At 35.3% G+C, this 144,179-nt stretch overlaps 8 protein-coding genes across 13 annotated transcripts; 1 reads left to right on the forward strand and 7 right to left on the reverse strand.

Annotated features, from left to right (window-relative positions):
- Nucleotides 1-6,372: 6,372 nt before the first annotated feature.
- Nucleotides 6,373-100,689, reverse strand: LOC113779069 (UPF0481 protein At3g47200-like). Of its 4 annotated transcripts, XM_027324496.1 has the most exons (3): nucleotides 100,276-100,689; nucleotides 7,758-8,237; nucleotides 6,373-7,565 (listed from the first exon to the last, which is right to left on the reverse strand). In XM_027324496.1, exons 2-3 carry the CDS (start codon nucleotides 8,200-8,202, stop codon nucleotides 6,499-6,501), a joined length of 1,512 nt encoding a protein of 503 aa, XP_027180297.1. In that variant the 5' UTR covers nucleotides 8,203-8,237; nucleotides 100,276-100,689; the 3' UTR covers nucleotides 6,373-6,498. The 4 variants fall into 4 exon arrangements, with proteins under 4 accessions (XP_027180297.1, XP_027180294.1, XP_027180296.1 ...); XM_027324493.1 differs by having other exon boundaries at nucleotides 6,373-8,237; XM_027324495.1 differs by lacking the exon at nucleotides 100,276-100,689 and adding an exon at nucleotides 8,361-8,625 and having other exon boundaries at nucleotides 6,373-8,237.
- LOC113779072 (BURP domain protein RD22-like) lies at nucleotides 48,349-50,146 on the reverse strand. Of its 2 annotated transcripts, none has more exons than XM_027324501.1 (3): nucleotides 49,989-50,146; nucleotides 49,769-49,865; nucleotides 48,349-49,325 (listed from the first exon to the last, which is right to left on the reverse strand). In XM_027324501.1, the coding sequence occupies exons 1-3, from the start codon at nucleotides 50,028-50,030 to the stop codon at nucleotides 48,559-48,561; spliced, it is 906 nt and encodes a 301-aa protein (XP_027180302.1). In that variant the 5' UTR covers nucleotides 50,031-50,146; the 3' UTR covers nucleotides 48,349-48,558. The 2 variants fall into 2 exon arrangements, with proteins under 2 accessions (XP_027180302.1, XP_027180301.1); XM_027324500.1 differs by having other exon boundaries at nucleotides 49,766-49,865.
- On the forward strand, nucleotides 59,437-60,153 carry LOC113780719. Its single transcript, XM_027326498.1, has 2 exons — nucleotides 59,437-59,781; nucleotides 59,875-60,153. Exons 1-2 carry the CDS (start codon nucleotides 59,437-59,439, stop codon nucleotides 60,151-60,153), a joined length of 624 nt encoding a protein of 207 aa, XP_027182299.1.
- LOC113779071 (BURP domain protein RD22-like) lies at nucleotides 81,812-83,548 on the reverse strand. The gene is made up of 3 exons (XM_027324499.1): nucleotides 83,469-83,548; nucleotides 83,246-83,345; nucleotides 81,812-82,806 (listed from the first exon to the last, which is right to left on the reverse strand). The coding sequence occupies exons 1-3, from the start codon at nucleotides 83,508-83,510 to the stop codon at nucleotides 82,022-82,024; spliced, it is 927 nt and encodes a 308-aa protein (XP_027180300.1). The 5' UTR covers nucleotides 83,511-83,548; the 3' UTR covers nucleotides 81,812-82,021.
- Nucleotides 98,438-100,282, reverse strand: LOC113779070 (UPF0481 protein At3g47200-like). The gene has a single exon (XM_027324497.1). It carries the CDS (start codon nucleotides 100,115-100,117, stop codon nucleotides 98,594-98,596), a length of 1,524 nt encoding a protein of 507 aa, XP_027180298.1. The 5' UTR covers nucleotides 100,118-100,282; the 3' UTR covers nucleotides 98,438-98,593.
- A 17,989-nt stretch (nucleotides 100,690-118,678) lies between the features above and the next one.
- LOC113781611 (UPF0481 protein At3g47200-like) lies at nucleotides 118,679-120,948 on the reverse strand. Of its 2 annotated transcripts, none has more exons than XM_027327574.1 (3): nucleotides 120,690-120,948; nucleotides 120,087-120,566; nucleotides 118,679-119,894 (listed from the first exon to the last, which is right to left on the reverse strand). In XM_027327574.1, the coding sequence occupies exons 2-3, from the start codon at nucleotides 120,529-120,531 to the stop codon at nucleotides 118,828-118,830; spliced, it is 1,512 nt and encodes a 503-aa protein (XP_027183375.1). In that variant the 5' UTR covers nucleotides 120,532-120,566; nucleotides 120,690-120,948; the 3' UTR covers nucleotides 118,679-118,827. The 2 variants fall into 2 exon arrangements, with proteins under 2 accessions (XP_027183375.1, XP_027183374.1); XM_027327573.1 differs by having other exon boundaries at nucleotides 120,683-120,948.
- A 7,522-nt stretch (nucleotides 120,949-128,470) lies between these two features.
- LOC113779244 (BURP domain-containing protein 3-like) lies at nucleotides 128,471-130,235 on the reverse strand. The gene is made up of 3 exons (XM_027324777.1): nucleotides 130,104-130,235; nucleotides 129,892-129,991; nucleotides 128,471-129,598 (listed from the first exon to the last, which is right to left on the reverse strand). The coding sequence occupies exons 1-3, from the start codon at nucleotides 130,143-130,145 to the stop codon at nucleotides 128,793-128,795; spliced, it is 948 nt and encodes a 315-aa protein (XP_027180578.1). The 5' UTR covers nucleotides 130,146-130,235; the 3' UTR covers nucleotides 128,471-128,792.
- A 7,132-nt stretch (nucleotides 130,236-137,367) lies between these two features.
- On the reverse strand, nucleotides 137,368-139,006 carry LOC113779346 (BURP domain-containing protein 5-like). The gene is made up of 3 exons (XM_027324910.1): nucleotides 138,869-139,006; nucleotides 138,657-138,756; nucleotides 137,368-138,398 (listed from the first exon to the last, which is right to left on the reverse strand). Exons 1-3 carry the CDS (start codon nucleotides 138,908-138,910, stop codon nucleotides 137,614-137,616), a joined length of 927 nt encoding a protein of 308 aa, XP_027180711.1. The 5' UTR covers nucleotides 138,911-139,006; the 3' UTR covers nucleotides 137,368-137,613.
- Nucleotides 139,007-144,179: the final 5,173 nt, after the last annotated feature.

Consider the following 144,179-nt stretch of genomic DNA (forward strand, 5'->3'; position numbering starts at 1 on the left):
GAATGGTGTAGGAGCGACAAGGAAATTGAGAAGGAAATGTGTAACCACTACAATGAACTTTTCACCTCCAACAATCCAACAGAGTTTGAGGATGTGCTACAAGGCATACCGTGCACTATTTCCAATCTCATGAATGCACAGTTGATTAAACCTGTGGATGAGGGGGAGATTACACAGGCCATTTTTTCTATGTTCTCTAACAAAGCCCCATGAGTTCATGGTATGTCCCCGTGTTTGTTTCAATCTTACTGGAGCATCATCAATGTTGACATTGTCCATGCCATTTCTACCTTCTTTCATACGGGCAATCTTCTTAAGACCATCAATGAGACCATCATTTCCTTAATCCCCAAGGTTGACAATCCTATGATGCTTGCTAACTTCAGGCCTATTAGTCTTTGCAACGTTTTGTATAAAACCATTTCCAAGATTTTGGCTAATAGACTGAAGAAGGTCCTTAAGCATTGCATTAGTCCATCACAGTCTGTATTTGTTCCTGGCCGGCAAATTTTAGACAATGTTATCATTGCTCATGAAATTTTACATTTCCTTAAAAGTAATAGAGCTGGTAAGGTAGGCTTCATGACCCTTAAACTTGATATGTCTAAAGCCTATGATAGAGTGAAGTAGAAGTTTCTTGGTAGAATCATGATGTAGATGGGTTTCTGTCCCACTTTTGTTCGTTGGATCATGACCTGCATTTCCACGGTTTCTTACTCTTTCAATTTAAATGGGCAAAAAGTGGGTAGTGTGAAACCTTCCAGAGGGATTAGACAAGGAGATCCCTTATCTCCTTATTTATTATCTGTACTGAAGGGCTTTCAAACCTGATCAAGAAAGCTGTGGATAACAAGCATTTAACTGGAATCAAAATTTGCAAGGACAGTCCTATGGTATCTCATTTATTTTTTGCAGATGACTCCCTACTGTGTTGTAAAGCAAGTAAAAAAGAAGCTCAAAAGCTCAAGGAGGTACTCAAGATTTATGGACAAGCATCTGGACAAGTAGTAAATTTTCATAAATCTGCTATGTTTTTCAGTAGGAATTCTCCCAAGAGAGTTAGAGGGGAAATTAGTAAGGTGCTGGACAATATGAAGGAGGCGCATAGTGGCAAATATCTAGGACTTCCGATGACGATTGGGAGAGATAAAAACCAGGTTTTTGGATTTCTGATGAACAACATTAACAGTAAACTCCAAGGTTGGAAACAAAAATTGCTTAGTCAAGGGGGTAAGGAAGTTTTGATCAAAGCAGTCATCATGGCCATGCCAACGTATATCATGTCCTGCTTTAAATTACCCAAGGGTCTGTGTAAGGCTGTTTGTGCTAAGATTGCGAGGTACTGGTGGGGTGGTGGGGAACAGGAAAAAAAGGTGCATTTAGATGGAGTAAGCTTTCTGAGGTGAAAGGGAAAGGGGGTATGGATTTTAGAGACCTGGAAGCCTCCAATTTGGCTATGCTTGCAAAACAAATTTGGAGAATTGTGATCAATCCAAATTTGTTAGTAAGCAAAGTCTTGAAGGCTAGGAATATGAAGGAGGAGAATTGGTTAGGACAGCAACCCTCTAACAATGCCTCATGGTGCTGGAAAAGTATGCACAAGGAGGGGAATTGCTTCAAAAGGGGTTATGGAAGAGGGTGGGAGATGGGAGGTCAATGAGGATTTGGCATGATAGATGGATACCTGGGTTGGTGGATGGAAGAATTCACACAGCTAAACCAGTAGGATGTCAACTTGAGTTTGTTAATGAGCTTATAGAGGGAGGGAAGTGGAACATTGATCTTTTGCAGCATTGGTTTCATGTAGATGTCGTGAACCATATTACTAATATTCCACTTAGTTTGTATGACAGGAAAGATAGATTATTCTGGAACTTCAGCAAGTCTGGAATCTACATTGTGAAGACCGGATATGTGATTGCTAAGGAAGAAAAGGAAAAAACGAATCAAAGGCTAGCACCTGATCCGGAAACCAGTTGGGAGATAAGAAAGCATACAGTTTGGAAAACTTTATGGAGCCTAAACATTAAGCTGAAATTGAAACATTTTTTATGGAGATGTCTAAAAAACGGATTGGCTACTAATGAAGCTCTCGACAAAAGATTTGGAATAGAGAACAAGATTTGTCACTGCTGTGGGGAGGACACGGAAACCATTGAACATATCTTCTTCAACTGCCCAACAGCGCAAGTAATATGGAATATTGCACCTGTACAGTGGGAAGGGTTGGCTAAACTTCAAGGCAACCTGTGGAGATGGTGGGAAGCTGTGTTGCAAGCAGCAAAAGAGACTCAAGGTGTAGGCAGAATCCAGCTTACAGCAAACATCTTATGGCAAATCTGGAAAGCAAGGAATAAGTTTACTTTCCAGTGTGAAATAGCTGATGCAAATGTAATTGTAGACAAGGCACAACAGGAATGGATCGAATATGAGGCAGCAAAGGAGTCAGACACAGGGACAAATTCTGCACCAGAAAAGGCAACACCAGTCCAGCAGCGTTGGGAACCTACTAAGGAAGGAACAATAAGGATCAATACGGACGCTACTATCTCGACTAAAATGGTCAGATCAGGTCTTAGGATCATTGCAAGGAACTGGCGTGGAGAATTAGTGAGAGCGAAAGGAATCACTGCGAGGAGGAAAGGAATTGCAGCCACTGAAGAAGCTCTAGTAATCAGAGGGGCGCTCGAAATGGCTCAGTTTGCAGGATGGACAAATATAGAAGTCCAATCTGACTGCAAGCATGTAGTGAGCCTCATCAACACGGACAATGTCCAGGACTGTAGTCTTCAAACAAAATCCTGGAAGACATTGACGTTCAGAAGAAAAATTTTGAAAGATGCGCTTTCACTTTTGTACCTAGAACGGTGAATCAATGTAGCCATGAATTAGCTCAGTTTGCAACAAAGGCAACTAGAAGCTTTGAATGGGAAGGTTCTTTCCCAACTTGGCTTTCAAGGCTAGTTAGAAAGGATATGGGGGTAGTTACCCCTTTTTGTAATTAACTCTTGTAATTTCAAATGTTGATATATATATATATATATATATATATATATATATGAGATTCTCGTTTGTCAAAAAAAAAAATGGAGCCAAGTGGGATTGCCAATTGTTTGAGAAGGGGAGAGGTTTGATATGGTGGCTGTACTATTCATGGTACGACACCAATCAAATTTTGACATAGTTAGTCTAAACATGCACCTTATCTAAGAGTCGGCTTCTTGACAGGGACAGTGAATATAATACATACATTAGTGAGATTTCACAGGGAATTGGCCTCATTTTTAGATAAATGAACTTAATCATCACCTACGATTAAATGTGTACCTAAGAAAACTGTCTTCTGTACTTTTATTGTCACGAAAAAACTGATTGGTGAAAATACTACCAACTTGCAACATTGAGAATTTGAGTATCTAGTAGTATACCTAAAAAAGAAAAAATTCCATTTGACTACCACCTACTAAAATTGAGAACCCTGAGAACATAATACAGATGTAAAAGTGGGCTACATGATATACATGGAGGAGGAAATTGTGGGCTAATGTTGAGGCAACAAAATAAATCAAAATGTGGAATCTCTTATCTATTTAAGTAGTTTTGTTATGTTTTACTTGTACCTAAAACTATTACATTCTACAATTAAAGCATATGGTTATTGTTATGAGCTTGTAACTTCGATTCCTTAAACATCAACTATGCAGCGATTAGTTTTAGCTAAGTATCAAGCTATGCAAAACATACTTAGATAAGTTTGGTATACATGCTGAATTACATTCACATAGTATTACTCCACCTATAAACAGCGATTCTAAATCATGATATTTTTAAACTATAGACACAAACATGAAAATTTTTAAAATTAAGGAAATGAATTATCCATTAGTTTGTTTTTATCACTTAAGTAGTAAATCACTTAGGATAGGATTTTCCATATAGTATATTTCAAGGCACATAAACACAATAATGTTTGATGATATAAGAAAATTCTAGATGAAAATTATATAATAATACAAGAAAAGTCATATAAATTGAATATACTAATATTAGTTCTAGGTATTTGCATTTTACATGGTATGGGCTTCCTAAGGAAATATCAAGAATATCCTTATTTAAAAACTAAAATGATTGAAGTGACCAAAATAAATAAATGTAATATGCATGGCATTTTAACCCGTCATGGTTTTGTATTTTACTACATAATCCCATTATATTTTAATGATATTAACCCCCATGTGATTTTCAAATATATAACCCCCTATGGTTAATTAATAATTTGAAACTTTATAGAGAAGTACTTTTTACATTTTAGTTGATTTCATTATACAATATAAATTTTATCATTTTGACACTTTAATTCAAATTATGAGAGGATTATATGTAAATTTTCAAACCATAAAAGAATTATGTGAAAAAGGCTAAATCATAAGGAGATAAAGTATATTTTATCCAAAAGTTAATTTTACTATATTTGTGTCAGGGCCATATTTATTGTGAGATAGTCCATCAGCGCAGGTCCATATTACAATTTGGAAGTATTGATGACTTGATGTCAAGAGGCTTGAACTAAAAGACTACTTTTTTAAAAAAAATAATAATCAATAAAACTACTTTCTTTTAGTCCAAACAAAATATCAAAAAAACCTACTAAAAAGTTTTTCAAATAATTTAAACTTAAAGTTTGGTGCTACTTGGACTTTTCTAAAGTGCTATAAAAAACTTTTTTTTTAATGATATTAACGACAGCAGTGGTTGGGATTACCTACTTTAGTTTGCCGCCTTTTAGGCCCTATTGTAAGAAGAAGAAAAAAAGGAAATTAAAAGAACTTAAATACTAAAAAATGTCAAGTAACAAAATGTACCTTTTTGTGTAGTCAAATTGGAACTACAAACAAGGAAGTAATGTGACTATTTTGGGAAAATCTTAAATAGTAGAGGATTAAAGTGAAATTCACCGTCTCTTTTTTCTCCTGTTCTCGAGAAAGTAATTTTAAATCAAACCAGCAATGATTGATTTTAAGCTCACGGCAGCCCTTGAATAGGCTCACCTCGAGCACTCAGCGGGTTCACGACAGAAAACAGATGAATATACAGAGGTTGTAATCCAGGAATATTTATTAAGGACTAAAAACAATTGAATCCTACAAGTCTCAGACAGTATAGTAATTGCCCTTCACTTTCTTCGTCCTATGAGTCTGGCCCCATTTGCTCCTCATTTCTGTTTGTTTTTGTGTCAAAAGCATATGCAGTCTGCTCGAGACAATTCCAAGAAGGGGTCCATTTTCTTGAGCCGTCTCGACTCAAGTGCAGTAGGAATCAAGATGAGAAAGCTTCATTGAATTCTTCACATAGCGCCAATTTTGAAGCTACCCTTCACTTTCTGCGTCTCTAATTCTGGCCGATTTGCTTATCAATTTTGTTTGTTATTGTGTCACGCACATGCAAGTCTAGTCCAAGAAGGTGTCTGTTATCATGTTCCTATTCAAGTATTGCAGTCATGCTGCTCTGGAGTAAGACTCCTTTCTTCAAACGAAAAGAAATATTAAAGGGTAAACTACCTTTTAATCATAACTATATTTAAGATTTTCCCTCATAATTTCTCTTACCTTTGACCCTTTACCTTTAGGATTTTTACTCATAACTTCTCAAAGGAAGGGTACGTTTTGATTTCCTTTTTCACTTTTGATTTCTGTTTTATTCTTCAGTTTTATTTATTCTCCTTCCTCAGAAAGCCCTGAGAAGCAACACCACATGCAGCCATGGCCCATGGCTGCAACTTATAGTAGTAATATACTAAAATAAAGAAACCTACTGCCTATAGTAGCAAAAAATTAATTTGTTGGGGTCATCTGAACCCAAGGCTTTCAACATAGAAAGATGCTATCTTGACTTTTTTGATGTGCTATATTTTTTCGGATGACCATCATGGTTTTATTCCAGAAATGAAAAAACAGGCAGAAGATCAAGATTGTGAATCTATGATTTCGTGGGAATTTAATTCTTGAGAGAATCTGTTTTAGGGTGTCCACTAGGTATGCCTCAACTTCATATATTTCCAGCTTTCAGGCCAGTCCTCTACTTTAATTTAGCAAGAAAAGCTTATAGATGCTTATCATCCTTCAGGTTCATGTCACCGTCAAAAAGCAAAAACATGAACTAAGGTCTGCAACCACTGTAGCCAATACATTAATCCTCCTTCCCAGATTAAAACCAAGAAAGAAAAAACTTGTTTCAGTGGCAAGCGTGAGTTTCTGTTCAAGGGAATAGGGATAGCCATTCATCAAGGCTTCTAGTCTAAGTATTTGTTGCTTGGGGACGTGTGTGTTAGCCAAGGATTAATGACTATACCAAATTTTTACATGTCTTTTCCAGTTAAATGAAAAAGCCTGAATTGGCACAAAGAGCATATTATACCACTCAATTGCACATCATCGACTATGAATGAGGGAACGAAGTTGAGACAAAGCGCACAAAATAATTCAAAATAACTTCTATTTATTAGGACACTTTACATCCACAGCTGGGCTCGCTTTTGAATTGTAGGATCGAAAATATGGTCTGCACAAATGTCAGAATGAGCAACACAAGAGCAGCTGCAAATGAGATGATGGACCAGGGGTTATTGAAATAATTCCTCATCAGATGAGCCCTCCAGATGTTCCAACGCCGGCTAGAATACTCGTTCACTTGCTTGAAAACTCTCGAGTAACAGAAGAAATCGTTGGCTGCTTCAGTCTCGACCTCCTTCACAAGACTATTAAACACTGAAGATATCGCTTTATCATCACCTAACCACTTGGTTATAATTTTTTTGTGTCGAAGCTTTTCAACATCCCTTGAGGAATCAATGAGACTATCCATGAACGTGAGATAATCAATTACATATCTTCTATCATACAGTCCATTAATCATGTAAAGTTCAAACCCAATTAAGTTTCTGAAGACGCATTCTGTAACATCATGAACTTCCAGAGTCGGGATTTTCATTACCCCTTTTTCAAAAGCAATATCCAGCCACGATACACTTTTGTTAGCCGTCTCAAACTTTATCCCGGCTTGTTGCAGTTCGCTTGCGCATTTTATGTGCTCGTACACCTCGCCGCTTGTGGAACAATTGTCTTGCGAATCCCCATTCTCTTGGCTTTGATGATCAGCTACTTGTTTTGCGGCAAATGAAAAACAGTGCAAGCTGCTAGTAATTTTGTGTAGCTGGATTGCGGATACCCTTTTCTCCAAATCCCAGCCGCTTGTGGAATAAATGTCACGTGGATGCCCGTTTTCTTGGCTTCGATCATCAGCTGCTGGTTTTGCAGCAAATGACCAACGTACGCTGCCAGCAATTTTATGTAGCTTGATTGAGGATTTTTTCATTAGCTCCAACCACCCGCCTCTTGTAGAACGAAGGCCCTGTGGATCCCCGTTATCTGGGCTTCGATTACCACCTGCTAGTTTTCCAGCAAATGACCAACACCAGCACTCGTGCACTAGGTGAAGAAGATGAACGACATCTCCAACATTTCCAGCAATGTTTGTGGTAGGATTCGGTAATGGTACAGGTTTCTCACCTGGGAAAAAAGAATGCAGAGGTGAATCAGGGAAAATGGCAAGATCAACGAGGTTCTCATCCTCAGCTCCACCTGGTGACTTAGTCATTTCAAACAGACGAACCAGGATTAAGAAAGGCAGTTGATTTTCAAACAATAGTATGTCCCTGAACAGACATCCCATTATCCTACGCTTCAGGAAGATGGGATCACCTTGTTTTGGGCAGTAATTGACGGGATACTCTTTGTACCGGCGCCAACCAGCATATTTCCTCAAAAGCTCAATGATAAAGAACCCGTCAAGTAGCATCATTTCCACAAATTCATCGCTACCAAGACCAATCATATCTTCTTCTGCATACCAACTTCGAGCTCCCTCTTCAAGGGCTTTTAAGGCATTGATGTATCTCTCAGTACTTGATTCGCCTCTTCGAAGGAGAAGCTCTTTCAAGTACCACAGCTTATACGTCTGCGCTTTTACCAAGTTTTCCTTACCGTGATGATAAGGCCCGATAGAGAACATCTGTGGTTCGTATGCCACTTCATTTTGGCTGCGAAGTTTATGATGGACTCTGAAAATCCGTTGCTTGTCAAATGAATTTGATAGCCCAAAAAGCTTTTGATCAATACTAGTTATTACTCCTTTGTGCTCAGACATCTTAGCATATGTTGTTGAGTAGAATCAGAATACCACTGCAGGACCAAAGTGACAGAAAATTAATCACAAAGTTGGTTCAGAAAAGGTAAAGTAGAACAATAATGGCAAGATTAAACTCGCTATTTACTCAACTCTCGTTCAGATTACTTACATCTTACCCGAAAACCAACAATTTGCGTAGTTATCTGCGAGTAATCTTGATTTGCTCGAGTTACAAATGCACTTGAGGCCTGGCCAGGATTTTATAGTGCAGCACGAGCTCGTGAAAAGAATGAATTACTACTTTTTAAGTCTTATTCTTGAGAAGATGCAGATCAGATATGTATTAGCTGATACATCCAAATTGCTACGTAAGATGCCAAGCAATTTCCTTCAGTAAACTACAATGTACAACAGTTCTCGTGGAGAGACGTGCCTCGGAATACCGCCCCTCTCCGTTGACTTGTTGAACAAAAAAAGTATGCCTTACTTAATAATCCAAACACCTCACAATAGACAATAGTGCATATTCATTGGTAGACGGATCTGAATTGTCCAGGCATCGAACCTTCCTTGACGGTGCTAAATACAACTTGACCCGGTGATCCGCAAAGCACATCCGATCCGGGACTCGATCCGAATTAGTGGATATCCGATCCGACGGATCGGGTCACATTCAAGTCAAAGAGTTATGCAGATTAGATTCAAATCATTTTTTAGTGATTCGCAGATATCTAATTTGCCCAGCATAGTATTTTGTTATTTTTAAAAATATTTATACATTAAATTCATGAATTTAAAATAGTTTTATCCCTTGTTTCCTATTTTATTTTTATGTCCTCTTCCAAAACAAGCTTCTTTGTATGCAATATTAAGTTTTTAAACATATTGTCATAAAATTTGTTGACAAAAAATTTGTAAATGAAATATTTGATCTTATTTGTTTGAATCAAAATAAGGAAAAAAATATGGAAGTTACTTTCAATTGCAATAAAAAAAGATTAACTTCGACTAAAAACTTTTTTTATAATTAAAAACTCATACTATGTATTTATATAATATTTAAAAACTCATTTATATAATATTTTTGAAACTCTAATATATTTAAAATTTATTTTATCTTTAGAATTTTTAGTTTTTTTAAAAAAAAATTAAGAATCAAATGCAAATCAGATATCTAATTGATCTGATCCGCATAATACATATATCCACATTAGCAGATTTGAATACAGATCACAAAATGACTAACCCAATTTTTGTGGATATGGTCAAATTTTGGTTCACGGGTCGGATATCCGACCATCCAAAATTTGACCAACAATTGGAAGTAAATTAAGAAATAGTTGTTTGATTTTTCTTTTTCTTTTTGTTTGGTTTGGAAATTCAACTTGTACAAAACCATGGGTAAAGCTTATAGTACAAGTGTGCAGAAGAAAAGTTGCCAATACAGGCACATGAGAACTTTTAGTGTGATAGCCTGTCTGGGAGAATGGGTTGTGTTTGAAATAAAAAATTTTGTGAAATAGTGGGTAAGGATATATTTTAGATGAACATGTACTAAAAAAAACTGTTCTCTTTTTTTTTTTTTGAGAGTAGAAAAGGAAGTTAAAAAATAAATAAATGAAGTGTTCGACTCATATTCTGATGAAAAACACACTTGGATTGAAGTTTTTCTTAGAAAAATTTTTATATTTTCTGTGATAATATTTTTTAATTATTTTTTATCTCATATATATCAAATTGTTACAGAAATTTTCTACAAAAAAAAAATCTCTAGAAATTAGCAATTCAAACAAGGAATTTCATTTGGAAGAAGACAATCTTAATTAGATGGGAAACATGGTGGATAAAATTCTAGAAATAAAGTCTTCTATTTTACTCATGCAACCATTGAAACAAACTAAATATGAACCACAAAAGTACCATGACTTAATCATTTAAGGACCAAACAACAGTCAGTACTGGGAAAGCTTTTTAAGTAGACTCCATACAACCACATTTTTACTAGGCATACTCTTTGTTATGACTTTTTGTTATCGAATATTGATAAACAAGCGTGAAGATTTTGAGATTTTCTTGGGACAAAGTAGGAGAATTGGATAGAGGAAGTAGAGACAGAGTAGGTTTACTGAAAAGAGATTTACTGAAAACTCTATTGCTTCTCCCTTGTTTTCTTTCTTCTTTTATGCTTTTTTTTTTTTATCTACACCATTTCCTTCCATTGCTACTATTCGTTTTATACGTGAAGCAGTATATAGCAAGTCATATGTGAGAAAAGTAAAAGATGAAGTACACTTCTGCGACCTGATCTGAATCCCAGTCACTTATGACAACCAACGGAACGGAGCCAACAGTCACATTTTGAATTCGCTCAAAAGAAAGCAATAAACGTGTAAAATCCATTTATTTATATTATTCTCTTTTTCTGCGAACCATCCATCGAAATTTTGCTGCTTTAATGGACTGCACGTCAACACGTGACCAGGGTCTCTTTAATTTAATGAGCACGAAGACATGTAATTCAGGTGTTAATTTAAAAAAAAAAAAGTAAATTTAATTGGAGAAAGTATATAAATGCAGAGTAAAAAATTTAGGGAACTCATAAATAATTATCACAGTTTGTCCACTTTTGGTCCCTAATCTAAACTTTGCCTCTAATCGATTTCTGAACAATTAAAATTGCACAATTTAAAGAATTACGACCATTTTAGACGTAGGTCTAGCAGGAACCGAAGGGCATTTTTATACAACCTCTCAATCAAAAAGCATAGGGAGCAAAATTTCAAGTTCGGTTTTTCAAAGATTTGTGGAGAAATCTTATGCAGAGGTTAAAGAAAAATGAAGGGTAGGGGGTCGGTTAGAAACAATAATACTTAGATCGAGGATTAAAATTAGACAACGGTGATAGTTTAGGAACTCTCGGATTTTTTGACTAACAAACATAAACATGAATGTGGTAGAGTAATAATTATTAGTATGTGTATTCTATAGCAAGTCTTTTATGATTTTTGTTCTTCTGAAGCAGTATATAGCATTTATTTTAGTATATTACAAGGAGAAAAGAAAATTAAATAAGTGAGCCGTTGGTGAAATATTCGGATGGGAATCCATAGCTCATAAACACGCACGAACATTTGGAAAAAAAAATTCAAAAGATAGAAGACCAGATGAACTGTATTTGTCCTCATTTTATTATGTGAAGGAAGTTTTTGTCTTTCTTTTAGTGAAACAAGAGGTTTTCCATTACAAATTTTTCTTTTTCTTTTTCTTTTTTTTAAGGTCCTTGAACTTGGTGAGTGTCTTTCAATTCTCCCAGAATGTAAGGGGGGAAAAAAGTCTCAACTCGAGAAATAGAGGCAGCTGAATAAATGGTATATATGGGAAGAGAGCACTTCTCACACAAAACATTGTTTAGGAGGCAGCTTTGGGCATAGGAATGTTTGCAAGCTTTGGAATTCCAGCAAGCTTCAAGGTCTGAATTGCTTGCTACATATTTCATGATACGAAATATATTGCTACATATTTCTGCATTGCATTGCTTGGAATTCCAACAAGCCGAAACTTATTTCATGACACGAAAAAAGAGTTCATCAGTAAGTTTGTACACTACCCAAATTGCTAGCAACTTAGGTATTGGCGGAAGAGCCAAGTGGGATTGCCAAATTGTTTGAGAGGGGGAAAGTTTTAATATGTTGGCTGTACTATTCATGGTACGGCAGCAGTCAAGTTTTGACATAGTTACTCTAAACATGCACCTTATCTACGAGTAGGATTCTTGACAGGGACAGTGAAGATAATACTGAAGGCAAAAATACATTAGTGAGATTTCACAGGAAATTGGCAGCATTTTAAATAAATGAACTTAATCATCACCTACAATTAAATGTGTACCTAAGAAAACTGTCATCTGTACTTTTATTGTTACTAAAAAACCGATTGGTGAAAATACTACCAACTTATAACATTGAGAATTGAGTATCTAGTAGTATACCTAAAAAAGGAAAAAAAAATTCCATTTGAGTACCACCTATTAAGATTGAGAACCCTAGGAACATACTACTAATATCTCCAAAGCTCATCAAAATTCAGCATAATCATGCCACATGTAAAAGTCGGGGTACATGATATACATGGATAAGGAAATTGTGGGCTAATGTTGAGGCAACAAAATAAATCAAAATGTGGAATCTCTTATCTATTTAAGTAGTTTTGCTATGTTTTACTTGTACCTAAAACTATTACATTCTACAATTAAAGCATGTGGTTATTGTTATGAGCTTGTAACTTCGATTCCTTAGTATCAACTTGCGTTTAGTTTTAGTTGAGTATCAAGCTATGCAAAACATACTTAGATAAGTTTGGTAATCACACCGAATTACGTTCACATAGTATAAGTCCACCTATAAACAGCAACTCCAAGTTATAGTATTTTTAAATAATAGATATAAACATGAAAATCCTTAAAATTAAGGAGATGAATTATTTATTAGTTTGTTTTTGTCGCTTAAGTTTTACATCACTTAGGGTGCATTTGATAAAACTGAAATCTAAAAACTGAAACCTGAAATCTGAAATATGAAATCTAAATCCATTAAATTATTGAACTATTAAATATTAAATCTAACACATTTGGGCGTACATAATATTCATTGATAAGCGAATAGCTTATCACTTATTTTTGGGAGCAAGTTTTGTCTAAAAAATTCAGTGTCACTTAATTAATTTAGATGTTTAATTTTTTGTTATCAAACGTGTTTGAACATGTTAAGATTTGAATTCATTAAGTTTAAGTGCTGAATTGGATTATCAAACATGGTCTTAGTATAAGATTTTGCATATAGTATATTTCAAGGCAGGTAAACATAATAATGTTTGATGGTACAAGAAAATTTTAGATGAAAATTATATAAAAGTCATATAAATTGAATATACTAATATTAGTTATAGGTATTTGTGACAGGTGCCGAACCTGTACAATAATAAATACCTACTCGAGAAAAATACAGATTTTGTATATAACAGTGAGTAGGGTCAAATCCACAGGGATTGGGGATAATTCGTTTCTTCTAGAGTTCAAAGGATGGGGGTTTTTGGATTAAATGCTAACTAAATAAATTAAATGCAGAAAATAATTAATTGACAGAAATAATTGGGAGAATTCTAGCCAAGGATACACTTCAGAATGGTTCATACACTGATCATCGATGCATAGGTAATTCCACATTTATATAGTTAAGGTACGACCGTTAACTATTTCTCTAACCCAGAAACAACCCTAGGTACGACCATAGGATTTAATTTCTTGATTGCATTAAAAATTAGAAAGGCCCAATCCTAACTAATAAACACGTTACGAGGGTTTATTTAAATTAGATCATATGTTCCCCTGACATAAACCTAATTACGCCAGTTGCTACTAAGATAGAGATAACGAACAATTACGGATTTAATTACCCCTATATTAGCAAAATAGCCTATATGAATAATTAATTATTGCGCACTAATCAATCATACACAAGGGCTATAACAATTAAAAACAGGAAACACATAAATACCAATAAATGAGGAAGCGATTAAAATAAATTTGATCTCACAATAATTGCAGAACCAAATCCTCAGTTGTCCCTTGACTAGAATTAAGAAGCTAGTTCTCCATTAATGGTTAATGGAGAACCAGCCGTCCAAGAATAAAAATAATAGCCGAGCTTTTCTAATGTTTTCCTCCCCTTTAAAAGTCGGCTCAGGAGGAAAAATAAAAGACCTAAGTGCCTGCGAATTTGTTGCTGGCCCCAACTCTTAATCACGCGGGATCCGGCCTTGTTCCCTCTTATTTACTTTCTAAAAACACATTCAACTTCCTCTCTCACAATTCGTAGTGATTGATTCCAAAGAAATCTCCTACCATAGGAAAACTACTTCCTAAAAGATAGCAAAACAAAGTGCTTAAAAGCCTCCTAAACCAACCCAATTACTAATTAGAAACTTGGCAGATAATATCATCTTCCAGTTATGATGACGACTCCCACTTGAATTAGGATACTACCCCGCATAGAATCCCGCACACTCCGAACTTGATTGATGTCTTCTCACGCGTCCACACTTACTTGGAGGAAAATCTTCTAAAAGCTACTATTTCTGCACTTTCCTTCTCCAATTGGATAAATATCCCCTAAACATACAATTCAAACAAAATATGTCCATTAATGCAATATCCAATCCAATAAGAAAAGGAAATTATAACAAAATTAATGCTAAATTAGCGTTCTATCAATTTGCGCTTTACATGGTATGGGCTTCCTAAGGAAATGTCGAGAATAACCTTATTTAAAAATTAAAATGATTGAAATGACCAAAATAAATAAATATAATATACATGACACTTTAACTGCTTATGATTTTGTATTTTACTCCATAATCCCATTATATTTTAATGCTATACCACATAACCCACAAATGATTTTCAAAATACATAATCCCTTATAGTTAATTAATAATTTTAAACTTTACAGATGAGTACATTTGACATCTGAGTTGATTTTATTATGAAATATAAATTTCGTCATTTTGACATTTTAGTCCAAATTATGAAAAGATTATATACATTTTAGTCCAAATAAAGTCTTCTATTTTACTCATGCAACCATTGAAACAAACTAAATATGAACCACAAAAGTACCATGACTTAATCATTTAAGGACCAAACAACAGTCAGTACTGGGAAAGCTTTTTAAGTAGACTCCATACAACCAATTTTTACTGCACATACTCTTTTGTTATGACTTTTTGTTATCGAATATTGATAAACAACAGGCGTGAATATTGTGAGATTTTTCTTGGGACAAAGTAGGAGAATTCGATAGAGGAAGTAGAGACAAAGTAGGTAAATAAGGAGTGAGGCCATAAAATCTGATAGATTTTGTTTGGATATGTTATTTTTCTCTCCAAACAATTTTTTACTTGCATCATACATATGGTTTCTTCAGTTACATTTTTTTTAAATCTTTTCAATGATTTTTTTAATCTCACTTTCTACACATAATAAAAAAAATACTACAATAATACTTGAAAAAAATTCAAAAATCTCCTATATTTGCTATTTATACTTCCGACGCACAATTCTTGATCTTCTTCCAAAAAGACTTTCTTTATGTTTTACCATGTAGCCCAAGAAAAACTGAACAGTACTCTCATAACTACACACTAATGATCCGCAATTTTTTTTCAATTTATTTTAAGGATAAATCACTTTTTATCCCCCTGTAATTTGGTGATTTATTACATAATTCCCCTATCATTTTAAAAATGTAGATATAAACCCCCCTCCCCGATGGTTTGGGTTAATTTGTCACCATTAATTTTTTTCGTTCAAACTAACCGTCAATCGTAAAAAATCAAAATCAAACTAATAAATTTTGGAGAGGAGAACATATAGTTGAATCAAGTGGTGGGAGTACTAACTAAAAATTAAAAAAAAATGGATAATGTGATAGACGGGTAACGAAATTTGGATCCTAATGTGTGTCGGAAAACTCTTGCAGGCCCATGATAGGAACTACACACATGGCCCAACTGACGGAAACGAATTTTAATCATGGCCCACGATAGGAACTGCATAATAATAGTATTATTGATTTTAATCATGATTCTATATCTTAATAAATACTATTAAAAATGATTTTTTGTACTACTATGACCGGAGAGTCACACCTGCTTGCCCATGGGGAGTCATTGCACGAGGAATTGGCTCATCTCTAGTGGATTCTCTCTCCATTTTTTATAATATATATTTAGATATATGACATGTATTTTTATTTATTAGGAAGGAACATGATTATTTTAAATTTAACTAATACTAACTCTTATTAATAAATAAAGGCGCATGTCATGCATCTGAATATACATTGCGAGAAGGCCTCAGGAGAAACAAGAGACCAGACGGAATCCCCTCAACAACAGCAACATATCGAAGGCCTCATGAGACTAAGGTTTGCAACACAAAAGAGCAAATACACTCCTCAATTTGGGATAGGTGTCACTATAACAATGGACAATCAAAACATGATACGAGGGTGGATGTTGCAAGAACGAAGTTCTGGACACCAGGTCCTGGATGAGCTCGTAGCAATCAAACTACTGATGAGTAAAGCTGCTGTCCAGAAGTTGGAGAAGATTGAAGTGCAAATCCAGAACAAGGTAACGTTTACTCTCCTCCAGCAAAGGAAATCTCAGGAAATGCGAATGCTCACCCTGATGGAGGATATCTATAGTCTTAAGTCTTTGTTTCGTATGTGCTCCTTTTGTTTAATTAATAGGAATCTTAACCATATTACTCATAGGATAAGCGTGCAAGCGCTAGACTTTGTTGTTGATCAGGAATTTTGGATTCCTCAGTGTTAGTATGCACTGGTTGTAAAGTTCACTCAAGTCTTTACTTGAAACTGTAAATGTTCTTTTCATCTATAAAATCATATATCGTTTCGACAAAAAAAAAAAGAATATACATTGCGAGAATGGAGAGAGAATTCATTAGAGATGAGCCAAGTCCATTATGTGGAACCTAACTGCAATCATCTCAAACAATTATGTCCAAATTTAACAATGGGCCTGCAAAAATCCTATACTTAGCTCTTATGGGAATTCGATTCTTTATGATTTTTGGGACAAACTCTATTTGCACTTCCAAATTTGTATTGTTTTTTCATTTTGTATCATAAACTTTAATTTTAAACATTTTACACTTTAACCTTTCAATTTTAAATACTTTACATCCTAAACTCTCAAATTTATCCCATTTAAGTCTAATCAATGTCATTGTTAGCAAAATGAATAAGAAAAAAAATGATGCGAATTGATGACATTGTATCATTTTATTCTAGTTGTGATTCTTTAGCTCTTTTTGACCACATCAACATATTATCATTGAATTATATGGTCCTAATCACTAATACTTTTAGCAAAATTAACAAAATAAGAGATGGAACAAATTAATGACAATATATCATTTTTTGTTCTAACTGTAATCCCTTAGCTTATTTTGGCCACTTTCAACATAATATCATTAATTTATAGGGTCTTCTATTTCGTTAATTTTAGTAATGTTGTCATTGATTGAATTTAAATGAGATAAACTTAAAAGTTTATGGTACAAAATGTCCAAAATTAAGAGTTTAAAGTATAAGGTATCCAAAATTAAAGTTTAGGATGCAATGAAGTGGAGTTAATGATTTTTACGGTAATATCACCTCCAATTGAACTAGAGTTTAGTTAAGGAGCAATAAAAATTTGCAACAAAAAATAAGAGATGGAGACTAAGTAGAATCTAAATACTCAAATACAATTTGGGATATACTTGAGAAAGCGAGAAGGGATCCCAAATTGTTAAACTTAGTAGTTAAGACTCAAGTTGGTATCAGAGCGATTAGGTTAGTGGTTTTGAGTCGGGACTACGTAAGGAGGTGTAGGTATTAAGTGTTGCATAAGACTAAGGTTTTGGTAATTCAATTCAGCATTTAAATTTAATGGGTTCAATTAATATGTTCAGTTGCGTTTGATAATTAAAATAGAACATCTGAATTAGTTAAATGGTACTGAATTTTCTAAATAAAACTTGGTTCCAAAAATAAGTGATAAACTATTCTTTTTTTTTTTTGCGGCAACAATAATATTCCTATAATCTAATATATTCTATTCACTAGCAGGTATAGAGACCTGGTTAGACTAAAGTGGTGCTCTGACACTTCCTTTAGATTTTTTTTTACTATAAGTGGAGTTTAAACCCTCGAACTACAGTCCAAAAAGCGTCTTAGTCCTTTTTTTGTGGTTACTGAGCCAAAGTTGATAGGGTGTTAATTGTTAGTAATTTTATTGTTAATTTTCCTCTTTGTCCTTACCAAATATTGCTTAATTGTTAACATATACTTATATTTGGTATTTGGACCTATCTACAGGAAATGAAACTAAAAAGTGCTAAAAAGGGGACCTATTGGAGAAAATTGCTACACACTTGGGAGACCCCTAAAAGCTGCACAAACCCTGGCCCACATGGTGCCACAGATGGATTGCATTTCTTTTGCTGATTAAGAATGGTCTGGGCTTTGGAGTCTTTTATGAACAATAGGAAATGAAAAGAGGAAAATTTGGCAGAGCCTTTTTTTTTTTGTCGAAACATTAGCTTTATATATATATATCCGTAAACTTTACAGTATTTGGACAAGGGTCCAATCAAACGGACAAACTATCCCACAAGATCACTGATGCCTAGCATCTAAGATTGGGATTTACCCATTCTTCATCTACCCAGATGTTTAGAGCATAAATGCTCAACTTAATACATTCTAATTTCCTAGAGTTGGCAAAAAGATGGAACACTGATGAAACAAAGTACAGATTGATCTAATGTCCTCTATTAATGTAGCCATCTGCTGATTGTTGAGCCTTGATTCCTTTATGGCATCTACCAGCTTGTGGTTGTCCAGTTCCATTCTGATGTTCCTCCAACCTTGGCTTCCAGCTTTCAGTAGAGCTAGCCTAACTGCAACAGCCTGGTCTTGTAAAGTGTCGCCTGATGAACATTCTCTAAGTGCCCAAATTGCTTGCAATCTTCCCATGTTGTCTATTGCTGAGATTCCGATCCCTACTACTGCTTGTCCTTTGTCCAGACTGGTGTGGATCTTTAATATCAATCCAAAATGGCTCTCATTTTGATCTTGATCATACCATTGCTGTAGCTCTGTTTCTTGAGTGTTCTTCCTTGAATCTTTCCCTTTGTTAGCTTCATCAAATTCTATCCATTCCTTTAGCACCTTCTCTATTATCTTAAAAGGCTCCTTCTCCTTATGGTTAAACTCTATGTCGTTCCTAGCTTTCCATATCTGCCAGAGTATGTTTATGGTGAGATTGACTTGATCCTCAACACCTCTGCTGTCTTGAGCTTACTGAATTGCTATCCACCATTTGGTAAAGCAGTCTGATAGATGTGCTATTCCATCCCACTGCACTGGTGCCATTTTCCAGATTTCCTTGACCTTGTTGCATTGGAACAACATGTGCTCAATTGTTTCTTCCTTCTCCCCGCATCCGGTACATATGGGATTCCCTTGCCTTGTTCTAGTATAGATTGTCTCTCTGACTGGGATACCACTGTGCAGGCATTTCCAAATGAAAACCTTCATTTTCTGACTTACATTCTGCTGCCACAATGAATTCCAAATCCTAGGATTGGTTCCTTCATAGCTTGTTCCAGCTTCCTTCCGCCTTCTTGATCTCTCTACTTCTTTTTTCTTCATCCAAGTCTTGTATCCAGATTGAACCGAATATGTCCATTTTGAGAGTGCTTCCACCAGTAGCTGTCCTCTATTCCAGTCATACTTATTGGTATGCTCAGTATTCTCTCAGCATCTTGTGGGTTGAAAGTTTTGAATACCAGCACTCTATTCCATCTATTATTCCTGATCAGATCAGAAACATACTCCAGTTGACACCCCTGTGGTTGAAATGATGTTGGTCTCCTGACGGGTATTTTACATACGTGCAAGCTAAAAAATACCGAATTACACCCGTTCACTGCAAGTATACAGATCAACTAGTAGTTTAGGGTATATATCGGGTCGATCCCACAGGGAAGAGTGAACAATTACCGGTATTACTAAAGCTTCTCTATTATTTAGACTATCAATAAATTATAACAAATTTAACCTACTGAAATTATACAAAATGACAAATGAAAGCTCCTTAGGTTGTGGTATCCCCAACTACTCATGCAAGTGCTATATTTGGATCATTAATTACTACATCTAGGCTAGTTATGGTGTAATTTCCTTATGCATTTGAATCCTACTTTCGTAGTGAATCAATTATACTTATAACTAATCCATACCTATTCTCATGGTTATGAAATTAGTTACAAGTTCATTTCTTCAATGAAATTACATGAAATAAATCACTAAAAACCACATAGATGCACCTCTACTTTCGTGAGTGTACTTCCTATGTTTAGCACTTCTTGAACTAGTGTTAAATCTCAATTTTCATTGCAGAAACAACACCTTAGATAATCACAATTAATGGTACCAGATTAATCATGATTTAAAGAGCCAAAGTGCTAAATAACTTGCTCAAATCGTAGCAATCAAATAACCAAACAATTAACACTAACAATCATAGAAAGTTCAACCAAACCCAAGGTATAAACTTTAGAAACACATAATGAACACAAAATCCAGAACTTGTATATTAACTAAACTTGGAATCAAATACAAAAGATAAAGAATTTGGAAGGAATACAACCCTTGTCACATGAGCTTTCTTCCTTGCCTTCTTCATCATTCATCTTCATCCTAATCTAGATAATAAACAAGAATGGAAAAGCTACACTACTCTATACTAAGCTAAACTAACACCAGGGAGATGAAAGAGCTACATTTCTGCAGACTCAAGCTTTCTCCCGTAGCTCACTCTCTATTTTTCTGCTATGGACTCCCATTTCCTCTCTTTTTAATGAATTTGGCTTTTTTATCATGAAAGGTGGTCAAGAAATGAGGATTACATCTCCCTTTTACAGTTGGGAATGTTTCTCACATGTCTTGCAACGCATGTGAGTTGGTGGGGGTGAAATTGAGTTTTACGCGTACAGAGCAGCCTTTTCTGACCACAATCCGGCCAGGAATCCGGCCAAATTCAGGCCGGATTGCTACAGTAAATCTGGGCTGCTACAGTGATCCGAGCTGCTACAGTACCTCGGATCCACTAACCCAGAAACAACCGAAGGTTCGGATGAATAGTGGATCCGAGTGTGGATCACTTGCTCTGTTTTTGGCCCAACTTCAACCAATCTTTTCTTGATGTTAGAGGCTGAACCAGCTCATGTCTAAAACACGAAAGTTGTAGCCTTTTGAGTTATCTTTCTAATGCATCAAGAATCATCTCATTTGGATCTGTGTAGGCTGAGAAATGACCGAAACACCCTTGACTGCTCATTGCCCTGTTTCAGCTTCGACCAGTAGACATTTGCTATTGTAATTCGGCATTTTGACCTGGAAAACCTTCAAACTGGATTTAGATGTCTTCACCAAAGTTGTAGATCTATCTCTTATCTTCAAATGGGTTCAAGAATCATCCCAATCCGATCATTGTAACTCAAGTTATAGCCGAAATACGAAAATGTGTCAAAACTGTCAAAATACACAAAATCCAAGTAAAAAGTGATAAAAACCTCATTTAATCATTTAAAAGCATTTTTCACCAATTATAACCAAAATGATTCATTTTCTTCCAATAATATAACCAAAGTGACTAAAAATAATATAAAATGTCATACAATTATCACGTAAATTAGTCACTTATCAAACTCCCCCACACTTAAATCATTGCTTGTCCTCAAGCAATTCACACATAATCAAATGCAATGATTCAAGAGGTGAAACAATATATGCACTTTGTCCAATTTAATTCCTCAAGACTTGGAAAATAATCATTATACAATTATTCAATTTACATTAAATACTCATAATATCAAGTAAAGGAAAGATAATTATACCCTAAATTCAACAAGTTAAACTTAATCTCTTACCCTAACTTAATTTTACAAATAAGCAAATCACATAGTCAATTTATAGCCTTCCTCCTCCTTATAATCATCTTTTTCTCAAAATTCTATAATTAAGAGGGATTTATTCACACAAATTTTACTTAAATAGTGAGAATGCCTTTTTACGCGAAAATCGACACTTTTAGGTGAAGATCCCCGGTTACTCAACATTTCACTTATTCAAGTTGCTAATGCATACTCTTAATTCAAGTACCTTTTTACACGAATGTCGACATTTGTAGATGCCAACCCCCGGTTACTCTGTACGAGAATCATTGGAGTAGAACAATTTTTATTTACTTTCTTTTCTTCTCTTTTTTTTCTACTTTTTTTTTCTTTTTCAGAAATAAAGGACAATAAATAGATATTCCCTCTTAGAAAATATATAAGAATAATCAAAGGAGGAATATAACCTTTATCGACTATATCAATCACTTACTTGCAAAATTAAGTAAAGAGAAGAAATCTCATTAAACATGTAAAATTATAGGCATAATTTTCCTCACTTTACCAAATATACTTTCTAAAATGTAAAAATTCTAATTGCATAATACTATTTCCAAGTTAAATGAGGACTAAACCTTCCAAAATACACATAAAGTTTCAACAATTGGAAGAATAAAACACTTAAGGTTGGAATACTTTGCCCTTTTTGAATGAAAATGCAAAAATTTGAAGAACTTTTGGGCCATAGTGAAATATTGGAAAAGATTTTAGAAAAATTTTTACAGAGTTTCTCCTTATAAATGGATGAAAACTCCCTGCCAACAAACCTATTTTCTAACAAATTATCCACATGGCAAGCATTTCAAACACAATTCCAACATTTCTAAACATTTAGATTCATAAAATATCATCACATGGCAAGTAAATGCAAGTCCAGTATTTTCCTCCCCCACACTTAAACTTCACATTGTCCTCAATGTGAGAAAAGGAAAATAAATAAAGAGTAAAAGAAAATACTGCTCAATTGAACTTGCGCAATCCGAATCCATGTCCAAGTGATGAATTTCCAACCGTATTTGAGAAAGAATGGAGAGTTCACTTATTGCACCCTGAAAAAGACAAAATCAAAACAAATAAATTTCTTAAAAATAAAAGGTTGCAATCAACAAAATCATGCAATTCAAGGAAAAAGGAAAAATGATCAAGCATGTGGAACCATACAATGTTCAAGGGATAAAAACATGAAATGAGCTAATCTTTGCTAATCAAATATATGCATTAGTATCCAAAGCAAAGGGAAGCTAATTTCACACAAAAAATCCACAATCATGAACAAAATAAGTTCCATTTATACATTTTGCCATCAATGATCAAATCCCTTCAAGTACAAAAGTAATCTCAAAATGGAGACAAACACACCAAACCAAAATATAAATGACCTTCGTGAAAATTCATGAAATACTAAAAGCTATTGAACCCACAAAAATTGTAAGTTCATTTATGAATTTCATCAATTAAGGCCATCTTCAATTCACCTCTTCTTTTAGAATTACCTAAGAATTCAAGAAATCATTCAATCAAGCACCTTTTCATTCATTAGGTAATCTAAATTACTCACATGAATATCAAAAACTCCCACTAAGCTAATTAAAATGCTACATTGGCCACTTAATATGCAACTTGGTCACCAAGCCAAATTAAGCATAAAATTAGCAAAAATTCACCAAATAATCACAAACTCATGAGTTAAATATCACCAATAATCATCAATAAGCTTAATAAGCATAATGTAAAGCACCAAACTTCACAAAATGAAAAAAATTTGAAATTGCCCAAAAATAGAAAAAAAAAATTGGCAAAATTCAAATGACAACATTTGGTGAAAATTTGTTACCTCAAACTTGTTGGTTGATGATTATGGATGCCAATGGTGAAGAAACCCCCAAAAATTTCACTCCAATTCGGCCTCAAATGAAGAGTTCAAAAATTTGAAACCCTTGTTCTTCTCAAGCTCAAATCCGAATTTAGACTTGTTTTTGAAGAATTTTTAGCTATGAAATCATCTCTCAAGTGAAAAGGGAGTGTTTTGGTATAGTTGGTTTGAAAATTGGATGGTGAAAAGAGTGAGTTTAGTGAGTAGTGTGTGTTTTAGGTGTTAGTGTGTGAGTTGGGTTGAAGAAGAAGGGAGAAAAATTGTGAGGAATCCGTGAAACGGATTCATCTTACGCTGGTTACTGTTCACAATCCGGCCAGAAATTGGAGGGATTCGTGGAGGGATTCTGGGCAGAATTTTTTTTTTTTACTGTTGCATATCCGGCCAGTTTTCAGGCCGGATTTTCGGCCGGATTCTGTCCAGAATGCTTGAAAAAATTTTCTTTTCTCCCCTGACTATCCGGCCTTCAATCCGGCCAACATTTGGCCAGATTTGCTGCAGAAAAAGCTGTTTTCTGCAGTTTTTCCTCCAAATTTGCTTGGCCAACCTTCCATATTCAACCTACTTCATGTTCTTTGAATAAAATTCAAATTTAACATGATCATGCATGAATATAACTTAAACATGAAACACTTTAAATGCATGAAATGCAGCAATTGAACATGAAAACTCCCTTTTTGCCTTAATATAAACACCTTTGCAATTGAGATCATTTGCATGAACTCTTGCCATTGCCACCTACAAAACACACAAAAACATTAATCGAAGAACTAAAACTTACTAAAAACAAGCCAACATGAAGAAAAGTGGAGTTGAAAAGTGATCCAAGCCTTCGTTTTTAAAAGGATCCGAGGTCGTTTTTGAAAGGATCCGAGGTCGGATCAGTGTGAGTGAGCTCGGATCAAGAAGTTCGAATTTTTTTCTGATTGCAGAAGTGGATCCGAGGCCTCGGATCCATATGGATCCGAGTTCGGATCCATTGAATCTGCACTTATTGCAGAATTTTTACAATTTTCAGTTTGACCCCAATTATTCAAAATACACCCTAGATCATTTCTATGTCAAAATAAACCATTCACGCACATGTAAAATGATCTAAACATGCATTCTAAACCTCTTTAATGCATCAAAAACCACAATTACTGAATTTGAGGTATTGAGATCTTTGATCAAATTTCGCCTTTTTCACCTCATTTGGTCACTTTTCCAAAACCTACAAATGAAAAACAACAAAATTACTCAAACTTATGCTTTAAACATAAAATCACTCCAAAGTAACACTAACTTAAACAAGCATTGGGTTGCCTCCCAATAAGCGCTTCTTTAAAGTCAATAGCTTGACTATTTCACCTCATTTTTTCAAGGAGGCTTTGTTAGCGAATAATCCACCATTTTTGGTCGTGGTGGATCATTAAATGGTGACTTTATAGTAAAAGCCACATGATCTAATGATGTGAGAAATGAAAGTGACTTACATATTCCAAATGTTTCATAGATCTTACATTGAATATGCACCACTTGAGAACTTACCAAAGGAAATGCCATGAAAGTATCTTGGGCAGGAATATCTTTAAAACCTGTACTTTTTATACACTCCTCAAGAGGGGTGAAAATTGAGCAATTAAAACTCACCTCTTGAGATTCAAAGTTAGTTCCAAAGATATTATCATGTGAAATGGATATTTGCTCATTAAAACACTCTTGAGATTCATCATTTTCATCAAAATGCAACCCATTTTCACATACAACATTCCCATCATTCATGCTAGGATCATTTTGCAAATTATTAGAAGAAATAACTTCACACAATGCACTCAATTGCTCATGTATTCTACCAAAGTAAGAAGCTAATTCATCTATTCTTTCCTCAATCCTATCAAAACGATCGGAAGTTGCATTTGTTAGCTTTTCTATTGCTAAATCAAATTGATTAGAAAAATTTTCTACAGCTAGCTCCCAAGATGCATTAGAATCATTAGCTAATGGTTCACTTTCTAACTCCCAAGGTAGAGGTGTATTAGCTAACTTCTCTATTGCCAACTCCCAAGATGGTTTTGATTCATATTGGACACTTTCAGGTTGGTGATCATAAAAATATGAATTATCACTATAAGTACATTGATTTTCCAACCATAAGCAGGAGAATTGCTCCAATTAGCACTGTATTGATCAAAACAAGGATTGTAATGCTCTAATTCATCATAATAATCCACATTTTGTGCTTGCATACATGTATTAGTAGCATGATAATCTCCACACAAGTCACAAATCACATGATAAGAATTAAAAGCATTAATATTCCTCCTTTGCTCAATTTCATGCATCATGGTGTCCATTTGAACTTGTAACTTAATTACATCAAATTTTGCCTTTAAGCACCTTAAACCATCTTCAAAATATATATATTCAGTAAATTCTTGGTTACCTCTGTTGAAGGAGCTTTGCACTTGGTAACCATTCATTTCCAAACTTCCACTTCTCAAGCATTGTCCTCCAAATTGACCTACCCTTCTCATCACCTAAAATTGCTTTTAAACAACCTCAAAAGCAAAATTAGTAAGAAAAATAGATAATGAAACACACACACACACATAAAACACAAAAATAATAGAAAATAACATTCACATTATAACTAATATTATGTCTAAACTAATAAAGTTGCTCTTCACACCGATATTGCCAAATCTTCCCCGGCAACGGCGCCAAAAACTTGACGGGTATTTTACATACGTGCAAGCTAAAAAATACCGAATTACACCCGTTCACTGCAAGTATACAGATCAACTAGTAGTTTAGGGTATATATCGGGTCGATCCCACAGGGAAGAGTGAACAATTACCGGTATTACTAAAGCTTCTCTATTATTTAGACTATCAATAAATTATAACAAATTTAACCTACTGAAATTATACAAAATGACAAATGAAAGCTCCTTAGGTTGTGGTATCCCCAACTACTCATGCAAGTGCTATATTTGGATCATTAATTACTACATCTAGGCTAGTTATGGTGTAATTTCCTTATGCATTTGAATCCTACTTTCGTAGTGAATCAATTATACTTATAACTAATCCATACCTATTCTCATGGTTATGAAATTAGCTACAAGTTCATTTCTTCAATGAAATTACATGAAATAAATCACTAAAAACCACATAGATGCACCTCTACTTTCGTGAGTGTACTTCCTATGTTTAGCACTTCTTGAACTAGTGTTAAATCTCAATTTTCATTGCAGAAACAACACCTTAGATAATCACAATTAATGGTACCAGATTAATCATGATTTAAAGAGCCAAAGTGCTAAATAACTTGCTCAAATCGTAGCAATCAAATAACCAAACAATTAACACTAACAATCATAGAAAGTTCAACCAAACCCAAGGTATAAACTTTAGAAACACATAATGAACACAAAATCCAGAACTTGTATATTAACTAAACTTGGAATCAAATACAAAAGATAAAGAATTTGGAAGGAATACAACCCTTGTCACATGAGCTTTCTTCCTTGCCTTCTTCATCATTCATCTTCATCCTAATCTAGATAATAAACAAGAATGGAAAAGCTACACTACTCTATACTAAGCTAAACTAACACCAGGGAGATGAAAGAGCTACATTTCTGCAGACTCAAGCTTTCTCCCGTAGCTCACTCTCTATTTTTCTGCTATGGACTCCCATTTCCTCTCTTTTTAATGAATTTGGCTTTTTTATCATGAAAGGTGGTCAAGAAATGAGGATTACATCTCCCTTTTACAGTTGGGAATGTTTCTCACATGTCTTGCAACGCATGTGAGTTGGTGGGGGTGAAATTGAGTTTTACGCGTACAGAGCAGCCTTTTCTGACCACAATCCGGCCAGGAATCCGGCCAAATTCAGGCCGGATTGCTACAGTAAATCTGGGCTGCTACAGTGATCCGAGCTGCTACAGTACCTCGGATCCACTAACCCAGAAACAACCGAAGGTTCGGATGAATAGTGGATCCGAGTGTGGATCACTTGCTCTGTTTTTGGCCCAACTTCAACCAATCTTTTCTTGATGTTAGAGGCTGAACCAGCTCATGTCTAAAACACGAAAGTTGTAGCCTTTTGAGTTATCTTTCTAATGCATCAAGAATCATCTCATTTGGATCTGTGTAGGCTGAGAAATGACCGAAACACCCTTGACTGCTCATTGCCCTGTTTCAGCTTCGACCAGTAGACATTTGCTATTGTAATTCGGCATTTTGACCTGGAAAACCTTCAAACTGGATTTAGATGTCTTCACCAAAGTTGTAGATCTATCTCTTATCTTCAAATGGGTTCAAGAATCATCCCAATCCGATCATTGTAACTCAAGTTATAGCCGAAATACGAAAATGTGTCAAAACTGTCAAAATACACAAAATCCAAGTAAAAAGTGATAAAAACCTCATTTAATCATTTAAAAGCATTTTTCACCAATTATAACCAAAATGATTCATTTTCTTCCAATAATATAACCAAAGTGACTAAAAATAATATAAAATGTCATACAATTATCACGTAAATTAGTCACTTATCATCTCCCTTCTGGTCTATCTGGAATCCAGTTATCCCTCCAAATTCTAGTTCCTTTCCCGTTGCTAATTTTCCTCCAAAAGGGTTATTTTATGTTAACTCGCGTATTCCCCTGACACCAACCCAATCATGCCAGTTGTCACTATTTCAGGGCAATTAAATAATTACATATTTAACGCCCCATTTGACAATAGATTACTAAATTAACTAATTATCCGGATCCAAGATAATCAATTAATTGAATAACCATGAACACTGTGATCAGAGAATATGCAAATATCAATAAATAAAAGAAAAAGATAAAATTAAATCAATCTCATAATTTTTAGGCGAACCAAAGCCTCAGTTATTCCTTGACTGGAAAAGGGAGTTTAGTTCATCTTTAACGAATAAAGCTGACAGGAGATCGAAGCAACCGTAGCGGCCATTGACTCCGAAATTGAGAAAATTCAATTCGGTTTGGCAATGAAGGAAAAGTCAAGATTACAAAGAATGCCCAATTGCTTTTCTTTGCCTTCACATCCGATGGAAGCAAAAGTACAATAAGATGAAAAGAGGAAAAGTCAAAAGAAAAGCTAAGCTAGAGGTCCTACCATACGAAAAAAGAAAAACTACCCAAGAAAAGTCAATAGAAAGCTATTTAATATCTAGTTCCTACTGCTACTGTGCGGCGTCCGCGGCCATGAAGAGACCGAAGAAGACTCCAGCCTTTTTATCCTCTTTCCATGTTGTCTTCTGCCAAATTACCAAAGAGGGTCACGTCCTCATATTTCAAAAATGCCCCTGGACGCTTGATACTTGAATTCTTTTCCGATGACTGTCAAATTGGCCTTGTTGTGGTATTTTCATTCTACTCTCTAAAATAAATGCAAATTATGAAAAGCGAGTAGAATCTAATAATTGATTCACATCAGGTCAGGTAATAGGGAAAATTAATAATAAAATAAATGATAAAATCGTAACCTATCAATTCCCCTCACACCTAAACCCTGCTTGTCCTCAAGCATAAGAACAGTAAACAAATATCAATATTTGACAATAGCTATTGCTCCACCTACCATATTGCCAAGATACCAAGAAAAATATATCAAGCATCAGTGATCAAAACCAAAGAAACATCACTGCGATTAGCTTCTAAATCACAAACTCCTCTAATTGCAGGTTAACTAATCTAAGAAGAAGGAATGACACACAACATTTATCAGCAAATGATCCAACTATTAACCAAAATCTCAACATTAAATCCATAAATCGGTAGGCTGACTTTTATTATATACTAACACAACATTCACTTTTTTTCATGTTTTTCTATTTTTCTGTTTTTTTTAATAGTAACACAAGACATAGTCCCTGGCTATTGGAGCTTTTTGACGCGAACTCCGATATTTGTTAGATAAAAGAGCCCAATTACTCAGTTCCTATCGCACATGACCACGCACTCATAGCAATTACTACTTTTTGACGCAAGAATCGACACTTTCGGTGAAGATCCTCGATTACTCGGTAGTAAATACTAGCGGAGTACAGTCAACTCTTATTCACAGCTAAATAACACAAAAATCAAAAGAAAATTTGCATTAGCTAGCCTCATTTTCAAACATGAAGAATTAAGGTTAATAACCGGACCAATTTACATGAAAATGCCAACAGTTATTCTCTATGCCAAGGAAAGTTAACCAAAAATTATAAAAGTCACACAGTCGTCGATATTCACCATAGAGATATTCTTAGACTCAACCATATCTACTTGATACACTTCCATTACTAAAACTTAGCAATAGTAGAAATAGAGGCAACAATCCAATATCAAACTTTGGCATCACATACGAGCTAATCAATAAAAAGAAAGAAAGATTGACAAATAACAAACTAAAAAGAAAGCAAAACATCTAAAAAAATAAAAGTAGAAAAACTAGCACAGGTGCCCTCCCACACCTAGATCCTACATTGTCCTCAATGGAGGAATTAAAGTAATTAAAGCGAAAAGGACAACGAAACTTCCCTCTCGAGTGGCTACGAGGTAGGCGGGAACGGTAGAGGAAAACCGATGTGGTGGAAGTACGCGCCCAAATCCTTCACTGGTCGTCGAGGGAAAAAGTAGGAATGGATGCGGGGCAAAGGGTGGCGCGCGAAGTAGATGCGACGGCTGGTGGTAGAGGTCGCGCGATTGGAGTGAGAGAGATTGGAGTAGTGGCGCACAATGGTAGAAAAGGAGGAAGAAAGAAAGAAAAGAAAGAAAAGAAGGAAAAAGAAAAAGAGAAAGAATTTTTTTTTTAATTTGCATCTTGAAGATCTAAGCCACGGTTAAACAAAAGATTCTTTTTTTTTCCTTTTCGAATTAATTTATTATTCATCTTTTTAAAAAAGTTTATTTTATTTTATTATTTTTTTAAAGAAAATTTTTTTTCCAAATTCGAAATTAGAGATAAAAAGGAAAGCGAAATATTTCTTGAGGTTTGAAAACTTATCTTTCCCGCGAAAATAATGCGGGCATGTCATGAGGGTTAGAACCCTTTTGGTGATGAGCTCTCCATACGACTTGACTCGGGCGCGTCATGAGGGCCAGAATCCTTCTGATCATGAGCTCTCCATACGACTTGACGCGGGCGCATCATGTCAGAGAGATACCTACGAATCATAAAAAACGAGAATTGAAACCCGAAATCAGTCAAACTCAAAGAAAACATATTTAAACTAACAAACAAAATCGAACAAATAACTAAAAGAAATTGAGTTGCCTCCCAATGAGCGCCTTTCTTTAATGTCTCTAGCTAGACATTGAACACTATTCTTCAATTTGGGTGTAACTCAATTTTCCTTGTAATTGATAGCCCTCCTCCACGATCCAAATAGCCTTTAAGTACAGCCTTCTTTCTTAATTTCCTACTCCTTTTCACCTCATACATTGCTTTCATCCTCTTATACTTGTTTTCAGTAAATTTGAATTTGCCTCTACAAGTAAACTCAAAAATTCTTGTACAGAGGGATTATTAGCATGAATAAAAAACCAGAGTGAGAGTTAACAGGATGTTTTATTGTATCAAAAATATTAAAGTGGACTAGTTCTCCATCAAATTCCATGGACAATGTATCCTTATTAATGTTATTTTTTTCTGGGCTGTACTAAAAAATGGTCTACCTAATAGCAAAGGTGAAGGGTCGGGAGAATGGTCATCATCCATGTCAAGTACATAAAAGTCGGCCGAAAATACCAATTCATTAACTTTAACCAGCACATCCTCAACCAACCCATCAGGGTATGCATTTGTTCGGTCAGCTAATTGGATTATTATCTCAATTTCTTTTAATGGACCGAGGTTCAGAAAAGCATACATACATTTAAGCATTACGTTTATCGATGCTCCTAAGTCCATCAGGGTATTCCTAATCAAAGTATTACCTATCCTACATGGGACAGTAAACCTACCTGGATCCCCGTACTTCGGTGGAAACTTCCTTTGTGGAAACTTCCTTTGGAGAACTGCTAACACATTCTCCCCAACGATGACCCTTTCATCTCCCCTCAACTGTCTTCAGTTGATACATAGGTCCCTTAAAAACTTTGCATACTTCAACACTTGCTTGATGGTGTCTAACAGGGGAATATTGATCTCTGCCTTACGGAACATCCTAGGAACTCCTGTTCCTTATCCTGCTTCCTCGGTTTCTCTAACCTACTAGGAAAGGGAGACGGGTTAGTTCTAACTGTAATGACTGGATCAGGGAGTACCTTTTGATTTGTGCCATTGCTGTCCTCCTTTTCAAGCTCATTCTCGATCCTTTCCTCATCTTTGTCCTTGGGAATCGTGAGTTCGGGCCCTGAATTTCCTTCCCACTCATTAAAGTCATCGCACTTACGTTCTTCAAGTTCAATTTAGGTTGAGACGGCAATTTTTCATAAACTTGGGATTCCAGGTGATTGATTGCCACTGCCATCTGATTCATCTGATTTTGCATTACTTGTACCTGTTCCAATTGATTTCTTATATTTTGCAGTTCGGAGTCTGTCTTTTGCTGATGTTGCGCGGTGCTAGCCATCAGTTGTTTGATCATCTCCTACAAAGATGGACTAGAACTTAGTGGCGGAGGTGGTCGGGATTGGTACTGCTGCTGGTACCCTTGTTGTCTATTTGACACAAAGTTAGGCTACCTGTTCTCTCTATAGCCGAGATTAGGATGATGTCTCTAACCGGGATTATACGTATTCGAGTATGGGTCATAGGGCATTCTTGGCACGGGCGCGTGACTAGCCATGTTCACTTGCTCTGCACTTTGTTCTTGAATTATCGGGCACATATCTGTAGAATGATCCATGATAGTGTAAATTCCACACACCTTGGCCTGAGATGCGTTTCCTACAGCCAGTTGCCTAACAAACGAGGTTAACTCCGTCAACTGCTGCTGGATAGAAGATGTCTTTACCTCATTTACCTTGCGTATCAGGACATCCTCCCTCGTACCGAACTGTTGTGAATTCTCGGTCATTCCCTTAATTAGCTCCCATGCTGCCCAAGGGGTCTTGTTCACCAGTGCCCCTTCATTCGCAGCATCAATGATACTCCTGTCTCTGAAGATTAGTCCCTCGTAAAAATATTGTATGAGTAACTGCTCACTTATTTGGTGCTGGGGGTACTTGATGCACAACTTCTTGAATCGCTCCCAGTAGTCGTAGAGTGACTGAAAATACTTGTCTAAAAACTTTTTCTTCAACTGGTCCCACGTGGTGATACTACTTGGTAGTAGGTAGTACAACCAGTCTTTTGCGAAATCCTTCAAGGAAAAGGGGAATGCCCTCATTTTTATTTGCTCTTCTATGATACCCGGGGGTTTCTACTATTGCACACGACATCAAACTCCTGCAAATGCTTATATGGCTCTTCACCTAACAAACCATGAAAAGATGGTAAGAGATGAATTAGACCATATTTTAATTCAAATGAAGTATTATCATTAAATTTGGGAAAGTAATGCACAAAGGCTGCTGATTTAAATCAGGAGCAGCCAACTCTTTAAATGTTCGTGCGTTCGTCATAGTGATTTTTTCTTGATCTGAGTCACTTGAAGTGTCACCAAACGAATCTGTTGGTTCAACTTCTAGCTCAGGTCTCTGAGATGTAGCCTTGGAGTACTTTTCCCTGAGTTGTCTGGTCTCTTTTTGTGTTCTCCGTGTGGTCTTCTCTACCTCAGGGTCAAAAATTAATTCACCTGTACGAGAAGAACGGGGCATACACTTGAAAAGTACTAGAAAATTAGAACAAAAATAAACTTAAAAAGAAACAAATAACTAACGCCAGTCTCCGGCAACAGCAAAAAAAATTGACAGGTTGTCAAGCCTGTGCAATAAAATATCTGCTCAAACAAAAGTTAATTTCTGTAGATAATGATAAGTAGGGTCGAATCCACAGGGACTGGGGATATGTGTCTCTTTCGGAGTTCAAACTAACAATGGGGGGTTTTTATAGCAATGAAAATGATTAAACAGTTCGAATAAAATCAAATAGCTAACTAAAAAGTAAACGACAATTCACTAAAATCAGATTAATGATAACTAAATTTCTAGCCAAGAAATAATTTCAGCAATGGTTCACCTAATTGATCATCGATGCAAAGGCAATTCCAATTATTTACTAATAAATAGGTTATAACTGCCAAATAAGCGATAACAGTCAACCCTTCCTTACTGTGTCGGTGATTAAGGTATGCTCAATAACCACTACTCTAATTGATAAATAATCCTAGGTACTCCCGTAAGATTTAATTTTCCAATTGCCCTACATATTAGAGGAGTCCTGTTCTAATCAAATAATGCACTACCATGGTTATTTTATGTTAGCCTGCGTATTCCCCTGACACAAATCCAATTATGCCAGTTGTCACTATTTCAGGACAATTAAACAATTACAGATTTAACACCCCATTTGACAATAGATTACTAAATTAACAAATTATCCGGGACCAAGACAATCAATTAATTGAATAACCATGAACACTGTAATAAGAGAACATGCAAATATCAATAAATAAAGGAAAAAGATAAAATTAAATCAATCTCACAATTTTTAGACGCACTAAAGCCTCTGTTGTTCCTTAACTAGAAAAGGGAGTTTAGTTCATCTTTAATGAATAAAGCCCACAGGAAATCGAAGCAACCGTAGCGGCCATTGACTCCGAAATTGAGAAAATTCAATTCGGTTCGGCAATGAAGGAAAAGTCAAGCAGATTACAAAGAATGCCCAATTGCTTTTCTTTGCCTTCACATCCAATGGAAACAAAAGCACAATAAGACGAAAAGAGGAAAAATCAAAAGAAAAGCTAAGCTAAATGTCCTACCATACGAAGAAAGAAAAACTACCCAAGAAAAGTCAAAGGAAAGCTATCTAATATCTAGTTCCTGCTGCTACTGTGCGGCGTCTGCGGCCATGAAGAGACCGAAGAATACTCCAACCTTTTTATCCTCTTTCCGTGTTGTCTTCCGCCAAATTACCAAAGAGGGTCGTGCCCTCATATTCCAAAAATGCCCCTGGACGCCTGTTACTTGAATTCTTTTCCGATGACTGTCAAATTGGCCTTGGTTGTGGTATTTTCGTTCTACTCCCTGAAATAAATGTAAATTACGAAAAGTTAATAGAATCTAATAATTGATCCACATCAGGTCAGGTAATAGGGAAAATTAATTATAAAATCGTAACCTATCATAAAGGCATTCCAACAAAGAAACCTCAACACTCACCAATATTTCTAAAATAAAAAAAAAGGAAATAGTACCATCACTTTATATTTAATCCTAAAACTTGAGAAAAAGAGTAACTCATCTAGTATTTCCTAATGCTTGACCATCATTGAACCTACAACCACACCTTTGGTCTGCGTAGAAAATATACATCACAAAACTAGCTTCGCATACAAAGTGAATGGGATGTTAGCACATTTCACCACATAATAATTAACTGATAACAACATGCACTGCACCCTTTATTATTTTTTGGGGGCATTGCACCAACATAGGATGACTTAATGTAAATGAATTCTAATTGATACTTAGTTGTCTAACCATACCTATCATTACAATTTAACACACATTTTTGTTAGAATATGGTAAATAAAGACACTTCATACTATATGAATTTCACTAAAAGTCCTACAATTATGTTTTCGAAATGCTAAGTAATATGCTTTCTTTTCCTGACCTACTGATTGTGCTTTACATTTCCAAGGTTTATGCGAAGAACATCATACTATCTCTCTTAGTCAAGTAATACAATTCTTTCCCTTTCTTGAGACAAATTTCCAAAAGCTTCTCTAAACCTAGCTTGGCAAAAAAAAAAAAAAGAAGAGATCATGTTATTAACACTATGAAAGTACAATGATACAATGATTGTGAAAGAAAGAAGATTTTAACACTAGAGTAATCAATACAACTACTCAAAGGAAAGGAAAAAATTGAAATAACTGATATTTCTTATCTTAGAATTGTACCCATAATCACACAATATAAAATGATAAAATAGACAAAAACCTATAAACTATTGTTTTGTTCTATGGAATTTAGAGAGGACAAAAAGTACCTTTAATGATTTCTTGTGATGGTAGATAACAATGGAATTGAGATGCTAGATTATAGGGTTTGTGGATAAAGACTTGTAGAGAATGCAAGATTGAAAAAATTTTAGCGAGTTTCAATGTTTGAGGGATTTACTTTGATACTTATCAGTTAAGAGAAGGAGTAAATCAAGAAAGGAAACCTCATCAATTAGGCAAGAAAATCTCATCCACTTAGCAAACTGTGTTTTTATTTTCATTTTTTTAAGAAAATGCCAGTAAAACTTATGATCTAATGACATTCAAGTGCCATTGATTGTTAAAATTGACTTCATGCCTTGCTGGTTTAATTTAACACTACTTTCTCGAGAACAGAGACAAAAATTAAAAGAAGAGAATAAATTTCTTTTCAAAAGTAAAATATTAAAAAAAATCTATTTTTTTCACATAATTTCTTTATAGTTTCCAAAGTCTCTTCACTTCCTTTTGCGATTATATCGAGTTGAACAATTTAGTTTTTTGTTCAACTCGACAACACAAAAAATGTAGTCTATCCTTTTTTCAAAATATTTTAGAAGGGGAATGGTGAAATTTAAGAAATGAAGGAGAAAAAAGATTTCAGCTTTAACTATGAGATCAATATCTCAGCAATACAATTTGTTATTACTTGCAAGACATTTATTATTACTTTTAGTTATTTTCATTTCCTTTTCTTTTAGAGTAGGGCGGATGAGGTAGCACCGCCATGGTGGCAAATTGAAGCACGGCAGTGGCATTATCAACTATCCCACCAAATGCTGACCTCGGCCACCACCATCCGTCGTGATTACCAATTCAAAAGAAAGAAAAAATTATATCACTTCATAAGCAGCCCGTATTAGCATGATGTTAAATGCATTACGGGCACTAGTACCCCACCATGTTCAATTTAAGCCACAAATAAAGAGGGGACCGATTGATAATCTTTCCTGATAACTGAAAATTCCTCATGGAGTTAATTCCATGCTGCATCATGTAATTATACTTAAATTCCTATTTTGGCACTTAAACGAAATGGAAATCGGGTTTTCCATATTTGAAATATACGAATTTGGTCCGAATTTGATTATGAATTTTCTGAATTTGAAATAAAAAACTGTAAGAGATATCCCATAGGGATTACTTTGCAAGATTATCATCTACAGGGTCCTTACTGACGGTTTCTGCAACCTTGTAATAGATATTTGTTCCTATATTCACCTTCTAATTATACTTTTGTTATCCCAACTTCAACCCCAAATGCACATCAAGTTCATAACCAATGGAGCAATCAATATATGACATGAGAGCTATAGAATCCAAGAGAAACACGTTGGAAATCATGGGAACAACTTCATTGTTTGTGAACTTGCTATGAGTACGGTTATGGGAATAACTTAATTTCTTTGTTCGCCATTAAAGATGACATTTCATCATATGCTTAGTGTGGTACCCAGGATCATCCTCCTCAAGATGATCTCTCCCGGCCACTTTCTAATCTGAGTAGTCATCTTGTAGTTTAGATGTCCAGTGAGCCGAGGACATTCACAACAAGAAGTGATTGATGTGACACCTTACGAGCTTTTGCAGGTCTATGCTCTTGCACTAGTAGATCTAGAGTCAACCGATAGCTGCATCCTGTCCTATCAATGCGGCCTAAAACCCAAGGACACCTCTCACGTTTCACTATAAATACCCCTCTTTTCTTAGACCCCAGAGGTAACTGTTTCTTAATTCTCATAGGTAACTTTATTTGAGCTGTTAACTTTTGCTAACTTAAGCATCAGAGCCAAATTGGGGGAATACTCCACCTCTGCTTTTGATATCATACAGGAAATCCGAACTAGAGTTCGTCGATCTCCAGTCTTCTCGGGAGTTTCGACTGTGACTCTACAATTGGCGCTGTTTGTGGGAAGTGAAGTAAATACAGTTGCTTTACTCTCTTATGACTAAGACTTGCTCTAATCGTGGAAACAAGAACCCCCGAACTTTTGGGAGCCGTATAGCCGATCCAAGGGATCAGGACATACTAGAGAATTCACAGCCTCATGGAGAGGTCATAGCTCGAGTGGCTGAGTTTGTGGCCTCCAGTCCAGGGTTTTTTGAAGAGATTGTTAGGCACATGAAAGGTAAGGATAGAGGCGAATCTGCTCAAAGATAGTCCGAAGAGTCTTCTTTGTCTTCTTTCGAGGGTGACTCGGATGACCATCACGTACTCCAAGAGGAAGAAGGAAAAGAACCTTTCTAAATTGCAAGGCAAAGTGCATTCTAAAGTTTCCTCAGTTTTCGAGAGCACTGCTCAAGAACCCATTCAAGAGGGATGACACAAGTGAACGGTCTAGATACGGATCGGCCCTTTACGGAGATAACATGCCTCCTTCACCCCTAACATTAACGAAGAAGTTTTTCCAGGGAACTTCAAATTCCCAAATGTTCCATTCTATGATGGAAAAGGTGATCATGAAGACCAAGTCCATGCCTTCTTATCGGCATTCAGACTGTATGGGATCCCCAACGTAGCGATGTGTCGGGCGCTTCATCATTTCGTTAAGACTTAGTAGTTGAGCAATTTAATGGCTAGTCTTCTCATGCATGGTATGCACCGATCTTTAGAATCGGCATAGTATGCAAGGGCAAATGCCACCCCCAAGTTTTTGAGATTTTTCTTTTAGCTCCTAGGAAATTTTATAAATTTTCATTAAAAATCTCTCTCTTGCACCCGTAGATTATCAGTTTTCAGTGTAATTCTATGATTATGGCATGTATTTTTTTTTCCTCTTCTAGCGCTTAGCTATTCAATCTTGATATCTGATTACAGTTCAAAATTTTGTTATCACTGCCTTATTTTAACAAAAAATAATAATAAATTTAGTGACATGAAACACAACAATGAAGCTGCGTATTCATTACTGAATCGAAATATGCATTAGTTATTTATTAATAGGGTTATTATTACTTACCTCTTAACATTCGGTGTCTGACAGGTGCCGAACCTGTGCAATAATAAATACCTACTCGAGAAAAATACAGATTTTGTATATAGCGGTGAGTAGGGTCGAATCCACAGGGACTGGGGATAATTCGTTTCTTCTAGAGTCCAAAGTATGGGGGGTTTTGGATTAAATGCTAACTAAATAAATTAACTGCAGAAAATAATTAATTAAAAGAAATGATTGGGGAAACTCTAGCCAAGGGTACACATCAGAAATGGTTCATGCACTGATCATTGATGCAGAAATAATTCCAACATTTAGCAATAGATTAGTTATAGTTGTCATGCACGCGATAAACAACCAACCCTTCCTTAATTTCTCGATAGCTAAGGTACGACCGTTAGCTATTTCTCTAACCCAAAAAATAACCCTAGGTACGACCGTAGGATTTAATTTCTAGATTGCATTAATAATTAGAAAGGCCCAATCCTAACCAACAAACACGCTACGAGGGTTTGTTTAAATTAGATCATATGCTCCCCTGACATAAACCCAATTACGCCAGTTGCTACTGAGGTAGAGATAACGAACAATTACGGATTCAATTACCCCTATTTAGCAAAAATAGCCTATATGAATAATTAATTATTGCGCACTAATCAATCATACACAAGGCCATAGCAATTAAAATCAAGGAACATATAAATACCAATAAATGAAGAAAATAATTAAAACAGATTCGATCTCACAGTAATTGTCGAACCAAATCGTCAGTTGTCCCCTTGACTAGAAAAGCTTAACCACGCCTCATGAGAAAATCTCCCCGTTGGGGAATATTGTCGAATACCTGGCGTGTGTCAGAGGCCAGTCCAAAGAAAGAAAACTAGAACTAAACTAAAAAACTAAAACTAAAGCCCTAGATATCTTTTGCTTCTGTACGTTGTCCCCTTTTAAAGCAACAAAAGAAAGATGACTAAAAGCTATCTAGGTGGTCCCCACACATGTGGACAAAGCCTCCCAAGTACTTCTTGTTCCAAGTCTCTCTACGTTGCTTTCTTTGAAGCCCAAATGACCAAATGCCTTTCACTAGCTTGTGGTCCCCCACCAATTCAAGGGCCCAAGGATTGAAACCCTTAGAAGTCTCCATATTTTTCACAAAGTCCCTCCTTTTTGGTAATTTTCTGCTTCATTCCTGAAATTGATTCCAAATACCAAATATGAGTAAATATCAGCAATTAACACAATATTTGTCAGGGATAGAAGGGAAAATTAATAATAAAAATACTAACAAATTATACCCTATCAATTCCCCCCACACCTGAATCATGCTTGCCCTCAAGCATGGGAGCAGCAATTGAACACCAAAATTTTGACAATGGCTATCGCTCTAACTACCTAATTGCCAAGATACCAAGAAAAATAATAATCAAGCATCAATGGTCAAGTCCAAGAAACATCACTCCTGGTTAGCTTCTAAACCATAAACTCTTCCAATTTCAGGTTAACGAATCTAAGAAAAAGGAATAATGTACAACATTTATCAGCAAATGGTCCAATTATTAACCAAAATCTCAACATTAAATCCATAATTCGGCAAGCTGATTTTTATTACACACTAACACAACCTTCACTTTTTTTCACATTTTTTTTCCTACTTTTCTCTTTTTTTTTTCAATAGTAACAAAAGACTTAGTCGCTAGCCATTAGAGCCTTTTGACGCGAACTCCAACATTGGCAAGATGAAGGAGCCCGGTTACTCAGCTTCTATCGCCACGTGACCACGTACTCATAGGAATTACTACCTTTTGACGCGAGAATCAACACTTTTAGGTGCAGATCCCCGGTTACTCAGTAGTAACTAATAGCGGAGTACAGTCAAGTTTATTCATAGCTAAAAATCACAAAAACTCAATATAACACAAGAACCAAAAGAAAACTTGCATCAGCTAGCCTCATTTTCAAACATGGAGAACTAAAGTTAATAACCGGACCAATTCACATGAAAATGCCAATAATCATTCCCTACGCCTAGGAAAGTTAACCAAAAATTATAAGAGTAAAACAATCATCGATATTCACCAAAGAGATATTTTTGGACTCAACCATATTAACTTGATACCCTTTTATTATTAAAATTGGCAATAGTAGAAATAAAGGCAATAATCCAACATCAAACCTTGGCATGCACTTACGAGCTAATCACTAAAAAGAAGAAAAAGAAAATGAACGAAAACACCAAAAACCACAACTGCTCCCCCCACACCTAAATCCTACATTGTCCTCAATGGAGGTAATAAAGTAATGAAAGCGAAGAGAACAATGAAACTTCCCTGTTGAACAGCTAAGGGATAGGAGGGAACAATGGAGGGGAGCCGAGTTCTGAGACATCCTTGCCACTTGGCGGGTGATGTTCGTCATTCGCTCTTCTACGTTGTGAACCTGTGCTTGTAAGTGGCGCCACTCACCATTGTCGCCAATTCACCCCAAACAACAAAAGACAGAATATCCAACAAAGATAGCAACCAACAAATGCAAATCCATAGTCACTGGTGTTCCCCAACTCAATAGTCAAATGCAAAAGCAAATACGGGCACCCAAGCCCAAATATGGTCAACAAAGCAACAGTTTCACTCCAAAACCAACAATCAGAAACTATTATCAACAACTGAAAACTAGCAAAGGCACGTTAATAAGCACAGGGACTACCCAATTCAGTCAGGCAACAAGCAAACTTGGCCATCCATAATCTCACCACATGCACTCTAAAATTGCAACAATTGCCCAATAATATGCTAAATCTAGCAATAGCAGTCTTTAAGTTGAGCAAGAGCAATGGAGCCACAAGGCATCGGCAGTTGATCGACTATCCAACCAACTAGAGTAGATAAATTCTGGGGAAAACACCTCAACTAATACCACTGGCGGAAGATAGAATGCACAACTCAATCAGCTGAAATTGTAGCAACAGCCCCAAGAAATAACAATTCAAACAATAATAGCTCATTAATCCGGCAGTAGCAAAGGGATTCCAAGTGCCCAACCTCCAACAGTCAGCCAATAGAGTGGAATTAACCCAGTGGAGCCAAAATACCCAAACAGTGGGTGAAACAAGTTCAATGGCTAACTCACACTAATGAAATCCCCAAATAACTCAATTCAGACAACAAGTAATGTAACCACAGGAGTTTCAGTCAAAATTAGTAAGGAAACCCAGCAATTCAATTAGATGCACCCAACTGGAACAAGCAATGTAAATGGTATAGAGGCCTCCCAATGTAACAAACAAGTGCAGTAAATTAGCTCACCCAAAATCTCAACAAGTGGCTCCAGTTGGCCAGTTAGAATCCTAACTCAAAATCAGCAAATGCAATGATGACCGTTCAAAGACGTGAGAATAATAACTCAATCAACCAAATAGCGAAATCAGATTCAGGTCCAGTCACCCCAACAGTACCACTGATGGAGCACACAGGGAAGAGATATCACAAAAGATCAACACCGCCTACTAATTAATCCGAATGACGCCTAACACTGCCCAAAGTTGGAGATCGAATGACAAATACCTCTACTGCTTCCTCGAATGAAGAAATGAGAGCGGCTGCGGCGAAGAGAGGTGGACAGGCGCTGCTGTTGACGGTGTACGAGCGAGGGCGACGGCTGAGCTGGTGAGCGCTGAGGCGCCTGTGGTGGGCGGACTGGATGGCGAAGGAGCTACGGTTTGGGCATCAACAGGAGAAAGATGAGCTGGTGGTGGCGTTGAAGCAAGGGTCAGCGGCCGTGGGCAGGGGTTGAGGATGGCAGTCTCGCGGCTGTGGGCTCGCGAGGCGGGGCGGACAACAGCGAAGGGTGGCTGAGCGGCGAAGTGGAGATGAGCTCGTCGTGGGCTGGACGAGCGCCGCTGCGGGAGAGGAAGAAGGAGCGCTGGCGGCGTTGGACATGGCAAGGCAGAGGAGAGAGGGAGAGCTGGTGAAGGTTGAGCGAGCTGGTGGAGGCGCGCGGCAGGGAGATGGGGGACAGCAGCAGCGGCGGCGGAGCTGGACGTGCGGCAATAGAGGAAGAGCCGGGAGCTGCTGCAGAGGTGGGAGCGAACTGGAGGGAGGCGCAGCGTCTGAGAGAGCGGCGGCGCGATGGTCGCGCTTGGGCGTGCGGCTGTGCGAGATTGTGGCAGGGAGAGAGAGCAGAGGAAGCAGGGGCGGAGGCGTGTTGCGGACGAAGCTGGGGAAGAGCTTGCGGAGGAAGCGCAGGTGGAGATGGAGCAACGGGCTCGCAGGGGAGAGGGCTGCGCGCGAGGGCTGCAGCGTTGCTGGTAGCGCGCGAGAAAGCTCCTGGTCGCGTGCGGCGGGGTGGTCAGCGGCGCGCAGGTGGGGCGCGACTTGGTGCTGGTAGCGGCGCGCCGTGGATGATGAAGAGGAGGTGCTGCGTGGGTGAGGTTGTGGCGCAGTAGCGGCGGATGAAGGAATAGAAGGAAAAGGGGAAACAGGGGAGCGGTGGAGAAGAAGAAGAAAAAGAAAGAAAGAAAGAAAGAAAAGAAAAATTTTTTTTTTTCTTTGGATTTTTTTTTCTTTTTTTTAAATTGAATTGAGGTTGGAAAATTCGATTTTTAAATACCAAAACTGAAAATGAAAAAGGAAATTACTGTTGTTTAAAGAAAGAGGAAAAAAAAAATTTTTATTTTTTATTTTTTTTGAAAGTGAAAAATTATTTCCTTTGTTTTTGGGTCGTCAAACAGCGCGTGGGCACGCCAAGATTGGTCTTCGTCCTCTGACCTCAGAAGATGCAAACACCGCGTGGGCACGCCAAGATTTCACTTCCTGATAACAGTGGAGGAAATATGAAAACCAATTACTACTCAATCGAGAAACGAAAAACGAAAGAAATGAACAACAAAAAATAATAAAATCAATATTTGGGTTGCCTCCCAAACGAGCGCCTTTCTTTAATGTCTTTGGCTAGACATGCTATGCTTGTTCACGGAGGATAAAATCTTGTAGCTCGCTTCAATGCTTCATCTTCAATGCGATCCTGGTAACCTTCATAGATGGAGTAATCTTTGAGCACACGAGCTACGGTCTTCCATGGACTAGTTGAGGGCACCAAATAAGTCAACAATGATCTGCATTCTCCACTCACTCCTCCATCACACACATTCATTGGTTCAAGATATTTTGCCATCTCCACTCTTAACTTATTCCTGTCATGAAATTTTAAATTTTCTGGTATAATAAAATCAGTTTCAGTAACAGGAGTTGAAGAATAGGAGTCAGGAAAATATTGATTAAGGGGTGGAGAAGATGTCACCGCATTTGGAGATTGTCCACTGGATTCATTCACTTGGATAGGTTGCGGTTGGGGTTCCATTACTTCATTTTCGGCTTCTTTTTCAACTGCATCTGTAGATCTCTCATTTTGGCACTCTTGCTTCTCCTCATCACTAGTCAAGCAAATTGCACTCTTATTTTCTTCAAAATCAACAATGGTTTTCGAGGGCAATTCTTCAATTTGAGAAGCCACCAATCGATTTATTCTGGATGTCAATAGACACATTTGATCTTCCAGATTACTCATTGCCTCATTCATCATCTCATTTCTCCTTTGTGTCTCCTGTTGGAATTGATATGTATTAATAGCTATTGATTCAACTATTTCTTCAAGAGACATACCTGACATAGATGATGATTCTTGAGACTCATACTGCTGAAAATTCATTGGCCCTGTTGTATAATCATAACTGGAGTTATCCCACCATCCTTGATCATACCCGTTTGGATTAGGGTCATACCACGTTTGAGACCAGGGTGAAAAATCTCCATAATTATTGAGGGGGACACTCAGATTATCTTGATATTCGGGGCACATACCGGTTGAATGATCCCTGGCATAACAAATTTTACAGGTTGCAGCAGCCATTCTTTCTCCAATAGAATTTAGTGCCTCTGAATATGCAAACTTAGCAAAAAAACTAGCCTCATTGTCTTCCCTGAAAATAAAATCCAGTCTATCACCAAAATACGGAGTGTTAGAAGCCATAAACTATATAAAAAAAAAGAGAAAAATAAATAAATAAAAATAAAAACAAGATGAACTCAAAAAGAGACAAATTAATCTGACACCAGTCCCCGGCAACGGCGCCAAAAATTGACAGGAGCCGAACCTGTGCAATAATAAATACCTACTCGAGAAAAATACAGATTTTGTATATAGTGGTGAGTAGGGTCGAATCCACAGGGACTGGGGATAATTTGTTTCTTCTAGAGTCCAAAGTATGGGGGGTTTTGGATTAAATGCTAACTAAATAAATTAACTGCAGAAAATAATTAATTAAAAGAAATGATTGGGGAAACTCTAGCCAAGGGTACACATCAGAAATGGTTCATGCACTGATCATTGATGCAGAAATAATTCCAACATTTAGCAATAGATTAGTTATAGTTGTCATGCACGCGATAAACAACCAACCCTTCCTTAATTTCTCGATAGCTAAGGTACGACCGTTAGCTATTTCTCTAACCCAAAAAATAACCCTAGGTACGACCGTAGGATTTAATTTCTAGATTGCATTAATAATTAGAAAGGCCCAATCCTAACCAACAAACACGCTACGAGGGTTTGTTTAAATTAGATCATATGCTCCCCTGACATAAACCCAATTACGCCAGTTGCTACTGAGGTAGAGATAACGAACAATTACGGATTCAATTACCCCTATTTAGCAAAAATAGCCTATATGAATAATTAATTATTGCGCACTAATCAATCATACACAAGGCCATAGCAATTAAAATCAAGGAACATATAAATACCAATAAATGAAGAAAATAATTAAAACAGATTCGATCTCACAGTAATTGTCGAACCAAATCGTCAGTTGTCCCCTTGACTAGAAAAGCTTAACCACGCCTCATGAGAAGATCTCCCCGTTGGGAAATATTGTCGAATACCTGGCGTGTGTCAGAGGCCAGTCCAAAGAAAGAAAACTAGAACTAAACTAAAAAACTAAAACTAAAGCCCTAGATATCTTTTGCTTCTGTACGTTGTCCCCTTTTAAAGCAACAAAAGAAAGATGAGTAAAAGCTATCTAGGTGGTCCCCACACATGTGGACAAAGCCTCCCAAGTACTTCTTGTTCCAAGTCTCTCTACGTTGCTTTCTTTGAAGCCCAAATGACCAAATGCCTTTCACTAGCTCGTGGTCCCCCACCAATTCAAGGGCCCAAGGATTGAAACCCTTAGAAGTCTGCATTTTTCCATACAAGTCCCTCCTTTTTGGTAATTTTCTGCTTCACTCCTGAAATTGATTCCAAATACCAAATATGAGTAAATATCAGCAATTAACACAATATTTGTCAGGGATAGAAGGGGAAATCAATAATAAATTTACTAACAAATTATACCCTATCAGTGTCACTATCAATTTCTCCCTTAACGTTACCTTTTAGTCACTTTACTCCCAAGACTAATGGTCAAATTTAACAGAGTTTGTTAATTAAAGTGAAAAGATACATTTAACCCTTAAAATTATTATCACTTTACTCTCATAAACTATAGTCTCATTATCAATTTATCCCCTAAAGTTTTTTTTAGACAATTTATCGCACCATTAAACCAACTTAGCCCGTTAAAGAACTCTAGAAGAAAGTACTCTTTTTTTTTGTATAATAAAAATAATAAAAAATTTAGAATAACTCTTCTTCTTTTTAGTATCAAGAAAAAAAAATATCAAATTGTTAATCTCTTTCTTCTTAATAATCTTATTAATATTGAAAAAAAAAATGTGGAGGAGGAGGGGGGAGGGAGAGAGAGAGAGAGAGAGAGAGAGAGCTCAATTCTTTTTTTTAAAAAAATACAAATAAGAAAAAATTACGTATTTTATTATTTTAAAATTATTTCATTTTTTGTTTACCACCAAATTTCAATCCTGATCTCGATAACCTTAAAGTAATACGATAATGTTAGACTCTTCTTTATTTTCTTTCTTTGCAAAATCTAATTTTCTATCTCCTTCTTTCCTATCTCCTTTTCTTTTCCTAGCATTAGTAAGTGTGAAAAAAGAAATTTGAGAAATCCTTTTATTTTTACGTTTTTGGATCCCTTAAAGTGAAAAAAGGAAGAATAACCTTTCCAACTATTTCATTTTTAAGTATATATAAAAATGGTAAACATATTTTAAAAATTTTGACCATACTAGTTAGATTAACGATGACATAAAATGCTTAGAAAATAATGTTAAGAATTAAAGCGATTGTATCATTATAATTTCAAGGGATAAAATGGTAATAACAATATGATAATGCTATAAAATAAAGAGGTATTTTCGTCTAAAATTTCTTAATATGTTGAGTTGAATTACTTATGAAGGTGAACTGACTAAAAGATAATATTATGGGATAAACTGATAGTAGTGATATAGTTTAAGAGAGTAAAGTGATAATAACCCATATTAATATGACTACTCATTTCTCTATTCTTCTCATTCATACAATCTTAAGGGCAAAAGGTTGACTATTCTCTAATCTCAAACTCTGAAAAGCAATCATATTTGATCAGGATGTAAATTGAAATACCCATATACATACTATTGCTAAGATGTGTGATATTTGCACTCTTAAATTAGCCTCTCATATTGAAATTCACTTACTGAATAAAAGGCCATCTATGAGTGTGAGTGGCAAATTTGGGAGTGGAAATATCACTTTTTTGTGTCTAATTAGATGCACGTATTGGTTTTATATGTTTAAGGAGAAAACTTTTGAATATATACAAAATTAATTATTAGATTCAACTTCACATATAAAAGATCCCATGTATTTAGGACCAAGTACATAAATTTGAAATTTGGCAGATAAAAAATTGAAATAATTAATTATTGAATAGATCACATGTATTTAGTTTTGAAAAAAAATTTCTTGGCATAGTAAATAGAATTTTGAATAAATCAACATGTAATGCTAATGCAATTAATAACAAGTTGAACTTCACAGATTAACAACAAAATAGCAAGGTCAAAAATATTTAAAGAGGAAAACTTTAAATTTTTGATAAAACAAAAGCTAGGTGTACAATTCAATTTCATTAAATCTAATGGAGCATAATAAAGATCTTCAATGAAAATTTTTGAAATTTCATAGGGACTAAAAACAATAAAAAACTTGGCTGTCCCCGCAGCTTCCCGCCGCCCCTGAAAAATTGGCCACATGCATGGTTTATTGCCCCACTCAAAACGAATGATTGGCATTCTGAAAGATTATTTTGCTGATGTCCATGAAAAGAATTATGTGACATCCTATAAAACTGATGGGGACAAATATTCAAAGAATTTATTGTAATTATTATTATTAGAATAGGAAAGGAGAATCTCTTATCCATCGGTCCCCTCCTCTTTGTCTGCATTGAACAATGTTCTGTAGTATAAGCAGGAATGATTGTACAATCTAAACTAGTATAGCTAAAAATCAACCAAACAACTGAACCACTAACAATACTTAAAAAGGAAACCACCAGCCTTTGGCCACCACCTAACTTGGTGAGGTGGGTGTGTTGTGCACCCGTTTAGTCCGGTGGTGGTTCAGTCCCTTTCGAGTTATTCTTGGACCTCCTTAGATTCGCCCCCCTCCCCCTTAGTGTAAGATAAATTAGGTTATATAAAGTTGTCGTGTCCGCCAAGAAAAAAAAATACTTAAAAACGAAACCAGGTACCATTACATCTTTGTCACAGTAGATTGACATATACAATTTGATATCAAAGTAGAGAACAAACTAAACAAGGATTTATTTAATTATGGCAACATAATGGATGGAACTCCCAAGCTGCAGAAGACATACGTAAAAACATCAGAGCAACAAATATAGATCACTTGGGAGGCGTTAACAAGTTTCTGTACTATATTTAGTGCTTCGGAACCCAGACAATGTGATCCTCAGGAAGGAAATGGCAGATTGGAACAGTTCCTGGCTTCACCTTCAGCAGCTGAAAAGCCAAATGCTTTGGGTTCCATGCTGACGTATCCCGGTGACAAACAGCTACTGCCTTGACTTTTGCTCCATCGGCACCAACTAAATTAACCATATATGCATCTGTATTCTGTGTGGTGTGGCAGTAGAAAACTGCGTAGAAATAGTTTTGCCTGTGGCAAGAAACTATTTCTTTATCGTTGTTGTTCAACTTGGAAACAGACACAATACCATATTTCTGGACTTCTGGATCTGTTTTCTGTGCTTCGTTAGAAATTGCTAGAACATCTTTGCCCAGCTTTGAAGTAGTGAAATCAACCATTGATTCGAGAGAAGTCGCACAATACTTGTCTTCCCCTTTCATTGCAGGCACCTCGCATTCTGCTATCGTTTCCTTAATAATTCTAGCATCTTGTGATTGTGGATTCAGTGAGTATTTGTTCAAAATTTCAGGAACAGATTTTGACGAGAAGGGAATCGAATTAGCAACCTGGCGGGGCAGGAAAGCCGTAGGACTTTTCACTGATTCAACAAACTTCATATTCATGCTTGAGCCGCGATTGAGGTGCATTTTCAAGAAAAAGACTTTCACTTTTGGGTCAATATGGAGCTCATCTTCAGTAGGATTTCCACAATAATGTTTGAAACTACAGCCGTCGTCATATGTTTTCAACCTGAAATTGCCCCTTTCCGGCAACTTCCCTGTATTTATTGGATGAGCAACAAATTAGTACAACATATAAATCCGGCCAGCTTTTATTTCTGGTAATGGACTACAATGTCCCTGCGCAAATTCTTCCAGCAATATCCCCCTTTTGAAGATCCTTGTCATACGCTTGCTCATGATTAATGGAAGAGTAAAATTATTAAAAGAAAAGCATGCTAGCTCTTTTTCTTTTCTTTTTTTTTTTAACACGGTACAAGAAAACCCCTGTAATTATTGAAGTACTTTTTCTTTTTGTTTTGTTTTAAGTGAAACTAGAAGTTTTCTATTACAATTTCTCCTTTTTTTTTAAGGTTTTTGAACTTGATGAGTGTCTTCCAATTTCCCCAGAATCTAAGTGAAACAAACAGAGACTCAACTCGAGCAATAGAAGAACAGTAAATGGTAGATATAGGAAAGGACCATTTCTGAGACAAACCACCTTTTAGGAGGTCTCTAACAGCTTTGGGCATAGGAGTGTTTGGAAGCTCGGATTTCCAATAAGCTTCAAGATCTGCATGGTTTGCCCCAACTCCTAGCTGAAATATATTTCACGATACGGAAAAGGAGTTATGCATTCAGTTTGTGCACTATCGAAAGTGCGAGCAAATTATCTATCTAAAAATTAACGTAGCTTAACTTTTTCAGTAATGTATACTCACAAAAAGAAAAGAGAGAAAGTAGAGAAGCTTCAGAAATTCCATAATAGTTTATGCGCACGAGCCACGGTAGGCTGCTAGTATGCAAGACGGAGTGAAGATAGTACTAAAAGCCAATATATTTGAGCGAGATGGCACAAGAAACTTGGCGAGATGGCACAAGAAACTGGGTAGCTTTATTTATAAGCGGAAGAGCCAAGTGCGATTGCCAATTGTTTGATAGGGAGAAAGTTTTGATATGGTGGCTGTACGGCACCAATCAAGTTTTGACATTTTTACTCTAAACATGCACCTTATCTACGAGTAGGCTTCTTGAGGGACAGTGAAGATAATACGGAAGGCAAAAATACATTAGTGAGATTTCACAGGAAATTGGCCGCATTTTAGATAAATGATGAACTTAATCATCACCTACAATTAAATGTGTACCTAAGAAAACCGTTATATGTACCTTGATTGTCACCAAGAAAACTGTCATCTGTACTTTTATTGTTACCAAAAATCCGATTGGTGAAAATACTACCAACTTATAACATTGAGAATTGAGTATCTAGTAGTATACCTAAACAAGAAAAAAAATTCCATTTGAGAACCCTAAGAACATAATTCTAATATCTCCAAAGCTCATCAAAATTCAGCATAATTATGCCACATGTAAAAGTGGGGTACATGATATACATGGATGAGGAAATTGTGGGCTAATGTTGAGGCAACAAAATAAATCAAAATGTGGAATCTCTTATCTATTTAAGTAGTTTTGTTATGTCTTACTTGTACCTAACACTATTACGTACTACAATTAAAGCATATGGTTATTGTTATGAGCTTGAAACTTCGATTCCTTAGCATCAACTTGCGTTTAGTTTTAGCTGAGTATCAAGCTATGCAAAACATACTTAGATAAGTTTGGTATACACACCGAATTACATGCACATATTATAAGTCCACCTATAAACAGCAACTCTAAATTATAATATTTTTAAACAATAGATACAAACATGAAAATCCGTAAAATTAAAGAGGTGAATTAGTCATTAGTTGGTTTTTGTCGCTTAAGTTGTACATCACTTAGTATAGAATTTTCCATATCGTATATTTCAAGGCACATAAACATAATAATGTTTGATGATATAAGAAGAGCCTAGATGAAAATATACAATAATATAAGAAAAGTCATGTAAATTGAATATACTAATATCAGTTAAAGGTATTTGCATTTTACATGGTATGGGCTTCCTAAGGAAATGTCAAGAATATTCTTATTTGAAAACTAAAATGATTGAAGTGACCAAAATAAATAAATATAATATGCATCACATTTTAACCCGTCATGGTTTTGTGTTTTATTACATAATCCCAATTATTTTAGTGCTATACCACATAACCCTCATATGATTTTTAAAATACATAACCCCCTACGGTTAATTAATAATTTTAGATTTTATAAATGAGTACTTTTGATATTTTAATTGATTTCATTGTGAAATACAAATATAGTCATTTTGACACTTTATTCCAAATTATGAGAGGATTAATATGTATAATTTTTTCAAACCACAAGAGAGTTATAAATTTACTAATATTTGGTTCCCATGTGAGGGCCATATTTATTGTCAGATAGTCCATTAGCGTAGGTCCATATGAGAATTTGGAAGTATTGATGACTTGATGTCAAGAGGCTTGAACTAAAAGACTATTTTTTTTAAAAAAAAAAATCAATAAAACTACTTTCATTTAGTCCAAACAAAATACAAAAAAAAACGTACTAAAAAGTTTTCAAATAATTTAGACTTAAAGTTTGGTGCTACTTGGACTTTTCTAAAGTGCTACAAAAACGCAGCAGGTTCACGACAGAAAACAGTTGACTATTGAGAGGTTGTATCCAGGAAGATTTAATAAGGATTAAAATTGAATCCTACAATTCTCAGACAGTTTAGTAATTGCCCTTCACTTTCTTCGTCCTATGAGTCTGGAGTGGAGTGCTGGTAGTGGTCGACAGTGGAGGGAGTAGAGTGGTGGTTGTGGGGAGGGAAGAGGAAGGAGGGACAATGTGTTTGGGGCCCGGGGGGGGGAGAGAAAAGAAAAAAAAAATTTTTTAAAAAAAGAAATTTTTTTTTTCATATTTCTTAAATACCTAACTATACAGAAGTTTTTTCACAAATTTTATAGTAAATTACAACAAAATTTTATACAAAAAACCAAAAAACTCACCATTTAAATGGGGTATTGGTTTGACCAAAAAAAAAAAATGGGGGTATTGGATAATCAGATAACCCTTCTTCTTATATTAGCTAGGGTCACAAAGCTCAAGTTATTTCCATGATTTCAATGTGTTTCTCTTGGATTCTATCTCTCACATATATTAATTGCTGCGTTGGTTTTGTACTTGATGTCCATTTTGGGCATAAGTTGGGCGAATAAAAGTATAATTAGAAGGTGAATATGGGAACAGATATCTGTTACAAGGTTGCAGAAACCTTCAGAAGGACCCTGCAGATGATTATCTTGCAAAAAAGGGTAGCCCCTAGAGGATATCTCTTATAATTTCAAGATGTGATGATAAGGTTAGAGCAATGAGCATTAGCACACTGATCGTTGGGAGCATTGTTTAAGGCTTCCATCAATTGAGTATGATACGTGAAGACTAGACACTTCAAATCACAAGAGCAACGGTTAATTCCAATTTTCACTCTTCAACTATATTTGTATTTTCACTTTAATTTCTAAATTTTAAAGTGGAATACTTTATTTCTTAAAAAAATAAAATTTTTCTGCTTAAGTAAAATGGTTGACGGAAATAGGACATATTTTATATTTAAGTGAGATACATCTTATATATGCTTTAAGAACTAAAGTAGAACAAATTTTATTCATAAATAGGATACTTTATATATATATATATATATATTTAGAACTAAACAGTGAAAAATTTCACTTAAATTCAATAGATTTTACGTTTTAGATATAAAAGTGTCTCATTTTCAAGTTTAGGTACCAAACTAGGGATTCAACTATAGTTAAACGGCGCAACATAGAATTAACTCCAAGAGGAATTTTTTAGTTATCTGGAAAGATAAATATTTTATAAATCAGTCCCCTCCTTATTGGTGGCTTAAATTGAACACGGCAGGCTACTAGTGCCCATAATGCATTTAACGTCATCATCGCTAATACGGACGGATTGTGGTGGCCGGGGTTGGCAGTTGGGGGGACAGTTGACAGTGCCACTGGCGTGCTTCAATTTGCCACCATGACAGTGCCATCTCAGCCACCCTACTCTAAAAGGAAAGGAAATGAAAAAAACTAAAAATAATAATAGATGTCTAATGAGTAATAACAAATTGCATTGCTCACGAGACCTTGGTCTAATAATTAAGTTGAGATCCTCCTTCTTTTTTCCTATTTATTAAATCTCATTCATTTCCTACTAAAAGATTTTGAGGAAAAAGAAAAACAAATTATATCTTTTGTGTAGTCGAATTGAACAAAATACTAAATAGCTTAGCTCGATATACTTGGAAAAAGAAGTGAAGAGCCTTTTTGAAATTATAGAGAAATTATGTTGCAAAAATAGACTTTTTTTTTAATATTTTACTGTTGGAAAGAAATTGACTTTCTTCTTTTTCTTTTCTTCTTTTTCCTCTGTTCTCGAGAAGGTAGTGTTAAATTAAACCAGCATGGCATCAAGTAGGGCTGCAAATGAATCGAGCCACTAATCAAAATCGAGCTCGAACTCGAGCTCAAAATATTAAACTCGTTAGCTTGCGAGCCGGCTTACGAGCTCGAGTATATATATATTTTTTTATTTTTTTTATTTAAGTACATATATTTTTTATTTTTTTATTTTAAGTATATATTTTTTTTATTTTAATAGTAAAATTACATATATATTCTTAATATTTTATTATTTATTAAGAAAATATTATTTTATTTATTTTTTAAAAAATACATTTTTTATTTTTTATTTTTTTCGAGCTCGAGCTCGAGCTTGAAATTGTCAGCTCGTCGAGCTCGAGTTCAATAAAATTAAGTCAAGACTCGGCTCAATTAAGCCAAAATTCGACTCGACTCGGCTCGTTTAATTTGCAGCCCTAGCATCAAGTCAGTCTTAGCAATCAATAGCACTTAAATGGTCCCATGATTAGGCGTGTCAATTGAGATTTTTGAGCTAGACTTAGGTAAGCCCAAACTCAACTCACAATAAAAATAATGTGTGTTTGGATATCAATTTTTTTATCAAAATATTATTTTACTTGCATCATAATTATAATTTTCAATCAACTCTATATGTTCCTAATAACTTTTTTATCTTACATACATCATATCATAAAAAGTGTTATAATAATTATTTCAAATAATCTCCTATCCAAACACACTCATCATAATTTTCTTAAAATTTGCACTAATGACAAAAGTTACATCATCAATCATACACCAATATCAAAGAACATATCTAAGAAGTACGGAGACTACATATTTGAAGAATAAATAAAAATTAAAATAAAATAATTGTAACTCCAAGAACATTTGTGCATGCTTCCAATCCAAATGAAGATGCTTTAATCTAGTGTCAGTTTTGCTGAAAGGTAGGGAAAATGAAATAAAATGTTCAATTTGGAATGAAACACACATACAATTATCACTATGTAGATTCCATATTAACTTGGCCTAATAATAGAGTAGGTAAAAGTTCGCCCGTTAGGGGATTGCTATTATTATGGTAGATCAACTTGCATAAAACAGAAAAATTTTTATATAAAAACATGGATATAGATGCTGAGAAGACCTTAGTTGAATGGTTAAAATTAAAACGCCAGAAATTCGAGATTTTGGATTCAAATTCCTTGCCCCCTCCTGCTTCTTAAGTCGCACATCTCCCCTGATGATGAAAAAGTTTTTTTTTTTTTTTTTTTTTTTTGTAAATGGATACAGATAGAGGTCAGGTTCGGTCCAGAAGGTTGATGTATGTGTTGTAGATTCATCCAAAAGTTTGGCATATTTTGTTATAGGATCTACTTTGCAATCATTCAACGTAAAATAGTACACAAAATTTGTACATCAACCATCAATAATACTCATCGAGTACCTTTACGTTTGAGGAAATATTACACCGACATAATTGATACTACAACTGGCAGAGAAGAGACTAAACAAGGATTAACTTATTTATGGGCAGATAATCAGTCGCACTCCCAAGCCAAGTTGATATAATTATCTACTTAGAGGGGGATTATAAGTTCAAATGGTTTTAAATTTGATATTGTCTACTAGTTTAAAAAGGTTTAAGTCATAATTGAGTATTGTTGAACTGTCATACTAACAGCTTAGAACCAATTTGGACTCCTGAAGGGATATAAAATTTCTCTCTGAGTTGTAACTTGTAAGTCGAAGGTCTTGATACCTTTGAATTAAAAAAACTTAGTGTGTGCCACTACTCCCTTCTAATCTAAACGGACCTTCCCTCTAGCCCCATATATAACACAGGTGTGTGTGTGTGTGTGTTGGGGAGGGGGGGGGGGTGTAATATTTGTGTTGCCAATTATTAAGGAGCAAACAAAAACCTTACCAGCATTTTGGTCCTATTGGAGGGCCACATCTAATGTGAGATTGTCCTTTAGCATAGGTCCATATTACAATTTACAAGTATCCATGACTTGATGTCAAGAGGGTTGAATTAAAACTAATTTCTTGTACACCAAACAAATTATCAAAAAAACCTCAGGGGAAACGCCATTAGATTAAAATTTTATAACTAATTTATTATAATACCCCCGCCCCCTACCCCATTAGCCCCGCAGGCATCCGCCTCCATTGTCATCCTTAAGTGCCACTGGGTTATTATGGTAACATTTTAGCATTCCATTATATCAGGAATACGTGTCATGACAAGGTGCCACTACATCATTATTTTATGATACTTGCAAATGCCATCAATTTGAGTTTCGATACAACTTTAAATGCCACTATATTAAAACTTTCCTGTCACTTTGAAATGCCACTAAAAAATTAAGAAAAGTAAAAAAACAATTTGAAATTAAAAATCAAATTACCCTTATTGATCCTGGTAATTAATTACAACTCAGGAAAATGAAAGTTTCTCCATAAAAAGAAGTCACAACTAACTAATAAATCCAGTAAGAAATTATATGACAACAATCTATACAAATTTATACATTTTACAACCGAAACATGTCTAAAGACATTAATCTTTTAAGCTAATAACTTGAATAAGATCATGTTTTTGTAAAACAATGGATACAGGTAGAGGCCAGGTTCGGTCCAGAAGGTTGATATATGTGTTGTAGATTCATCCAAAAGTTTGGTATATTTTGTTATAGGATCTACTTTGCAATTATCATACAACGTAAAATGGTACACATAATTTGTACATCAACCATCAATAATACTCATCGAGTACCTTTACGTTTGAGGAAATATTACACCGACATAATTGATACTACAACTGGCAGAGAAGAGACTAAACAAGGATTAACTTATTCATGGGTAGGTAATCAGTCGCACTCCCATGCCAAGCTGTTATTGTCTACTTAAGAGGGGGATTATAAGTTCAAATGGTTTTATATTTGATATTGTCTACCAGTTTAAAAAGGTTTAAGTCATAACTAAGTATTGTTGGACTGTCATACTAATAGCTTAGAACTAACTTGGACCACCTGAAGGGATATAAATTTCTCTCTGAGTTGTAAACTTGTAATTTGTAAGTCTTGAAGGTCTTGATCTTACACATTTGAATTTAAAAAATTTGAAGTGGGTGCCACTACACCCTTCTAATCTAAACGGGCCCCATATATAACACAGTTGGGGGTAATATATGTGCTCCCAATTATTAAAAAGCAAACAAAAACCTTACCAGCATTTTGGTCCTATGTGAGGGCCACATCTAATGTGAGATTGTCCTTAAGCATAGGTCCATACTACAATTTACAAGGATTCATGACTTGATGTCAAGAGGGTTGAATTAAGACTACTTTCTTGTATGCTTAAAAAAAAGACTACTTTCTTGTACACCAAACAAAATATCAAAAAAACATATTTTCTAAAAAGTTTATTGGGATGATTTGAACTCAAGGCTTGGTACTACTTGGACTTTTCTAAAGTGCTGTAAATTTTTTTTTTTTTTTTGGGGATATTCACAACAATGATGGCTGGATCACCTCAACCTACTTTAATTTGCAGCCTGCCGACTTTTCCTTAAAAGAAAAGGAAATTAAAAGTGGTTAGATATTAAGAAATGTCAAATGAGAAACTTTACCTCTTGTGCAGTCAAATTGGGCAGAAAACTGCTTCGCTCTAACCTAAACTAGGAGGAAGTAAAAGTGACTATTTTGGAACTACAGAGATTGCAAAATCTAAATTAATAGATTACCAAAAGGAAATTTACCATCTATTTCTTTTTCGTTCTGGTGAAAGTAGTTTAACCAGCATGATTTCAAGCCATAGTACTCGACACAACTTGAATAGGTTCACGCGATGGATCCCTTCGTGGACTTGTCTCGAGTACACTGCAGGATCAGTGCAGTGAAGGGTTAATCCATGGAATTATAAGGAGAAAGTTTCATTGAGTTCGTCACTCTACCACCAGTTTAGCAGTTACTCTTCACCTTCGGCGTCTCTGAGTCTGGCTCATTTGTTTATCAATTTTGTTTGTTATTCTGTCAGGCGCATAGAGTCTGCTGAAGTCAAGTCAAACAAGGAGTCCATTATCTTGAGCCTAGCTACTGTCTTCAAATGAGCAGATTTTTTGATCAATTATTTCATTTTTATCTGTCAAATTCAAATTTAAATACTTGGTCATACATACATATAATCTTCGATGTGGAGGTAAGTGGAGAATTGCTATTAATCTTCTTAAAATATATATAATCGTTTATCTATGAAGTTGAAACTACTAATTAAGTTCATATATTTTCAAAAGTTATCTTCTTAAACATATAAAACCATTATATACATGTAATTAGGAATACGAAAGTGATACTTGAACTCCCAAATTACTCTTTTGCATTCGCTGATGGCATTTCATTGAGTGAATAGATTAATGTGAGAAAGGCTAACATAGGAATGCGAATATCACTCATCACTACAAGAAAATTACCATTTAATGACACTCAAAAATGCCTCTTTTTATATGTTTTAGTGACAATTTTTAATCTAATGGCATTTCCCCCGAGTGTCGGCAATATCACTGCCACTATAGTCTAGTGACACTTGAAAAGTGCCACAAAAGAGTTATTACGATAACATTTTAACATTTCATTGTCCTAGGGATATGTGTCATGAGAAGATGCCACAATGTCATTTTTTTTTTTTGGGTACTTGCGAATGCCATCAAGTTAAGTTTTGATACAACTTTAAATGCCACTATTTAAAACTTTCCTGTCACTTTGAAATGCCACTAAAAAATTAAGAAAATAAAAAAAATAATTTGAAATTAAAAATCAAAGTACTCTTATTGATCCGGGTAATTAATTACAACTCAAGAAAATGAAAGTTTCTCCATAAAAACTAGTCACTAACTAATAAATCTAGTAAGAAATTATATGACAACAATCTAAACAAATTCATGCATTTTATAAATGAAACATGTCTAAAGACATTAATCTTTTAAGCTGATAACTTGGAAAAGATCATGTCTTCTTTGCTTCATTAATCTCTCAGATGCTATGTAATCTACATTTAAACAATGCAATGAATATATTACCTTTTCTCAAGGATTAGTTAGTAAAAATATTAACTCAAGATATTAGCAATAGTGGTTGAAAAATTAACAATGATCAAAGTAGGAAGTAAAATGGGGCACCTTGAACTTGCCATAGAGATAGTAAAGGCATTCCAACAAAGAAACCTCAACACTCGCCAATATTTCTAAAATAAAAAAGGAAATAGTACCATCAATTTATATTTAATCCTAAAACTTGAGAAAAAAGAGTAAATCATCTAGTATTTCCTAATGCTTGACCATCTTTGAACCTACAACCACACTTTTTGGTCTGCGTAGAAATTATACATCACAAAACTAGCATCGCTTACAAAGTGAATGGGATGTTGGCACATTTCACCACATAATAATTAACTAATAACAACATGCACTGCACCCTTTTATTACTTTTTGGGGGCATTGCACCAACATAGGATGACTTAATGTAAATGAATTCTAATTGATACTTAGTTGTCTAACCATACCTATCATTACAATTAACACACATTTTTGTTAGAATATGTTAAATAAAGACACTTCATACTATATGAATTTCACTAAAAGTCCTACAATGAGTCCATCCGTCTACGATTATTATTTGATTATGTTTTTGTTAACTGTTCTAGAGATATTTGGGTATTCTATAGTAGTCCTTTTGTGTGTTCCATTGTTGGGAGTTCGGACCAGCATATTTCTATAGATGTCCAAAATCCGTTGATCCCTAGCCCAATTATCATGTCTTTTGTCCATGCAAAGTGTTCAGTGGAGGAGCGCAGAGAATTATGGTTCAACTTATTAAATGATAAGCCTAATTCTATTCCTTGGTGTATTGGGGGTGACTTTAATGTTATTTTGGCTCCTCATGAAAAAAAGGGGGGTCATCCATTTGCTATAGCGGAGAGGGCAGATTTTATGTCTTTCATGAAGGAGGCTGGGTTTTTTGATATAGGCTTTTCAGGACCTAGTTTCACGTGGTCTAACAATCGGAGAGGTAGAGCCCGGATTTCGAAGAGATTGGATAGGTTTTTAATTAATGGAGATTGCTTGGATCGCTCAGACTCCATTTCTATGCTTCACCTGGCAAGACATCCCTTGGATCAAGCTCCACTAAAGATTTCTTTTACAGCTCGATCGGATAATAAACCAAGGCCCTTCTGATTCTTGAATGTCTAGATGACTAAACCAGAACTCTTGGATGTGATTCGACAAGCTTGGAATCAAGAAGTGGATGGATCTCCGTTACGTATTTTATGCTCTAAATTATTGACAACCAGGAGGGCTATTCAAGCTTGGAACAAAAAACATTTTGGGAACATATTTGATGCTGTTCGATCTGCGGAAGATGCGGTTCAATGGGCAGAGGAGGCTGTGGATCATGATGTTTCGGAGGAGTGCCAGGTCGACACGCATTGTCAATTGAAGAACAATTTTGGAGTCAAAAGGCCAAGGTAAAATGGCTTTGACACGGAGATCGAAACTCAAAGTATTTTCATGCGGTAATAAGACAGAGACGGGTTCAAGGAATGATACACCGCATCAAAAAATCTAATGGTGATTGGGTGGAAACAAATGCTGATATAGCAAGTGAGGCAATCAATTATTTCTCTGATCTCTTCACGGGCTCTTTGGAATCGTTTTCTAAAATGTGGCATCTAATTCCGTCCATGATCTTAGAGAAGGACAATGTAAAATTGGAGGTAGGACCTTCGATTGAGGAGGTCTATCGAGTTGTAAGGTCAATGGATGGGGACAGTGATAGATTCACAGGCAAATTTTTTACATACGCGTGGGAAGTGGTCGCCCAAGATGTCTACAAGGCGGTACTTAGTTTCTTCTGTGGTGCAGAATTGCCTCGATTCATCACCTCTACTTCCATTATATTAATTTCAAAGATGCCAAACCCTCAGGATTTTTCTCAATTTAGGCCCATCAGTTTGTGTAACTTCTTCAACAAGGTGCTATCCCGTATCTTAGCAGATAGAGTGGCTTGTGTACTGCCAAAAATTATCTCTCCCCAGTGGACAGGTTTTGTCAAAGGTCGTAATATATCAGAAAACTTTCTGCTTGCTCAGGAGGTAATATCGGGTATTGGGAAAAAGACTAGAGATGGCAATGTGGTAATGAAGCTTGATATGTCTAAGGCATATGACTGGGTGGCATGGGGTCATATTATTGGTATTCTGAGGAAATTTGGATTCAGGGAAATATTTATTGATTTTGTATGGAGATTGCTATCTAATGTCTGGTTCTCGGTCATTATAAATGGGTCTTCGTATGATTTTTTTAAGTCTACGAGAGGACTCCGTCAGGGTGACCCACTATCACCTGCGTTATTCATTATAGGAGGTGAGGCGTTGTCTAGAGGTTTGAATAACCTTGTCATGCAATCGAGTTATGTGGGTTTCAAAGTCCCGTATGCATGTCCTCATATAACTCATTTGGCTTTTGCGAATGATGTTCTCATATTTTCAAACGGATCCTCTTATTCTTTAAAAGCTATCATGCAGGTGTTAGAGGTGTATCAAAGGTGTTCGGGACAGCTGATAAATGTGGAAAAAAGCAGCTACTTAGCTCATTCGTCAATGTCAATGGCGAGACGACGGGTGATCGAACGTATCACTACATTTGCCCGGAACTCATTTCCCATACGTTATCTAGGCTTCCCAGCTCTATTTTGGAAGGTGCAAATCATCACATTTTGGGGAAGTATGTCAATCTATTCTAGCAAGGATTATGTCATGGAAATCAAGACTGCTCTCCTTTGGAGGCAAGATAGTGCTAATTAAGCATGTACTGGCATCAATGCCAGTACATCTGATGTTAGCTACAGTGATACCGGGTAAGGTATTTAGAACTATTGAACAAGCTCTCTTGAACTTTCTATGGGGATCATCAATCGAGGAGTCCAAGTTTCACTGGATATGGTGGTCTCACATGTGTTATCCGGTAGAGGAGGGAGGAGTAGGCTTCCGAAGGATACAGGACGTCTATACAGCCTTCTCATTCAAACTTTGGTGGAATTTCAGAAAAGGGTTGTCGTTGTAGGCTATGTTCATGAAAGCAAAATACTGTAGGCATCTCCATCCTTGTCAGGTAGAACTCAGGGCAATGGACTCGGCGCTCTGGCGGAAGATATTGAATGTGAGTCGACAAGTAGAGCTCTCTATGCTATGGGTAGTCAAATACGGAGCATGTCATTTTTTGTACGACAATTGGTTGGGGGATGGTGCTTTGTTCCTCCGAGCAACGGTTGTCCCAAATTTATTGTTCGAAAATTTCATTATCAATGGGCATTGGGATGTAAATATGTTATGTCAGACATTGCCAAACGAAATGGTGCCCTCCATTCTAGACCACCCTGTCCCGGAAGAAGCTATGTTTTCAGAACCGGACCGGATAGCGACTCGGCCGAGGTCAGGGGTCAGGGGTCAATGGGTTCGACCGGGGGTCGATAGGGGTCGAACCGGATGACGTCATAAATAAAAATTATTTAAAAATTAAAATATTATATATATAATATCTAATAATATATTTATATTAATAAAGGTATATCCATATATATTTGATGTTTCAAATATATTTAACAAGAAAATACAAAGAAATTAGAACAATCAAGTAGCAATTTATATTATTTAATAAATATTAACAAGTTTAGAATTAAAATTATGAATTTAATTGAAAAATAACATCAAATTTTAGGACAATATTTATAAAGTATCAAATATTTGAGGTATATCAATAAGTTTTAACAATTTAGGGGGTCAAAACATAATATTAAAAAGTTTGAATTTTTTTAAAAAAAGTTACTGTTGAACCGGAAAAACCGGTTTTTTCCCGGTCAAACCCGGTTTTTTACCGGCTTTGACCGGGTTTTAAATTTCCGGTTTTTAAATGTGACTCGGACCGGCTACCTTGCCGGTTCCCGGTTCGACCGGCCGGTCCGGTCCGAGTTTGAAAACAGAGGGAAGAAGGGGGTGAAGCCTAAGTGATTTGGATGTCCACGACTTCTGGAAAATTCTCTCTAAATTTAGTTTTTCGGGATATTAGACAAGCCCATAACACGTCGATGGTATTTGAGAGGATTTGGCATCCTAGGCTTCCTTTGAAAGTTTCATTTTTCATGTTGCGATTGTTGATGGGGATTACACCCCCTTTACCAGGCCCGCTCATCAAAATTTTGATAATACTCGAGTATATCATGGCAATATTACACGAGTAATGTCGACCAAGATCTCTCCAATAGATCATACTCTACGAATATCTCATGGTTCGCTAACGAGTTTGGGCGTCCCCCGAATACGAATACGAATCCAAATAAGAATATAAGTCGATGAGCAACGCTCGAATCGACGATTCCAAATAGGAATTACAAATACGAATCACAAACACGAATCACAAATTCGAATCACATCCACATTTGATGCGGATACGGGTGTGCAATAATTAACTTCAACCTTGGGTCAAGGATCCTTTGGTCCACATTGACGGTCCGATGACAAGATCAAGAACCAAGAAGGTGAAGGAAGCTTTACGAGCCTTGATCATTCACCATACAAGCAAGGAACAAGCTAAGTTTGAAGATTTGATGGATCATGAAGTTACTTTGTTCACTTGTACGTTTGAAGTAATGGAGTGATCTCATACTTGTTAGCTTAGTTGGTAGTTGTTTTAAGACTGTCCCGTTTAGTAGTTGTTAAGCGTTGAGTATTTTATTACTTATCGGGCCTTATCGGAAAGCCTTAAAGAGCTAGCTCTTTAAGCTCTTTTATGCGGACCGAATCTCTTCCAGGTTTATGTGGGCCGGATTTTGCCCTAGTTTTAGCCTATAAAAAGGCACCTCTTGTAAGAGTAAAAGACAGATTATTACAACCAGAAATCGTGAGAAATTTCCTTCAAGTTCTTAATCGAACTTACTCTTGAATTCTTGAGTTCATGGCTTAGGATTCAAATCAGACTTTATCGATTAGCTTGTTCCCTAATCGTGGTGTCGCTTCATCCATCCTTATTTGCTTAAGGTTGCTAATTACCTTTGTGTGTCAGAGGTCTTGAGTTCATGAGAACAATCGAGTTCAATTTCTGTTGGGAGAAAAGATCCAACTCTGATGATCACAAGGTTGGGAGGTTCTAGGAGGGTCTTCCCCTAGGGTTGCCTATATCAACATTACTATGTACAAATCGGATATAAATTCTCACAGCAACATACGAATATAATTTCATTTGAAAGAGAACGAGTGCTGTAAAGTTCACCCTTGTCTCAAAATTTCAAATTCATATAACGGATAAGAAACAGATAACTACTTAACAATAAGTTTATGCACTTGACACTCACCAATCAAAATATGAGCATGAGTGTGCAATTAAGCCTTTAGGTGGTCCTCACGAGATCCTCTTGAAAGTCTCCTTGAGCACCTGAGCAATTAGTAATTGATAATGAACCATCACTCATAAGACCCAACTGTCATGAAAGATCGTACACTGGTACAATCTAGAAGATATCACAAAAACGAGCATTAATTTCTTTGTAAATCGAGTTCAAATGTGGGGTTCAAAAACCCAAGAAAAATCTAACTTTTATCCTTAAAAATCATTGGATGGAAACAAGTAAGTATGATATCATATAAATAAATTTTCAGATGAACGATAAAAATCGAAGTGAAGAGGCCACGTCACAATCCGATCAAGAATTTTCGATTTTTGGGGCATTCTTTGAAAAATCATAACTCACTCCTTGAATGTCCAAAATTGGAAAACATGGTATCATTGGAAACTACTTCCAAAGTACTAAAAGTTCTTAGAAGATAATTTTCCATGATTCCAAACGGAAGGTATCCAAAAATTAGCTCAAAGTTGCTGTTCTGGGGCATTGAAGACAGGTTTAGGTTGGTTTTTGGTCAATTTTGAAAATTTGGAAAAATTCACTTGATCCGAACTAACCTCTGAAATTTGGAACTTTATTAGAGTTACAATCCAAGTTCAAAACAAAATAAATAGAATGAGATTCAGAGTTTTGAGCACCAAGATATGGTAGCGCAAATTTACTAAGATTTCCTTGTTAATCAAGGGTTTTTCCAAACTCAAATCAGGAATTTTGGAAGTTTAGTTGAGCAGTGAAACGACTCCAAATGGTACCAAATTTAGTAGTATAATACTACCATATAGGGACTATTTCTCTGAAAAATTTCATAGAAAAATACGTACGGAAAGATGGTTAACAAAACCACTAAAATTCTAAGGAGTTCCAAGGCAAATCTGCCTTGGACTTCTGTTTTTCCGTTTTCAAGCATTTGGCCAAGGAAAATTCCTCAAACATGGTTCATTAGTGTAGACAAGGTCTAATAATCATCCAAGATGTGTTTGTACGTGATTTACACCAAAACTTTCAAATAGCAAGACCCAAATCAATATTGGTTACAATCTGCCCATAATGAGGGTTTTCGCCTACAGAGTTGGTTTCGAAATCTTGTCATAATTTACTCAATTGAATTCAGAATTGAGCATGGTTGGTGGCGTTGAAAACTAGATTCATAAGACTACAAGTTCATAGGAGAAATCATTTTCAAAATCTGTTCACAACTTGATTATTTTTGAGTATTAACTCGCTGTTCAAAATAGGGTTCCAGTGTACATGAGAAACAGGCCAGTCATGTTTAAATAATTGGCACGGACTGCTCAAGTGGAATCAAAATGTGCCTTTTATACCATTAGAAAGCTGAGAATTTCTAGTTTCCAGTGCCACAAATGGCACTCGATTTTGACATTGGAGTAAAAAGTTATAGCCAAAAGAAAAAGACTGCCCATTTTCCATTTTACGGGTTACGGGAACCATTTTCCAGTTTTCTAAGTTTTCGAAATCAACATATTTAGGAGACCAAATCATGTTATTTTTCAATAAAACTTTTTGCACACTCAATATAACATGTAGAAAACATAAAAAAGTCATTAGAACCTCAAAATTTCGCACCAAAGTGCTCGAACAATATAGGGGCAAAATGATCACTTTTGGTTATTGCACCACCTTGAGTTTCTATCAACAACCCAACATTAATCCACTAGTTTAGGCACTAAATAAACATTATTACCAGCGAAACAGCACAAATCAGTCCATATATCCAAGGTGGGAGTTCATAGAGCCCACACAACTATTTTTCCAACATAAACAAGCTACCCATATGCATGCATGAGTTTAAATGCGCTCTACTACTTCCATAAATCAAGTTTCCAAGGGTTGATCATTTCTTACTTGTTTAGATGAACCAAGCAGAAATTTCGGTCCAAATGTGCTCAAGAAAAACCACGGACAGTAGCTCCTTTTCTTAGCTAGATGTAATCTCCAAGTGATGAGCTAACTACGGTTGAAATTTGAGGTGAAATGATGAAGGTTTAGTGAAGAAATTTAGAAGAATATCAAATCCCACCAAGCACATGCCACTCTCTCAAATTGGAAAGTTGTAAAATTCACTCACCTATCTTCGGTATAGTCTAAGGCGGCGAATATATTGGTCATTCTCTCTAACCAGTTTTCAGCTGCCTCGGGATCGGGCTCTCCAGTGAACTTAGGCGGCTTAAACTTCAGGAATCTCTCCAAAGCCCTATCTTCCCCTCTATCCTGACCTCCGGGCTGGTTAAGTGGTCCTGGACCCTGTCTCTCGGCTAACCGCTCAAGGGTATCAGTCATCCTATTAATGGCAGTAGTCATTTGGTTAACCTCTATATTCTTTTGTCCTTGGGTCGGTCCAGTTGCCGATCCTTGTTCATCCCCTTGAGAATGGGATTGCCTAGACCCTCGCCCACGACCTCATCCACTCCTTCGTCCTTCCATAATTTTAATGGTGCCTAATGCAAGAAATAACAGTGATCACACGAGGAATTTCTTAAAAAAAGAGTTGATCTTGAAAACATCAGAGATAACAAAAATTAACATGTATTAATACTTTAAAGTTCATGCAATTTAGCAAGTCGAGGGGAGGGGGAAGAGTATTACAAAAATATAGCATGCAAGTGCCACAATAGAACTTTTAGTCATGTACGACTAAATTAAAGTCAAGCGCCTCAAAAGTAGGCCACACAATTAAACAAAAATACCATGGCCTTGGCTCTAGTATCACCCCCAACTAAGTCAATCCTTTATAACACTGGTAGGTTTGATCTTCTCGTTCATTTCCAACTCATATCAGGCACTATGATCCTACTAAGTTACATAGGACGATCCATCCATCTTTCTCTACCTCCCTCTTTCAATTATTGTGCCACCTTAGCCAAATGACTATTGATTTTTCTATAACTATTCACGTGAAATATTGATTCGTTCTTTTCCCCGCAAATGGAGATCTCAAGTTCTTAATATTGCCCTCAACTCTTAAGCTTTCGGGTACAAGAATCCGAAATAAAATAATTCACATCTCGAGTTAGCCAGTCCCAAGAATAAATCACCACATTTGAGATTATTACCCAACATACATATCTAATCTTCCCTAAGTATCAAGATAAGGAATTTATACCTATCACATTCATGATTTATAACTTACACTCTAAAAGAGTACTTAAGCCTTTATTCATTCGTATGATAAGCACCATAACACCATTTGGCCCAAACTCACCCCACGCAGATACCATGCGAAGCGGCTCTGATTTTTATCCCAACAAGTGGTCACTTAACTTTCAAACCAGTCCCACAGTCCGGCATCCTAAACTTCAAGCCTAGGATAAACTACAAGGATCTGAAGCCTAAGCTCCAATACCAACTGTGACGCCCCCATTTCTCCCAAGGGCGAATCCAAGGGCATCCGCGGGATGCCTGCCCAACTCTCGCCCGGGCTCCAGACAAATCGATTCAAGTTTATCGATACTTAAAAATTAATACAAGCCAAATAAAGAAAAGTCGCTTCCATAATCAGCCATCCAAGGCTCACACCACGAGTTCAAAATACATCAGTTATTCAATCCTTACATCAAGTTTCCAAAAGATACATCAGTTCCCCAAACTATACAACAATCACAAGTCCAGCCAAAACATTTGAAACCCTAATACCAAAATATATCAAAAGGGGTTCCTCCGAAGTTCAATTTTTCCATTCCTGTTAAGGAAAACAAACTAATGAGATGAGCCAATACTCAGTGAGGCCAAGAAACACACATGCAAACACATAATCCAAGCAGTAACAACACTTACATTGTAAGTAAAGCTATTAACTTTGAATAATTCACATTTTGATTAGGAAAATTAAACAGAAACAATTCAAGGATATTGTAGCTCTCAGGAGTTAAATTCCACGTAGTCGAGTTAAAGTCTTGATCACAACTCATGTTGACACTCCGTCAACCACATAAGTATCAAATCCATAGATACATCACTTTTTTTCGAATCCCGTCACCATTACACCCCCTTTACTCGAGTATCATGGCAATACTACACGAGTAATGCTGAGCAAGATCTCTCCAATAGATCATCCTCTACGAATATCTCATGGTTTGCTAAGCTTATCGACCAAGCCCATGCTGGCTCAATTCGCAAAGTTAACCAACGACTTTGGGCGTCCCCCGAATATAAATACAAATACGAATATAAGTCGATAAACAACGCTCGAATCGACGATTCCAAATAGGAATTACAAATACGAATCACAAACACGAATCACAAATTCGAATCACATCCACATTACTATGTACAAATCGGATATAAATTCTCATAGCAAAATACGAATATAATTTCATTTGAAAGAGAACGGGTGCAATAAAGTATACCCTAGTCTCAAAATTGCAAATTCATAAAACAGATAAGAAACATATAACTATTTAACAATAAGTTTATGCACTTGACACTCACCAATCAAAATATGAGAATGAGTGTGCAATTAAGCCTTTAGGTTGTCCCCACGAGATCCTCTTGAAAGTCTCCTTGAGCACCTAAGCAATTAGTAATTGATAATGAACCATCAATCACAAGACCCAACTATCATGAAAGATCGTACACTGGTACAATCTAGAAGATATCGCAAAAACGAGCATTAATTTCTTTGTAAATCGAGTTCAAAGGTGGGGTTCAAAAACCCAAGAAAAATCTAACTTTTATCCTTAAAAATCATTGGATGGAAACAAGTAAGTATGAAATCATGTAAATAAATTTTCAGATGAACGATCAAAATCGAAGTGAAGAGGCCACGTCACAATCCGGTCAAGAATTTTTGATTTTTGGGGCATTCTTTGAAAAATCATAACTCACTCCCTGAATGTCCAAAATTGGAAAACATGGTATCATTGGAAAATGCTTCCCAAGTTCTAAAAGTTCTTAGAAGACAATTTTCCATGATTCCAAACGGAAGGTATCCAAAAATTAGCTCAAAGTTGCTGTTCTGGGGCATTGAAGATAGGTTTAAGTTCGTTTTTGGCCAATTTTGAAAATTCGGCAAAATTCACTTGATCTGAACTAACCTCTGAAATTTAGAACTATATTAGAGTTGCAATCCAAGTTTAAAACAAAACAAATGGAACAAGATTCGGAGTTTTGAGCACCAAGATATGGTAGCTCAAAATTACTAAGATTTTCTTGTTAATCAAGGGTTTTTCCAAACTCAAATTAGGAACTTTGGAAGTTTAGTTGAGCAGTGAAACGGACTCAAAATGGTACCAAATTTAGCAGTATAATACCATCATATAGGGACTATTTCTCTGAAAAATGTTGTAGAAAAATACGTACGGAAAGATGGTTAACAAAACCACTAAAATTCTAAGGAGTTCCAAGGCGAATCTGCCTTGGACTTCCGTTTTTCCGTTTTCAAGCATTTGGCCAAGGAAAATTCCTCGAACATGGTTCATTGGTGTTGAAAAGGTCTAATAATCATCCAAGATGTGTTTGGTAGGTGATTTACACCAAAACTTTCAAATAGCAAGACACAAATCAATATTGGTTACAATCTGCCCATAATGAGGGTTTTCGCCTACAGAGTCGGTTTAGAAATCTGGTCATAATTTACTCAATTTAATTTGAAATTGAGCATGGTTGGTGGTGTTGAAAACTAGATTCATAAGACTACAAGTTCACAGGAGAAATCATTTTCAAAATCTGTTCACAACTAGATTATTTTTTAGCATTAACTCGCTGTTCAAAACAAGGTTCCAATGTACACGAGAAACAGGGCAGTCATGTTTAAATGATTGGCACAGACTGCTCAAGTGGAATCAGAATGTGCATTTCATACCATTGGAAATCTGGGAATTTCTAGTTTCCAGTGCCATAAATGGTACTCGATTTCGACATCGGAGTAAAAAGTTATAACCGAAAGAAAAAGACTGCCTGGGCAGTTACGGGAACCATTTTCCAGTTTTCTAAGCTTTCGAAATCAATATATTTGGGTGACCAAATCATGTTATTTTTCAATGAAACTTTTTGCACACTCAATATAACATGTAAACAATATAAACAAGCCATTAGAACCTCAAAATTTTGCACCAAAGTGCTCGAACAAAGCAGGGGCAAAATGGTCACTTTTAGTTATTGCACCACCTTTAAACATTAATCCACTAGTTTATCCAACATTAATCCACTAGTTTATGCACTAAATAAACATTATTACCAGCTAAACACCACAAATCAGTCTATATATCTAATGTGGGAGTTCATAAAGCCCACACAACCATTTTTCTGACATAAACAAGCTACCCATATGTATGCATGAGTTTAAATGCGCTCTACTACTTCCATAAATCGAGTTTCCAAGGGTTGATTGTTTCTTACTTGTTTAGATGAACCAAGCAGAAATTTCGGTCCAAATGTGCTCAAGAAAAACCACGGACAGCAGCTCCTTTTCTTAGCTAGATATAATCTCCAAGTGTTGAGCTAACTACGGTTGAAATTTGAGGTGAAATGATAAAGGTTTAGTGAAGAAATTGAGAAGAAATTGAGGCTGTTTTACTCTTCCTCTTGGTCGGCTCTTTGGAGCAGAAAAAGAAGAGCTAATGCTGAAGGTAAGCTTCCGTGAGAAGCTTTATAAGTTGTGGCCAAAAGTTGCCTCAAAGTCAACTAGGAATAGTGCACGCACGCGCGCGTTTTGTGCTCGATTCCTTGTAAGTTTGTTGCACTAGTGCACTAAACCTCTAATGCACTTACATTCATATTATCATTATTCACTCTTAGTAGTCCCAAAATAAAAATCTAAGGTCCTTCAATTAATCGCGCGCGTAAAAATGCATACTTCCAATTTATACGCGATAGAGCGAAATCTATAAGAAATTCTTATAACGATAATATTACTAACTAATAATTGAGCACTTAAGCATATAAATATCTATTTTGAGACTAATGTACAAGTCTCCAATTTTTCAAACTTATTGTATCCTCAACTCAATTATTTACTCCAATCGCGTATTCACTTTTTTCACTTAGTGAGCCTTCAGAAATTAAATTTTGAAACGAAACCACTCTAAAAATATAAGTAAGTCATATATCAATGTAATTAGGTCTCAAGCGGTTAGAAAATAATATTCAGAATAAATGGTCACGTAAATAATTACGTGAGCTAGAATTTGGAGTTTAAAATTAGATAAATTTTGTGAGTCCTCACGTGAGTCGAGTTTTAACTCCTCAAATCTCAAATTAACTTTTCTTAATCTACTATTGATCATTCTTACTTCTCCAAAATTAATACACTCTCGATTTAAATATAGCCTTGAAAAACGTGTACCCATTGTTCCGAACTGAACGAGTTTTCGAAAAGTAAATTTTCTAACAAAACGCTTTAAAAACATAAGAGAGGCGTTTTCCATATAAATGGATTTTAAGTAGTTGAATTATATAATTCGAAGAAAATGAGTGCATAACTATTTAAATAAACTAGTAATAAATGACAAAAATAAGAAAATTTTCGGATCCTCACAGCAGTTAGTAAAAATATTAACTCAAGATATTAGCAATAGCGGTTGAAAAATTAACAATGATCAAAGTGGGAAGTAAAATGGGGCACCTTGAACTTGCCATAGAGATACTAAAGTGACAGGTTGTCGAGCCTGTGCAATAATAAATACCTGATCAAACAAAAGTTAATTTCTATAGATAGTGATAAGCAGGGTCGAATCCATAGGACTGGGCATATTTGTCTCTTTCGGAGTTCAAACTAACAATGGAGGGTTTTTGTAGCAATGACAATGACTAAGCAGTTCGAATAAAATCAAATAGCTAACTAAAAAGTAAACGACAATTCACTAAAATTAGATTAATGATAACTAAAGTTCTAGACAAGAAATAACTTCAACAATAGTTCACCTAATTGATTATCGATGCAAAGGCAATTCCAATTATTTACTAATATATAGGTTATAACTGCCAACCAAGCGATGACAGTCAACCCTTCCTTACTGTGTCGGTGATTAAAGTACGCCCGTTAACCACTACTCTAATTGAGAAATAATTCTAGGTACTCCCGTAAGATTTAATTACCCAATTGCCTTACGTATTAGAGGAGCCCTGTTCTAACCAAATAACGCACTACCAGGGTTATTTTATGTTAGCCCGCATATTCCCCTGACACAAATCCAATCATGCAAATTGTCATTATTTCAGGGCAATTAAACAATTACAGATTTAACGCCCCATTTGACAATAGATTACTAAATTAAATAATTATCCGGATCCAAGATAATCAATTAATTGAATAACCATGAACACTGTGATCAGAGAATATGCGAATATCAATAAATAAAAGAAAAAGATAAAATTAAATCGATCTCACAATTTTTAGGCGAACCAAAGCCTCAGTTATTCCTTGACTAGAAAAGGAAGTTTAGTTCATCTTTAACGAATAAAGCCGACAAGAGATCCAAGCAACCGTAGCGGCCATTGACTCCGAAGTTGAGAAAATTCAATTCGGTTTGGCAATGAAGGAAAAGTCAAGATTACAAAGAATGCCCAATTGCTTTTCTTTGCCTTCACATCCGATGGAAGCAAAAGCACAATAAGCTGAAAAGAGGAAAAGTCAAAAGAAAAGCTAAGCTAGAAGTCCTATCATACGATGAAAGAAAAACTACCCAAGAAAAGTCAATGGAAAGCTATCTAATATCTAGTTCCTATTGCTACTGTGCGGCGTCCGTGGCCACGAAGAGACCGAAGAAGACTCCAGCCTTTTTATCCTCTTTCCATGTTGTCTTCCGCCAAATTACCAAAGAGGGTCACATCCTCATATTTCAAAAATGCCCCTGGACGTCTGCTACTTGAATTCTTTTCCGATGACTGTCAAATTGGCCTTGGTTGTGGTAATTTCGTTCTACTCCCTAAAATAAATGCAAATTATAAAAAGTGAGTAGAATTTAATAATTGATTCACATCATGTCAGGTAATAGGGAAAATTAATAATAAAATAAATGATAAAATCGTAACCTATCAATTCTCCCTACACCTAAACCCTACTTGTCCTCAAGCATAAGAACAGTAAACAAATACCAATATTTGACAATAGCTATTGCTCCACCTATCATATTGCCAAGATACCAAGAAAAATATATCAAGCATCAGTGATCAAAACCAAAGAAACATCATTGCGGTTAACTTCTAAACCACAAACTCCTCTAATTGCAGGTTAACTAATCTAAGAAGAAGGAATGACGCACAACATTTATCAGCAAATGGTCCAACTATTAACCAACATCTCAACATTAAATCCATAAATCGGTAGGCTGACTTTTATTATATAACAACACAACATTCATTTTTTTTCATGTTTTTCTATTTTTCTGTTTTTTTTAATAGTAACACAAGACATAGTCCCTGGCCATTGGAGCTTTTTTACGCGAACTCCGATATTTGTCAAATGAAAGAGCCCGGTTACTCAGTTCCTATCGCACATGACCACGCACCCATAGCAATTACTACTTTTTGACGTGAGAATCGATACTTTTGGTGAAGATCCCCGGTTACTTGGTAGTAAATACTAGCGGAGTACAGTCAACTCTTATTCACAGCTAAATAACACAAACAATTCAAAATAACACAAAAATCAAAAGAAAATTTGCATTAGCTAGCCTTATTTTCAAACATGAAGAATTAAGGTTAATAACCGGACCAATTCACATGAAAATGCCAACAGTTATTCTCTATGCCAAGGAAAGTTAACCAAAAATTATAAAAGTCACACAGTCGTCGATATTCACCATAGAGATATTCTTAGACTCAACCATATCTACTTGATACACTTCCATTACTAAAACTTAGCAATAGCAGAAATAGATGCAACAATCCAATATCAAATTTTGGCATCACATACGATCTAATCACTAAAAAGAAAAAAAGATTGACAAATAACAAACTAAAAAGAAAGCAAAACATCTAAAAAAATAAAAAGTAGAAAAACTAGCACAGGTGCCCTCCCACACCAAGATCCTACATTTTCCTCAATGGAAGAATTAAAGCAATTAAAGCGAAGAGGACAACGAAACTTCCCTCTCGAGTGGCTACGAGGTAGGCGGTAACGGTAAAGGAAAACCGATGTGGTGGAAGTACGCGTCTAAATTCTTCACTGGTTGTCGAGGGAAAAAGTAGGAATGGATGCTGGGGAGAGGGTGGCGCGCGAAGTAGATGCGACGGCTGGTGGTAGAGGTTGCGCGATTGGAGTGAGAGAGATTGGAGCAGTGGCGCACAATGGTAGAAAAGGAGGAAGAAAGAAGAACAAGAAAGAAAGAAAAGAAAGAAAAGAAGGAAAAGAAGGAAAAAGAGAAAGAGAAAGAAAATTTTTTTTTTTAATTTGCATCTTGAAGATCTAAGCCACGGTTAAACAAAAGATTCTTTTTTTTCCTTTTCGAATTAATTTATTATTCATCTTTTTTAAAAAATTTATTTTATTTTATTATTTTTTTAAAGAAATTTTTTTTCCAAATTCGAAATTAGAGATAAAAAGGAAAGCGAAATATTTCTTGAGGTTTGAAAACTTATCTTTCCCGCAAAAATAATGCGGGCATGTCATGAGGGCTCGAACCCTTTTGGTGATGAGCTTTCCATACGACTTGACTCGAGCGCATCATGAGGGCCAGAATCCTTCTGATCATGAGCTCTCCATATGACTTGACGCGGGCGCGTCATGTCAGAGAGATACCTACGAATCATCAAAAACAAGAATTGAAGCCCGAACTCAGTCAAACTCAAAGAAAACATATTTAAACTAACAAATAAAATCGAACAAATAACTAAAAGAAATTGAGTTGCCTCCCAATGAGCGCCTTTCTTTAATGTCTCTGGCTAGACATTGAACACTATTCTTCAATCTGGGTGTAACTCAATTTTCCTTGTAATCGATAGCCCTCCTCCAGGATCCAAATAGCCTTTAAGTGCAGCCTTCTTTATTAATTTCCTACTCCTTTTCAATAAATAAAAGAAAAAGATAAAATTAAATCAATCTCACAATTTTTAGGTGCACTAAAGCCTCCATTGTTCCTTAACTAAAAAAGGGAGTTTAGTTCATCTTTAATGAATAAAGCCCACAGGAAATCGAAGCAACCATAGCGGCCATTGACTCCGAAATTGAGAAAATTCAATTCGGTTCGGCAATGAAGGAAAAGTCAAGCTAGATTACAAAGAATGTCCAATTGCTTTTCTTTGCCTTCACATCCGATGGAAGCAAAAGCACAATAAGACGAAAAGGGGAAAAATCAAAAGAGAAGCTAAGCTAAATGTCCTACCATACGAAGAAAGAAAAACTACCCAAGAAAAGTCAAAGGAAAGCTATCTAATATCTAGTTCCTACTGCTACTGTGCGGCGTCCGCGGCCATGAAGAGACCGAAGAAGACTCCAACCTTTTTATCCTCTTCCGCCAAATTACCAAAGAGGGTCGTGTCCTCATATTCCAAAATTGCCCCTGGACGCCTGCTACTTGAATTCTTTTCCAATGACTGTCAAATTGGCCTTGGTTGTGGTATTTTCGTTCTACTCCCTGAAATAAATGTAAATTACGAAAGTTAATAGAATCTAATAATTGATCCACATCAGGTCAGGTAATAGGGGAAATTAATAATAAAATCGTAACCTATCATAAAGGCATTCCAACAAAGAAACCTCAACACTCGCCAATATTTCTAAAATAAAAAAAGGAAATAGTACCATCAATTTATATTTAATCCTAAAACTTGAGAAAAAGAGTAAATCATCTAGTATTTCCTAATGCTTGACCATCTTTGAACCTACAACCACACCTTTTGGTCTGCGTAAAAATTATACATCACAAAACTAGCTTCGCATGCAAAGTGAATGGGATGTTAGCACATTTCACCACATAATAATTAACTGATAACAACATGCACTGCACCCTTTATTATTTTTTAGGGGCATTGCACCAACATAGGATGGCTTAATGTAAATGAATTCTAATTGATACTTAGTTGTCTAACCATACCTATCATTACAATTTAACACACATTTTTGTTAGAATATGGTAAATAAAGACACTTCATACTATATGAATTTCACTAAAAGTCCTACAATTATGTTTTCTAAATGCTAAGTAATATTCTTTCTTTTCCTGGCCTACTGATTGTGCTTTACATTTCCAAGGTTTATGCGAAGAACATCATACTACCTCTCTTAGTCAAGTAATACAATTCTTCCCTTTCTTGGGACAAATTTCCAAAAGCATCTCTAAACCTAGCTTGGCAAAAAAAAAAAAAAAAAGAGATCATGTTATTAACACTATGAAAGTACAATGATACAATGATTGTGAAAGAAAGAAGATTTTAACACTAGAGTAATCAATACAACTACTCAAAGGAAAGAAAAAAATTGAAATAACTGATATTTCTTATCTTAGAATTGTACCCATAATCACACAAGATAAAATGATAAAATAGACAAAAACCTATAAACTATTGTTTTGTTCTATGGAATTTAGAGAGGACAAAAAGTACCTTTAATGATTTCTTGTGATGGTAGATAACAATGGAATTGAGATGCTAGATTATAGGGTTTGTGGATAAAGACTTGTAGAGAATGCAAGATTGAAAAAATTTTAGTGAGTTTCAATGTTTGAGGGATTTACTTTGATACTTATCAGTTAAGAGAAGGAGTAAATCAAGAAAGGAAACCTCATCAATTAGGCAAGAAAATCTCATCCACTTGGCAAACTGTGTTTTTATTTTCATTTTTTTTAAGAAAATGCCAGTAAAACTTATGATCTAATGACATTCAAGTGCCATTGATTGTTAAAATTGACTTCATGCCTTGCTGGTTTAATTTAATACTACTTTCTCGAGAATAGAGACAAAAATTAAAAGAAGAGAATAAATTTCTTTTCAAAAGTAAAATATTAAAAAATCTATTTTTTTCACATAATTTCTTTATAGTTTTCAAAGTCTCTTCACTTCCTTTTGCGATTATATCGAGTTGAACTATTTAATTTTTTGTTCAACTCGACTACACAAAAAATGTAGTCTATCCTTTTTTTCAAAATATTTTAGAAGGGGAATGGTGAAATTTAAGAAATGAAGGAGAAAAAAAATTTCAACTTTAACTATGAGATCAATATCTCAGCAATACAATTTGTTATTACTTGCAAGACATTTATTATTACTTTTAGTTATTTTCATTTCCTTTTCTTTTAGAGTAGGGCGGATGAGGTAGCACCGCCATGGTGGCAAATTGAAGCACGGCAGTGGCACTATCAACTATCCCACCAAATGCTGACCCCGGCCACCACCATCCGTCGTGATTACCAATTCAAAAAGAAAGAAAAAATTATATCACTTCATAAGCAGCCCGTATTAGCATGATGTTAAATGCATTACGGGCACTAGTACCCCACCATGTTCAATTTAAGCCACAAATAAAGAGGGGACCGATTGATAATCTTTCCTAATAACTGAAAATTCCTCTTGGAGTTAATTCCATGCTGCATCATGTAATTATACTTAAATTCCTATTTTGGCACCTAAACGAAATGGAAATCGGGTTTTCCATTTTTGAAATATACGAATTTGGTCCGAATTCGATTATGAATTTTCTGAATTTGAAATCAAAAACTGTAAGAGATATCCCATAGGGGTTACTTTGCAAGATTATCATCTACAGGGTCCTTACTGACGGTTTCTGCAACCTTGTAACAGATATTTGTTCCTATATTCACCTTCTAATTATACTTTTGTTATCCCAACTTCAACCCGAAATGCACATCAAGTTCATAACCAATGGAGCAATCAATATATGACATGAGAGCTATAGAATCCAAGAGAAACATGTTGGAAATCATGGGAACAACTTCATGGTTTGTGAACTTGCTATGAGTACGGTTATGGGAATAACTTAATTTCTTTGTTCGCCATTAAAGATGACATTTTATCATATGCTTAGTGTGGTACCCAGGATCATCCTCCTCAAGATGATCTCTCCCGGCCACTTTCTAATCTGAGTAGTCATCTTGTAGTTTAGATATCCAGTGAGACGAGGACATTCACAACAAGAAGTGATTGATGTGACACCTTACAAGCTTTTGCAGGTCTATGCTCTTGCACTAGTAGATCTAGACTCGACCTATAGCTGCATCCGGTCCTATCAATGCGGCCCAAAACCCAAGGACACCTCTCACGTTTCACTATAAATACCCATCTTTTCTTAGACCCCAGAGGTAACTGTTTCTTAATTCTCATAGGTAACTTTGTCTGAGCTGTTAACTCTTGCTAACTTAAGCATCGGAGCCAAATTAGGGGAATACTCCACCTCTGCTTTTGATATCATACAGGAAATCCGAACTAGAGTTCGTCGATCTCCGGTCTTCTCAAGAGTTTCGACCGTGAGTCTACAATTGGCGCTGTTTGTGGGAAGTGAAGTAAATACAGTTGCTCTACTCTCTCATGACTAAGACTTGCTCTAATCGTGGAAACAAGAACCCCTGAACTTTTGGGAGCCGTATAGCCGATCCAAGGGATCATGACATACCAGAGAATTCACAGCCTCATGGAGAGGTCATAGCTCGAGTGGCCGAGTTTGTGGCCTCCAGTCCAGGGTTTTTTGAAGAGATTGTTAGGCATATGAAAGGTAAGAATAGAGGCGAATCTGCTCAGAGATAGCCTGAAGAGTCTTCTTTGTCTTCTTTCGAGGGTGACTCAGATGACCATCACGTACTCCAAGAGGAAGAAGGAAAAGAACCTTTCTAAATTGCAAGGCAAAGTGCATTCTAAAGTTTCCTCAGTTTTCGAGAGCACTGCTCAAGAACCCATTCAAGAGGGATGACACAAGTGAACGGTCTAGATACAGATCGGCCCTTTACGGAGATAACATGCCCCCTTCACCCCTAACATTAACGAAGAAGTTTTTCCAGCGAACTTCAAATTCCCAAATGTTCCATTCTATGATGGAAAAGGTGATCATGAAGACCAAGTCCATGCCTTCTTATCGGCATTCAGACTGTATGGGATCCCCAACGCAGCGATGTGTCGGGCGCTTCATCATTTCGTTAAGACTTAGTAGTTGAGCAATTTAATGGCTAGTCTTCTCATGCACGGTATGCACCGATCTTTAGAATCGGCATAGTATGCAGGGGCAAACACCACCCCCAAGTTTTTGAGATTTTTCTTTTAGCTCCTAGGAAATTTTATAAATTTTCATTAAAAATCTCTCTCTTGCACCCGTAGATTATCAGTTTTCAGTGTAATTCTATGATTATGGCATGTATGTTTTTTTTTCCTCTTCTAGCGCTTAGCTATTCAATCTTGATATCTGATTACAGCTCAAAATTTTGTTATCACTGCCTTCTTTCAACAAAAAATAATAATAAATTTAGTGACATGAAACACAACAATGAAGCTGCGTATTCATTACTGAATCGAAATATGCATTAGTTATTTATTAATAGGGTTATTATTACTTTACCTCTTAACATTCGGTGTCACTATCAATTTCTCCCTTAACGTTACCTTTTAATCACTTTACTCTCAAGACTAATGGTCAAATTTAACAGAGTTTGTTAATTAAAGTGAAAAGATACATTTAACCCTTAAAATTATTATCACTTTACCCTCATAAACTATAGTCTCATTATTAATTTATCCCCTAAAGTTTTTTTTAGACAATTTATCGCACCATTAAACCAACTTAGCCAGTTAAAGAACTCTAGAAGAAAGTACTTTTTTTTTGTATAATAAAAATAATAAAAAATTTAGAATAACTCTTCTTCTTTTTAGTATCAAGAAAAAAATATCAAATTGTTAATCTATTTCTTCTTAATAATCTTATTAATATTGAAAAAAAAAGATGTGGAGGAGGAGGGGGGAGGGAGAGAGAGAGAGAGCTGAATTCTTTTTTAAAAAAATACAAATAAGAAAAAATTCCGTACTTTTATTATTTTAAAATTTTTCATTTTTTGTTTACCACCAAATTTCAATCCTAATCTCGATAACCTTAAAGTAATATGATAATGTTAGACTCTTCTTTATTTTCTTTCTTTGCAAAATCTAATTTTCTATCTCCTTCTTTCCTATCTCCTTTTCTTTTCCTAGCATTAGTAAGTGTGAAAAAAGAAATTTGAGAAATCCTTTTATTTTTACGTTTTTGGATCCCTTAAAGTGAAAAAAAAGGAAGAATAACCTTTCCAACTATTTCATTTTTTAATTATATATAAAAATGGTAAATATATTTTAAAAATTTTGACCATACTAGTTAGATAAACGATGAGATAAAATGCTTAGAAAATAATGTTAAGAATTAAAGCGATTGTATCATTATAATTTCAAGGGATAAAATGGTAATAACATTATGATAATGCTATAAAATAAAGAGGTATTTTCGTCTAAAATTTCTTAACATGTTGAGTTGAATTACTTATGAAGGTGAACTAACTAAAAGATAATATTATGGGATAAACTGATAGTAGTGATATAGTTTAAGAGAGTAAAGTGATAATAACCCATATTAATATGACTACTCATTTCTCTATTCTTCTCATTCATACAATCTTAAGGGCAAAAAGTTGACTATTCTCTAATCTCAGACTCTGAAAAGCAATCATATTTGATCAGGATGTAAATTGAAATACCCATATACATACTATTGCTGCTAAGATGTGTGATATTTGCACTCTTAAATTAGCCTCTCATATTGAAATTCACTTACTGAATAAAAGGCCATATATGAGTGTGAGTGGCAAATTTGGGAGTGGAAATATCACTTTTTTGTGTCTAATTAGATGCACGTATTGGTTTTATATGTTTAAGGAGAAAACTTTTGAATATATACAAAATTAATTATTAGATTCAACTTCACATATAAAAGATCCCATGTATTTAGGACCAAGTACATAAATTTGAAATTTGGCAGATAAAAAATTGAAATAATTAATTATTGAATAGATCACATGTATTTAGTTTTGAAAAAAAAAATTTCTTGGCATAGTAAATAGAATTTTGAATAAATCAACATGTAATGCTAATGCAATTAATAACAAGTTGAACTTCACAGATTAACAACAAAATAGCAAGGTCAAAAATATTTAAAGAGGAAAACTTTAAATTTTTGATAAAACAAAAGTTAGGTGTACAATTCAATTTCATTAAATCTAATGGAGCATAATAAAGATCTTCAATGAAAATTTTTTAAATTTCATAGGGACTAAAAACAATAAAAAACTTGGCTGTCCCCGCAGCTTCCCGCCGCCCCTGAAAAATTGGCCACATGCATGGTTTATTGCCCCACTCAAAACGAATGATTGGCATTCTGAAAGATTATTTTGCTGATGTCCATGAAAAGAATTATGTGACATCCTATAAAACTGATGGGGACAAATATTCAAAGAATTTATTGTAATTATTATTATTAGAATAGGAAAGGAGAATCTCTTATCCATCGGTCCCCTCCTCTTTGTCTGCATTGAACAATGTTCTGTAGTATAAGCAGGAATGATTGTACAATCTAAACTAGTATAGCTAAAAATCAACCAAACAACTGAACCACTAACAATACTTAAAAAGGAAACCACCAGCCTTTGGCCACCACCTAACTTGGTGAGGTGGGTGTGTTGTGCACCCGTTTAGTCCGGTGGTGGTTCAGTCCCTTTCGAGTTATTCTTGGACCTCCTTAGATTCGCCCCCCTCCCCCTTAGTGTAAGATAAATTAGGTTATATAAAGTTGTCGTGTCCGCCAAGAAAAAAAAATACTTAAAAACGAAACCAGGTACCATTACATCTTTGTCACAGTAGATTGACATATACAATTTGATATCAAAGTAGAGAACAAACTAAACAAGGATTTATTTAATTATGGCAACATAATGGATGGAACTCCCAAGCTGCAGAAGACATACGTAAAAACATCAGAGCAACAAATATAGATCACTTGGGAGGCGTTAACAAGTTTCTGTACTATATTTAGTGCTTCGGAACCCAGACAATGTGATCCTCAGGAAGGAAATGGCAGATTGGAACAGTTCCTGGCTTCACCTTCAGCAGCTGAAAAGCCAAATGCTTTGGGTTCCATGCTGATGTATCCCGGTGACAAACAGCTACAGCCTTGACTTTTGCTCCATCGGCACCAACTAAATTAACCATATATGCATCTGTGTCCTGTGTGGTGTGGCAGTAGAAAACTGCGTAGAAATAGTTTTGCCTGTGGCAAGAAACTATTTCTTTATCGTTGTTGTTCAACTTGGAAACAGACACAATACCATATTTCTGGACTTTTGGATCTGTTTTCTGTGCTTCGTTAGAAATTGCTAGAACATCTTTGCCCAGCTTTGAAGTAGTGAAATCAACCATTGATTCGAGAGAAGTCGCACAATACTTGTCTTCCCCTTTCATTGCAGGCACCTCGCATTCTGCTATCGTTTCCTTAATAATTCCAGGATCTTGTGATTGTGGATTCAGTGAGTATTTGTTCAAAATTTCAGGAACAGATTTTGACAAGAAGGGAATCGAATTAGCAACCTGGCGGGGCAGGAAAGCCGTAGTACTTTTCACTGATTCAACAAACTTCATATTCATGCTTGAGCCGCGATTGAGGTCCATTTTCAAGAAAAAGACTTTCACTTTTGGGTCAATATGGAGCTCATCTTCAGTAGGATTTCTACCATAGATACTGATTCGATATCTGACACCACATGTTTTAAATAATGGGATTGCGTCTGGTCTTAACCTGACCCTTTCCGGCAACTTCCCTGTATGTATTGGATGAGCAACAAATTAGTACAACATATAAATCCGGCCAGCTTTTATTTCTGGTAATGGACTACAATGTCCCTGCGCAAATTCTTCCTGCAATATCCCCCTTTTTAAGATCCTTGTCATACGCTTGCTCATGATTAATGGAAGAGTAAAATTATTAAAAGAAAAGCATGTTAGCTCTTTTTCTTTTCTTTTTTTTTTAACACGGTACAAGAAAACCCCTGTAATTATTGAAGTACTTTTTCTTTTTGTTTTGTTTTAAGTGAAACTAGAAGTTTTCTATTACAATTTCTCCTTTTTTTTTAAGGTTTTTGAACTTGATGAGTGTCTTTCAATTCCCCCAGAATCTAAGGGAAGCAAACAAAGACTCAACTCGAGCAATAGAAGCAGAGTAAATGGTAGACATAGGAAAGGACCATTTCTGAGACAAACCATCTTTTAGGAGGTCTCTAACAACTTTGGGCATAGGAGTGTTTGGAAGCTCGGATTTCCAATAAGCTTCAAGATCTGCATGGTTTGCCCCAACTCCTAGCCGAAATATATTTCACGATACGGAAAAAGAGTTGTGCATTCAGTTTGTACACTATCGAAAGTGCGTGCAAATTATCTATCTAAAAATTAACGTAGCTTAACTTTTTCAGTAATGTATACTCACAAAAAGAAAAGAGAGAAAGTAGAGGAGCTTGAGAAATTCCATAATAGTTTATGCGCACGAGCCACGGTAGGCTGCTAGTATGCAAGACGGAGTGAAGATAGTACTAAAGGCCAATATATTTGAGCGAGATGGCACAAGAAACTTGGCAGCTTTATTTAAAAGCGGAAGAGCCAAGTGCGATTGCCAATTGTTTGAGAGGGGGAAAGTTTTGTTGAATTGTCAAACATTACGGCTTGACTTGTGTGGCAAACATTTCCATCTCACATCGATGGCAGCCAAGGAAAGCCTTCCGTTGTTTTCTTATAAATAGGGAAGCGTATGAAGGTTTAAGGTGCACCACTCAAGAGAGTTATATGGGTTATTAGGTTCTTGGGTCATCTAGCCCATTCAGTCAAATATTTTAGGCTCTCTTGTTTTGAGTTTAGAAATATTTTCTAAACTCTTTTGTAAGTGCCTATTGGCCTAGGAACCACTTTCCTACGGTCTTTTGTATTTATTCTTCATAGTAGAAATATTGCTCCTCCCTCGTCCGTGGACGTAGGTCAATTTGACCGAACCACGTAAATCTTCTGTGTCTTTTATTTGCTTTGTTATCCGTCTTTATATGGTCGGTTTTACCGCCTAATTATTATATGGCTGGTATCTACCGCCTATCTATTATATGGTCGGTTATACCGCCTAATTTGTGCTAACTTGAGTTTGTCTATTTCCTGGCCCGGTCCTAACAAACTGGTATCAGAGTTGGTTGTTATATTTTGCAAGACAGGTTCATCTGGTGGGGCCCGTTCATCTGGTGGGGTCCGTCCATCCTGTGGGGCCCACTCATCCTGTGGGGTCCGTTTATCCGTGGGGCCCGCTCACCTTGTGGGGTCCTTTTGGGGCATCTCGTGGGGCCCGCTCACGAGACTTGCATATTTGTTTGGCCAGTTTTTTGAGACAAACTTCACGTTACAGATTTTGTGGCAACAATGACGATAACAAAGACGGTTGTCGAGAAATTCGACAGGAATGTCAACTTCGGAATGTGGCAGCTCAAGATGGAGGCCATTCTTGTTCAAGACGGAGTTGATCTAGCGATTCACGGAATCGAGAACAAACCAGAAGATGTAAAGGATGCGGATTTCGCCGATATGGATAAGAAGGCCAGATCCAGCATAATCTTAAATCTCTCCGATGAGGTATTGCGTGAGGTAGCAACGGAGACTTCGGCCAAGGCTATGTGGGATAAATTGAAAGCCTTGTATATGAAGAAGACAGTCGAGAATCGGCTATATTTGAAGCAGAGTTTGTACATGCTTCGGATGTCTGAAGGTACATCTATACTCTCCCATCTTGATAAATTTGATTCCATTATTATGGATTTGGGGAATATAGATTCGAAAATTGATGATGAAGATCAAGCCCTATTACTTTTGTGTTCCCTTCCCCAGTCTTTTAAGCATTTCCGCGATACTATGATTTATGGAAAGGAAACAATTTCGTATCGGAAAATTAAATCTGCATTAAAATCTAAAGAGCAGATAGATAGGGATATTACTGGGGAAACTAGTGGGAGTCAAGCCGATGGCTTGTTTGTTCGGGGTAGATCTGAAAAGAGAAACACAGAAAATAGAAGTAGATCCAAGTCCAGACATAAAAATATGGTGTGCAATTATTGTAAAAGGAAGGGCCATGTTATCTCTGATTGCTTTAAATTGAAAAATAAAGAAAAGCAAAAGGGAAAATTTGTTGAGAAAAATACTGAATCCGCTGAAGCTAGTATAGCAGCTGATGAGAATGATGGAACTATTTTCTGTGCAACGGAAAATAATTTTAGGTCTAACAATGAGTGGATTTTAGATTCGGGTTGTTCGTATCATATGTGTCCCAACAGGGACTGGTTTTCAACATATGAATCAGTTGAAGGTGGAGTTGTCTTAATGGGCAACAACGCTGTTTGTAAAGTTGTTGGCAAAGGCACAATCCAGATTAAAATGTACGATGGTATTGTGAGGACGCTCACAGATGTTAGACATGTTCCAGATTTGAAGAAAAATCTCATCTCTTTAGGCACTCTTGAGTCTATTGGGTGCAGGTATTCAGGTTGAGATGGAGTTCTCAAAATCAGTCGAGGAGCCCTTGTTGTTATGAAGGCACACAGATCTGGTACTTTATATATTTTGCAGGGATCTACTGCTACAGGTGCTGCTGCTGTTTCTACATCAACTTTGTCTGATTCTGATTTTACCAAATTATGGCACATGAGATTGGGGCACATGAGCGAGAAGGGCTTATCTATTTTATGCAAACGAGGTCTTCTTGGTAGTCAAAGTATTGGAAAGATAGGACTCTGTGAACATTGCATTTTTGGAAAGCAGAAGAAAGTTAGCTTCCAGTTGCCGGCAGTTCACAGGACAAAAGGAACTTTGGACTACATTTATTCAGACCTCTGGGGGCCTTCTCGTGCTTCTTCTAAAGGAGGTGCCAGGTACATGTTGACTTTCATTGATGATTATTCAAGGAAAGTTTGGGTATATTTTCTTAAGCATAAAAATGATGTTTTCCTAACTTTCAAGCAATGGAAAGTTTTGATTGAGAAGCAAACAGGAAAACACATTAAGCGGTTGAGAACAGATAATGGCATGGAATTTTGTGAAGGTGAATTCAATGAATTCTGCAAGAATGAAGGAATTGGTCGGCATCACACCGTCAGGATGACGCCTCAACAAAATGGTGTGGTTGAACGTATGAACAGAACTCTTTTAGAGAGAGCAAGATGTATGACCTCAAATGCAGGGTTGACAAACGACTTTTGCGCAGAGGCGATCAATATGGCCTGTTATATTGTCAACCGTTCTCCTTCTGCATCTCTTGATTTCAAAACTCCTGAGGAAGTTTGGTCAGGTACTCCTGCTGATTACTCCAATTTAAAAGTTTTTGGGTGTCCAGCATACATGCACGTGAATGATGGAAAATTGGAGCCTATGGCTAAAAAGTGCATTTTTCTTGGGTATGCTTCTGGGGTGAAAGGATACAGATTATGGTGTCCTGATCCCAAATCTCCAAAATTTGTAATCAGTAGAGATGTTACTTTTGATGAATTGTCTATGTTATCTTCTAAGAAGGAGTCTTCTAGTCCTTGTACTATTGATAGTACACAGAAGCAGGTGGAGCTTGATATTGGCAGTTCTGGTTCTTCTCAATCCAAATCTTCAATTCAGCAATTACCAGTAGATACACCTGAATCTACTATTGAAGATAGTTCAGAAGAAGAAGAGTATTCCATAGCCAGAGATAGAGTAAGGAGAGACATTCGACCACCACAAAGATATGCAAATTTAGTTGCATATGCTTTGTCTGTTGCAGAAGAAACTGATGCAGTTGGTGAGCCTTCCACCTATTCAGAAGCAGTTTCTTGTGATGACTCTGCAAAGTGGTTGATTGCGATGAATGAAGAAATTGAATCTCTTCATCAGAATGAAACTTGGGTTCTTGTAAAGCCGCCGTCAGCTAAGAAAATTGTTGGATGCAAATGGGTCTTCAAGAAAAAGGAAGGTATTCCAGGGGTTGAAGATGCAAGATATAAAGCACGATTGGTTGCAAAGGGCTATAGTCAGGTACAAGGTATTGATTTTAATGATGTGTTTTCACCTGTTGTTAAACATAGCTCTATTCGTGTTTTGCTTGCTTTAGTTGCCATGTATGATTTGGAGTTAGAGCAGCTTGATGTTAAGACAGCTTTCTTACATGGCGAACTTGAAGAACAAATTTATATGAAACAACCCCAGGGTTTTGAAATTGAAGGTAAGGAAGACCATGTTTGCTTATTGAAGAAATCCTTATATGGATTGAAGCAGTCTCCAAGACAATGGTATAAAAGGTTTGATTCCTTTATGTTGGGTCATGGTTATTTGAGGAGCATGTATGATAGTTGTGTTTACTTCCGGAAGTTAAATGATGGTTCTTTCATTTATTTGCTGCTTTATGTTGATGACATGCTCATTGCTGCCAAGAATTTGTCAGAAATTCACACTTTGAAACTGCAGTTAAATAGTGAATTTGAAATGAAAGATTTGGGAGCAGTTAAGAAAATTCTTGGCATGGATATCAAGCGAGATCGAGGAGTAGGAAAATTGTTCTTGACCCAGAAAAATTACCTTGAGAAAGTTTTGGAGCGTTTTGGCATGAAAGATGCTAAACCAGTATCTACTCCTCTTGCTAGCCATTTTCGGCTATCTGCTGCTCAATCACCAAAATCAGATGAAGAGGAAGATTATATGGCACGGGTTCCTTATTCCAGTGCAGTCGGCAGTGTTATGTATGCAATGGTTTGTACTCGTCCAGATATTGCACAAGCAGTCAGTGTTGTTAGCAGATATATGTCTTGCCCTGGTAAAGCACATTGGCAAGCTGTGAAGTGGATTCTCAGATACTTGCGAGGTACTTCAAATGCATGTTTGGAGTTTGGAAGAAATAATAACACTTTGGTTGGTTTTGTAGACTCAGACTACGCTGGGGATCTTGACAGGAGAAGATCACTTTCAGGCTATGTATTTTGCATTGGCGGTTGTGCTGTTAGTTGGAAAGCTACTCTACAACCTGTCGTAGCTTTGTCTACTACTGAAGCAGAATATATGGCTGTGACCGAGGCAATCAAAGAAGCCTTGTGGTTGAAGAGTTTATTTAGCGAGTAAGTCTATATCAAGGTGTTACTGATATTCACTGTGATAGTCAAAGTGCCATACACTTGACTAAAGATCAGATGTATCATGAGAGGACGAAACACATTGATGTGAAGTATCACTTCATTCGGGATATCATTGCTGAGGGAAAAGTCCTTATTCAGAAAATCAATACCAAGGACAATCCAGCTGACATGTTTACGAAACCTCTTCCAGTTTACAAGTTCAAGCAGTGCTTGAATTTGGTTGGTGTTCATTGTTGGTGATTTAAGCCCATTGGGGCTTATGTGGAGAAGGTGGAGCAGTTTTACTATTGTCGATGGTGGGATTCCAAATTTTGCCAAGGTGGAGATTTGTTGAATTGTCAAGCATTGCGGCTTGACTTGTGTGGCAAACATTTCCATCCCACATCGATGGCAGCCAAGGAAAGCCTTCCGTTGTTTTCCTATAAATAGGGAAGCGTATGAAGGTTTAAGGTGCACCACTCAAGAGAGTAATATGGGCTATTAGATTCTTGAGTCATTTAGCCCATTCAGTCAAATATTTTAGGCTCTCTTGTTTTGAGTTTAGGAATATTTTCTAAACTCTTTTGTAAGTGCCTATTGGCCTAGGAACCACTTTCCTACGGTCTTTTGTATTTCTTCTTCATAGTAGAAATATTGCTCCTCCCTCGCCCGTGGACGTAGGTCAATTTGACCGAACCACGTAAATCTTCTGTGTCTTTTATTTGCTTTGTTATCCGTCTTTATATGGTCGGTTTTACCGCCTAATTATTATATGGCTGGTATCTACCGCCTATCTAATATATGGTCGGTTATACCGCCTAATTTGTGCTAACTTGAGTTTGTCTATTTCCTGACCCGGTCCTAACAAGTTTCGATAGGTTGGCAATACTATTCATGGTACGACACCAATCAAGTTTTAACATGCACCTTAAGTAGGATTGTGCTAACCAACTAATATTAGAGTAGCTCGCCTCTAAGAGAGCCTTAAGGCTCCACTTGCATAGGCACCTGTTTGGACTGATGATGATTTAATCCTTAGAGGTGTCAATGGATCGAGTTTACACTCGAACTCTACCTGGATTCGATAAATTTTTCTGGATTTGGATTGAAAAATAATTCGGATATTCGGATCCGGACCTGTTTACTTTAACAAAATAAGGGTCAGATAAAAAATATATGATTCCGACTCGTATCCGAACAAATATATTAATAATTATAAAATATAAATATTTTTAAATACATTCTTTTATCAAATTAACAATTTAATAATGACTTTATATATTGATTTGTGGTTAGTTTTGGATTAACTAATGCGAGTTATTTGTTATTTAGTTTTGTAATTTGATTTGTTTAAGTTTGAAAATTGAATTTGTGATTGGTTTTGGATTTAATTTTGAAATGTTTAAATTTGGACCTTTTCTTTTCGACTAGATCCAGACCCGGTTTCAAAATTCTAATGTCAAGACTCGTCAGATAATGGGCCGGGTTCGGATCTACTACATAAAAGCGGGTCCGGATTAAAAATTTTCAATTTCGATCCGAACTCGACCCGTTGACACTCATATCAGTCCCCCAGGATCTCCCCCTTGGCCTTGTTGGCTCACCCCCCCCTCCCTCCCATTCCCTAGTATAGAGGAGAAATAGGTCTATCGTGTCCTGGAAAAAAAAAAAAAAAAAGATTGTGCTTCTTGACAGAGAGTGAAGATAATACTGACGGCCAAGATAGATTAGTGAGACATCACAGTAAGTGAACTTAATCATCACCTAAAATCAAATGTGCACCCAAGAAAACTGTCATCATCTGTACTATTCATGGTACGGCACCAATAAAGTTTTGACATATATATTTTCTCTAAACAAGCACCCTAACTACGATTAGGTTTCTTCACAGAGAGAATGAAGATAATACTGAAGGCCAATATACATTAGTGAGAAACCAAAAATTGGCCGCAATTTTTAAATAAGTGAACTTAATCATGACCTAATAGTAAATGTGCACCTAAGAAAACTGTCATCATCTCTACTATTCATAGTAAGGCACCAATCAAGGTTTGACATAGTTACTCTAAACATGCACCTTAACTACGATTAGTTTCTTGGCAGAGAGGGTGCAGATGATACTGAAGGCCAAAATGCATTACTGAGATGTCAATCACCATCGGTTTTTCTAGACCCCATTGAATCCCCCGAGTAGACTAGAGTAGGAGTAGGAATAGAAATAAGTTAAATTAGATGTTGCCGTCTCAAAAAAAAAAAAATATCACAGGAACTTGGCCACATTTTTGTAAAAATACGTGAACTTAATCATCGCCTAAAACTAAATGTGCACCTAATAATAGAAAAAAATTTGGAAATATTTCCTTGACATAATTTTTTAAATTATTTTTTTATCTTACACTGTTGCACACATCATATCATTATATATTTTTCTATAAAACTCTAAAAACTTGCAATTCAAACAGGGTCTGAGGCTGCGCTGGTAGCTTTTTTAAATTGGCATAGTCTTTGACCCCACTCATAAATGTAGTGATTGGAAGCACTAATGCGAACGGAAAAAATCATGGGACATCCTAAAAGGTGATTGGCTTCACCATGTCTTTGGATATGTGTTATGAAATTTTTCTTGAGATTCTTTAAATATATTTTTTTTAAAAAAAATTTGAAACACTTTTAACTCTCATATATATCATATCACGAAACATGTGCTACGGCAAATAAAAAAATCTTTCCCAAGTAATATTCAATCAAAACACAATAGTTCTTCTACCTAAGACGATCCAATAATCTGTTCATAGTAGGTCACGATTTATCCACCCTACATATTGTGAGTGCACTACCGCGGATCCGTCAATGCTAAATTAGCTGAAAGGTAAGGATAGTAAGGTGAATGTTAACCGCATTCCATTTTTTTTAAAATGACATTCTCATTATCTTTTTTAATCATATAATTTTTATTCATTAGACTATATAATAATAAAGATAGTGAGAGTACCACTATATTAAAAAAAAGTTGAAGTACAATTAACGTACACATCCCAGATAGTAATCCCCAAAAAAGTATCTAGCCTTGTACATGAGGAAAAAAAATAAAGACTTTACTCTCCTGGACGTTTGGCAGCTAAACTTCTACGCCTTCAACTGGGTGTACGGAGCATTTTACCTAATTTTCAAACAGTCCAACTATCAAAGGATTTTCCCATCTTAATTTTTAATGTTTGTATACCTTATGTGCTTTTATTTATTCATTGTTTGTCCTTTTAGGTAATAAAAATGGGAAGGTAGGTTACTCGTCCTGAGCAAGACAAGGTGCTTTATGCTAATGGATGAAATTCTTCCCATGATTTTGGTCACATATTAAATGCTCCATTAGTTTTGTACTTGATGTGCATCTGCAAGTGGAGATGTCTGGATAGAAAGTATGATTAAAAGGTGAATCTAGCAAAGACGATATTAAAAGTTAGGGAGAAGGTTCTGATCCTCATGGAATAGATGTTTCTACTAATTTCTCCCTCAGTTATTCAGTTGTATGCACAAGACTTGTAATCTGACTGCAGACCGTGTTTGTATTGTCATTTTTTTCTCAAAAATTTTTTTTATGTTTTTCATTAACATATTTTTCAATCATCTTCTTATCTCACATATAACAAATTGTTACAATACATTTTTCTCAAAAATTTTAGAAACTAGCAATCCAAACTGCACTTTTTATTTGAAATGCGAAGCCATATGCTTATACATGATGTCCAAAGTATAGAGATTTTGATTGCGGAATCTTCAAAAAGACCCTGCAGGTATCTCTGAATTTCAAGATAGGGTTAAAAATAAAAAAATTTCCTGTGATATACCTAATATACAAAAAAGTCTCCCGTGATTTTAAACTATACAAAATGACACCTCATGTTTCGAACTAAATTGTAAACTAACATAATTCGTTAAAGTTAACGAAAACGACAGTCTCGATTGTTAAACTTACCGGATTCCGTCAAGTTTATTATTAATTTTACCGGATTCCATTAAATTTTTCGTTAAGTTTATCGGATTCCGTTAAATTTAATGAATTCTGTTAGTTTATAATTTAGTTCAAAACATGAGATGTCGTTTTGTATGTTTTGAAACTACAGAGGACTTTTCTACATATTAGATATAACACAGGGGATTTTTTGTTTTTAACCCTTCAAGATATGGTGAATGGGAGAGAATGATGGGCATTATTGCACCACTTGGACTTATGTCGGGACCATAATTTAAGTTTTCTTGCAAATTGAAATAGACACCTCAAGACGTAGATATTCCAAATTACGTGTGAAACTTTTCTTCTAGGGCTCCAATTTGTAGGAAAGAGGAACCTCTTATGTCTTATCCATTGGTCGCCTCCTTATCTGTGGTTTAAATTGATTATGGATCATAATGCGTATGCTCAAGGGTTGCAATTTCTATTTTTGTGACATATTGTTTAAACATACACCTATATATGCTATATTGGCATTGGAAAATGTAAGTGACACGAAAAAAAAAGTAGTAACTTATACTGTGATATAAATGTGTGTGTGTGTATATATATATATATAAGTATTTCTACTACCTATACAACTATACATATTTAAAGATATATGAATACTAAAGAGTACATATGTCAATTCATAGTCTTTCTTCTAAAATTTTCTTTTTGTAGCATGTGAGGAGTGGGATTTAGGCACCGTTTCGATTGAGGGAATGGGAGGAAAAGGAGAGAAGAGGAATTGGAGGGGTTTGATTTTTGTTGTTTGGATTTATTTTTGAGGAGAAAAGGAAAGAATAAGAAAGGAAATAGTGTGTGTGTGTGTGTGTATATATATATATATTGTTAAGTAATGGTTTCCACCCAAAAATGAGCAGAAATAGAGGGAAATAAAACTAAATTAATTGAAATAATTTAATTTTTTTTTAAAAAAATAATTTTTCTCTACCTTTTCCAGTAAATTAACACTTGATTTTTTCCTTTCCTTTCTTTTCTTCCTTAATCCAAACAAAAATTTAGAGTTTCATTTCTTTTCCCTCTATATTTGATCCAAACAAGAAATATAGAAATCACTCTTCTCTAGTCTCCTTTCCTTTCTTTTTCATTGGTGTCCTTTTCTTTCCTTTCCCTTGCTTTCCTTCAATCCAAACAGTGCTTAGAAAGTGGGGAGCGAAGGGAGGCTTGTAGTCATATATAAGAACAACTCAACAATAATTGTTGACATTACTACTTCTAATTATAGATTTATAAGTGTGTACAAACAGGCCTCACCGATCCAACGAAAACCCTTATATCAAATTCATGGTATAAGTGCGTTATATATAACTATAAGAAAATTCTAAAGTTAACCGCTCCTTCAAATTGTATCTCTTTATGATAACAACGATCCATATTTTAAATTCAGAGTTCTTCTATTCTACGTTCTAAGAGTACAAGACAAGAGTGGAACTAATAGTTTGTTATCTTAAAAAGTATAAATTTTCTTCGCGAAAGTTAGCCTGAATTCTAGGGGTGGATGATAATATATGAAATTTATACTGAAGTCATTCTCCATATTTTGTGCGTTTATTCTATGCCCTTAGGAGGTAAAATAGACGAAACCTTTAAATAATTCAAATTATTAGAATCTCATGGCAAAAAAAAAAAACAATTAATTCATTATTAACGGATAAATTTAACTTGATGACATGATATCTACTAGAAGAGACTATAAAATCTCCTATAACTATATCATCCATATATAAGTAGAACTACAAAGCGTATATATATGTTATTACTTTCTATGTATGGTCTGTTTATGACTAAAACCTTTTAAACTAGTAGACAATATCAAAACTTAAAACCATTTGGACCAACCATCACACTGTTTTAGCATATTTAGTTTTGACTTAAACTCTTAAACAAGTAGACAATTTCAGATTTGAAACCATTTGAACTTATTCTTACTTCTCACTTAAACCTTTTAAACTACTAAAGAAAAAAAATTGGATTTAAAACCATTTTGAGCTGTTTACCAATGCATATTTAGGACGAAAATAGAAGAGGACAATCTGGATTGCACTAGCTAGGCGTAGATTCAAAAGATTTGCCTTCTGTTCAGCATTTTTGGTAACAATCCTAAGACCACCCAGAAACGCGAGGAAGCAGCTGCTGATAGTTTAATGAACCAGTCTAATTGGCTACCCTTCACTTTCTCTTCGCCTGCAAAAGTGGCCCATTTAAATTTGCTTGCTTTTGATTTCGGCTTCTTGCGTACGTGCACTACTCTCCACACATGTCAAGTCCAAGGATGAGCCCATTCTTCCGGAGCCTCTCCAATTGGTATTGAGTACTGTAGGACTGTCTCCAATTGGTGTTTGACAAGTTGTTTACTAGATGGGATTTAAAATCCCTCTTAAAAATCCAAATCCCACGTCTTCAAGTTTAAAAGATCTAGAAGATATGCCAATACTTTTTTTTTTTTTTTTGGACACGAAAGACTAGGGGTGGGCGCGGGTCGGGTATCCGTCCCATTCATCATTTGGCTGATCCGACCCGCACCTTGCGGGTCAGCCATTTTCTGACCTTTACCCGCCCCGCATATCAGCGGGTACCCAATTATAGGGTACCCATTGAGATAGGGTCGGGTCAGCGGGTACCTGTCCCGCCCCATTTATCATTTAATTTTTTTAAAAAATGATTTATACTAATTTAATTTTATATTTTACACATTCATCTAAGATTTAATAATTTTTTTTCTCAAAAAAGGTTTCCCACTAAGAAACAAGCATGTGAAGAGAATATAAGATAAAGGCAAAAAATTAAAAGAATTCAAAATCAATAAAAGTTTGAAATAAGTAATATAATTTTTAATATATATGTTCCACATTAATTAAAATTTTTTCTATAAAATATAAGATCATGACCTCTACAAATGAATTTTGTAAATAAACTATAGTCTCTCATATTTGTAATACAATTTATTCAATAAAATTACTTATTTAGTTCTAAATTATTATTTTATAGTGTGTGTATAAAAATAAAAATATATATATAAATATGCGGGACAGATCGGGTACCCGCGGGTTTTTAATTATGTGACCCTAACCCGCTCCGTATTTTAGCAGGTACCCGACCCTCTTTTGACCCGATCAAATAATAAAAATTAGATATCCTAATTTTCGGATCGGATCGGATCGGATATGACGGGTTTTCGAGTTAGCGAATAATTTTGCCCACCCCTACGAATGACATACACTTACTTTATACTAAGAGAGAGGGGACCTGAATAGGTCCAAGAAAATATCAGAGGAGACTGAACCACCACCAATCCAGATAGATGCACTATACACTCATCTAGAGAGTCACTTAAAATAGCATGTGTCCATATTACAAGTTGCAAGTAATGGGGACTTAATGTCAACAGGCTTGAATTAAGACTTGTGCGATTTCTTAGGATAAAGTAGGGGAGTTGGATAGGGGAAGTAGAGAAAAAGAAGGTAAATAAGGATTGAGACCATTCTTTTATTTGTCTTAATTGTTAACGCTTTAGACTTGCAATCATTTTCGCTTCGTTAGTCATTTTCTGTTTTATGTTTTACAAGAGAGCCCAAAGAAATTGAGCAGTATTTATATTTCCAGAGGTATACATTAATAATACGCATTTTTGGTAAATAGACGATCACAAGTGATGTCCTATTTTAGAGGAGGGGAACTTAACAACGCAACCAAAAGCAAACCCCGTGGCCATCTGCACATACCACCAAGGTTAGGTATTTCTACCAAAAAAAAAAAAAAAAACCAAAGGTAGTTTAGGGAAAGGAACCATTAGAACCATTATTTTGTATTGATTTTAACCATAATCCTCTAACTCAATAAATATATATTTTTTTCGAATGTGAATTTTATGCTAATATGACAGGTAATATGCTTTCTGATGTTTGGTTTTTCTGTCTTGGCAAGTTGAAAAACTAAAAAAGGAAAAAGAAAATAGCAACAAATTAGCTTTGCTTGGATTGTAATTTTTTGTAGAAAATTTTTTACGTTTTTCGTGAATATATTTTTTAATTATTTTTTTTATTTCACATACATCAAATAGTAAAGTACATTTTTCTTCGAAAACTCCTAAAAATACCAATTGAAGCAGGCCTGAGTCTGCCTCTTGAGGACATTAGACTCTTGTCATGTTTGGCAAAGTAAAAATGTCGAGCGATCCCTCTTGTTACAAGAAGTTGATGTTTGGTGGTCACTTGAAGATTGCCATTCAGCTGCGTTTTCCCTCCCTAGAGTTCTTTCGTTTGGGTCCATCTTTAGTTGGGAGAGAAGGAAATTGCATGGATTCTAATGCAGCACAGTTTTTAAGGTGCATGCAATATTTTTCATGTAATGGATCGTAAAATCATTTGTCCACATTATTAATCATTTTGATACACCGTCTAATTTGCAACATTGTTAAAACATGATGTTGAAAACTACGTATAATTGGATTAATCTGTCTTACGCTGACAGTGTATACACTATCAGTATTGAATGAATGACAATTATGTAAAATTTGAATTTAAAATTTAATTTTTACACACATGTAGAGCTGTAAACGAACCGAATCGAACCGAGTATCTCATGTTTGAGCTCTGTTCGTTAAGCAGTTCGAACAACGTTCGTGTTCGTTCGTTAATTTTCGAACTCCAAACCTGTGTTCGTGTTCGGTTCGTTAAGTAAAATTCGTGTTCGAGTTCGAGTTCGAGTTCGACTCGTTTAACATAAACGAGCCGTTCGCGAACATGTTCGAAATGCTCGAATCCAAATTATTTTATGCCTTAAATATGCCATGCGAATTATTAATCATTCTAAAAAATAATTAAAGCACTAAGTGACTAAATTCTATTATTCATTAACTATATAACTAACATTAACATAAAAATAACAAATAAAACAAAGAAATTTGCCCTCCAAATATAAAAGTCCAACCATAAAATTAACCCAAAAATTTGTTAAATGATAATTATGTCTATGTTCGCGAACGTTCGTTAAAACTCGCGAACATGCTCGTGTTCGCTCGATTATTAATCGAACAAAAAAATTCGTTTGAACTCGGTTCGTTTAAAATTTCGAACGAGCCTTTCACGAACACGAACGAGCCGAAACGTACCGAGCTACCGAACAGCTCGGTTCGTTTAACAGCTCTACACACATGTCATGAATCCAATACTGATAGTGTATACACAGTCACGGTAGGAAAAATTTACTCATAAAGTTTTATCCAATTGTATATTTTTTTTCTCAACATTTAGAATTTAGAATTTGGCCAATCATGCAGGGCTCCTATTTCTACTTTAGTTAGCGGACTCCTTTTGTTTGTTATTGTGTCAGGCACATGCAAGTCTACTGAAGTCTAGTCCAAGAAGGTGTCTGTTATCTTGTTCCTATTCAAGTATTGCAGTCATGCTGCTCTGGAGTAAAAACTCCTAAATTAAAGGGTAAACTACCTTTTAATCTCCCATATTTAAGATTTTCCTTCATAATTTTTCTTACCTTTGATCCTTTACATTTAGGATTTTTACTCATAACTTCTCAAATGAAGGGTACATTTGCTTTTACTTAACAGAGGTCAGGTTTGACCCCCTCTAATTCGCTGTGCTCTTTTACGTTATAACTTTTAGGTTATAAATAAATTAAGGAATGACATCCCTATTTAAAAAAAAAAAAAAAAAAAGAAAGAAGGGTACGTTTGTTTATTTGACAAATGACATCTACTACATTTCCTTTACTTCCCAGTTCCCACGTACGTTTTGATTTCTTTTTTCACTTTTGATTTCTGTTTTATTCTTCAGTTTTATTTATTCTCCTTCCTCGGAAAGCCCTAAGAAGCAACACCACATGTAGCCATGAGCCATGGCTGCAAGTTATAGCAGTGATATACTGAAATAAAGAAACCTACTGTCTATAGTAGCAAAAAATTAATTTGTGGGGGTCATCTGAACCCACAGCTTTACTCCAGAAATATAAAAACAGGCAGAAGATCGAGATTGTGATTTTGTGGGAATTTATTTCTCGAAAGAATCTGTTTTAGGGTGTCCACTAGGTATGCCCAAACTTCATGTATTGCAGGCTTTCAGGCCAGTCCTATACTTCAGCAAGAAAAGCTTTTAGGTGGTTATCATCCTTCAGGTTCATGTTACTGTCAGAGAGTAACAACATGAACTAAGGTCTGCAAACATTGTAGCCAATACATTAATCTCTTCCTAGATTAAAACCAAGAAAGAAAAAACTTGTCAGGGCCTCTAGTCTAAGTATTTGCTGCTTGGGGATGTGTGTGTTAGCCAAGGATTAATGACTCTGCAAAATTTTTACATATCTATTCCAGTTAAATGAAAAAGCCTGAATTGGCAAAAAGAGCATATTAAACCACTCAATTGCACATCATCGGCTATAAATGAGGGAACAAAGTTGAGAAAAAGCGCACAAAATAATTCAAAATAATTCCTATTCATTTTCGAATTGTAGGATAGAAAATATGGTCTGCACAAATGTCAGAATGAGCAACACAATTGACATGACGGACCAGTGGTTTTCGATATAATTCCTCATCAGATGAGCCCTCCAGATGTTCCAACGCCGGCTAGAATACTCGTTCACTTGCTTGAAAACTCTCGAGTAACAGAAGACATCGTTGCCTGTATAAGTCTCGACCTCCTTCACAAGTCCATTAAACACTGAAGATATCGCTTCATCATCACCTAACCATTTGGTTATAATTTTTTGGCGTCGAAGCTTTTCAACATCCCTTGAGGAAGCAATGAGACTATCCATGAACGTGACATAATCAATTACATATCTTCTATCATACAGTCCATTAATCATGTAAAGTTCAAACCCAATTAAGTTTCTGAAGACGCATTCTGTAACATCATGAACGTCCAGAGTCGGGATTTTCATTACCCCCTTTTCAAAAGCAATATCCAGCCACGATACACTTTTGTTAGCCGTCTCAAACTTTATCCCGGCTTGTCGTAGCTCGCTTGCGCATTTTATGTGCTCGTTCACCTCGCCACTTGTGGAACAATTGTCTTGCGAATCCCCATTCTCTTGGCTTTGATGATCAGCTGCTGGTTTTGAAGCAAATGGAAAACAGTGCAAGATGCTAGTAATTTTGGGTAGCTGGGTTGCGGATACACCTTTCTCCAAATCCCAGCCGCTTGTGGAATAAATGTCACCTGGATCCCCGTTTTCTGGGCTTCGATTACCACCTGCTAGTTTTCCAGCAAATGACCAACACCAGCACTCGTGCAACAGGTGAAGAAGATGAACGACATCTCCAACATTTCCAGCAATGTTTGTGGTAGGATTCGGTAATGATACAGGTTTCTCACCTGGGAAAAAGAGATGCAGAGGTGAATGAGGGAAAATGGCAAGATCAACGAGGTTCTCCTCCTCAGCTCCTCCAGGTGACTTGGTCATTTCAAACAGACGAACCAGGATGAAGAAAGGCAGTTGATTTTCAAACAGTAGTATGTCCCTGAACAGACATCCCATTATCCTACGATTCAGGAAGATGGGATCACCTTGTTTTGGGCCGTAATTAAGGGGATAATCTTTGTACAGGCACCAACCAGCATATTTCCTCAAAATCTCAATGATAAAGAACCCGTCAAGTAGCATCATTTCAACAAATTCATCAGTACCAAGACCAATCATATCTTCTTCTGCATACCAACTTCGAGCTTCATCTTCAAGGTCTTTTAAGGCATTGATGTATCTCTCAGTACTTGACTCGCCTCTTCGAAGGAGAAGCTCTTTCAAGTACCACAGCTTATACGTCTGCGATTTTACCAAGTTTTCCTTACCGTGATGATAAGGCCCGATAGAGAACATCTGTGGTTCGTACGCCACTTCATTTTGGCTGCGAAGTTTATGATCGACTCTGAAAATCCGTTGCTTGCTAAATGAATTTGATAGCCCAGAAAGCTTTCGATCAATACGAGTGGTCAGTCCTTTGTCCTCAGACATCTTAGTATATGTTGTTGAGTAGAATCAGAATACCACTGCAAGACCAAAGTGACAGAAAATTAATCACAAGGTTGGTTTCAGAAACGGTAAAGCAGACCAATTGTGGCAAGATTAAACTCGCTACTACTCAATTCTCCTTCAGAGTACTCGCATCTTACCCGAAAACCAACAATTTGCGTAGCTATCTGCGAGTAATCTTGGTTTGCTCGAGTACAGGCAGGTACAAAAATTGTCTTTGTTACAAATGCACTTGAGGCCCGGCCAGGATTTTATAGTGCAGCAGTAGCTCGTGAAAATAAAGAATTACTACTTTGTAAGTCTTATTCTTGAGAAGATGCAGCTAGTACTCAAAAGCAAATGGTACTTAGCTGATACATCCAAATTGCTGTGTAAGATGCCAAGCAGTTTCCTTCAGTAAATTACTATGTGTACGGACCCCTTTATGGTAGGAACGCATTGACCGTTCCTACCGTGGGCTTGCTCTGCGTGTCTAGACAAGAAATTGACACATCATGGACTGGCCATGGTTGAATTGTTTGTGGCCCAAAACCATTTGGACTAAGAAGCACAGATCACGCGCTTGGCAAGGTGAACTCGTCAGGCCTGAGAAAAGTTCTACTTCTACACTACAGCAACTGTACTGCAATGCTTCGTTCGAATTTAATTAACTTTTGTCTTCACTTCTCCCATTTTGGTATTTGCAGCACTTTTATGAAAGGCTTGCCATGTTACTAAATTCTAATGTTATCTTTCAAATGTTACACTAGATCTCACTTACACTCATGCTTCCTAACAATTGTTATTTTATTTTTTTTGGTAAGAACAATTTTTATTTTATGACAGTACTAGTTTCGTTCCTAATTCATTTACAACGGTGCTTTGCATTTTTCACATTTTTTATTTTTTATTTAATAGAAAATTTTATAGAACAACTTAAAATGCTAGTGTATAAGAGTGAATATAGTATTTGTGATACAAGGATTCAAATTAAACAGATTAAAAATTGTTAACTTATAACAACTTAATATTTAGTTGTAATTGAATATTATCCCGTAGTTGAATTGCATTTACTCTAATTAATAGTGGTAAGTCAACATATAAGCGAAGGATATGTAGTACTTGATGAACTGAATTTCTATTCAAGGTATTAAATGCTAAGTTCAGTAAATTTGGAGAGCACTTACAACGCCATGATTACATGCATACTACTTTGGACTACATCCATTTTCAAAGGAGAGAGAGCATAAGAATAATAAAAATGTATAGGAATGAATGGCTGTTTATACAAATTAAAAGATATTTAAGTCAAATCCAAAATATAAAATTTAGAATATTGAAAATAAAACAAATTTAATTGAATTGCAACAAATAGTGACTGATTTTGCATAATTGTAGCGTTCGTGTTCCATTATTATAATTTACATTTTATACAAATGAAAGTTTCATTCAATATGACGGTTAATTAACTTAAGGTTTTCTTTGAATGATCAAAACATACATATAGTGACTCTTTGTAAAACATTTTTAAAAAAATATAACCACTATCCATAACAAAGGCACGCCAAAATGCTCAAAATACCCATATATCAATACCCTTTTCTTTATTAACTACACAACATATCCTTTCAAAATCTCAACTAATATAAGTATTTTTGACAAGTCACTATAACCCCAAATGAACCCAAAGAAAGACTCAAGTCAGCAAAAATAACAAAGCAACACTATGTCAACAAAAATAACAAAGCAATACTATGTACTTGTATATAATAATAATAATAAAAGGAAAAAATATAAATACTAATGAAAGTAGCTATTTAAGACCGATTTGAATTACTATAAACAAAACCTTATCATTAGCACTGAATTTCAATTATGAAATATCTAAACTAGCACATGAAAAGAATAAAAATTGGGTTTCTCTAATGGGTGCCCAATGGGCACTTGTTAATATATCCAATATTCAGCTAATCTACCATATATATACACATATTAACAATTATTACTTTTCCTTATATTTAGATACCTTTCTTATTTAATCTTACCTACCACCTTTTGTATTTATTTGCTTTTCCTAATTAATCATATATTTCTAAAAATATGACACCTAAAATATATTCTAACGGGTGCCCAAGGCCATTAAAAATTAGCCTTGTGTAGTTGTATTTTTTACTTTATTCTAGTACGTACTTGTTTCAAAATAGTTCATATCAAAATCCAAAGGAAGATTTTAAATGCCTGTATTAGCTTTTTTTAGTATTATTGATAGATACTATCCTTAGGAATGGGCAAGGGTCGGGTACCTGCCCTATGCACCATTTGATTGACCTGATCAGTACGTTGCAGGTAAGTCATCTTTTAACCCTTACCCACCCCACACATTAGTGGGTACCCCATTATATTCTACATATTCATATAAGGTTTAACAAAGATTTTTTTTTTTTCAAAAAAAGTCTCCCACCAAGAAACAAATATGTGAAGAGAATACAAGAAAAAAGGGAAAAATTAAAAGAATTCAAAATCAATAAAAATTTAAAATAAATAGCACATTTTTTAAAATATATATTCCATATTAATTAAAATCATTTCTAAAAAAATATAAGATTATGGCCTCTACAAATGAATCTTGTAAATAAATTATAGCTTTTCATATTTTTAATGCAATTTATTGAATGAAATTTAGCTCTAAAAATATTATTTTATATATATATAAATAAAAAATAAAAAATATATGGGGGCAGGTCGAGTATCCGTGATTTTTTAATTATGTGATCATAACCCGTCCCATATCTAAGCTATTACTCTACCCTCTTTTAATCCGATCAAATAATATGAATTAGATATCCTAATTTTTAGATCAAATCAAATCGGATATGGCGGATTTTCAAGTTAGTGGGTATTATTGCCCTACCCTTAACTATCCCAAATAAAGAACATGAAATGTAAAAACTACCATCATTTGTTTATTTCTTTTTTGAAATTGATATTATTTTTTAATTTTGATATTTCCTAAGTTATTTTTTATTTTGTTCTTGCCAAATTAATAATATGTTTTTGGGTAGTGTCCAACCAAAGAGTTAAAGTGTTATCTTTTCATACATAAATTTGTTCTTTTGATTTTTTAACTTTAGACAATATAAATATTTTATGTTTATAAATTGGACATTTTAATTTAATGTTTAAATAGTAGTTACATATTTAAGTTAGAATTATCAAAGGTAATAATACATATTTCTATTGGAATTACCTAAAAGAATGCCTGGAGTAAATGTTAGTTCTTTTTTGAATTTGACAATTTGTTTTATCTTTTATATTTGATAAGTTGTTTTCATTTTGTTATTACCAATTTGAAGGATTTCAATTATTATTTCCTTATTAGCAATAATCATTTGAAAGTCTGGTATTGTGTTAGTATGTTAAGTTTTGTTAAAATTTTTTAGAAATGTTACTCACACGTAAATGCCTATATGAGAAGTATGTAATTTCAAATTGTACTAGTATTTTGAATGTTGTTAATATATCAAAAATGTAACTAACTTATGACCGCATGTATAAGGTTAAAAGTAGCTAAAAAAATTAAAAAACAATGATGTATTTGGAGAATCTTGAAAAAACATTAATAATATGTATCCAAACACACAGTGGAGCCAATCACCTTCTAGGACGTGTTCCGTATTTCTTTCTGCTTACATTAGGGCTTCGAATGACTTCGTTTATGAGAGGAGTCAAAGATGACGCAGTCTTAAAAATGGGGAAAATGCCGGTTTTCATCTCCAAACTTTGGGGTAAGGATACATTTCGTCCCTCAACTTTTGGGCACGACACATTTGATGTCTGAATTAATAATTTTTTACCAATGTCATCCTCAAACAGCAATTTAGCAAATTTTAACGGAACTAGTCACGTGAAAATCACATGACCGTTAAGTAGACTTAAATCACGTTTTTAACAAAACTGCCAGTTTCCTGCATGCAATCAGTTAATTTTTGGCAATTTTGACTAAACATCCATCAATAAACACTTGTGTCCCGTACGTAAGGGGGAAAAAAGCTAAAAATAAAGATAAAATGAAAAATAGGCAAGAAAAGAAATAATCAGCATGAAAAATGAAAAGGGATAATTTCACAAACATCCCTTGAGATTTTTAATAGTTACAAAAAGCTCCCCTCAAAATTTAAAAATTACATATACTTTGCATACTTTTACTATTTATATAAGAGCAAATTATTTGAGCAGCCATTGAACTATTTGAATAGTAAAAATTTGGCCCTTTAATTATTCATAACATATTTTTACCCATTGAACTATTAAAAGTATAAACTTTGAGTTATTCATAACATATTTTTACTCATTGAACTAGTATGTTTTGTATTTAACATAAATTAAATATGTGAAAGTTAAAAATAATAATAAATTACCTATAAAATACCAGCTCTTTATGGGAAAATGGTAGGCTTTATTAAAAATGTGATTTAAGTTTACTTAACGGTCATGTGATTTTCACGTGACCAGTTCCGTTAAAATTTGCTAAATTGCTGTTTGAGGATGACATTGGTAAAAAATTATTAATTCAGACATCAAATGTGTCGTGCCCAAAAGTTGAGGGACGAAATGTATCCTTACCCCAAAGTTTGGGGATGAAAACCGGCATTTTCCCCTTAAAAATGTCATGAGCGTGAAGTTAGGTGGTTTGTAATTGCATTTTTTTAGAGTTTTTGGGAAAAAAATTACAATAATACCATTTAAGATATGAGGATATATGTGGAGAGGAAAAAGCGATGGATTGAGTGGTGTGGCGAGAGTTTTTGGGGGGGAAAAATCACAATAATACCATTTAAGATATGATGATGTATGTGGTGAGGAAAAAGCGATGGATTGAGTTGTGTGGCGATGAGATGTATAAGTGAGAAATTTCGGATTTGAAACCTCTAACTTTAAAAAAAAAATGGTTTAACGTATGTAAAACAAAAAACGTGATTGAAAAAATGTATACAAGAAATAATCACAGAAAATAGAATTATTTTTCCCAAACAATCATCCAAACAAACTGTTAAATACTTGACCACCGAATTGTAGATTCGATAAAATCTATCCTCTTATAAGCTTTCTGGATAAAATCTATCCTCTTATAAAAACAATCATCCAAACAAACTATTAAATACTTGACCACCGAATTGTAGATTCGATAAAATCTAGAGTGAATGGCCCAAAAGGTCACTAAACTATTAAAAATGGCACCCTCTGGTCACTAAACTTTTTTTGTGGCCGAAAAGGTCACTAAACTCACAAAAACTTTCCAGCGAAGTCATTTTACCGAATTTCAGCGGTTCCTCATCCGGTAACAGGGTCAATGGTGAGTGGAGGAATATAGTAAAGGGGCAAAAATGTCCGAAAGATTATTGGAATAGGTGAAGCCATAGATTGTCTCAATCCCAAACCACTTTTGAACCCATAGATTGACTTCGTCTTCTCCGGCAGTAAAAAAAGTGACTTTGACCATCTGTAAACCAAATCAGAATAGCAAACCTCTTCGAGTTACAGCCTAAACCCATCTCAAAAACAAGAGTAGCCGAGGAAATTGTGAAGCTGGTGATTTCAATGAAGTGGGTGAAGCGACCGAGGGATGAGTATGCTGACCCGTACACGATGTATGGTAAGTTATTAAAAAATTTATTTTGGTGAAGAAGAATGTTGGTAAAAGATAGTGCAAAGTCTGAAAATGTTAATACGAAATGCAAAAATGTCGAAGAGGTTTTAGGGTTTAATGGGTTATTTTATATATAACAAAGGGGGCATGAAAGGGACAAGAGAGAATGGTCCTCCCTTTTGTCGTCATAGTAGGTTACAAGGGGTCCTACATTCGCATGTCGTTAAACTAAATTAATTAGGCAGAAAAAATGTGAATTTTATTGTATTTGTTGACTAACTGCGGTATAATATTAAGGTTTTGTGTGGGAATTAGAAATGAACCTGTATTGAAGACTTAAAAATTAATTTCAGATTGTAGTTTTTATTAAAAGATTGGATATTTATCAATTAACAATACCTGCAACTATTTGATCTTTGTGATGCAGAGCATGGATGCTCATTATTTACAGTTAAGATGCGGCATGGTGGCAGAATTGAAGGGGATAAATATAAGAGTTATGTTGGTGGAGAGGTAGACTATTTTGATCTTTGTGATGGTGATACAATGTCATTGCATGAGATTAATGATATGGTGAAAGAGTGTGGCTACAACAAGGATGTCATATTGTACTATTATCTTGATCCAAGAAGTGATATCAACAATGGATTGAAAGAACTCCAAACTGACGAACATATCAGACAGTTTTGTAGTTGGGTGGAGCAGTTCAAGTTGATGGAAGTGATATGCGACCATGTTCCAGATGACGAGGTGTTAAAAATTCAAACAAAGACCATCGTAGAGCCACCGGATGTGCACAAGTCTACAGTGATCGTTGAGGAAATTGATGATGGGGAGGAACGTCAAACAATGAATGCGTGTAATAGTAAATCTGTGAAGAAAAAGGGTAGATTCCGTACACGATCATTTGCTGCTTTAGAGTGGAAGGATAGCACTATACAAAAAAAAGCAGTGCATGAAGCTATTGACCAAGGTGATGCATCTACAATTACAGCAGGCTTGCACTCAACTTCTGGAGATGGTGAAAATGAGGGAGAAGGAGGCGAGTGTGATGATGGGGATGGAACATGTGATGCCAGGGAATTTGAACAATACACAGATTATTATCGGGACGATGAAATGTATGAAACACAAAGTATGCAGCAGCCTCCAACACAATGTGGTCAACCACATGAAACTCATGCTGAGTCAAGTGAAAGGCAGGTAGAAAATGAAATTGATATTGGCGAAGGAGATAGTGAAAGGCAGCCAAGTGAGCAACCTAGCCAGGCAGGAACTCAAGCATCAAAAATTACAAATTTGAGGAGGAGTTCTAGGTTGAGCAGCAAACGGAAAGGTGATGTCACAGCTACTGAAACTACACGGGAAAGTGAAGACCGTGGCCCCCAAACTACACAGCAAACACGGACAACTAATGCTAGCAATGAAAATCCACTTTTGAATGATGGAATGGAGATGGAACTCAACAGCAATAATGGGTCGTCTGACGAGGAAATCCAAGAGGTAAACATGAATTATACTAACTTTGATATGGAGAAGTTTATGAAAAATCCTGAATTTGAGGTTGGTATGAAATTTGGAAGTAAGGGTCTGTTTAGAGAAGCTATTAGGAATTACTCGATTCTTACTGGGAGACCCGTATTTATGTACACAAATGACAAATCTAGATTGAGGGCAAAATGTGTGGCACCCTGTCCGTGGTTTGTGTATGCTTCTAAAGTTCCAGCATTGAACAACTCAGATTTTGTTTTGAAGACATTGAATGATGTTCACAATCATTGCAGTCATGCCTGGAAAAATAAACACATGTCTACCTCTTGGCTGGCAAACAGATATGAAGATCAAATAAAGTCAAATATGTATATGCCAGCAAAGCAAATTAGGCAGGTTGTGGATGAACAATATAAGTGTGAGATTAGTAGAAGTATGGCTTACAAGGCAAGGACTAAGGCTAGAAAGAATATTAAGGGAAGTGTAGCAGAACAATATGCTTTTGTTTGGGAATATGCTGCTGAATTACAGAGGACCCATCCAAATACAACAATTGACATTCAATACAATCCGAGAAATGATCCTGATGAGAGACCTACATTTACCAGATTCTATTGCTGTTTAGGACCTCTCAAAAAGGGGTTTAATGAGGGTTGTAGGCCCATTATAGCACTTGATGGGTGTCACACAAAAGGAGCATATCCGGGACAATTGTTGACAGCTATTGGGCCAGATCCCAATAATGGATGGTGGCCCATTGCTTGGGCTGTTGTTGAAAAGGAGGCAAGAGAGCAGTGGCATTGGTTTCTGAGCTTATTGATTAAAGACTTACAAATAGCCACTGCCAGCAGTCATTACACATTTATTTCGGACCAACAAAAGGTGAAGCACTCATATCTTATCATTATTGTTGATATTAGTTACTATTTGGTTTATTAGAGTTGACCAATTTTTCACAATTTGTTATTGTAGGGGCTTGATAGTGCACTTTTGGAACTTCTTCCATATTGTGAACACAGATTCTGTGTTCAACACATGTACAGGAATTTCAAGAAAAAACATCCTGGGCAGATTTTAAAAGATAGACTATGGAGCATTGCAACAGCTACAACTGTTGAGTTGTATGAGGCAGAACTTGATGACTTGAAAGAGTATGACCAGCTTGCATATGCATGGGTCAAAAGGGCACCACCACCACAGCATTGGTGTAAGGCATTCTTTCCTCATCATGTTAAATCTGATATGTTAGTTAATAATCTCTGTGAGACGTTTAATGCAAAAATATTAGAATACAGGGATTTACCTATTATTGGAATGATGGAAGGAATTAGGGAGTATTTAATGGGTAGAATAGGAGATAGGGCGGCTTGGATGAAAAAATGCCCTGGTGCTGTTGGTCCAACTATTAAGGAGTTGATTGAAGAGAGGGCAAAACAGTCTAGAAAATGGAAAACTGTGGCAAATGGTGATGGGGGTTATCAAGTCAAAGGGCCTAAAGGGGAACAATATGCTGTATATGTACAAGAAAGAACATGTACTTGTAATTTATGGCAAGTTAGTGGCCTGCCATGCTGCCATTCCATTGCAGCACTTCATAGAATGAATGAGGACCCGTGCATGTATACTGATGGGTGTTACTCCAGGGAACTATTTTTAAAAATTTATGAGAATGTCCTCTACCCTATCAGTGGAAAAGCACTTTGGCCAACTAGTACAAATCCGGTGTTAGGCCCCCCAATACCATGTGTGCAAGCGGGAAGACCTAGAAAGGCAAGAAGAAAAGATGTTACAGAGAATAGAAGCCACTCTGGGTCACAAAATGCAACTGTCCACAAAATGAAAAAACATGTTGTTATGCATTGTAGAAACTGTGGTTTGGCAGGTCATAATCGAGCTACATGCAAAGCTCAAGATGGTGCTGAAACTGAGCATTTAAGACAGCAAAATGCAACTGGCCAACCAAACAAATTTGTAGCTCCGGGTTGTAGTGAGGAGGATCCTGTTCCCAAATCTAGAGAAGAGAGTGTTATGCATGAATCTGGTGAACAGAATGCTGAAAATGTTGACGTTGAAGTTGGCAATTTTTTCCAACAATATGATAATATTGCTGTTCAGCCATCAACTTTAGAAGGTGCACAACAATCAATGGAAGGAGCAAATGTTGCTGCCGAAGGTGACACTAGTAATCCAACAGAGATGTTGAGGACGATTGCCAGTCCAACTAATAAGAGGCAAATTAGAAAGATAAAGACCCCTGTTAGCTATCAACATTTCTAACTATTGTATATTGTAATTGTAGTTCATGGAATAACTGAGTGAAATGTTATTTGGTTTTTGTGATCAGGTCCGGCGAACTCGACCAGATGCTCCCAGAACAACAACAAGTCAAAAAGATCCTCGTCCGGCTGCATCTACTGATAATACGCAGAAAAGGGTGGTCCAAAAAAAGAGAAAATTGACGGATGCTGAAAAGGGTGCGATCAATGCCAATTATGCATATTTGGGAAAAGAACCACCATTCAAGGTTGGAAATTGGGCAGGAAGATCATTTGGAAGAGGACGTGCAACTTAATGATAAACTGTTAAATAACTTTTGAAGTCTTTTTGTAAATCTTTTTGTAGATCATTGGGCAGGAAAATGTAATAGCTTTTTGTTGCCATTTTGTGGGAGTCAAACATACCTTTTGTCCACCTATTGTAATACAACCAATTCTGATCCAATGCAATGACTCTTTTATTTGCCATTCACTACTTAATCATTGGAATGGGCTATTGTTCTTGTCAAATTAATTGATTAGTCAACAGCAGAACTCATAATTAACATTTTCAAAGATCCAAAGTCAACACAATTACTAGCTTCATTAAGTACAATTGCATTGTACATACTAGCAATCCAAAATCTCTGCATTCTACAAACTAGTATTTCGCAACATTTCTTTCATACACTAGCAATTTGCAACCTCTTCGAATTTGGCATTGTTGGCTCATGCATCCATATTAACCACACTGTAACAACCACCCCAATCACAAAAACACTTTTTGCTAGCTTTGTTGTCCTTTGTTTTTTTTTCCAATTGCTCCTTTAGTCTTTTTATCTCCAGTGCCATCTCGTTTGCTTTGCTTTGCCATCCCCGAACCTCCTTTTGCAGAGCTTCATTCTCAGCTTCTAATTTGTTCTTACTTCTTAACAGGCCAGGTATTACTTGCTTAGCTCTCTCACAAATTTCTTCATCATACCAGTCCCAAAATCCACACCCTCTAACCTGCAGCAACAAATATTTACATTTTATCCATCTTGTAAACTCGCAAATATCCATTAAGTAATTATCTTACCTGATTTTGAGCACATTCAATAAATCTTCGCGCTGGATTTCTTTCTGTCCATGAGGTCTTCAAAATAGTTCTAGTTCCGCACTTGCAGAATGGAATCGGTTTATTGCGTCTTGCCATGAGTCATTAGACAGGATGAAATGGAAGGAGATTTTTCCTTGAATAGATGAGAGAAGATTTGTCTTTCAACAAATGAAAAGAGGACTCAGCTAATTTCTAGATCTAAGGCACGACTTGCGAGAGAAAAAAAGGTTGACCATATTTTGTTTGACATTTTTGCCCCTTTACTATATTCCTCCACTCACCATTGACTCTGTTACCGGATGAGGAACCGCTGAAATTCGGTAAAATGACTTCGCTGGAGAGTTTTTGTGAGTTTAGTGACCTTTTCGGCCACAAAAAAAGTTTAGTGACCAGAGGGTGCCATTTTTAATAGTTTAGTGACCTTTTGGGCCATTCACTCTAAAATCTATCCTCTTATAAGCTTTCTGGATAACAATCCTTGACTACCTAGTAACGTGAGGAAGCAGCTCATAGTTTAATGAACCAGTCTTTTGATGGTTACCCTTCACTTTCTTTGCCTCCAAAAGTGGCCCATTAAATTTGTCTTTTCTCTTTTTTTATTTTGGTATGTTCTGCCGTATTGACCACCTCTCCAAGTGGTGCTGATTATTTTTGGACCCTGTCTCGCTAATAGCTGAGAAACCAATTTCTCGAGAGGCAAATTAACCATCACAAGAGATTTAAAATTCTTTTTTGATTTGTCGGTTAACTTCTCTAGATTTAAATCTCACACCCTGAAGTTTAAAAAATTTAGAGAATATGCTAGTAAACTCTTCTAATTTAGAGAATATTCTCTTCTAATTGAGAGAATATGCTAGTATACTCTTCTAATTTAGATTGGCCTTCCCTCTAGTCTAGCCTCAGATGTAACACATTTGGTCCCCTCCTGTTTAGTGTAGTATATTATGGGTATTACCAATTGAAAAAAAAAATTCTAACCTTTGGGTCCTATGTGATGGCCACAATTATTGTGAAGGACATTAATAGTATCACAGACGTGTGGGTTTAAACTCACAGAAGCCAAAAAAAAAAAAAAAAAAATCTCAAAGGGAGCACCGAAAGTCTACTAATTGCAAAAAGAACCCTTTGAAATCTCCCTAGAGCAAAAATCCATTTATCGCACTCTACCCTTTCTTCTAATGCACTTGGAATTGAAACAAGAAATCGATCATTTGGGTTTTTTTGGATTTTTTTTTTTATGTAGGTTCCATACCTGTGATTGGTTCAAACTTATCTAGAGATCATGTTTTGGATGTGATTGGAAATCGGGTTGCAATAAATTCATGACGGATTTTACAATTTTGGATGTTTGGAAGGGGAAATGTAGAAAATACTCTCGTTTTTGCTCTTAACATGATGAACCAGTGACCTTTTCATCCAAAATTCATCAAGTTACGGACTGTGATAGTAAGTTACGCGGCCATTCTGCTATTTTCCTATTTTGTTTGTAAAAATACGAAGATGAAATGAAAGACTCTCTGAGCTCTGGTTCGACAGACTATTCTCAACCGCTAATTTTTTAAGTTTATCATTATCTTATTTTTTTTATTCCTATCTTTTTAGTATTTTTGTCCTTTGAATTGTAGATTCTTTCTCGTTGTTTAAAATCTCAAATGATGTAAGTTACATTTTTATCCCCACTACATTATTTTAACAAAAACAAATTAATTTAACAGTATGAGACACAACACAATAATGAAGCTGTATATTTATTACTAAATTGAAATATGTATTAATTATTTATTAATGCGACTACTCATTGCTATATATTTTCATTCTTACAACCCTAAAAGTCAAAAATTATAAGTTGACTATACCCTAACTTGAACTTTTCAAAGCAATCATATCTTAAAATGCAGATGAAAAATGCACAGATAATAATATTTCTACGATGTATGGTTTTGCACTCCTAATAAGATGTAGACATTGGTTTTATATGTCTAAGAAGAAAACTTTTGACAATATACAAATTTAACTATTAATTTCAACTTCACATGTGAAAGATCATATATATGTGTAGAACCAAGTACATAAATTTGAAATTTTTGGCTAATAAAAAATGAAATAATTAATTAAAGGGTGTACATAATTTAGTTTTGAATAAAATTTTCTTGACATAATAGACAAAGTTTTAACAAGTCAATATGTAATTCTAATGCAATTAATAACAAGTTAAATTTCATAGGTTAATAACAAAATAGCAAGGTCAACAATGTTTAAAGAGTAAAAGTTTAAATTTTTCATAAAGCAAAATTTAGGTAAAAGGGGGCAACGCAATTTCTTCAAATCTAATGGAGCAAGAGAAAGATTCTTAATAAAAATTGCCAAAATTTTCTAAGACCTAAAAGAAAAATGAAAAACTTGGATGGACGGCTGCCTCTCCTGGCTCCGCCGTTGTGACCAGTAGAATGAAAGAGGGTATGGAAAAATTAGCCACATGTTTCGTTTATTGACCCAATAATTGAATGATCATCTTGCTGATGTCCAAAAAAAAAAAAAAATTTGTTAACATGTGCAGAAAATGTTTCGCCACATCCTAAAGAGCTGATGAGAAACAAATTTAAAGAATTTATTATTATTACTATTATTGTTATTGTTATTATTATTATTATTATTGGTTTTTTCTTGCCAAACTCATGATTGGATAATGGATATAATTGGTTCAATCCATTTAATAAACGGGCATGGGTATGAGTATACTCAATTATTCATTTATAAATCAATTAAAATTTTACTTTTTTTTTTTGCATGTTGTCTGCCAAGAAATAATGGTATTTTATTGTTATTAGAATGGAAAGAAATTTAAATTTATTTGCTTAACACTCAGTAAAAGACGAATTTAAATGTATAATTATTTTTAAATGAATATAAATAGGTGATCCGAGTCAACCCATTACTCACTAATTAAATATGTTTAATTGAGTTAGTTGATAGGTGAGTCAAAGTAACTTAGTTACGATTGACACCTATGCTCCCTATCATAATTTACGGCTTTTTAAAAAGTGACTATTATATAGTGAGGAGGCGGACATCACAAATCGCACGTGGAATGTTCTTTTGTGCTCCAATTTGAACCAATTTGATTATCTATCTGGTACTGCAAGTAGTCATATGTGATAAAAGTAAAAGATGAAGAATGGATTTTTGTTCTTCTGAAGTAGTATATAGCATTTATTTTAGTATTTTACAAGGAAAAAAGAAAATTAAATAAGCGGGCCGTTGGTGAAATATTCGGATTGGGACTCCAAAGCTCATAAACAAGCAAGAACATTTGGGAAAACAAAAAAAAACAGATAGAAGACCTGATGAACTGTGTATTTGTCCGCATTTTATTATGTGAAGTTTTTGTCTTTTTTTTTTTTTAAAAGTGAAACTAGAGGTTCTCCATTACAATTTTTTCTTTTTCTTTTTCTTTTTCTTTAAAAAAAAAGGTCTTTGAACTTGGTGAGTGTCTTTCAATTCTCCCAGAATGCAAGGGGGGAAAAAAGGACTCAACTCGACAAATAGAGGCACCTGAATAAATGGTATACTATATAGGAAGGGCATACATAGGAGTGTTTGCAAGCTTGGAATTCCAACAAGCTTCGAGGTCTGCATTGCTTGCTACAACTCCTAGATGAAACATATTTCATGATACTCAAAAAAAGTTCATCCACAGCTATTCAGAAATACAGGCAATGGCAATGCAAGAAATACAGGCCATGGACGGCTATTCAGAAGGCATTAAAGGAATGGTTAGAATTGGGAGAAGTTGATAGACTGGAAACTAGGATGAGTACGACCGAAACAGAAGCTCTACATCTGCAACATCCACAGCTTTGTTCACAACATGGTGTCCTGCAATTCAGCATTGCAATTACAAGGGACAAGCACGAACCATGGGTAGGCATTGGAATCTGTCTAATAGGAGGAGCTCAGGGAACACACACAGGCTGGGCAATGCGTGAAACCAGTTCAGGATCTTTCTTGCTGGATGAAGCATTAGCTCTAAAATTGGCAATGTGTAAAGTTGCTGAAATGCAACACAGGGTGGTCCAATTCCAAGTGCAGAATCAGCAGCTCCTCAACCTTATTCAATCCAAACAAGCACGGGATATCAGATTAGCAACTGTGGTGGAGGATATTGTTCAACTTAGACTTTTGTTTCATATGTGCTCCTTTTGCTTAGTCCAAAATGATAACTATCATCTAAGCTCCAAACTTAGTTCTTATGCTTTAGGCATTACTTTTGATGAGGAATTTATGTTTCCTTAGTGGTTAAATGACCGCTTGTATAGTTTCATCGTGTCTTTGCTCGTACTTGTACATCTTTTTAAAAAGGAATATAACCATATATCGTTTCAGAAAAAAAAAAAAAAAAAAAAAAGTTCATCGGTAAGTTTGTGCACTGCCCAAATTGCAAGGAAATTGGCGGAAGAGCCAAGTGGGATTGCCAATTGTTTGAGAAGGGGAAAGTTTTGATATGGTGGCTGTACTATTCATGGTACGGCACCAATCAAATTTTGACATGACATAATTACTCTAAACATGCACCTTATCTAAGAGTCGGCTTCTTGACAGGGACAGTGAAGATAATACATACATTAGTGAGATTTCACAGGAAATTGGCCTCATTTTTAGATGAATGAACTTAATCATCACCTACAATTAAATGTGTACCTAAGAAAACTGTCATCTGTACTTTTATTGTCACGAAAAAACTACCAACTTGTAACATTGAGAATTTGAGTATCTAGTAGTATACCTAAAAAAGAAAAAATTCCATTTGAGTACCACCTACTAAAATTGAGAACCCGAAGAACATAATACAGATGTAAAAGTGGGCTACATGATATATACATGGATGAGGAAATTGTGGGCTAATGTTGAGGCAACAAAATAAATCAAAATGTGGAATCTCTTATCTATTTAAGTAGTTTTGTTATGTTTTACTTGTACCTAAAACTATGACATTCTACAATTAAAGCATATGGTTATTGTTATGAGCTTGTAACTTCGATTCCTTAAACATCAACTATGCAGCGATTAGTTTTAGCTAAGCATCAAGCTATGCAAAACATACTTAGATAAGTTTGGTATACACGCTGAATTACATTCACATAGTATTACTCCACCTATAAACAGCGATTCTAAATTATGATATTTTTAAACTATAGACACAAACATGAAAATTCTTAAAATTAAAGAGATGAATAATCCATAAGTTTGTTTTTGTCGCTAAGTAGTAAATCACTTAGGATGGGATTTTCCATATAGTATATTTCAAGGCACGTCAACATAATAATGTTTGATGATATAAGAAAAGTCTAGATGAAAATTATATAATAACACAAGAAAAGTCATATAAATTGAATATACTAATATTAGTTCTAGGTATTTGCATTTTACATGGTATGGGCTTCCTAAGGAAATGTCAAGAATATCCTTTTTGAAAAATTAAAATGATTGAAGTGACCAAAATAAGCAAATGTAATATGCATGGCACTTTAACCCCTCATGATTTTGTATTTTACTACATAATCCCATTATATTTTAATGCTATACCACATAACCCCCAAATGATTTTCAAAATACATAACCCTCTATATATAGTTAATTAATAATTTTAAACTTTGCAAATGAGTACTTTTGACATCTTAGTTGATTTTATTATGAAATACAAAATCTGTCACTTTGAAACTTTATTCAAATTACGAAAGGATTATATATAATTTTTCAAATCACAAGAGAATTATGTGAAAAAACACTAAATCATAAGAGGGTAAAGTGTATTTTATCCAAAAGTTAAATTTACTAATATTTGGGTCCCATTTGAGGGCCATATTTATTGCGAGATAGTCCATTAGCGTCGGTCCATATTACAATTTGGAAGTATTGATGTCAAGAGGCTTGAACTATAAGACTACTTTTCAAAAAAAAAAAAAAAAAATCAATAAAACGACTTTCTTTTAGTCCAAACAAAATATCAAAAAGACCTACTAAAAAGTTTTTCAAATAATTTAAACTTAAAGTTTGGCGCTACTTGGACTTTTCTAAAGTGCTATAAAAACCTTTTTTTTTTTTAAAGATATTAACGACAGCAGTGGTTGGGATTACCTACTCTAGTTTGCCGCCTTTTAGGCCCTATTGTAAGAAGAAGAAAAAAAGGAAATTAAAAGAACTTAAATACTAATAAATGTCGAGTAACAAAATGTACCTTTTGTGTAGTCAAATTGGAACTACAAACAAGGAAGTAATGTGACTATTTTGGCAAAATCTTAAATAATAGAGGATTAAAGTGAAATTCACCGTCTCTTTTTTTCTCCTGTTCTCGAGAAAGTAATTTTAAACCAAACCAACAATGATTGATTTTAAGCTCACGGCAGCCCTTGAATAGGCTCACCTCGAGCACGCATTCAGAGGTTGTAATCCAGGAATATATTTATTAAGGACTAAAACAATTGAATCCTACAATTCTCAGACAGTATAGTAATTGCCCTTCACTTCTTCGTCCTATGAGTCTGGCCCCATTTGCTCCTCATTTGTGTTTGTTTTTGTGTCATAAGCATATGCAGTCTGCTCGAGACAAATCCAAGAAGGGGTCCATTTTCTTGAGCCGTCTCAAGTGCAGTGGGAATCAAAAGGAGGAAGCTTCATTGAATTCTTCACATAGCGCCAATTTTGAAGTTACCCTTCACTTTCTGCGTCTCTAATTCTGGCTGATTTGCTTATCAATTTTGTTTGTTATTGTGCCAGGCACATGCAAGTCTACTGAAGTCTAGTCCAAGAAGGTGTCTGTTATCTTGTTCCTATTCAAGTATTGCAGTCATGCTGCTCTGGAGTAAAAACTCCTTTCTTCAAACGGAAAGAAAACTTAAAGGGGAAACTACCTTTTAATCCCCTATATTTAAGATTTTCCCTCATAATTTTTCTCACCTTTGATCCTTTACATTTAGGATTTTTACTCATAACTTCTCAAAAGGAAAGGTACATTTGTTTATTTGACACTAGTAATTTTGGATGCACGCTCTGCTTTTCACTGATAATTGACATTGCATGTGAATATCGGTCTACTAATATTAGAGCAATTACATGAACTTGTATAGAAAAACTGGACAGGAATCATATTATGCATATTGATCAAATGCAACATGATATGAATCCGGATGTCAAGCTATTCAAGAAGATGGTGATCGCGAGTTCAACACTAACTCGTGTATTCATGTCATCATTTATTAGTTGATTGTTTAAGTAGTAGCTATGAATAAATCTAGTCCAAGATCTCATGTTGAGGTGGGTTAGATTCGTGGTAGATTGTCATGTTGAGATACATTTTAATTGTAACTACATTTCCTTTACTTCCCAGTTCCCACGTACGTTTTGATTTCTGTTTTATTCTTCAGTTTTATTTATTCTCCTTCCTCGGAAAGCCCAAAGAAGCAACACCACATGCAGCCATGGCCCATGGCTGCAAGTTGTAGCAGTGATATAATAAAATAGGCCATGGCTGCAAGTTACAGCAGTGATATACTAAAATAAAGAAACCTACTGTCTATAGTAGCAAAAAATTAATTTGTTGGGGTCATCTGAACCCACGGCTTTCAACAAAGAAAGATGCTATCTTGACTTTCTTGATGTGCTATATTTTTTCGGATGACCATCATGGTTTTATTCCAGAAATGAAAAAACAGGCAGAAGATCGAGATTGTGATTTTGTGGGAATTTATTTCTCGAAAGAATCTGTTTTAGGGTGTCCACTAGGTATGCCCCAACTTCATGAATTGCAGGCTTTCAGGCCAGTCCTATACTCTAGCAAGAAAAGCTCTTAGGTGGTTATCATCCTTCCGGTTCATGTTACTGTCAGAAAGTAACAACATGAACTAAGGTCTGCAAAAAAAACTTTTGACAAAAAAAAAAAAAAACTAAGGTCTGCAAACACTGTAGCCAATACATTAGCCCTTCTTCCCAGATTAAAATCAAGAAAGAAAAAACTTGTCAGGGCCTCTAGCCTAAGTATTTGTTGCTTGGGGATGTGTGTGTTAGCCAAGGATTAATGACTATACAAAATTTTTACATGTCTTTTCCGGTTAAATGAAAAAGCCTGAATTGGCACAAAGAGCATATTATACCACTCAATTGCACATCATCGACTATGAATGAGGGAACGAAGTTGAGACAAAGCGCACAAAATAACTTCTATTTATTAGGACACTTTACATCCACAGCTGGGCTCGCTTTTGAATTGTAGGATCGAAAATATGGTCTGCACAAATGTCAGAATGAGCAACACAAGAGCAGCTGCAAATGAGATGATGGACCAGGGGTTATTGAAATAATTCCTCATCAGATGAGCCCTCCAGATGTTCCAACGCCGGCTAGAATACTCGTTCACTTGCTTGAAAACTCTCGAGTAACAGAAGAAATCGTTGGCTGCTTCAGTCTCGACCTCCTTCACAAGACTATTAAACACTGAAGATATCGCTTTATCATCACCTAACCACTTGGTTATAATTTTTTGGTGTCGAAGCTTTTCAACATCCCTTGAGGAATCAATGAGACTATCCATGAACGTGAGATAATCAATTACATATCTTCTATCATACAGTCCATTAATCATGTAAAGTTCAAACCCAATTAAGTTTCTGAAGACGCATTCTGTAACATCATGAACGTCCAGAGTCGGGATTTTCATTACCCCCTTTTCAAAAGCAATATCCAGCCACGATACACTTTTGTTAGCCGTCTCAAACTTTATCCCGGCTTGTTGCAGTTCGCTTGCGCATTTTATGTGCTCGTACACCTCGCCGCTTGTGGAACAATTGTCTTGCGAATCCCCATTCTCTTGGCTTTGATGATCAGCTACTCGTTTTGCAGCAAATGAAAAACAGTGCAAGCTGCTAGTAATTTTGGGTAGCTGGGTTGCGGATACACTTTTCTCCAAATCCCAGTCGCTTGTGGAATAAATGTCATGTGGATGCCCGTTTTCTAGGCTTCGATTATCAGCTGCTGGTTTTGCAGCAAATGGCCAACATGCGTTGCCAGCAATTTTATGTAGCTTGATTGAGGATTCTTTCATTAGCTCCAACCACCCGCCTCTTGTAGAACGAAGGCCCTGTGGATCCCCGTTATCTGGGCTTCGATTACCACCTGCTAGTTTTCCAGCAAATGACCAACACCAGCACTCGTGCACTAGGTGAAGAAGATGAACGACATCTCCAACATTTCCAGCAATGTTTGTGGTAGGATTCGGTAATGGTACAGGTTTCTCACCTGGGAAAAAAGAATGCAGAGGTGAATCAGGGAAAATGGCAAGATCAACGAGGTTCTCATCCTCAGCTCCACCTGGTGACTTAGTCATTTCAAACAGACGAACCAGGATTAAGAAAGGCAGTTGATTTTCAAACAATAGTATGTCCCTGAACAGACATCCCATTATCCTACGTTTCAGGAAGATGGGATCACCTTGTTTTGGGCAGTAATTGACGGGATACTCTTTGTACCGGCGCCAACCAGCATATTTCCTCAAAAGCTCAATGATAAAGAACCCGTCAAGTAGCATCATTTCCACAAATTCATCGCTACCAAGACCAATCATATCTTCTTCTGCATACCAACTTCGAGCTCCCTCTTCAAGGGCTTTTAAGGCATTGATGTATCTCTCAGTACTTGATTCGCCTCTTCGAAGGAGAAGCTCTTTCAAGTACCACAGCTTATACGTCTGCGCTTTTACCAAGTTTTCCTTACCGTGATGATAAGGCCCGATAGAGAACATCTGTGGTTCGTATGCCACTTCATTTTGGCTGCGAAGTTTATGATGGACTCTGAAAATCCGTTGCTTGTCAAATGAATTTGATAGCCCAAAAAGCTTTTGATCAATACTAGTTATTACTCCTTTGTGCTCAGACATCTTAGCATATGTTGTTGAGTAGAATCAGAATACCACTGCAGGACCAAAGTGACAGAAAATTAATCACAAAGTTGGTTCAGAAAAGGTAAAGTAGAACAATAATGGCAAGATTAAACTCGCTATTTACTCAACTCTCGTTCAGATTACTTACATCTTACCCGAAAACCAACAATTTGCGTAGTTATCTGCGAGTAATCTTGATTTGCTCGAGTTACAAATGCACTTGAGGCCTGGCCAGGATTTTATAGTGCAGCACGAGCTCGTGAAAAGAATGAATTACTACTTTTTAAGTCTTATTCTTGAGAAGATGCAGATCAGATATGTATTAGCTGATACATCCAAATTGCTACGTAAGATGCCAAGCAATTTCCTTCAGTAAACTACAATGTACAACAGTTCTCGTGGAGAGACGTGCCTCGGAATACCGCCCCTCTCCGTTGACTTGTTGAACAAAAAAAGTATGCCTTACTTAATAATCCAAACACCTCACAATAGACAATAGTGCATATTCATTGGTAGACGGATCTGAATTGTCCAGGCATCGAACCTTCCTTGACGGTGCTAAATACAACTTGACCCGGTGATCCGCAAAGCACATCCGATCCGGGACTCGATCCGAATTAGTGGATATCCGATCCGACGGATCGGGTCACATTCAAGTCAAAGAGTTATGCAGATTAGATTCAAATCATTTTTTAGTGATTCGCAGATATCTAATTTGCCCAGCATAGTATTTTGTTATTTTTAAAAATATTTATACATTAAATTCATGAATTTAAAATAGTTTTATCCCTTGTTTCCTATTTTATTTTTATGTCCTCTTCCAAAACAAGCTTCTTTGTATGCAATATTAAGTTTTTAAACATATTGTCATAAAATTTGTTGACAAAAAATTTGTAAATGAAATATTTGATCTTATTTGTTTGAATCAAAATAAGGAAAAAAATATGGAAGTTACTTTCAATTGCAATAAAAAAAGATTAACTTCGACTAAAAACTTTTTTTATAATTAAAAACTCATACTATGTATTTATATAATATTTAAAAACTCATTTATATAATATTTTTGAAACTCTAATATATTTAAAATTTATTTTATCTTTAGAATTTTTAGTTTTTTTAAAAAAAAATTAAGAATCAAATGCAAATCAGATATCTAATTGATCTGATCCGCATAATACATATATCCACATTAGCAGATTTGAATACAGATCACAAAATGACTAACCCAATTTTTGTGGATATGGTCAAATTTTGGTTCACGGGTCGGATATCCGACCATCCAAAATTTGACCAACAATTGGAAGTAAATTAAGAAATAGTTGTTTGATTTTTCTTTTTCTTTTTGTTTGGTTTGGAAATTCAACTTGTACAAAACCATGGGTAAAGCTTATAGTACAAGTGTGCAGAAGAAAAGTTGCCAATACAGGCACATGAGAACTTTTAGTGTGATAGCCTGTCTGGGAGAATGGGTTGTGTTTGAAATAAAAAATTAATTAAACAACACAAAATAGTGGGTAAGGATTGTAATTAAACAAACCCATCATAATCTTATATATTTTTCGATCAATTTATCTATTGCCGTAAGAACTGCCTTGGTGGGAAATAGATAAATTGGATGATACGAAAGAAAAAAAAAATATAAATAAGTAAGAGGTCTCGAATCCGAGACCTCCCACTTATACTTTAAAAAATGTTATGAAAAAAACTGCTTTCGTCTATTTATTAATGTGCCAGTTGGATGTCAATTACCTTGTATTGGATCTGTGGTGGCTGATCAGCTACAAGCTTTAGCTTGTTTGGTGACTCTGCAGTCGTTTTGTGTTCAATGTTGAAGCTGTAATGCAGCTGTAGTTTTGGGTAAATTACACATAACTCCCTATAGTTTTACCTATTGGCATATGTTTTCTCTAATGTTTCAAAATATCCACTTTATGCTCATATAGTTTCAAGTAGAATGAAAATTTGATGGAAAATAGTCTATGTAACTTCGTTCATTCAAATATCAGTATTGCCCTTACTTAGATACTAAATCGAACAATGACCTAACCGTCATGTATTAAAAATAGGAAGATTATGTGGATAAAAACGAAAATTGCAGGGGTGATCATAGGGATTAAATAGATATTATAATTCCATCACATATACTTTTGAAGCTCTTCTAGTTCAATCAAAGTAACCAATGGTACATTCCCTCTATTTGCTACTTTACATAAACAATAGGAAAGTTATATAGTTATTTTGAAACCTTAAAAGAATCATCCGGCATTGTACAAAATCACATGTGGAGTTATATGTAATTTACCCTTAAATTTATCATACTCCAGTAGATGTTTACAACCACCCTCAAATGCATAGTAGAGGAGATTTTGATCTTTAACAATAACATTGGAACAAATTGTTAGAATTATTTTCAGATTTGGGTTTCCACTTATTATATTTGTTTTGTTAAAATGGGTTAAATGAAAACCAATAAAACTTTTTAATAGTATGATCCACTATATATGGGGCCTAGTTATATCTTAGTCATCTATTTGGAGTGATATGTAAAGTATAGAGCTTGTAATTCATATTAGGATTATTTAAATGAGAGGTCCTACTGCAGTTATAAAAGGTTAGGTCTCTCTCAACAACAACATCATTTTGTTAGACTAGTTTACCCTATTATATGGAACTTGGAGAGAGAGGAAGTCACCTATGTTAAACACACGTATCACAATGTATCAACCAAGTTTCTTGTGCATCTCTCAATCTCTTGTTTAATCTTTGATCAAATATCTAATATTGAGATATTGGAAAATCCTACACAAATCTCCGAGCAATTTGGACAAACAAAATAACTTTTAAAGGAGTTTTGAAATTCGATTCCCAGGAGATTCTGAGTTCAAAATTTTCTTATCTCTCTTTACTTCTCAACTAGTGTGAATACCCGTGCTACGCACGGTGCTGACATTATTAAAAAATGAAAATAAAAGGGTGAATTAAAAAAGGTTAAAAAATTGTACCAACACAATTAAAATATAATATCTGTCTAACAATAGTTTGAAATATGATAGGATGTGTATATTATTCAAAAATTACCATTTTTTGGAAGATAGATCATGAAAAAATAATAGAAATTTATATTAGAAAATGAATTATAAATGAATAAAAATGAATGTAATTAAATGTCGTTAAAATAAAATACTTACAAATATTATGCATTCGATTTGATAATCTTGCATGAAGGTGCGAACACTTTTCACACCAATCAACTTTTAGTACGAAAGCCAAAATTGGTGATTTAGTTAATTCTGTTGAATTTTGTGGAATGCGTACTACAAATGAAAATGCACGATCTTTGCATGAATTGATTCGTTGGTTGAACAACCTATCACCATTGTCCTGAGAATTAAGTACGTGTGAAATTCAAAATTAGTGTATTTTTTTTACATAGTTTATAAATAGCATTATAAAAAATAAACATATATCAAGAAATTCTACCTTCCTTTGTAATTCTCTGAGATAAAAAGCATTACAATCAAATATGAATCGTGCATGTTTATCCTGTAGATTAAGATTCATGTTACCACTGGAATCTTTGATTTATATGTTAACATTGTACCTGTTTGATAAATAAAATGTTATATACAATACAGAAAAATTTGTTGAAATTAAAGGTACATGAAATTAATTACCTAACAATAGTGTCGACCACGTCATTACAATGCATACACAAATTTGATTGGGTTTGTTTAATTACGTGTGGGATTGTTTAATTACAACCCACTGTTGTGAGGGAGTGGGTAAGGATATACTTTAAATGAACATGTACAAAAAAAAAAAAACAGTGTGATAGCCTGTCTGGGAGAATGGGTTGTGTCTGATATAAAAAATTATGTGAGGGAGTGGGTAAGGATATATTTTAAATGAACATGTACTTAACAAAAAAACTGTTCTTTTTTTTTTTGTTGAGAGTAGAAAAGGAAGTTAAAAAATAAATAAATGAAGTGTTTGATTCATATTCTGATGAAAAACACACTTGGATTGAAGTTTTTCTTAGAAAAATTTTTATATTTTCTGTGATCATATTTTTTAATTATTTTTTATCTCATATATATCAAATTGTGACAGTAATTTTCTACAAAAAAAAAATCTCTAGAAATTAGCAATTTAAACAAGGAATTTCATTTGGAAGAAGACAATCTTAATTAGATGGGAAACATGGTGGATAACATTCTAGAAATAAAGTCTTCTATTTTACTCATGCAACCATTGAAACAAACTAAATATGAACCACAAAAGTATCATGACTTAATCATGTAAGAACCAAACAACAGTCAGTACAAGGGCTGCAATTTCTGGGAAAGCTTTTTAAGTAGACTCCATACAACCACATTTTTACTAGACATACTCTTTGTTATGACTTTTTGTTATCGAATATTGATAAACAACAGGCGTGGAGATTTTGAGATTTTCTTGGGACAAAGTAGGAGAATTGGATAGAGGAAGTAGAGACAAAGTAGGTAAATAAGGAGTAAGACCACAAAATCTGATAGATTTTGTTTGGAACAAACAATTTTTTACTTGCATCATACATATGCTTTCTTCAGTTACCTTTTCTAAAATCTTTTCAACGATTTTTTTAATCTCACATTCTTCACATAATAAAAAAATACTACAATAATACTTCAAAAAAATTCAAAAATCTCCTATATTTGCTATTTATATTTCGGACGCACAATTCTTATTCCTCTTCCAAAAAGACTTTCTTTATGTTTTACCATGTAGCCCAAGAAAAACTGAAGAGTACTCTCATAACTACACACTAATGATTCGCAATTTTTTAAATTTATTGTAAGGATAAATTACTTTTTATTCCCCTATGATTTGGTGATTTACCACATAATTCTCCTATCATTTTAAAAACGTAGATATAATCCCCCCTCCCCCCCCCCCCCCCCCCCTATTTGGGTCAATTTGTCACCATTTAATTTTTTTCGTTCAAACTAATTGCCAATAGTAAAAAATCAAAATCAAACTAATAACTTTAGGAGAGGAGAACTTCATATAGCTGAATCAAGTGGTGGGGGGTACCAGCTAAAAATAAAAAATAGATAATCTGATAGACGGGCAACGAAATTTGGATCCTAATGTGTGTGGGAAAACTCTTGCAGGCCCATGATAGGAACTACACCCATGGCCCAACTGACGGAAATGAATTTTAATCATGGCCCATGATAGGAGCTACAAACTAATAGTATTATTGATTTTAATCATGATTCTCTATCTTAATAAATACTAGTAAAAAATGAATTTTTGTGCCACTATGACAGGAGAGTCACGACTGCTTGCCCAGGATAAGAGGCATGACCGTCCCTGAACAGTTCATGACCAGGATTTGGCCACAAAAAATTATACGATCCAAATCACTTCTTATTTATCAATTTTCATAACGTGTGTGGAGCCCACAAAATTTTGTTTTAAAATTACACGTTGTGCATACAAAGTTACGTCGTGTGCAAACAAAGTTACGCAGTGTGCAAAATGCACAAATGCAATCGTTCCTGCCCATGGTCCACTTGCCAATGAGGAGTCATTGTACGGGGATTTGGCTCATCTCTAGTGGATTTTCTTTCCATTTTCTATAATATATATTTGGATATATGACATGTATTTTCATTTATTAAGAAGGGACGTGATCATTTTAAATTTAACTAATCCTAACTCTTATTAATAAATAAAGACGTGTGTCATGCATCTGGATGTACATTGCGAGAATGGAGAGAGAATTCATTGGAGATAAACCAAGTTCATTATATGGAACCTAACTGTAATCATCCCAAACAATTATGTCCAATTTTAACAATGGGCCTGCAAAAAACCTATACTTAGCTCTTATGGGGATTCGATTCTTTATGATTTTTGGGACAAACTGTATTTGCACTTCCAAATTTGTATTGTATTTTCACTTTGTATCTTAAACTTTAATTTTAAACATTTTACATTTAACCTTTCAATTTTAAATACTTTACATTCTAAACTCTCAAATTTATCCCATTTAAGTCTAATCAATGACATTATTAGCAAAATGAATAAGATAAAAAAAATGATGCAAATTGATGACATTGTATCGTTTTATTGTAGTTGTGTTTCCTTAGCTCTTTTTGACCACATCAACATAGTATCATTGAATTATATGGTTCTAATCACTAATACTTTTAGCAAAATTAACAAAATAAGAGATGGAACAAATTAATGACATCATGTCATTTTTGTTGTAACTATAATCCCTTAGCTTATTTTGGCCACTTTCAACATAATGCCATTAATTTATAGGGTCTTCTATTTCATTAATTTTAGTAATGTTGTTATTGATTGAATTTAAATGAGATAAACATAAAAGTTTATGGTACAAAATATCCAAATTAAGAGTTTAGAGTACAAGGTGTCCAAAATTAAAGTTTAGGATGCAATAAAGTGGAGTTAATGATTTTTACGGTAATATCACCTCCAATTGAACTAGAGTTTAGTTGAGGAGCAATAAAAATTTGCAACAAAAATAAGAGATGGAGACTAAGTAGAATCTAAATACTCAACTACAATTTGGGATATGAGAAAGCGAGACGGTATCCCAAATTGTTAATCTTAGTAGTTAACACTCAAGTTGGTATAAGAGCGATTGGCTTAGTGGCATTGAGTCTGGACAACGTAAGGAGATGTGGGTATTAAGTGTTGCATAAGACTAAAGCCATGTTTGATAACTCAATTCAGCACTTGAATTTAATGGGTTCAGATCTTAATATGTTCAGTTGCGTTCGATAATCAAAATACAACATTTGAATTAGTTAAGTGATACTAAATTTCCTAAATAAAACTTGATTCCAAAAATCAGTGATAGGCTATTCTTTTTTTTTTTTTTTGCCACAACAATAACATTCCTATGGTCTAATCTATTTTATTCGCTAGCAGGTATAGAGACTTGGTTAGACTAAAGTAGTGTTCTAACACCTCCTTTAGATTTTTTTTTAATTGCAAGTGGAGTTTGAACCTCCGAATTACAGTCCAAAGAGGGACTTAGTCCCTTTCCGAACTATAGTCCAAAGAGGATCTTAGTTCCTTTTTGGTGGTCACTGAACCAAAGTTTAATGTGATACACACTCAAATGTATCAAATTTAATACTTAACTATTCAATAAGTTAATGAATTCAAATTTCAATTTTATGAGAAGCAGCTTTAACTACTACATCAGTAAGGAGCCATTTCTATAAGCCTTATAAGCTATCTCTAGAGTCTTCTACGACAGATTTAGCCCAGATGTTACCACTAAGTGCACGCAGCAATTGCAACATAGGCCAAAATTCTTTTGTTTCGGCACATGTTTTTACTCTTTCCTAGCTCAATATCACGGGGCTGCGCGCTTATTTCTTAGACTCCACATTCCATTTTTGTACATTCCATATTTATTTATTTATTTATTTAATTTACATATATTATATTTATATGTATGCCCTCATGATCAAGGCATTCAATTTTCCATTGTATTCTTTTTATTATTATTTTTTTTGGTATACCTATTCAATCGGTCAAACCTGTCCTCTTCGTAACTTTTTTTTTTTCTGACTGGGGGGTGTCCTCTTCGTAACTGATCAATAGCATTGGTGTCGGGTTCTAATATTGCAAAATACTAGTGAGCGCAACGGATGTAGTTCCCAATACCATTGGCGTCGCGTTTTAATTGTAAAACACTAGTGGTATTGTGGTTGTGCCAAGGTTGAGGGTATTATTATTAGTGACTAAATTAATATAATATAATCTCCATGTCAATAGCAAAATTTGAGTCCCTTTGTGAGAAAGTAATTCGGGAGAGTCAACTTGTGTTAATACTGCGAAAGTACTGGTGGTCTGTTTCTAGTGTCCTAGCCGAGTGCTGGAGTTACATTAATAGTACGAACTTAAAGACTGAATTGGAGTCTTTGCTGCTCGTTTGCTTTATAAATAATTGCTTGCTCCTTTTAATTTATCTATGCATCTTTATCTACCAAAAAAGATGCTAAAAATTTGATAGGGTACCTTTGGTTATAGCTTGTAGGATGATCGTACTTTTTTTTTTTTGGGTAAGAGTCCAGGTACCTTTACAATTGGGGAATATTACACTGACATAATGGATAATTAATACAACCAATTAATAGAGATAGAGAAGAGACTAAACAAGGATTAACTTGATTATAGGAAGATAAATCAGTAGAACTCCCAAGCCGCAGAAGCTTTGTGCAGAATATTCAGTGCTTTAGAGCCCAGCTGACAAAGTGATCCTCAGGAAGGAAATGGCAGATTGGAACATTTCCAGGCTTCACCTTTAGCAGCTGAAAAGCTACATGTTTTGGGTCCCATGCTGATGTATCCTCGTGACAAACTACCACAGCCTTGACTTTTGCCCCATCATCAGCTCCAACTAAATTAACCCTATATGCATCGGTACGCCGCAGGGTGTGACAGTAAAAAACTGCGTAGACATAGTTTTGCTTGTGGCAAGCAACGATTGCTTTATCATCGTCGTTCAACTTGAAAACATCCACAATAACATATTTTAAGATTTTCGGATCTGTTTTCTGGGCTTCGGTTGAAATTGCTCCGACATTTTTCCCCAGCTTGGAAGTTGTGAAATCAACCATAGACTCGAGAGATGTCGCGCAGTACTTGTCTTCCACTTCGTTCCCAGGCTCCTCACAGTCTGCTATCAGTTCCTTGATAGCTTCGGCTTGTACTGAATTTGGGTTCACTGAGAATTTGTTCAAAATTTCGGGAACAGATTTGGACGAGAAGGGAATGGAATCAGCCACCTGGCGGGGTAGGAAGGCCGTAGTATTGTCCAGTAAATTAACAAACTGCAGATTCATGATTGAGCCACCATGCAGGTCCCTTTTCAAGAAGAAAACTGTTACGTTTTGGTGATTACGGAGTTGGCCTTCGGTAGGATTTTTACCATCTCTGACCACCCCATGGCCATAAGTAAAATATCTTCTACCAAAACGGAATGGGATGGCCTGGGGACTTGCGCTGAGACCGCCAACTCCTGGAGGCTTTCCTGCAGTCAATGGAGGGGCAACAAAGAAAATTATCAAATATTTTGATGGAGCGAATTTTAACACTATTAAACTAATAATATATAACATCAAATATTTCATATATTTACGAGATTTAAATTTATATAAAAGATATATAAGTAGTCAATTTTCTAAAGGAGGAAAAATCCAAACTTTTTAAAACTGGGAGGCCATGGAGCATTGGCTTTTTGTTCTTTTGAGTTAGTATCTACCCGAGCAATAGAAGAAGCAGAACAAGTAGTAAAAATAGGGAAGCGGCACTTCTCAGACAAACCGTTCTGTATGATATCTCTGACCGCTTTCGGCATAGGAGTGTTTGGAAGCTTGGATTTCCAATAAACTTCAAGGTCTGCATGCTCTGCTGCAACTCCTAGCTGATCATCACGACACCCGGGAAGAGTTTTATCAGTAAGTTCCTACGCTTCCCAAGTACAAGCAAATTATGACGAATTTAAAATAGCTTAGGTTCTCAAATAATTCACTCACAGAAACAGATGTCAGAAAACAGAGGAGCTTGAGCAAGTCCATCAAATAATAGCAGCCACGGTAGAATGCCAGTACGCAAGACCCCGCGATGACGGTACTAGAACCCAAAATTTTTGAGGTGAGGTGAGATAGTAGTAGCACAAGAACCATATAGTACTAGCATTATTTATAGTGGATCGAAGAGCTGCAGTCGAGTGCTAATTATTTGATCAATTATTCGAGAGTTGAGTGCTTGACAGTGACCACAGAATAGTGGCTGCTTTTCAAGTGGCTTAAGGCTGCTTAACCACGGGATGGCGGCCACCAGACTCAAGGCTGGTGGCTTGAGCGATTAATGGCTGTACTTGTCAGGTCTGCGCCATTCAACATCAAGTGTTTATATTTTATAATTATTATGTCCTTGAAACAAACGAAATACCAAATCAAAAAAGGAAAAAAACAAAACAAAACAAAACAACGGAGCACTGACATTGTTACTATACACCTGCACCGTAACTACCATTAAGATTCTTCATAGACGTATCATTGGGAAATTGGCCACTCGTTTATATAAGTGTACATAATTATCACCTAAATTTGCAGTGAGAAAGCTGGCATCTTATTTGGCATATTTTTCTTTTAAACGCTCTTTTATTTTGTGTGGTAAGCAAGTACTTTAACTAGTAAGCAATTTTTCTTATTTGTATGATATGACTTTATTTCCTTTATTATTTCGATATTGGTTATCCTGTAAATAGATGAATTGCATACTGCTGCAAATATATGAACAAGAAAAACCATGTAATCATAAACGTGGGATAAGAAATGTTAGACAGGGATTGTATTTGGGATTCGAGTTATATTTTTTGTAGGTGGATTCTCTCTCACATAAAAAATAATGGGCCTTTTTCTCTGTAAATGTAGTTCTGCTGATTGAAACAAATCACGTTAAATCTTGTGTATCACTTATATTTTCATGATTTGGCTTGATTTTATCTTAACTTGTTCTACTCTTGATTTTTCAATAGTTATTAGTTTCGTGCCTAAATTCCAACATAATTATACCACGAGAAATCGTGAGTATCTATATTCTCATGTAATGTACCCAATTACTGATAAAGTAGTTACGACTAAACATATTGAGAACTCAGCGTCTGGTAGTATAATACTGAACAACAAAATTCCATTTGCTTATGAACTGATGAAATATGTTGAGAATTCTAAGCACCTAAAATTGTCTCCTAAGCTCACCTAAATTCCACATAATTATGACACGTAAAAGTAGGGAATATATTAAAATGTTGGATACTGTTCTTTTAGATGCGCCACCAAATTAAGCCCAAACGAGGAAGCTGTTATCTCTATAAGTGATTCTTTGGTATGAACAAAAGGTTAGTTATATATGGTTTTCGTGTATATGAAAATGAAACTACAATTAGTTGTATAATTAAAGCATGTGGGTTTTGGTGATGAGCTTGAAAATTTGACTGTTTGCCATCAACTTGCATTAGGTTTTCACTGTACACAAAACAATATAAAGCATTCAGATAGCCTCGATCTACGCACTCATTTATAGGCCATATGCTATCTTGTACTACCTATTGATATTTGATCATGTGAGAGAAGTGCTAGTATAAAATATATGGAAATGGGGCAGGAAGGAACGGTCCTGAAGGTTCAAAAATTTGTGCGGCTCAAATTACAGCATGTAACTCGATTTTCACGCTATGTGTGGGGCCTATAAAAAATTGTTCTAAAGTTACTTCATGTGTAAAGAAAGTTACGCGATGTGTAAAAAATATTACACGCTGTTACAAAATGCAAAAACCGGCACAAACGGTTGCACCCCTTGTCCAAAATATATGCTCATGCAAGAAAATTTATATAACTATTATAAAAAATCACTGCACTGTCAGTCTGTCAGTGCATAAATAAAATTACTATATTATTAGTATAAAAAGTTAATCCTTTTAATATACATACATATATACATATACATACATATTTATATGATAGATCGTAATTTTATCATTTATTTTATAATTAATTTTTTCTATTACTTTACTAAATGTAGATTAATTGTCAGATTTTATTCATTTTTGCCATTCATGCTTATTGCAGGGAGTTGGAACAAAGCACGATAACAAGGTGCAAATTTCCCAATACAATTGTAATTTGGCATAGGTGTGTCAAGCCAGACCTTAATATGTCCAGAAAATGCAAAAAAGGTGACCGACACCCGTTGCCAATTACAAGTGCAGCATGGCGCCGCAAACATTCCATTAGTTGATTGTTAGATTTGAATTGAAAAAGGCAACTTATCAAAAATAGGAAACGTGCCAATTAGGAGATTTCCTAACTTTTTTTGGGCTACGGTTGATTAGGAGACAGAAGGGAATTGCACATTGAGGAGGACTCCACTTAGCTTTTGGAGAGGAGCTAGCCGCCACAAGTGGAGTCAAGAGAGACTAGGAGGACTCTTCTCCTTTTTCCTCTGGACAACCGTACACTAAGTAGGAAATTAGATAGGAAAGAGGGCAGGCAGTCAATCTTGACTCCTTTTTGCTCTTGACTTTTTCGTCTTATTCATGTGACTATTTCCATCGTATGTTAGAGCCACGAAGAAAACATTAGTCATTCTTTTTGGGTTTTGTAGTTTCTCCTTAATCTTGTTATTATTCCATCGGCTTCTTCATCTCAATTTGGCGCGACAACTGCTGCTGCAAATCTACATGAGATTGATTCAACGGAGATGAGTTAAATCTCTTTTTCTAGTCAAGAAATAATAAAATATTTAATTCAACTTAAATTGTGAGATCTAATTAATTTTATTTTTTCTTTTATTTTTTGATATTCGTATATTTTCTGCTTTATTTTCTTATTGTTGTTGTATTAATCAATTATCTCTGGCCAGGATGTTAAATTAATTCAATAACCTAGAAACAATTAGAATAATTAAATCCGTAATTATTTGATTGTTATAACTTAGTGGCAACTGGCACAATTGTGGTTATATCAGAGAAATATACGGAATAATTTGTAAACAACCCTCGTAATGTGTTGTGGTTAGGATAGGGTTTCTCTAAATCTTAAAGCAATTGTGGAATTTAATTTACAGCCGTATTTAGGATCATTTTGCAATTAGGGCAATAGCTAACGGTCGTACCTTAACTATCGATAATTAAGGAGAAATTGGTTGTCATTGCCCGTTTGACAATTATAACTAGCTTATCAGTTTATATGTGGAATTATTCTTGCATCAATGATTAATTAGGAGAACCGTTTCCGAAGTTGCTTCTTGACTAGAGCTGTCCAATACTATTTGAGTTTTTTCTGTTTGCCATTTAATTTTTATTTAATTGCAATATTCGATTAGCATAACTTATTGTTAATTTCTATAAAATCCCCCCATAACTTGAACTTTAGTAGAAACAAATTACTCCCAGTCCCTGTGGATTCGACCCTACTTATCACTATCTATAGAAATTATATTTTGTTTGAGCAAGTATTTATTATTGCACAGACTCGATAACTTGAGCAAGTATTTTGTTATGATTTATAGAAATTTTGCAGATTAAAAAAAATCTAGCTAAAAGTTGCCAAATTATTCTCCATGGTAATGGCTTTCAAACTCATTTAACATTTTTCTGAAATTAAAAATTAAACCTAGACTCCGGGCTTTTTGAAGACCACATAGTCCATGGTCCCATATATAAACTAAGTGAGTTGATATTTTGAAGCATCATGTTGCTGATTTCATTGTATGAAAGCATCATGGTCCTTTTTGACGCTTAATTTCGATGTTAGAATATCATCATTGTATATATGAATTTTTAAACGGAAAACTTGGGTAAATTATGTATAATATCACCTAAAAAGTTTGGGTAAGATAATGGATTGTGAGTGTCCGTACTCGGAAAAAATATCTTGTCCAATGGTTATCTAAGGTGGTGACCCTTCGAATTGAATACTGCGAGCTCCAACCTGTTGGCCTCCAAGCATCTTTGGAGTATTGGTTGAAACGTTCCACGAAGTTGTTTTATATCCAATAAGTCAGTTCCCACGTTTCTATTTTGACCTGACCATTTTGACTTTGTTTTGTAAGATAATTATTACTTATGCAATTTATATCTAATACAGTTCCAATTTTATTGAGAATTCAACCGAAGAATAAAAGTTTTCGTAAATGGCATTTTAACTTCACCCAAATAGCAGGTTATTAGAAATTTCTTCCTTCACATTTCTCTATCTTTTTCCATAAATGGCATTCTCGGCACCACTGTCACTTGTCGCCAGTATTCGCCAGAATCTCTGTCACTCGCCATTGGTACAGTAGTACCTTGTTTTCCTATGACACTGCCTTCAAAAGAAAAGATCGAAAACTATAAATATTTTAAAAACTTTTTATGTTATTATTTGAGAGATAGTAGTGAAGGTGGCCTTGATGACCGGTGCAATTGCCAAAAACAAAAAAAGGGATCGATAAGGAAGCAGTAACAGGAATACGGGTAATTGAGCCGAGTCGAGCTCGAGTCGGCTTATAAGTAACTATACTCGAGCTCGATTCGAGCTCGATCGAGTCGAAAATTCTCAAATTCGAGTTTGATTCGAGGAAATATTTAAAAGCTCGAGACTCGACTTGATAAGGCTCGACCTTTAGTCAAGCCTTATCGAGTCGAGTAATCAAACTTTTTGACTCGACACTTTGCTTGTAAATTTAGCATAAATTATATCCATAATGGTCATTTTATAATTATAATACACATATATTATTTAAATTATACGGCTCGACGAGCTGCAAAATTCTGACTCAAATTCGACTCGAATGTGTACTCGAGTAACTCGAGACTCGACTCGAACTCGATTTGACCGAGTTCAAGCCAAGTCATTGACCGTAGCTCGCGAGCAGTTCAGTTCGCGTACATCCCTATTCATTCATGGGAAGAAGAAAGTAAAAACAAAAGAATGCAAGTCATTTCCTCCTAGGTTAATTCTTAACCAAAGAATGTAGTTGAATTCCTTTGTACTTCAAATCCACTCATTTCATATCTATACAGTTAAAATTCAATCTTAGTTGAATTCAAATTCACTAATCCAAAATTCCGTATGCATCCTTAAGAGAATAGTAGAGAGGACAATTTCTATACTCATCTTCCCTTGAGTTGCACTGGGAAGTTGTTGAATCAATAAAATTTGTCTTCTTAAGAGCTTGTTGGATAGCATTAATCCTTGACCAGCTACTAAAGTGAGGAAGCAGCTCATAGTTCACAAACCAGTCTAATTATTACCCATCACTTTCTTCGCCTCCAATTATGACCCCATTAAATTCGCTCATGGTTTTGGTTTGTTCTTGGGTACATGTATGGTGCAACTGCTCGCCACTCATGTCGAGTCCGAGAAGGCGTCCATTCTTCCGGAGCCTTTCCAAGTGATGTTGAGTGTTGTGGGACTGCCTTGCTATTTACTAACCCCTTATAACTAACTTGTCAAAAAGTTAGTCACCAGAACAAATTTAAAATTCCTCTTTGAGCTATTGATTGAAAGATCAAATCTCGCCCTCTGGACTTTAAAAAACAAAAATTTAATGGGTTTGTCATGGACCCAACTAGCATGATTTCAAGCCATACTACTCGATAGCACTCGAACATTGGATCCCTTTATGGGACTTGACTCGAGCACACAGCTGGTTCATGGTAAAAAAAATTAGTGCTTTTAAACCTAGACTGCTAATTGAACCGGATGAACTTCCAGTTCACGGATCAAATGGATAAGTTCAATTTTTTTTTTTAATATCAAATAACTTGGATGACATTAAAATTTTTAAAAGATAAAATTTAGGATGAACTGATCCAAAATTTCAGTTTTTTTTTTTTTTATCGATTTTAAGTGGTTCAACCAGCTCTTGACCGAATTTAATTGATTCCAATTGACTTTTCGAGTTTGTTAGTGAACCGGATCGGTGCCATAAGCGGTTTGGGATTCAACAGGACGGTCCAATTCGGTTTAAAGGATATACTTTAAATGAACATGTACTAAAAAAACTGTTCTTTTTTTTTTTTAGAGTAGAAAAGGAAGTTAAAAAATAAATAAATGAAGTGTTTGATTCATATTCTGATGAAAAACATGCTTGGATTGAAGTTTTTACTAGAAAAATTTTAATATTTTTTGTGATCATATTTTTCAGTCATTTTTTTTTTATCTCACATCATCAAATTATTACAGTAATTTTCTACAAAAAAAATCTCTAGAAAATAGGAAATCAAACAAGGAATTTTATTTGGAAGAAGACAATCTTAATTAGATGGGAAACATGGTGGATAAAATTCTAGAAATAAAGTCTTCTATTTGTTCATGCAACCATTGAAACAAACTAAATATGAACCACAAAAGTACCATGACTTAATCATGTAAGGACCAAACAACAGTCAGTACAAGGGCTGCAATTTCTGCGAAAGCTTTTTAAGCAGACTCCATACAACCACATTTTTACTACACATACTCTTTGTTATGATTTTTTTGTTATCGAATAGTGATAAACAACAGGAGTGAAGATTGTGAGATTTTCTTGGGACAAAGTAGGAGAATTGGATAGAGGAAGTAGAGACAGGAGTAAGACCTTAAAATCTCATAGATTTTGTTTGGATATGTTAGTTTTCTCTCCAAACAATTTTTTACTTGCATCATACATATGCTTTCTTCAGTTACTTTTTTTTTAAAAAAAATCTTTTCAACGAATTTTTTTAATCTCACATTCTTCACATAATAAAAAAAAATACTACAATAATACTTCAGAAAAATTCTAAAATCTCCTATATTTGCTATTTATACTTCCAACGCACAATTCTTGTTCCTCTTTCAAAAATACTTTCTTTATGTTGTACCATGTAGCTCAAGAAAAACTGAACAGTACTCTTATAACTGCACACTAATGATCCGCAATCTTTTCAATTTATTTTAAGGATAAATTACTTTTTATCCCCATGTGATTTGGTGATTTATCACATAATTTCCCTATCATTTTAAAAACGTAGATATAACCCCCACCTCCCCCATGGTTTGGGTTAATTTGTCACCATTAATTTTTTTTCGTTCAAACTAACCGTCAATGGTAAAAAATCAAAATCAAACTAATAAATTTAGGAGAGGAGAACTTCATATAGTTGAATCAAGTGGTGGGAGTAATAACTAAAAATAAAAAATAAATAATGTGATGGACGGGTAACGAAATTTGGATCCCAGTGCGTGTTGGAAAACTCTTGCAGGCCCATGATAGGAACTACACAAATGGCCCAACTGACGGAAATGAATTTTAATCATGGCCCATGATAGGAACTACACACTAATAGTATTATTGATTTTAATCATGATTCTCTATCTTAATAAATACTGACATAATTGGGGAATATTACACTGACATAATGGATAATTAATACAACCAATAGAGATAGAGAAGAGACTAAACAAGGATCAACTTAATTATAGGGAGATAATCAGTAGAACTCCCAAGCCGCAGAAGCTTTGTGCAGAATATTCAGTGCTTTAGAGCCCAGCTGACAAAGTGATCCTCAGGAAGGAAATGGCAGATTGGAACATTTCCAGGCTTCACCTTTAGCAGCTGAAAAGCTACATGTTTTGGGTTCCATGCTGATGTATCCTCGTGACAAACAACCACAGCCTTGGCTTTTGCCCCATCATCAGCTCCAACTAAATTAACCCTATATGCATCGGTATGCTGCAGGGTGTGACAGTAAAAAACTGCGTAGACATAGTTTTGCTTGTGGCAAGCAACGATTGCTTTATCATCGTTATTCAACTTGGAAACATCCACAATAACATATTTTAAGATTTTCGGATCTGGTTTCTGGGCTTCGGTTGAAATTGCTCCAACATTTTTCCCCAGCTTGGAAGTAGTGAAATCGACCATCGACTCGAGAGAAGTTGCGCAACGCTTGTCTTCCCCTTCGATCCCAGGCTCCTCACAGTCTGCTATGGTTTCCTTGATAGCTTCGGCTTGTACTGAATTTGGGTTCACTGAGAATTTGTTCAAAATTTCGGGAACAGATTTGGACGAGAAGGGAATGGAATCAGCCACCTGGCGGGGTAGGAAGGCCGCAGTATTCTCCAGTAAATTAACAAACTGCAGATTCATGATTGAGCCGCCATGGAGGTCCATTTTCAAGAAGAAAACTGTTACGTTTTGGTGATTAAGAAGTTGGCCGTCGGCAGGATTTTTACCATATCTGATCATATATCTACCATAACGGAGTGGGGTGGCCTGGGGACTTGCGCTGAGTGCGCCAACTCCTGGAGGCTTTCCTGCAGTCAATGGAGGGGCAACAAAGAAAATTATCAAATATTTTGATGGAGCGAATTTTAACATTATTAAACTAATAATATATAACATCAAATATTTCATATATTTACGAGATTTAAATTTATATAAAAGATATATAAATCGTTAATTTTCCAAAGGAGGAAAAATCTAAACTTTTTGTTCTTTTGAGTTAGTGTCAAAGGTTAATTTTGGTAATATTACGGAAAAATAAATTAAATTGTGGCACTTCTCAGACAAACCGTTCTGTATGATATCTCTCACAGCTTTTGGCATAGGAGTGTTTGGAAGCTTGGATTTCCAATAAACTTCAAGATCTGCATGCTCTGCAGCAATTCCTAGCTGATTATCACGACACCCAAAAAGAGTTTTATGAGTAAGTTCCTACGCTTCCCAAGTACGAGCAAATTATCACGAATTTAAAATAGCTTAGGTTCTCAAATAATTTACTCACAGAAACAGATGTCAGAAAACAGAGGAGCTTGAGCAAGTCCATCAAATAATACTAGCCACAGTAGAATGCCAGTACGTAAGACCCAGCGATGACGGTACTAGAACCCAAAATATTGAGGTGAGATAGTAGTAGCACAAGAACCACAGTACTAGCATTATTTATAGTGGAAGAGCTGCAGTAGAGTGCTAATTATTTGATCAATTATTCACGGGAGAGGGAAAAGTTTCGTCAAGATTTTTATAAACTAATCTATCACAATTTTGAGAGAAGAAAAGTCGATGAGAGTAGAAACTCCATTAAAAAAAGTTATTAAAATAATCACATATTATAATAATTTGATATGAAGTAAGAGTTGAACTTCCAACACCACCATATCATAAGTGCTTTTTGGTCTGATTAGCGCTGCAAACGAACCGAGTCGAGTCGAACTTTAAGCTAATCGAGTCGAGTCTCGACTGAATTTTACCAAGCTCGAGCTCGACGAGCCGGCAATTTCAAGCTCGAGCTCGAGCTCCAAAAAAATAAAAAATAATTATTTTATTTTTTAAAAAATAAATAAAATAATATTTTTTTCTTAATAAATAATAAAATATTAAGAATATATACGTAATTTTACTATGAAAATAAAAAATAAAAAAATAAATATAATATACGTAATTTTATTATTAAATAAAATATATATATATATATATATATATATATACTCAAGCTCGGGAGCCGGCTCGCGAGTTAACGAGCTTAATATTCTGAGCTTGAATTCGAGCTCGAGTTTGACTCGAGCCGGCTCGAACTCGATTCGAGCTCGATATTAATCGAACTCGACTCAAGCAACCCTAGGTCCGATGGCTGCTTAGCCACACGACAGTTGAGCAATTACTGGTTGTACTTTTCAGGTCTGCAGTCGAGTGCTAATTATTTGATCAATTATTCGAAAGTTTTAGTTTGCTTAACCACAGGATTTTCTTTTTTTGTCATAATCATAATATTTTTATAACATAATCTGTCATAACTTAGAGAAAAAAGAGGAATTTGGTGACACTAAAGACAATCACATGTAACGACAATTTATTTGATGAAAAAGTAAAAATTGATCTCTTGATTCCTCAACCCCACGCCAAAACTTAAGGCAGCGACCACTACGTCGGCCAAACGGCTGGTGGCTGCCTAATTACAGGATAGTTGAGCAATTAATGGCTGTACTTGTCAGGTCTGCGCCATTCAACATCAAGTCTTTATATATTATTATTATGTCCTTGAAACAAGCGAAATATCAAATCAAAAAATAAAAAAACAAAACAAAACAAAACAACGGAGCACTGACATCTAACAATATAAAAGAGACAATTGTTCAATGAATAGTTTCATTTTGTCAGGCGGTTATGCTGTAATTCCTCATGGATTATCGGGCTATTTTCGTCAATTGGTCTTTTGTTGGTTTCCAGCTGGCATAGTGAAATAAATTTGTTTGCAAAAAAAAAATATGCACATAAGTGGATGCAATGGTTGTCTAGCATGTTTAACAATATACCTTCTGAGTGCATAGTTCCCGAAAATTGAGCCAATGGAAAAAAATAACAAATCTTGTCATCAAATAAGTATAAGTATGCAAAATCGGTTAAGATGTCATAAGTTTCGACTAAAAATGGTTTTTAATTCTATTGCTTTTTAAAACGTACAATTATAATGATATATATTAGTCTATATATCGATTTTTAGTCTATATAATTATTGAAAAATTTTTAATGCCCTTATTTTTATTATTATACTTTTCATTCTATGTATATTCTATAAATATGAGCTTACTTTTGTCTTCTATGTGTGCTAGATTATGAGCTTATTTTCTTTTTAAGAGAATAATTAGTTTGTTATTTTACTAACATATCCAGATTTAGTGTAAATATATAATTATTATCAAATTTTTAACATATTTGTTTTTTCTAATGGCTCTAAATTGTTGTAAATTGAAAAGCGCTGTTGTGTGCTAATCTTTTTTTATTATTTTAGTTAAACATGTAACATTAATTAGATTATTTCTTACATTAGAAAATTAAAGCACTCTAAATTTGAAAATGCTATGTTTCTTCAAAAGTTCTATTTACACAATAAACGCTAAAGTAGAAAATTAAAAAACGTACTCAATAAATGCTATGTTTCTTCAAAAGTTCTATTTACACAATGCATTCTTTGATTTTTTTTTCCTAGGCATTTATTCCTCAAAAATTATATTAGGAACTCTTTCAAAACTCTCACTATTAGAAACTCTGTCCAAAACCAATATTAGGCCATCCATTGGACCTAGCCAACAATACTGGAGGGCCTAAATCCCCGTTTTTGCTTCCCCAAATTTCTTTTGTTTGGACCCATTATTTGCTTTTTCCTAGATCACTATAACAGGTCTGCAGGGCAACTTTGTTATGTGTGCATGAATTATAAATACATTAATAGTTGGGTTTTGAGGTAAAAACATGATTTATAGAGGCCCAAGTTGGAACTTTTGTGACCCTTAAACTCTTTGTTTTGTCCCATCATTTATTCTTTCCTAGCTGGATATGACAGGTTTGCAGGCCCACTCATGTCTTGAAAATAAGGATGCGTAATGAACTAGGGGCTTTTGAAGTCACACCTGATTTATGGAGGCCCAAATCCTAGTTTTTGTTGCCCAAAAATGCTTTTGTTTGGACCATCATTTGTTCTTTCCTAGCTGAGTATGACAGGTCTACAGGCCTACTTTGTTAGACTCCGCGGGTAATTTAAAATATGATACTAAGCTAGTTTCGATTGCAAGTTTTCGTGGTTTTAAAGAAAATTATTATATATTATAGCGGTGTGACGTATGTATATAAGGTAAAAAAATAATTAAAAAAAAATATATATATATTTTTACAGAAACTTGCAATCCAAATAAGGTAAGTGGCTTTTGAAGTCAAAAACGTAGATGCAGCCATGTTATGTAGGATACAACGAAATGCATGAAATATACTTTTAAAAAAATGATTGTACCTAGAGGGGATCTTATGGTTTTATCCTTTGTCTATAAACTAATAAAATAGTTCACAAAAAACATTTGCTAGTGCTTTAAAAAAAAAATTGCAAGAAAAGTAGAGAATACAAATTTTCAAACATTGAAGATTTTCTTCAGCGAAAATAAAAAAGTTTCAAAGGAACTTTGCAGCATAACCATTAAAAACTTACAGAGAGTTTTGCAAAGTTTCAAAGGCACTACCTCAAAGGATCGCTGGGGTAGGATCAGGGCATCAAAAAAGCAAAATCTTGGCTTTCTCTAGCTCCATTAGTCCAAATTCAGCTGGTTTTGTGGTAGGAAAATGTGGACCAGCGACAAAAATAAAAGATCTGGTAATAGCAGAGATTCATTAACCACGCCTCCAAGATTTCCTCATGAGCATTACTTGGGCCGTAAAATACTCTGAAAATAAGAGGCGTGTTTCAAGCAGCAGTACCGGAGAACGCCTTCTAGCCTCACCCGTTTAAGGCATGATATTCAAAGGAGAGCAAGATCACGCCTTCAAAGATCTGAATATTGTTGACTCATTTGTCAAACTGATTTTATACAAGACCAAGACTGCTCTCCTTCTGACATCCTGCGAAACCACCAACCAACAAAAAAAAAAAAATGCAGAAAACTGGTCCTGATCAACACCAAAGATCCAAAAAAAAAAAAAAAAAGCTGTGTATTTTTTATTTTCTGATCAGGAGAATATTACTGCCTGCCGCAAATTGCAATCAGCAGCAGAACCTCAAAACTATATGTCTGAAAGAGTCAAACCACACTAAGCAAGCCCATGAAGACATACAAGAAATGAAAACCCATGGAGATTAATGAATGATGTATGCAGAGAGGACACAGAATTGTGGATGTAGGCTTTGGAAGTTTGCCAAGTGTTTCGTAGTTAGGAAACTTCGCAATATAATAGTCTTATTTATACCGTGCAACTATATTTTATCCCTTTTGCCAAATATTATTTCGTTCAGATTATAAACACATTTTTAACCACGCTTTTGTGTCACATACATGATACATCACATTATAAAAAGTGTTATATTGTATTATTTCCATTAATTTTTCCAAAATCTCCTATCCAAATACGCCCAGTTGATTCTACTTGTCCTTTAATTTTTGAAAGGAGAATTATTGAAGAGGATGAAAAATTTTGGTGCATATTTATCGTATTTATTGATGGGAAAGATTAACTTTGGATTGATTTTAGCTAGAAAAATCTCTTCATCTGAAGTCATCTTTTTACCTAGTTAAAAAGTGGCTCATAAATCTGAATGGAGATGGTAATATGGGCTTGTTATTCTGATCCCATCATTTCCTTTGTGATTCAGAGAAAGAGGATTCCATCTTCAACTTGGTGTCAAATTTCCACTGAATTTATGGGCCAGGAGAAAAAGTGTTGGCCTACTCTTAATCATAATTCACCATAACCGACCTTTGCACAACCCCATTTTGCTTCAGTGGGGAGTTAGACCAAGAACCACTATCATCCTCTTTGACATTAATCACATATATGCGATCTCAGGTGGAACTAGAAAACTTCCCTTTCCCACTAGTTTATCTCTATTCGTTTGTTAAACAGTATTGTTCTTATTAATGAGTTTGTCTCCATGCCTGCTTTGCTAGCCTTTAATGGAGATTGTGTCAGCCACTGAATAAAGAAATTTTTTCGTTTTTGTAATTTTCTTTAGGCAAATCCATCTTATTTTGTAGACTGATGATTTGTCAAATGAACAACGGGAGCTAGCCTTCTCTTCCATGATGAAGGCGGTTACTTTGAATGCCAATTATTTCATCACCTTTTTTTTCTTTCCATGCTTTTTATTGTGATATCCAGAGGGATGGAAGTTGGCATTTTACTTTTGTCAAGAGAGACAGAAAAAATGATTGTTTAGATCATGAATGGAAGTACTTGAACCATTAACAAATGTGATGGAACCGAACCAATATTGTCCTTCCGATATAAATGAACGGAGTAAGAAATATAGCAGTGGTGCAGACTGATTTTGATAGGCAAGAAGGGGAGAAAAAGGTTGAGGAATATGCAGCAGAATCAGTAAATACAAGAGGAAGTGGATGAATAGTACAAGTGAGGAACAAGTTGATAGATATTGAAGCATTAGAAAAGATGAATTGAAGTCGAATAAATTAAACAACTAATTAGCCAATTAGACATTGTTCTTGAATTAGTTTAAATGATTGGGAACAGTAGGTTACCTCGTAGTCTTTGTTGCTCCTGCAACTGTTATATCTTATCCTTCATTCCCACTAATAATTGTACTTAATTAGCTTCTT

This window comes from Coffea eugenioides, chromosome 8 (genome assembly GCF_003713205.1).
Source record: "Coffea eugenioides isolate CCC68of chromosome 8, Ceug_1.0, whole genome shotgun sequence".
NCBI lineage: Eukaryota > Viridiplantae > Streptophyta > Magnoliopsida > Gentianales > Rubiaceae > Coffea > Coffea eugenioides.

Coding starts and splice junctions, on each gene's coding strand:
- LOC113779069 (XM_027324493.1), bottom strand. CDS start 8,202: ATGTCTGAGCACAAAGGAGTAATAACTAGTATTGATCAAAAGCTTTTT.
- LOC113779072 (XM_027324500.1), bottom strand. CDS start 50,030: ATGGAATTTCTGAAGCTTCTCTACTTTCTCTCTTTTCTTTTT. Junction 49,866..49,988: donor ACTTTCTCTCTTTTCTTTTT/GTGAGTATACAT, acceptor AATATATTTCAG/CTAGGAGTTGGGGCAAACCA. Junction 49,326..49,765: donor TAGAGACCTCCTAAAAGGTG/GTTTGTCTCAGA, acceptor CAATAAATACAG/GGAAGTTGCCGGAAAGGGGC.
- LOC113780719 (XM_027326498.1), top strand. CDS start 59,437: ATGTCTTTTGTCCATGCAAAGTGTTCAGTGGAGGAGCGCAGAGAATTA. Junction 59,782..59,874: donor CCATTTCTATGCTTCACCTG/GCAAGACATCCC, acceptor TTGAATGTCTAG/ATGACTAAACCAGAACTCTT.
- LOC113779071 (XM_027324499.1), bottom strand. CDS start 83,510: ATGGAATTTCTCAAGCTCCTCTACTTTCTCTCTTTTCTTTTT. Junction 83,346..83,468: donor ACTTTCTCTCTTTTCTTTTT/GTGAGTATACAT, acceptor AATATATTTCGG/CTAGGAGTTGGGGCAAACCA. Junction 82,807..83,245: donor TAGAGACCTCCTAAAAGATG/GTTTGTCTCAGA, acceptor CAATACATACAG/GGAAGTTGCCGGAAAGGGTC.
- LOC113779070 (XM_027324497.1), bottom strand. CDS start 100,117: ATGTCTGAGGACAAAGGACTGACCACTCGTATTGATCGAAAGCTTTCT.
- LOC113781611 (XM_027327574.1), bottom strand. CDS start 120,531: ATGTCTGAGCACAAAGGAGTAATAACTAGTATTGATCAAAAGCTTTTT. Junction 119,895..120,086: donor CAATTACTGCCCAAAACAAG/GTGATCCCATCT, acceptor CTTTTTTCCCAG/GTGAGAAACCTGTACCATTA.
- LOC113779244 (XM_027324777.1), bottom strand. CDS start 130,145: ATGGACTTGCTCAAGCTCCTCTGTTTTCTGACATCTGTTTCT. Junction 129,992..130,103: donor GTTTTCTGACATCTGTTTCT/GTGAGTGAATTA, acceptor CGTGATGATCAG/CTAGGAGTTGCAGCAGAGCA. Junction 129,599..129,891: donor CAGAGATATCATACAGAACG/GTTTGTCTGAGA, acceptor CATTGACTGCAG/GAAAGCCTCCAGGAGTTGGC.
- LOC113779346 (XM_027324910.1), bottom strand. CDS start 138,910: ATGGACTTGCTCAAGCTCCTCTGTTTTCTGACATCTGTTTCT. Junction 138,757..138,868: donor GTTTTCTGACATCTGTTTCT/GTGAGTAAATTA, acceptor CGTGATAATCAG/CTAGGAATTGCTGCAGAGCA. Junction 138,399..138,656: donor GAGAGATATCATACAGAACG/GTTTGTCTGAGA, acceptor CATTGACTGCAG/GAAAGCCTCCAGGAGTTGGC.